General features: G+C 42.4%; 1 protein-coding gene across 1 annotated transcript; it reads left to right on the top strand.

Annotated features, from left to right (window-relative positions):
- Window positions 1-2565: 2565 nt before the first annotated feature.
- On the top strand, window positions 2566-60868 carry LOC147882237 (Di-glucose binding protein with Leucine-rich repeat domain-containing protein). Its single transcript, XM_087401639.1, has 9 exons — window positions 2566-2771; window positions 3076-4119; window positions 4261-4411; window positions 4516-4587; window positions 4956-5024; window positions 5154-5222; window positions 5331-5408; window positions 59655-59863; window positions 60095-60868. The coding sequence occupies exons 1-9, from the start codon at window positions 2642-2644 to the stop codon at window positions 60211-60213; spliced, it is 1941 nt and encodes a 646-aa protein (XP_087257765.1). The 5' UTR covers window positions 2566-2641; the 3' UTR covers window positions 60214-60868.
- Window positions 60869-121896: the final 61028 nt, after the last annotated feature.

Raw genomic sequence — 121896 nt, 5'->3', positions numbered from 1 at the left:
GTATGAGGTCCATTCCATGTGCTCTAATTTTGGCTTTATCTTTCCTTGTGTCCTTGAAGATTCTTTGAGTACTTCTATAGCCATTAGCCATGAGTCTAAAATAGATATGTTTTTAAAAAAGATAGCTCTCCAAGAGAGACTAATGTGGTTTTGTACAGACTTTAATTGAAAAAGAGAGGGGTCAGCTTTGAACCAGAAAGAATATTTTTTCCACTTCCCAAGTCACACAATAAGTACACAGGTTTGTGATTAGACAAGGAAGAGAGGAGAAGGTCCTATCAAATTAACCACTTGGTTTAGAAGGCCTTGAGATATATAAATTCTATCTACTCTAGCCTCCCTTTTGTTAGTGCCAATTTGGTTGTTGTCCAAGTAAACTCACTAGAGGAGGTATTGTCCTTAAGCTCATCCCATGATTGCAGTTCTGACCCTTTGAGTACTGGTCCTCTGCCTAATTGTCTGTCCTGCTTGACCTCAACAATGTTGAAGTTCCCAAGCAAAACACACTTACCTCTCATCTCTGTTAGTGAGTTCCATGTCTGTATTCTACTCTGCACCCCAAGTAGGGGCATATATTGCAAACAAAGAAAATTCTACCTCTTTAATTTTGCACTGAAGTTGATATGTTATGAGCATCCATTTTTGTGTTTACGACACTCTCTTTGTAATAAAGAGAGTGTACCTATTGCCACCCCTCCTGTGCCTTCTTCATGCTTCGTGAAGTACTAGTTTCTTCTTCTACCCACCTGTTTGAGTCTACTCTCTAGAGTATCTCCAATGACCTTGACTTCTTGGAGGGCAATAAATGTAGGAGAAAGAGAGTTGGCTATTAGCTAATAGGCAACCTCTTCACCTGGTCACAGTCAAACCCCTGACATAAAAATTATTCTCCTTGCAAACAATACCATCAGCTTAGCTTCAAGGATCACCCTTATACAACCATGTTGCTTCTCCTCATTACAACAACCCCTAAAGTTCCAAGACAAAATGGCCATTGACAACACCTAAGACCGACCATCCTGCACCCCCAATGGACAACGTTCCTATTGCAACAAGTCCTTGTAAGCATCATGCATAAAATGAAACCTATTCTCCTTCCCACTTTCAAGACTACACATAGCATCCTTAATATGCTCGGGGCCCCTTGGGACATTTCCACCATCCCCAAGCAGCATGTTCCATAATTGCAATTCATCAAAGGCTCTCTTCTTATGATAAACTTCAGGTAGATCCTCATCTTCACAGCTTCAAAAGTTTGACAACATGGAGATACATGAAAAATAGATACCCATCCCCACCTCCTGACACAAACCCCCAACTCGACTTCAACACATCCATATCCTTATAAAAAGACTCACCTTTTGGAACATCAGAGTCCAGTTTGCCCTTCTTTTGCACCATCTTCTAGCCTCCTTCGATCGGATACTTATGCCCAACATCCCTAGCCTTAGAACCAGCAGCTTCAACCTCAACATGCTCCACGATCTTGTCGCCCCACAAACCAGCATCCTATATCAAAGTATTCACTCTCACTTTGACCAATGTATATCCTCCCTACCAAAGTGCAATGCAGTATTTGCATCTGCCAACTCATTGAGCACTTCGGTAGGATAGTTGCGAGCAAAATGATCAGTTTCCTTGCAAACAAAATACGTATTCGAAAATGACCCAAAATGTATCTATTGGGAGTACACCAAACAATTTGATAGTCAATGTCTAGAGGATCGGGGATTTTTTGCACCCGATCCCACATGATCTAAGACCTTACCAAAAGGGGATCTCGTAGAGATGGGGGTGGTATGAGGAGACGCTTCCCCAATGCACATCAACGCTAAAAGACAGATGCCATAGAATAACCAAAATAGCAATGGCAGCAAACGTGAAGGAGCAACCCACTTTGAAGGCCGTAGTGGATTAAGGCAAGCAACCCCCTCACGCATGCGCAACGCTTTGCTTCTGCTTTTGCTCACTCCAAATACCGTTGCCATAATTTGAAAAGTATAGATTTTGGCTTAGACATTAGCCATTGCTGCCTCCATCTTCATATACCACTCCAACACATGATTGACACAAATAAAGTAGCTGCCCAATTATCACCCTTATCATAAAATCCACCTTTATGGAAACAAGGAGGGAAGCTACCCATGCCTTAATGCATCATGGAGATCTAGTGCATCTCTTTGCACTATTCCACCTGTTTGTCTCATGTGGACCTCTTTATCATGATCTATGTTAAAGGCTCATGTACCATTCATTGAGAGCCCAATCACAATATCCCCATTGAGTCACACATAACAATGAGGTAAAGCGAAAAAAAGGAACTCATAGAGTGCAAGTTCTTTAAGCATCAAGCTAGCAACATGATGAAACTCCTTAAGCATCGAAGGAGAAGATATGCCATGGTGGATCCAACGAAGTGGCTGAGCTACGAATGCTCCATAAAAGCTAAAAACATCCAAATAATGAAGGCAATGCTCGATAATTATGATTTGAGGCAAAAACATGGTTTATAATGGGATTAAGTCTGTGTGAGGAATTCAAATTAGGAAGCGTGAGTCGGACCATCTTCCTGTTTGTTCGGCAGACAAGCATTTAGCAAATATTCCTTCACAACTCAACTTCTGCATTGGGAGGAAATGCGATGCGATGCAATGCAACGCCGAGTAATTCATCACCTTTGCCTATCGTTATGATGCCGTCTTGCCTCCCTTGGTTCCTCCTGTTGGTGTTGCCTTCCTTCGCCTCCGCCTTGGATCTCACGTCTCCATACAGTATCGCCCTTTCCTCCTCTGTCTTCTGCGTTTTTGTCTCTCTTTTTCTCCTTGCTTTCCCCGTAAGAATGCAGCTAGTAGCTCCCGTTTCGCTAGACTCGTTCCCCTCAGCGTAGTACTTCATTCTGACATCGTTGTCACGGATCGCAGGAATTCACGAATTCCAAGCGTCGTTTGTGCCTCAGTGATTTACAGTGATTTAGCTTGTTTGTCTTTTGAATGCATGTAGATAGAAAATTGCGTGCTTCGATTTCTGTTTGGTAATTTGGAGTGGCATTCCCCGTGGATTTATTCTTGTTTTCAGATTATACTATTCGAATAGATTGCGGGGGTTTTTCCAATTTTACAAACGAGTTCAACCAGACTTGGGTAGCCGATCGTTTCTACACTGGAGGTTTGTCTGCAGAAGTGTCCCAGCCGAATATTTTCCCAGCTGCACAAGAGAGAACTTTGCGTTTCTTTCCCATTACACAAGGGAAGAAGAATTGTTACGTCATCGCCCTCCCCAATGGCCGTTATTACTTTCGAATGTTCTTTGTTTATGACAATTATGACAACAAGAGTCATCCTCCGAACTTCGACGTTTCTGTGGAAGGGACTGTTGTGTTCAGTTGGGGACCGGAATCGTGGACAGAGGAGAACAGGAAAACTGGAGCTTATTCAGATCTTTTTGCCTTTATCGAAGACGATGATGCTACTGTGTGCTTCTATAGTATTGGAACGGATTCACCCCTCATAGGGGCGCTTGAGATTGTTCAAGTGGATCCTGACTGCTACAATGGTCTGAACCAAACCTTTGTGTTGGTAAATTATGGTCGATTCACTGGTGGAAATGACTCCTTTGGCGCTGGTGTGAGCAATGACACCGATCTTGCAGGCAGAGCATGGGAAGCCGATACTGATTTCAGCTCTAGCTCAGCAGCCAAAGTCGTGATATCTACGAACCAGTTAATACACAATGCCGATGTGGCCCCAAATTACTTTCCGAGTCGTTTGTACCAGAAAGCGCACACATTGAGCTATCAAGCTGCCTTGGAGTACCTTTTACCCGTCGACTCCAGGCTAGATTACATGCTTTGGTTTCATTTTGCAGAGATTGATCCGAAAGTAAGTGGGGCTAAGGAACGAGTGTTTGATATTCTCATAAATGAGCGAACCGTCTTTCAAGGCGTGGATATCTTTAAGGAGGCAGGCCAGTTTGCAGCCTATGTTCTACAGTTCACTGCAAGGAATTTAACAAATTCTACGCTAAGCATCAAGCTGCAGCCACTCCGCGGAGTCCCATTGATCTGTGGACTTGAAAATTATGCCTTATTGCCAAGGGACATCTCAACAGATCCGGCTGAAGGTGTACACATTCTTAAACGATATCTTTGATAGCAAAATATTATTTTTTTCCAAGATATACAACACTTGATCAAAATAACGTGGGCCTATTGTCGGGATGAAATGTTTATATTCTGAGGATACGAAGTGTTACAATTTGCAGTCATAGCAATGCGGGCATTGAAGCAATCACTACAAATTCTAGAAAGAATGGGGTGGAATGGTGATCCATGTGCACCCCCAGATTGGGATGCTTGGGAAGGAGTTACTTGCAATTTGGGAATGGATAATCGGGTGCTAGTGATCACTCACTTGTGAGTATTAGGATTAGAATTAACACGATTAACAATACGTCAAACAATTTTCAGAAAGGATACCGCAGGTAATCTGTATTGAAATTGTGTGCGCTTGTGATCAGAGACCTTTCAAATCAAGGTCTGAAAGGATATATTGGTGCTGAGATCACTTCATTGACACAGCTGTTAACCTTGTAAGTACTCTAAATAGCTAGCTACTTCTTGTGGTTGCTTTGTAAATTCTCTTGAAGTTGTTGTGGTTTGCTATTTTTACGAAAAATTTTCGCAACTATATATGAAAACCCCCCGTGACTATACCTGAGGTATCTTGGGTAAAGAATGTCATGCCTTGCAAATCTTTTATTACCGTACATGTCCTTGAACATAGTGAAATTGTTACTTCTCAATTTTCTAGAGCTCGAGCATTTTGCCAACAAGCACCTTGCATTGGCTTAGTGAAGATGTGATTTAACTCCTTTCATCTTGGCATATGATAAATGGTGATAGATTTCATGATAGTTGCAAGCTATTATGTTTACTTGTTTCCACTTCACTGCTTCAGAAATCTAAGCAATAACAATATTCATGGAAGCATTCCACAAGGACTTGGAGGGAATCTGCTAGAATCCTTGTAAGCATGATGGACACAATTATGCAATCTTCTTTGTGAGTTGAGTTCGTTTATTCATTGATGTGAGACTCTCTTATTGACATGATTATCTTCTTTCTAAGCAGTAGCTTTGTTGCAATTTTGTGCCAGGGACCTGTCATTCAACGAAATTTCTGGCAGCATACCTGTGAGTTTGGGGTCTCGGTCACTAAAATCTGTGTACGTGTTTGGCACTATGTGTTCAGTCTTTTGTGGATAAGGGTCTTGAAAATACACATTTCACTACTGTACTGCACCTGACTTTGTCATGACTTCATTCTCCTATAGGTTATTGAATGGAAATGAGCTGGAAGGACAAGTGCCAGAAGCCCTTTACTCCATTGGTGTTACTGGTGGCTATGTCAAGTATATTCCCATTACACCTAAAAGTTGGATTTCATATAATGAAGGACGGAAGGATTGTACATGCACAAAGGGATGGGAGAATGTAATATCTATGACTGCATGTTGAAAGGTCCAAAAGTTTGGCATTGTTGGGTTGTGGAAGCCAATAAACAAAGACTCAATGGATTAACGCTTATTGATATGCTATTTTCTGGGTTTAAATGCATTGTAATCTGAGGTTTTTCGTGGCTTGTTTATTGTTGTTTGATCTTGAAAACCATAAGAATGCTATGGAGGATAGACTTCAGACTCTATGTTGTGGTCAAATAATTTCTGCTCCATGGAGATTGTTTGGCAATTTTCTTCTTGTCATTGTATACTAAAATCATGTATAATGACATGATAGCAGGGTGCATACGTTGGAGTGTTGAGAAAGAAAGATATTATAACCTCTTAGGCACATGTACCTCTCTTCTGGTTTCTCTGATTTTGGCCAATTGAGTTGCTTTTTGCTCCAGCTGATGGCGGCATGTGTTTTCTCTCATATCCCATACTGTTGCACCCCTTAAATTTGAGGACCTCAGTTCTACCGACTTTTAAGTTGTCTTGAATGTGAGCAATTGTATGGATTCAATTTCTAGGAATGTCTGATAGTGTTTTGTCACCTCAATCAGCCTTTGGCGTTGCCATTTGCAGTCTCGAACTGTCTTTTACTTTACATGTCATAATTTACCTACTTGGACCTTTGTTGCAGTTTCTTCTCCAATCCTTGCGTTCTCTCCTTATATATTTTCTCTACAGGCCATCTTCATCTGCATTTCCTATATTTGTTTATTAACTATATTGCTTAGGGTAGAATACTCTAATAGTAGAAAAGCAGTGCATTCATCATACCATCTCCTCTTTGCTTTTGCTCTCCAATGCTTAAATATATGTTCTATCTCTTGCAGAGAATCTTCAATGCCAGGTTCTCTTTGTAGAAGAACGTTCCATGCTTAGTATAAAGGGGTCCTACTTGGTCACCCTAGCAAAACCTAGTTACTTCATGAGGGAAATTCGGATTGTTCAATTGAGAGAGGAGGGACTCGGGATGCTATGCCCTTGCTTGTTTGGATGGAGGGATGCATGTCCAATACCCCCACCGTCCATATTCAAGTACAAGGATTAGAAAGGGTATGAGGGTGTAGGAAGCATGATCAAAGAGTTGAGACAGGGGCAAGGATGAAAGGCTATCTAAAGGGTGTTGATTAGAAAATAGGGCAAGGGTATCTCGAGATGAGGCCTAGCCTCCACACTATGTCTGAGGGTCTAGGAATGCAAGAAGCGATGTAGGGTTGGAAGAGCAAAGGGGGGTTGTAGGGGAGGGGCATGTCCACTCCAGGTTTATGGGGTTATAAAGCAAGGAAGCAGTTTCCTCTCAACTGCATGCTAATGAGTTTCTTAGAGTGACTTAGCACTTGAATCCCCTTTGACCCAACTTTTGGACCCCTCTGGGAATGCCTTAGTTTTACCCATGATCCTAGTGGATGCACCTAGAATGTGCTTCTAGGGACTTCTAGGAAATCAACACTTCCTCTAGGCCAATCTCGACGGCCAAACTCGTCTCTGGTTTGTCCATGAGCATAGTTGCACATGACTTTTCATGTCCCCGTGACATACCCTCTCTTAAGACAGCAAACAAACTCGTTGCTGCGGCGAAATACAGGAAATAAAATGTAATGAAAGAGGCATAAATAGCCCGTACTAGATAATACATGATTTGGATGACACAACCAACAATGATGATATGGTCTAGGAGAGCGCGCGGTTCCATCCATACATCATGCACCACTTGTGTGGAGTGACTAGTACACTCATCATAGAGGTTCCACGGCAGAAACACTGTCAGCAACCAGTACCTTGGGTGAGACCTGCAGTGTAACCAAGCAACCTCTAGGTATCCTGTGAGCTGTCTGTATCATGAGGGAGCGGAGGTGCTACCCCCCTTTGGAGCATCAGGCAATGCTCCAGACCTCTGCTTTGCTGAGCCTGTACCACAGTGGGCTTGAGCTGAAATGCTTCCAGGTAGAATTGCAATACCCTAGGTGAATTTGCCAGTTCACCTTCCTCCATCCACTTGGCATCCAGTGCTGAGGAGTTCTGAAACTTGACCAGATACCTTCTGAAAACTCTACCTCTGACTTTTCTTTCACAGTGTGCTAGAATCTGTTCCGGAACCAAAATCTTATCTAGTTCCTCCACTTCAGGCTGGTTCTCATTAAGCATATCTTCCTGCACATCTCCCTGGAAAGGCTTCAACAAACACATGAAAGGCATTGTGAATTGTCCAATGGCAAGTGCTTCAGCCTGTAAGCTACATTATTTATCTTTTGTAAGACTTGGAAAGGGCCATAGTACCTCACTTTCAGTTTGGTGTACACCTTAACCTTGCCTTTCATTTTCCTAAGTCTTGCTTTTTGAAAACGCAGCAACACCCAATCATCGTCTTTAAAGACCAACTCACGTTGGTGTTTATCTGCTGCTTTTCTGCTCTTTTATGCTTCTCTTGACTTTTCTGGAGGGCTGTTTTTACCTTCTGATTGGCTGCATCTAAGCTTTCCACAAATTTGTCCGCTTCGAAGATCTTCTCTTTGGTGTGCAAAATGGGTGGTACCTTTCGTCCGCCTTCCACCCTTTCAAAGGGTGCTTTCCTTGTGGAAGAATGCATGGTATTGTTGTAGGCAAACTCAACTAGTGGCAAAAATTGCTCCCATTTCGTTTGCTGATCTGAAACATAACATTTGAGAAGATCAAGGGCAGTAGAGTTTGCCTCTTCTGACTGTCCATCTGACTGGGGGTGGAAAGAAGATGAAAAATTCAGCGTATTGCCCATGTTCTCAAACAAACCTCTCTAGAAAAGGCTGGTCATACAGGGGTCTCGATCACTCACAATAGATTGAGGCATCCCGTGGTGCTTGAAAATATGAGACATAAATAATCTCGCCATCTGATCAAGTGGGCCTGCTTGCTGAATCTGCAAATTATGGTCCAAATTCCATCATGTCGTGATGGTGTACGAGGCAGATCGAAAATGAAGTCCATGGCAATGCTTTGCCAGGGTCTATCTGGAATGGGCAATGGCTGTAACAATCCAGCTGGCTTTTGCCTATCATACTTTACCTTCTGACAAGTGATGCGTGTCTTGACATAAGCCTCTACATCCTTCCTCAAAGTTGGCCAGTAGAAGAAGTGCTCCACACCTTTGACTGTGGCTTTTATGCCTCGATGTCTTGCATATGGTGGGGCATGACTCTCCATCAAAACCTTTGGCCTCAATTGCTTTGTGACACAAAGTCTGCCATACATCATCAGAAATCCATCCTTAAGGGTATAGTGCTCATATCGAGTGCCCTCAACCAGCTGATCATAAATCCTTGCAAAATCATCATTATTGGCATAATGATCCTTCATGGCATCAAGTTCATTGTGGTATGCAATGGTGACAGCTGAAACTTACGGTTTCTTTGACACTGCATCAGGAGTGGATTTCCTGGAAAGTGCATCTGCAAAGACATTCTTCTTGCTAGGCACATGCACAATCTGAAAATGAAACATTGAAAGGAAGTTTGCCCATCGCATGTGCTTTTTAGACAGCTTTCTCTAAGTGAGAAAGTACCTCAAGTATCGGTGATCCGTTGGGCATAAAAATCAGCACCTAAGAGGTAATGCTTCCAAGTAGAAAGAGCACCTATGACAGCTGCCATCTCTTTCTCATATATCCCAAAATTCATCTTAGCATTGGTGAGCACTCTGCTCTCATATGCAACCACTCTACCGTCTTGCATAAGTACTCTCCTATGCTGTTCCCACAGGTATCACACTGGACAGCAAAGGGCTTGCGTAAGTTTGGCAAGATTAGGACACGATCGGAGCACAGCTTCTCCTTACGCTCTTCAAAAGCCGCAATTACCTTACTACCCCATCTGAAAGACACTCCTTTCTTCTCTAGGGCATGGAGAGGCGATGCTAATTCATCAAAATAGCGGATAAACCGCTTGTAATACGAGCATAAACCAAGAAAGCTCTGTACTTCATGGATGTCTTTCAACAGTGGCCAATTCTGCATGGCCTCCACTTTGGCAAGATCCATCCCGACTCCATCCCGAGATTATGTGCCCCAAAAAGTGAATTTCTTGCATGAAAAATTTACTCTTCTTGGCATTAATCAGCAACTTATGCTTCCTGAGCTTTGCAAAAACAATTGCCAAGTGCTCTTTGTGCTCCGCCTCATTCTTAGAGAATACTATGATGTCATCAAAGAATGTCCCGACAAAAGCTCTGTGCTCTCTGAAGATTCTGTCCATCATCCGATTGAAGGTGGCAGGTGCATAAGTCAACCCAAATGGCATCATGAGAAATTCATAAAGCCTAATGTGGTCCTGAAAGCTATCTTGTGCACATCTTTAGGTCATATCTTGATCTGATGGTAGCCACTCTTCAAATCTATCCGGCTGAACATTGCAGACCCCTCTAATCTATCCAAGATATCATCAATCTGTTCTTAATGGTTATCTTATTCAGAGCCCTGCAATCTATGCACATCCTCCGCGAGCCATCCTTCTTTTGCACAAGCAAGACCGGGGAGCAATATGGCGAGGATTGGGCTGAAATAACCCCTTCTCCAGGAGATCCTTTACTTGATTCATTATCTCCTCCTGTTGGACTGCACTAACACTATAAGGAGGCTTGTTTGGCGGGCTGCTACCTGGAACTACATCTATGGCATGGTCCTCAAGGCATTCTGGGGGTAATTCCTGTGGTAGGGAGTCAGAAAAACATTCACAAAACTAAAAAAGAAAATCTGTCCTTTCTTTATCCAGCTTAGAAAAATTAGAATTTTCTTCTGCTTGCTGTCAGTTGCAACAACCAAGTACACAGAAAGATGCTTTTTCATTACATTTGAAATGGCCGAAGCCGATACAACAGGAATGGATTTTCCCTTCAATTTAGCATCCAAATAATGACTCTTCCCTCGGTGAGTCAAAGTTATAGTTCTGTTTCTGGCATCCAAAAGTGCTCCCTTCTTGTGGTGCCAAGGTATACCCAGTAAAACATCACACCCATTCAGCGGCATAATGTAGAACTCCTCAGTGTCCACGTAGCTCTGAATGTGCATGCGGAGCTTCCCAATGATTGGCGTAACTGACTCACTGTGCCCTGGGCAAGCCATGTCTGTGTGACATAGTGGTCCCATCTCTTCTTCACGGGCAGCAAGGCTTCCTAAAACTTTTCAGCTTCCATCTTCTCTCTCCATTCACTTTGGTTTTGGGCCTCCTTCTTCCTGCCTTTCCATTTTGTATCGCTCAACACTATCCTTCATCATCTGGACTTTATTGTACTCTTTGAGGTTCTTATGGTTCGTGGCATCCAGCGTATGCCACACTGTCATTATATCCACTTCAAAAGTGGTGGTGAGCCAAGCAGATGAGAAAACTTGCTTGAACTCAACCCAAGTGTTAGGGGCTTTACCCTGCAAGAGCAAATTGGTCCACCATTGAAGTGCATTGCCCTTGAGGAATGTGGCTGCCTTCTTGACCTTTGATGACTCTGTGAAGTTCCCACCAGCATAGGCAGCATTAAATTGTTGCACAAAAGTCAATGCTTTCAGCTTGTCCTCAGTCCCATTGAATGTTTCAAATTTTACAGCAGCCCCACCCTCTTTGTAGTCTTTCGATTGCCCTTGGGTGCAATGTTATCATACACCGGTGGCTGCAAATAAGGTGGTGGCATCATTTGGCCCAAACTTTGTGCATTAGTGCCAACTCCCATAGCGGGATTGACCATACCACGTCCTATTCCGTGTATCTGTGGCATATTCATGGAACCACTCATCATTCCTGGCATCCCCATCTGCATTCCGGGCTGCATCCCTATGTTTGCATACGTCATGTTGGCATTTGCAGCTGGCATGACCCCCATCATTTGTTGCTGGAAATTTTGCATTCCTGGCTGAAAACTGCCCAAGTATGTACTAGGCATACTGAGCCCTTCTGTGGGCTGTCCCACCATTGCTTGAAAAACTGATCCTCCACCAAAATATCCTGGATGCATCATGGGTTGAGGGAGGACTTGCTGTCTTTGATTAACTGAATGAAAATTATTGGCAATACCTGCCACAGAGGTGACTATGGACATCTCTGGTGGCTGTCCAGTGAAAGACACATGCCTGTGAGTCTTCTTCTGCTCCTTCTGCTTCTTCTGAGCTGTCTTTTTGCTTCTAGGAGGAGCAATATTAGTAGGTCGAGTTTGCATAATTTCCATGAAAGTCTGTCGCAATTGTGATAGGGCTCCCACTGCACTTTGCATTCACAACTGAAAGGGCATTGGGATCAATCTTCTCTGCCTCATCTACCTCATCCCGTGAGTCCTCGGTGGTATGTGCAAGAGAAACGGGTTGTTCCCCACTGTCTTGATCCTCATCACCCCTGCTGATGCTATGCTCCTCCTCAAAACTCTCTGATGCCCTGTCTTCCTCTTGCTTTGAGATAGTCAAGGACCTCTCACGGTGTGACATGCTTGCTGGTTCTTTGGTTGTAACTGGGATGCAGTGGGGGCTTTCATCACCCAACCCTACCAGGGCTCACCTTTGTAGGAAGATGGTGATGATCTCGGCAATGGAACCACTGAAACCGGCCTTCACTTAACTAAAGGGCAGTAAACCATAACTATCTTAGCATTCACACTTTCTACAGCCACGTTGCATCAATCACTTCCGTTAATTAACTGCTGCTGAAAATAAACTGAAAATAACTAGATGGAGGCTAGAATGCCCCTGCTCAATGAAACATCACACGAGACACCCACTGGTCCCAAATTCCCTTGTCGCTATTTATTTAATTCTTTTGATAAAGGCAAATGCTTTACAACAAGGGCTCACCTTTGTACTGATGATTCTTGTACTTTCTCTGTCAAGCCAGACCTTGGCTTCAGGGCATTAAGCTCAAGTACACCACTAGATCCCAACTGTTAGGGCAAAACTAAGTCATTCCTCAGAAACTGAACCAACTGTGAGTGCCAGGGCTTCCATACACTTGCCAAAAAACTCAAGCAGCCTCAAGGCATCCAAATGCAACACATTGCTTCTCTGGCACTCTCCCAGGCACACCCTTTGTAATTGAGTGTCTGCTTAAGCCTGTAAGGTCCAGAGGAAGCTCCAAACAACAAATGCACCGCAAGGAACTTGAAAATTGCAACTGGAAAACAAAAGAGAAGTCAGAACAATTGTACCCGCTGTCTGTGGAAGAGGGGCAAGCTCTGCTCTCGCACCTATCCTCTGTCCAGGCCCCCAACAAAGTGTAGGTAACTTCCAACCACGGGGTAGAGGGAAAAAGAGAGAGAATGAGAAGACTAGAAGTTAGAAGAAAGGGGATGAAGAAGCTCAGGTGTGCAAGGAATCATCCGTACAGTCAGCATTGAATGCAACACTTGCAGTCCGCATAGCCGTACTGACTGCCTTAGGATGCGCGCAGGTCAAAGATGCGAGGAGTCGAGCCTTGGAATGCATGCCCTTCCGTATGGATTGATACAGCGACTTGGGGAGAGGGAAAAAGGGTGCCTTGAAAAACGTGCCCAGTGCACATTGTGAGGTTGCCACATGGCACATCATTAATGCTCTAACCCACTCTACCAATGACATACTTGAATCCCCTTGGGCCCAACTTTTGGACCCCTCTGGAAATGCCGTAGTTTAACCCTTGGTCCTAGTGGGTGCACCTAGAATGTGTCCCTAGGGACTTCTAGGAAATCAACACTTGCTCTAGGCCAATCCCGACGACCAAACTCGTCTCGGGTTTGTCCAATGGCATAGTTACACATGACTTTTCACGTCCCCGTGACACCATCCCTTTAAATTAGCATACATTTGACCCCTTGGTGTAATGTACAAATTCTGTAATCAATTAGAGATTAGAAGCTTTATGGCCCAAGCTGTGTACACATGCTAGCTATTGCCACTAGTGTCAGTCTTTACTGTTGCGAACGGCCGCTCATGTTGTTGTGTGCAGATCAACAAAAAAGTCGATCTACACAGGAGATGAAGTCAAAAGGATTATATGGGTACACAAGAGACTTAGGAGAGAAGCTCAAATAGGTTCCAAACAGGCAGTGCACTCTTGATGGATGGCTGCACCAAAATCAAGATACAAAGGTTACTCTTCTTTCGTACTGTGTACGTCTCCATGAACTTCATTGGCTTGAAAGTGGAGGGAGGCAAGGCCCCCTTCTATAGAGTCAAAGGCTTAATTGGCAGCTTTTTTCTCCACATATAGGTCAGCTACTAAGGCCCAACCATATGGTCATCCATATGGTAGACCAATGAAAACTATGAGGTGAGGTTGGGTAGTTGCATGGTGAGCTGGAGGTCATGGTTAGATAAAGATGTTTAATTAGCTTTAGTAACAGAGGTTGATCCAAATCTGATCATTTACATGATTGCCAACAAACCTCCTTTAGCATCTTGGAATAAGGTGTGCATATCTTGAGGAGAGAGGCCAAGTCTTGATTGCATGTCAACAGTAAGCTAACCCAAATTGAAGAAATAACTATTCATAGGAGATAATGGCTGCCTTTGAGAGGCAATCAAGACATGTGACAACTTAGGGTCCTTGGCACAAGGGTATCTTTGTAAAGTCATGGAATTTCACTTTTATGAGTAGTGAACTGTTCGGGATTGATGGCCCCTTCTCATACTTATGCTGAAAAAGAATGTGTGTTGGAGGGCTAAGCTCAAAGGCAGCACACAGCTGGCACATGTACAGGCGACTGGTATATATATATATATATATATATATATGAGATACTAGTGACCATGAATGAACCTTTAGTATATGGGTTGGATCTCACCTTGTTGGGCCTTTGTGATGATTGGGGTAAGGTGACTGGGGGGCGGTTGGTGGTCCATTTGGGCATGCAACTGAGCTTTGCTTGTGTAAAAACTGATGCAAGGGAGTGACAATGCCATCAATAAAACAGAGTTGCTTTTTGCCCTTGTGATTCTTCTTAAGATGAGCGGGCAGCCGAAACTTCTAAACCATAGGGTCAAAAACTAGCTGCAACCAAGGATGAAAAGACTCCAAAGAAAAAGGAACATCCGGATCCGAGACTGAGAGGCTTGTAAAGGGGCCGGCATATCAACAGGCTTCTTAGGGGAAGGAACATGAAACTGAATAACAATATCTGCATCCGGAATAAGAGTGTTTGGAGCTGAAGGAGTCTGTAGATTCTCTTCCACTTCTTGCATAACAGCAGAATTTTACAGCAAAGAAGAAAAATCTGTTAGAACATCTTCAGACGTCGAAGCAGTAACAAAAACCGGATCACAAGGAATCTGACAAGCTAGCACCGTAGGGAGTGGATCTAGAACTGATAAAACAGCAAGAGGATTTGAATCTTGAACCAACTTAGCCTCCTGAACTTTCCTCTAGACTTTAGTAGGTTTGAAATGCCGGACTGCCTGTGTAATGGAAGAAGAAATAGGAACCGTAGGAATTGGAACATGAGGAGCAGAAGTCTGTAGAGCAGGAGCTAAAGAAGAAGAAGAAGGGCATGCTTTGGCAAAATGGCCAAGTTGGCGACATTTATAACAGGCATTGGGAAAGGAGGGAAAACGAAGAGGAATCCGGAGAGGATGCGAAAATCCAAAATCCAATTCTAGGCATGAAGGTATGAGCTGCTCCATATCCCAAAGAACACATACTCGAATATCTCTGCTTGCGACCAAAAAATCCTGCTTCGGAATAAAAAGAACACGGCCAAGCAGAGCTGCAAGAGAAGAGGCATGCTAAAGAAGCGGAATGGGTAAGTATCTGAGAGTAACCCAAACGGGACAGTAGTGGAGGAGGGAGCACGTTGGATCAAAAAGAGGATCCCAAGGCATGACAACTGCAAAGTGACCTACTCCATGAACTCCTCCCAAAGTGAGCAAGTGAAAAACAGTGTCCACAGAGGCACAATGTGCAAAATAAAAGCCCTTGCCCATGAACACAAAAGAAGTAATCTGTCTAGCACCCACAGCAGCGGAAGACCAGGCTTGCAAAGAAGCCACTGTCATAACTCTTCCCATAAAATAAAGGCAAATACCAAGTTGTTGTTCTTGGCGAATGCTTTGAAGAAAAGGTTCAGGGGAAAGAGTTTTCCGTAAAGAAAATCCAGCAGCAAAAGATGAGGTAATTGAGTTAGCACACAGTTGACGAAAGAGATCTTGTTGAAGCGAAGAAGGGAAGGCAAAAGAATCGAATTTGGCAGCCTTCACCCCTTCCAAAGGGGATGGAGAAAGAGAATCCCTTTTCTTCTTCCGAGTAGATTGAAGGATAGGAGAAGGAGAGCTGGAAAGAGAGGGAGAAGAAAAGGAAAGCACAGGGAATGGAGAGGAGACCGGAGCATTCGGAGTAGAGGCAAAAGGGACTGAAGAAAGTGGCTGAATAAAGGAAGGAAGATCCGAAAAAGAGGCAGAAGGCAGGTCGGAGTAAAGAGGCTGTTTATGTTAGAATTATAGATATAATTCAGCAGTGACCAATGTAATATAATAAGCTAGTTAGGGGCACTTTTCCCTCTTTAAGAGGTTTTTCCCCCTAACCGCAGTTAGTTCACTAACTATGGTTAGTGACTACTAAGGTTTTGTCACTAGGACAAAACCTTATCTTTCTCTCATTGTGTTGTACTCTCACACTCTTCTATTGCAACTAAGCTTTCAGCTTCCAAGCTTCCAGCTCTCACTCTCTCTTGCTCTCTCTCACTTGCCATCTCCTCACATTTGTTATCAGAGCGGGTTCAAGAGCTCCGTGCTCCTTGCTCCCTTCAGCTCCTACTCTTTGCCTCCAGCTCCAATCTCCCCGTCTAGCTCCAGCTACAGCCTGCATCATCTCGTCCGTACAGTCTGTACGACTGTACGGAATCCCGCAGTACAGTTGCGCCGTACAGATCAACTCACCGTACAGCTCTGTCGTGCTCCATCGTCGTCCGTACAGTGCCTTGCAGGCCTGCTCACCGTACATCGTCGTCAGACTGTACGGTTAGCCGTACAGTGCCGTACAGCTCCCGTATAGTTTCGTCGTATAGCTCGTCATAGTTGACCGTACTTGCACCGTTGCTTCCGTACTTGCCGTACAAGATCATAAGTACCGTACCGTACCAGACCATACATGCAGTCGTTGCTTTCATACTTACCGTACCAGCCGTACCTTCCGTAGATCTACGTGCAGATCTTCAGTACCACACGTGTGGCAACAACCTGTTCATCTGTACAATCTGTACTTGCAGATCTGTATTTGCAGATCTGCACGGGGTTTCCTTCATCTGCATGTGTTATTTGGTAGGCACATCTTGCAGAAAACCATAGTTTGGCTCAGTTTTTTGGGAGTACATTTGGGGCATTTTGTATGTTGCAGACATTTGATGAGGAGGAGCCTGCCACATTCGAAGAGGCAAAGGATAATGTGCATTGGATGAATGCCATGCACGATGAGTTGCAGTCCATTGCAAAAAATCAGACTTGGGATGTTGTGAACTTGCCACAAGGTAAACATGCCATTGGCACACGATGGGTTTTCAAGGTCAAACGGAAGCCAGATGGCTCCATTGACAGATATAAGGCAAGGCTGGTTGCTAAAGGCTATGCTCAGAAAAAGGGCATAGATTATGAGGAGACATTCGCTCCTACATCCCGGATGACCACCATCCGATCAGTTATTGCAATGGCTGCACATTTTGAGTGGAATGTTCATCAGTTGGACATAAAAACAGCCTTCTTAAATGGGGACTTGCTGGGAGAGGTGCATGTCAAACAACCTTCGGGCTTTGAAATTACAGCAAATGCACTTCAAGTATGCAGGCTCAACAAAGCTTTATACGGGCTGAAACATGCCCCTCATGCATGGTATGCCAAGATACATGCCTTTTTGACCAGCAAGGGGCTGCACAATAGTCCTACTGAGAGCACCCTCTGCATCAAGATGGATGGGGGGGAAATTTTAGTTATCCTTCTTTATGTCGATGACTTACTGCCCACAGGGTCCAATGAAGAAAAAATTGCAGATTTCAAAGCTGATTTGCAGACCAACTTTGACATGTCAGATTTGGGGCTGCTTCACTTTTATTTGGGGATCCAGTTCTCTCATGAGAGACGTGGCACTGTTATGTCTCAGTCCAAGTATGTTCAGAAACTCTTGGACAGATTTAACATGCATGAGTGTAAGCCCATAGCCAGTCCCATGGAGCCGGGGCTGAAACTTACAATGCATGATGCAGGAGAATAAGTTGATGCCACACTTTACAGTTAGGCTGTTGGATGCCTCATATATCTCTGCAACACTAGACCTGATATTCAGTTTGCAGTATCTGAGGTGAGCAGGTACATGCACAGCCCAAAAACTATGCATTGGCAGGCAGTTAAGCGCATCTTCCATTATTTGCAGGGCACAAAGTCTTTTGGCTTACTATTTCCCAAGGGGGGTGACTTGCAGATGCATGCCTACAGTGATTCAGATTGGGCTGGTGATTATGACACTTGGCAGTCCACTAGTGGCAATTGTTTCTTCTTGGGTAAATCTTGCATTTCTTGGCTGAGCAAGAAACAATCTACAGTGGCTACCTCATCATGTGAAGCTGAGTACAGGGCAGCTTTCACAGCAACAGTTGCATGTGTCTGGCTGTGACGTCTATTTGCTGATCTTCATCTGTCTTTGGAGGGTCCTTCTCCAATTCTCACTGATAGTCAGAGTGCCATTGCAGTGGCAAAGAATCCAGTGTTTCATGCTCGCACGAAGCACATTGAGGTTCACCATCACTACGTCAGAGAGAAGTTGCATGCAGGAGAGATCAGTATGATCTTTGTGTCCACACATGACAACGTTGCAGATATTTTCACCAAAGCACTACCACGTGAAAAGTTTGAGGCATTTCGCAATGCCCTGAACTTGTATCCGTTTGGTGATTGATCAGCCTTGTACATGACATTGGCACTGCAGGGGGGTGTTTGAATTATAGATATAATTCAGCAGTGACCAATGTAATATAATAAGCTAGTTAGGGGCACTTTTCCCTCTTTAAGAGGTTTTTCCCCCTAACCGCAGTTAGTTCACTAACTATGGTTAGTGACTACTAAGGTTTTGTCACTAGGACAAAACCTTATCATTCTCTCATTGTGTTGTACTCTCACACTCTTCTATTGCAACTAAGCTTTCAGCTTCCAAGCTTCCAGCTTCCAAGCTTCCAGCTCTCACTCTCTCTTGCTCTCTCTCACTTGCCATCTCCTCACAGTTTAAAAGGTAGCGTTAGGTAGCAAGAGGCTGCAAAACAGGTATGGACAGCAAAGAACTAGAATCAGGAAGCGATGGGAGCAGTACATATGCAGGTGGATGCTGTACGGCAGAGTACGGAACATGGACAGGGGAGAAACCGGGCTGAGCAGACGATGGAACAGGTACGGCATAGTACGGGGACTGTACGGTGGAGAAATCAGGCTGTACGGATGCCGAATTCCGTACAAATGAAGGCAGGTTTTGTACGGACGGGGGTGCAGGGAGGTACGGAAGAGGTAGAGGTGATGACGGAGTCGAGGCAAAGGGCTGCGAGCAGGGTACGGAAGCTGAACAGCCTGTACGGGCGAGGGGGAGGGTGGAGAGCTCTCCATCACCCTCTTCTCTCTCTCTCTCTCTCTCACACACACACACACACACACACACACACACAAACATGTGCGCGCGCGCCCGTGCATTTCACAAAAGAAAAGTGTGTATGTGGTGCATGTGCATGCGCGCACACACACATTCTTTTATACATACATACATATATATATGTATAATGTATATGTGTGTGTGTGTTATACACACATAAATATAAGTATAAATATATATACATACATATCTATATATAGCTATATAGACATATATGCATATATATGCGTGCACACACTTTTTTTTGGTGAAATCCATGTCATTATATTACAAAGAACAGTCCCAACGAAGGGACAACCAGCTACAAACACACCTCCGCCAGCCCACTTTCTATGCATTTTGCTGCCCTTTTGAGGCCCCAAATCGTGCCAAATCTGCTGTGTAAGGAGCTGCGATTGGCTGACAAGGTAGCTAGTTGACACTGCCACTTGAGCTTGACCCTGGTGCATGTGACATTTTTGCTGAATTTTGGGATCAACTGAGCCCTGGTTCTGTTGTTCATGGTTGATAGGGCTTGGCTTTCTGGTCATTTGCCTTCATCTTGGAAAAAGGACTTGCTATGTTTGATTCCAAAGAAGCCCCTTTGTCAATCCTTGTCTAATTGGCGTCCAATCACTTTGATGCCTATGGTGTACAAGGTGATTCCCAAAATGTTGGTTTTGCGTGTATCACATTTTTTGTACATGGGATTGCACCTTGCACAGTATGGTTTTGTGCCTCGTAGGCAGACCATGGACAATATTGCAAATGCTTATATTGGCATAGATTGCCAAATACAGTCATCAGGATGTTGTCATCATGCAGGTGGACATTGAAAAAGCATTTGACATGATCAAATGGGATTTTATTGCTGCAGTTACGTGAACGTTGGCCTTCGGGCCAAAGATGCTAAATGTGGTTTACTGGCTATGATGAGGGCACAACAAGTTGCCTTGTATCTCATGCCCTCTCATCTTTTTGGTCCTTAGGCTGCTCAGTTTGACAGGGATGTCCTCTTAGTGCTCTCCTCTTTGCAATTGCTACTCATCCTCTGTTGATGTATATAGATGCTTTAGTTTCTCAATGGGATTTGCATGGCATTGAACTTCTAGGAGGATCACCTTTTGTTTGTTAAGCTTATGTCGAGGATTCTTTTTTCTTCCCACAAAACTCGGAGGGTAATGTCAGGCATGTTATGTGTGCACTTCATTTATTTGGCCTTGCAACTGGGCTGAAAGTCAATTTTAGTAAATCAAAATTCTTGCCTCTCCGTGAGTGTGATTGGCATAGCTTCTTGTGGCCTGGACTAGTGTCCTCTTCTGATCAGGTGGTGCGTCACTTAGGCTATGGCATATTGCTGTGCCACAAGAGAGACTTTGGGTGCTGCAAAAGCGGTTCCACAAGTTAGGTTATTGGAAGTTATCTACTTAGCCACAACATGCTCATCTTCAGATTGTGCAGTCTATACTCATGGCATATGTGCAGTTTTATTTACCCCGTATACTTGGTCTTCTGGGGACGTTTACAAGTTTATTACTAAGGTTATGGAATGCTTTTGGCGCACCAAGCATGATCGTAAGGCACTTCGCCTTCCCAACTGCAATTATGTTTGTTCGTCCAGGCTGCATGGGGGTTTGAACATTCATTGACAGAATATGTGTCACGCCCAAAAACTACAAGCTCAGCCATGACCACGATTTTGACGAATACAAAATAATAGGGGATGGCACGATGAATAACTGCCCAGCCATTTCTCTGGTTCAGCAAGCTCATCCAAAATCTAACACGTGAGAAGTACCTGCATGCTGAATACCAAAGCCCACAATTCCCTAGATGGATCTAGTATGCCACATGTCTACATTTGAGGGCATCTCCTCAATGCATCATTTACCCCTCTCTTGGGATATAATTGAAATCATTTGCCCCTTGGCACATTTAATGCATTTAGACCCCTTCCACCTAGTCTTGTGCCATGTCACCCTCACCAAGGACCTTGACCTTGATTCCTTTTTGATTATTTACGTGAAGCCCAAACAAATATAATACAAACATTGATCCTTTAAAGGAAAATGTCGACTGACCCTTCCGAGGTCATATTGCCTCAACTTGAGCGTAACATTCCTTCCCTCTTCAGGCATCAACGTCCTCGATGATAAAGTTTGGAAACACTCTCCGTAGCTGGTATACGGATTCCCAGGTAGCTTCTGATAAACCATGCCATGCAACCAACACCGTGGGTATCTTCCGATTGCGTACTTGCATTGTTCCTCTTTCTAGGATTCTTGTTTGTTTGCGTCCTGCATTATCCTCGATCTCCTGAAACAAAACAACACCCTCGATTAGTGAGTCACCTGTATGCAAAAATTTCTTTAAACGAGAAACATGAAACACTCGGTGCACCTTACAACCCTGTGGTAATTCTAATTTATAGGCTACCTTGCCTATTCTTTTTAAAATTAACCACGGCCCACAATATCGGGGTGATAACTTAGCACACTCTCTTGCAGTCAAAGACTTAGAGTGCGAAGGAACTCTGAGCAAAACTTTTTCTCCTTCCTTAAATTCTCTAACGGATATGTTTTCATCCGCATATGCCTTAGCTCTATCCATAGCTTGGCGGATGTTAGCTCTCGGAAGTGCTAGCATCTCCCGCATCTGAACCACAAAGTTCGCGGCATTAGGCACTTTTTGAGGTACTCCAACTATAGTTGGATTTGCTGGTCTATAACCATAGTTCAGCTCAAACGGACTGAACTCTGTAGAGGAATGTTTTCTATCATTGTAGGCAAATTCTAACACTGGCAACCACTTGTCCCATGTATGTTGCCTCAATGACACATATGCTCTAAGCATATCCTCTAAAATTTGGTTGATTCTTTCCGTTTGACCATCCGTTTCTGGATGATCCCCACTACTCATTCCTAACTCAGTCCTTAGTGTCTCAAACACTGCAGTCCAAAAATGACTGGTAAATTTGACATCCTTGTTTGACACTATGGATTTGGGTAATCCATGCAAACGAAATATATGTTTAATAAACAAATCCGTTTAACACCGGTCCTAAGACCACATCTTGTTTTATGGTGTTAAAACTCTCCTGTTGATTCTGTGCCCATATAAAAGGTACTTTATTTGAGGTCAGATTAGTCAATGGCGATACTATTTCGGAATATCCTTTGATATGCCTTCGATAAAATTGGACAAATCCCAAGAATGATCGCAAAAGCGGTCAAACTCTGAGGAATAGGCCAAGTCAGTATCGCAGCTACTTTCTTTGGATCCATTTCTACTCCCTCAAGAGTAATAATGAATACTAAATATTCAAGTCTTACCATACACAGTACAGTTTTATTTTTATTTACATAAAGACTGGCTTTTCTCAAAGTATTGAACACTATTCTTAAGTGTTCGTGATGCTCAGCAATACTTTTGCTGAAGACAAGAATATCGTCAATAAAATGTACTACAAACTTTCCGATATACGGACGTAGTAAATCGTTCATAAGCATGACGAATGTAGTTTGAGCATTGGTAAGTCCAAACGGCATTACCAAAAACTCATAATGTCCAAACCTGCTTCTAAAAGCGGTTTTATGCACATCTTTGGCTCTAATACGGATCTGATGGTAGCCACATTTAAGATCTATCTTACTGAAAATTACGGCCCTATGTAACGCATCTAGTAAATCACCGATCCGAGCCATCAGATACCTGTGCTTAATAGTGATATTATTCAATGCTCTGTAATCTATACAGAGGCGAAAAGTATCATCTTTCTTTTTTTTTAAATAGGAAGGTCTATTTACAGGGTTTGCCCCCGAGATTAGTTCAATCTTATGCTGAACAATCTGCTCTGGAGATAAGCCATAAGGTAACTCAACCCTAAAACAATCAAAGAACTCCTTTGCTATTTGATTAGCCAACTTGACCATCTCTCCATTTTGGATAACATCAGTGCTAGCTGAAGGACCATCAATCGGCTCTACCGACGCTGTAGTTTTTCAAACTTCATTACGGAAACCAATGGTCCTTGAGGTATATCTTTTTCACCTGATAATGTCCTGTTAAAGCCCGCAGCAACGGGGTATATAGCCTTTAACGATACGGAGTTAATTAAGATAAAGGGGCAAGTAGCTAATCATAACATCATTGTGTTGTTTGACTCTGCGTCAACGCACAATGTAATTAACTCCAAGCTTGTAAAGAGGCTGAAATTAAAGACTAGCCCATCTGACTATGCATATACAGTCAGAATGGTAGACGGAAGTTCAACTGAAGTATGGGACCAAAGGGTTACCCAGTTGAAACTTCAAATTCAAGACTATGTTGAGAAGCTTGATTTTGAAATGACAAAGCTTGCTCACGCTGACATAGCCCTGGGTAAGGCTTCTAGGAAGAATCCAGACATAGATTGGAAAAAGCACATTTATCAATTCAAGATGAGTGCGCACTAGTTACTAGCTTAACAACAGACTCACATAACAAAACAGCTACTGACCTTTGAGAAGATCCCGCTAGTTGAATTTGCATCTGTTCTGCTTTGGGACTTTCCACGTCGCATTCTGAGATCACCATCTGAGCCATTCGACGATCCTTGTTTCGTGGACAATCTTTCCATTGATGAGACTGAAGGCATCCAAAACATAAGCCTTCTCTTCTCGCTTTTTCTCTTTGCTTTGGGTTCAAAGAAGACTTCGACCAAGCCTGGGCTGCCATTGGTGTTACTTTTCTTTTCATTCCAATGGTGGTACTTGGTTTAGGAGTCAACTGGCTTCGCCTGCTTGGCTTGACCACTAGGCTGTGAGGCACTCCCTTTGCTAATCCACTTCTTCTTAAACCCAGTTTTCTTCGGGTACTCATACCGAGTCCCAACCTACACAAACCCACTTGGTTTGTTTCCTTTGGCATCCTCATAGTTCAGGGCTATGGCAATTGATTCATCTAGCGTGTTCGCATACTTAGCCCGAACTTCCATCTTGATCTGATCATTCAGTCCAAAGATAAAATCTTTTACCTGGATTGACTGAGGTAGGGGTTCATAAACCTTCATTACACTTTCTCTGAACTTATCAGTGTATTCCGCCACTAATAAATTTCTCTGACGAAGGTTTCGATATTGATCCCAAGCTCGGGATGCTTCGTCAGGAGGCAAGAAGTGTTTTCTAAATTCTATTTTAAACTCCTCCCAAGTAGTGGATGCCACTCCATCTTTCTGTTGTTTTATCCACCACCTATCCGCTGCCTCATTAAACATATGGGTGGCCTCGCGGATTTTCTTCATATCATTCTTGATTTCACAAATGGCGAAAGTTTCATACCATTTGTGTAACGAGGTCTCTATGATATCGGAACTACGGTTCGACATCCAACCAGAATACTTTTCTGGCCTATAATTGGCAATATTAGGCACCTTAACCCTCCTAGGCTCGACCATATGAACACTGGTTTTAGGCTCCATTGGAGATTTACCTTTCTCTTCACGAGATGGTCTAGTAGACATACTATGAACCATTTTCCTGAGCTCGGATTGCCCTACATTTGCTTGTAACTGTTGCGCTAAAATTTGTTGCAAGGCATCCTCCAATAATGCAATTCTACCAGATAGTGTATGGCTTGTTGGGCGCGACACCTGCGGGGTCGACCGGACTCCCGACTCTACGGGATCCACCCTAGAAGCTTCTTCTTCTACTTCCATTTAGGTCGATGGGTGTGTGTTTTTTTTTAAAAACACACCTGAATTGTATCTACAATCGAGAGTCCAACTCCCAGAATTACAGCTAACCAGACAACCGCTTTTTCCTATGCCAGGGAAACTCTTGCAATCTCAGAAACCTCAAATCCTTAAATCCAAAAGCATAATCTCGCTCCCAATCCAGCTCACACACCTTGAAACTTTAGAAATTTAACCACAAAATAAAACAAAGGGAAAAAGGAAATCGAAAGCCCCCTGGTATCTCCACGTGATCACCACACGCCGGACTGGTCTCATGGATGGTGCGTCATATGCTCACTGCAATCGTACCGAACTCTTTACAACGATCAACTCTACCCAAACGTCAACTAGCCTTGCGTTGACTCGGCCCCTTAGATCTCGTAGATGTTGCTTGAAGAAATGCCCATGCGGGTGATGGGATATCTCAAGGCGAGCCTGTGAGTAATACGTGCACGTAGCAATCCTTTTTGCACCCACTCCGCGTAGCAGTTCGCCGTCACGAGGCTTGCCAAGCAAGGACTCACAATTGTGCCATCACACAAGCCGCGTGACGCCCGTTCAGGTTAGTTCTCACCGATCTTCAGCTCCCCAATTGAAGTCCTACACAACGATGGCTCCGAATGCCTCATCCACAAAGGAGACCTTCTTTGTTGCTTCCTTTGCCCTTACCCTTGCCCCAATTCGTAAGGTCCTCCCTGCATCCCTCAGATATATATATATTTTCAACAAAATACAGTAGGCCTGAGCTTGACCAAAAGAACGAAATACAAGCATTCCGAGAGGATTGGGAGACGGGCGCAGAGTCGCAAGTCCAGGAAAACTCCGATGATACGAAGGGAAAAGTCTCTTTCTTAGGCCCAAAATGGCAAGACAAGGCAATCTCGAAACAGATACTTCCATAACAATGGATGCTTCAACGAAGAGCTCTGAACTCTGAGTGAAACGTCGCTCCAACTCCCACAGCCTAATGCAATAATTCGACCAAAGCTTTGATACCAAATTGTCACGCCCAAAAACTACAAGCTCAGCCATGACCACAATTTTGACGAATACAAAATAACAGGGGATGGCACGATGAATAACCGCCGAGCCATTTCTCTGGTTCAGCAAGCTCATCCAAAATCTAACACGTGAGAAGTACCTGGATGCTGAATACCACAGCCCACAATTCCCTAGATGGATCTAGTATGCCACATGTCTACATTTGAGGGGATCTCCTCAATGCATCATTTACCCCTCTCTTGGGATATCATTGAAATCATTTGCCCCTTGGCACATTCAATGCATTTAGACCCCTTAACCTTAGATCCACCTAGTCTTGTGCCATGTCACCCTCACCAAGGACCTTGACCTTGATTCCTTTTTGATCATTTACGTGAAGCCCAAACAAATATAATACAAACATTGATCCTTTAAAGGAAAATGTCAACTGACCCTTCCGAGGTCATGTTGCCTCAACTTGAGCGTAACAATATAAAGAGGGGAGAGGAGAAGAGTGGAGATGAGGAGAGAGGGCACAGCTAGAGAGCACACCACAAATGACTAACTGTACACTAGATTTAGTTGAAAATGTAGAATATATACAAACCCATTTAGGGTTAGGGTTAGGGTTAGGGTATCTAACCCTTTCCTTTATAGCACTCTATATGTGTTGTGATCTCTCAACACCTTTCCTCAAGATCAACATGATGAAGTAGGCTTTCCCTCAAGATGATGATTCTGGGGAATCGAAGAGGGACTGAACATTACATTCCATCACACCCCTTTAATGGGAATGTCCTTCCTTTGTGTCAAACCAAGAGCTTGTCGGTGTTTCTCGAAAAGCTCTTTACCGAGTGGTTTGGTAAAGATGTCTGCAACATTCTCTTTGCTATTACAATGCGGCAGTGTGATGTCACCAAGTAACACTCTTTCTCTGATGAAGTGCTCTATGACATCACTGTGCTTTGTCTTGGAGTGATATATTGGATTCTTGGCCAATGCTTGAGCCGATTAATTATCACAGTATATTGTTGTTGGCTTTGATTCATTAAAGTAATCTGTTTCTGACAATAGTCTTCTGAGCCATATAGCCTCACATGCACCTGTAGTGAGTGCTCTATATTTTGCTTTAGTCAAAGATAAAGAAACAGTTGGCTGTTTGTTTGACAACCATGATGTAGCACCTTAACCAAGGAAAAATGCATATCCCTGTGTCGATCTCTTGGTCTCATGATCTTCGGCATAGTCACTTTCACAGTGTCCATGCAACCTTGGATGACTTCCTCTGTATTCTATCCCAAACTGTCTTGTACCTCTGATGTATCTCAAGACTCTTTTGGCTGCATTCCAGTGAGATTGTTTTGGATTTGCCATAAACTGTGCAAGTGAACTTACTGCATAACAAATATCTGGCCGTGTGATACTCGTGTGATAGTCAGATATATAAGAGATCCGATGAGATGCACCTTGACCAAGGAAAAATGCATATCGCTGTGTGGATATCCTGGTCTCATGATCTTCGGCATAGTCACTGTCACAGACTTCCTTTGTATTCTATCCCAAACTATCTTGTACCTCTGATGTATCTCAAGACTCTTTTGGCTGGATTCCAATGAGACTGTTTTGGATTTGCCATAAACTGTGCTAGTGAACTTACTGCATAACAAATATCTGGCCGTGTGATAGTCAGATATATAAGAGATCCGATGAGCTGCCTGTGACTGTAGGGTTTTTTGAATCTTTTGTAAGTTTCAAACTTTGTTCCATGGGAGTGGCTGCAATCTTGCAATATGCCATATGAAAGTTCTTCAAGAGACTGTCAACATACTTGAGCTGACTTATAAAGGTGCTGTCTGAATCTCTCCAGAACTCAATTCCAAGACAATAGTGCACAAGTCCAAGATCTTTCACGTTGAACTCTGGAGATAAGTCTTGTTTAAATTTCTTGATGAAGCTATCCTTGCTTCCGGTCACAATCAGATCATCTACGTACAAAATTGCAATAGTAATGTCTTCCCCTTGAACTTTGTAGTAGAGAGTATGATCTGCATTGGATTTCATATACCCCTGATCAACAAAATACCTATTGATTCTACTGTATTAACTTTTAGGTACTTGCTTTAAGCCGTAGAGACTTTTCTTGAGATGGCAAACCTGATTCTCTTTTCGTGGTTTAACATAACCTGTTGGTTGTTGCATGTAGACTTCCTCGTCTAGGTAACCATTGAGAAAAGCATTCTTGACATCGAGCTGGTACACATTCCATCTGTTGAGTGTCGCTAGTGATATCAAGAACCGTATGGAATTCATATTTGCCACTTGAGCATAAGTCTCCTCATAATCTTGACCATATTGCTGTGCAAATTCTTTTGCAACTAGTTTGGCTTTGTATCTTTGAATATTGCCATCTGGATTGTACTTCACTATGTATACCCATTTTTTTGCTATGGCCTTCTTTCTTGGTGGAAGGTCACATAATTCCCAAGTATTATTCTTATACAAAGCATCCATTTCTTCATTCATAGCAGTTTGCTATTCTGGCTTGTCTACTGCATCTTCGAAGTACACTGGCTCTTTTGTAGCCATGATGGTAGTCATAAGAGCATAGTTGGTGGTTTCAACTTGAATTGCTTTATAATCTGGCTGGAGGTTTGCTTTTCCTAGTAGACCGTCGAAGTTGCTGTGGCTCTGCTTGGGGTGTTTCTGGCAATTCTTGCTCTTCTTCATCAACCTTTTCTATAGATGACTGTGAAATCAGTGCATCTATCTCCTGCGTATTTGAGGTTTTCTATTCTGATTCCTCATCAAAGATTACATCTTTGGAGATAATGACCTTGCGGTTGATGGGATCATACAGCTTGCATGCTTTGCTTCTTCACTGTAGCCAACAATCTTGCATTTGCGTGACTTCGCATCCAATTTTTTGCGATGGTTGTCATGTATGTGGGCATATGCTATGCAACCAAATGTGCGGAGATGCCCAATGCATGGCTTGTGTCCAGTGAATGCTTCATAAGGTGTCATACGTTGAATCGGTTCTGTCGGAAGCCGATTAAGTAAGTAGTTTGCAGTGGCTATTGCTTTTGTCCAATATTGATTCGAAAGATGCTTCTCACTAAGCATTGCTCTAGCACTGTCTGCTATAGTACCATTCTTCCTTTCAGTTCTTGCATTCTGTTGAGGAGTATTTGCACAAGTGAATTGTCTTCGCTCTACTTATAAGATTAGTCAAATTGCAATATGGCAAGGCGACGATGGATTTCACATAGGATATGTAGATTATGAAGGAGAACCCCACAGTAGCCCACCTAGTAAGCATGGATGCTTAGGTCTTTCTCAACTTTTTCTTTAGATGGTTTGTAGTATGGGCTTGGACTTGCTATGTCAATTTGTGAAAAGGGATCACATATTTAGCATTTTCTTCCCCAACCACCATAATGGTGAAAGTACTTCATAGATTAGCAATTGTGTGAAAATTCAACCATTCTCATTGGTCATCTACAAAAAATAATAGATATGGCCTATAATAAGCAAATATGCATCACAAAGTGCATCTAATCAAAATTTATGATGTCTAAATTATGTAGGATTTACCCTTGAATTATGATTTTCTTTTTTAAAGTCTAATACAACATAACAACTAGTTTTTTATATATTAGGATATAATTAGCTCCAAAAATGTTTCTTATCAAGTTGTTCTCTTTTTCATAGATAGGTACAAATTTTAGCTTATCTTTAGAGTACATATTAAATCTAGCACTATTTTGAGGGAACTTAAAAGTCGATAACAATAGTTCTAACAAAGTAGGCAATGTTGTTTAGGATGTCATGATGATAAAATTGATTATCATGATAGAGTTGAGAGGTCTAGACTCAAAGTACCCAAATATTAGAAAATCTTGGATGCACGTTTGGAGAGCAAACCTATATAAGGAGCCTAGTGGGCCATTTCACATCTTTGGATTTTAGAGAGAGAGAAATGGCAGCCAAGAATACGACCACAAAAGTTACCAAAGATCGTATCAGAAATAGCCGAACCCCAATGGCCAAAAGCTTTTGTATGGAGAGAGGTGACCAAACAAGACAACATAAGAGTTCATGGCTGATGCTGCTCCAAAAAAGGTGGTCACGAGCATAGCCTTGTGGAAGATCTCCCATGAAATGCACGTCTTGAGGGAGCGATAGGGAGGAACGAAAGAAATGATAAATATCCATAGTGGAATGTCCATAAAGCTGAGAGTTACGGGCATGATATAAAGACCACAATGCCCAATAACGACACCAACTGAAAAATTGAATGTAGAGGAATATTTCCCAAACAACTAAAACTGCTTGCCAAAAGCAATGCTAGGAGATCGGGCACGAAGATAAGTCCCCAATCTGGGAAGAAATTCACGGGCAACCGGGCAAGTCCAGACTGGATGCAGGAGTGTCTCCCTCGGATGTGAACAAGATGGACAATGTGAGGAAGCTATGTGCATGGCAGCCAAGAAAGAACCCACTGGTAGAGCACCAACCAAACACCGCCAGAAGAAAAGCCTTTGTTTGAGCGGGAGCTTACTGTCCCAAATATGGCCAAGGCAAACCTTTCACCAAGTAAGAGGTTTGTCAAGATGCCAAATAAAAAGGCCATGCTCCTAAATCCATGGCTGTCGTAAAAGAAGATGATAAGCTTTCTTGGCAGGAAGATCCACAAAGTAGAAAATAGAATAACGTGGAATGCCTCGATCAAATCTCCAATCCATTAGATAATGGTCAGTAAATAAATAGGGAATAGGCTGACTGTACACACACACACACACACACACATTTCTTTTGTTGGTAAAAGAGGTATTTGATTCAAGAAAATGTACATTCATAGTTGTTCAAAGTAAAAGAGATATTTCATTCAAGAAAATGTACATTCATAGCTACTACTCAAAACTAGAAACAGTAAGAAAAGACTTCCAACTAGGCTTGAGGAAGGTCTCGAAGGGAATAAGCATCTTGAAGAGACCGAAACAAAGAAGATCAAAAATAGGAAAAGACATCCACTAAAGATTGCTCTCTCTCTCTCTCACACACGCACACACATACTCTTTTTTTTTTTTGGGCAGAATCTTGGAGTCATTATATTACAAAGAAGCTATCCTAGAAAGGAAGAGCTATAATACATCAAGAGAAAATCTCACTGTAGGACAAATATACATCATGATCAAAGACACGAGATTGCAAGCAATCAAAAAGCGATTGCTGCAAAGAGTGTCTGAAGAAAGAGAAAGTGGAAAAAACAGGATCACCAAAGACCCTATGATTATGATCCTTCTTGAGAGTCCAGAGTGCCCAGTACCGAACCCAAACTAAAAAGAAATCAAACTCGTGTCTGGGTGGATGTACACCAAAAAGCCAAAAGAACTTGCCAAAAGCAATATGAGGAAACCGAGCTCTCAAAATTTGCCGCCCAAGGAAGTCTAAGAAAGCACGAGAGGAAGGACAATGCTAGAAGAGATGAGGCACAGTCTCTCTCGGAGCCAGACATCTGCGACAAATAGAGGAAGCAATATGTCGTTGTGCCAAGAGCTGTCCATGAGGAAGAACACCCAACAAAGCTCTCCACAAGAAAACCTGCTGACGGAGAAAGAAAGAAAGAAAGAAAGAAAGTTTATTAAAGTCTTCGGAAGACTGATGGGTCTATGAGACTGTGAAAATCCTGATACAACGAGCTGTGGTAGTAGAGCTACTAAACGAGCGTCCATACCAATGCAAAATGCAAAATGCAAAAAACGCAAAAAATGCAGAATGGCAGTACTAAGTCCTAAGTACAACATAGTCATGTCGATGGTCAAATCTGTAGGAATCTTAGAATGCCAAATCTGTCTCAAACGTTTCTGCCACCATTTCACAGGACGATGAAGATGCCAAAGCTGATTTACCTTTTGCGAGATAAATGGCGGAGGAAGTAGAACTTTATAAAGAGAAGAGACACTAATATGTGCAAACTGCAGAGGACGGTATGATAAGCCCACAGAAGAAAGTGTCCAGTCTTGAAGACGATCCTGTAGATGCAATGGAGGAACCGGCTGAAAAGGCTGGAGCATCAAAGTAATCTTATGCCAAAGTGGACGATAATGCATTCCAAGACCAAATTTGGCAACGGCCAAAGGAAAAGTAAGGTGAGTTCCAGCATCATCAATAACATCCTAAACCAAACGAATCCCCTTGAGACTCAGAAAATACGAACGTCGAGGCTCCTGCAAAGCCAAAGGAAGGGCAAACACTCTAGACCAATGTATACTTTCAGCTCTGAAAGAGTTGCCCTGCAAGGAATCACTGCCATGCCAATCCAAGTGAGAAAGGATATGTTTCCAATCCATCAACAAATGGGAAACCAAAGGACAGCCAGGGATTTTGCCTGTCACAGAACCAAAAAGAAACTCCCACTGGGAAAGCTGCCAATGATCAAAAGCTAGAGATTCAACATGCAAGAGTAAATGACGAATCATGGCAGCCCATGGTTGAGAACCTCGCAAAAACTGCAGCATGAGTTTCCCCTTATGGGCAAGAATGTGCAGATGGATATTAAGAATATTAAGACCTCCATGCATCTTTGGAGAACAAAGCTGCTGTACTGGAAGCAAATGCAAGCTTTTTTTGCCATGGCGAGAACACCAGACATCATACATAAAAGAGGCAAGATCAGCCTTGCTGAACATAATAAGAGGCAAGTAGAATTGAATATACGCCATCAAAATAGATTGCACAATTCGAAGGCGAACATGCAAGGCCAAGTTGCCAATTTCTAGTACTCCAGCTTTTTCTTGAGAGCTGCAAGAATCCAATCAGATTGTTGACGAGGAGAAAGTGTCCAACTCAAAGGATAGCCAAGATGACGAACCAATTGAGTTGGTGGGATGATTTCTCTAGGCCATAAAAGGGAGTGCCAGTCCTTGGAATGCAAAGGCAACAATTTTGATTTCTGAAAATTTACATGAAGCCCAGCAGCTAAACCATATAAAGAAAGAGCTTGCATCAACTAAGAAAGATCCTGCTCTGTATTGCGGGGAGTGAAAAAAGAATCATCTGCATTTTTTTTTTGGGCGCAAAAAGTAGTGCTAGTTATATTGCTTGAAAACGAGAGTACAAGAAGGCCTAAAGGCCAGCGGGCTGTAATCACAAAATGGATACAACTCGTGGTAACAAAATAATCACAAGCCTCTCAGGGCATAATCATCTGAGTGTGGACAAACAGCCACGGTGGGGGGGAGTAATGCCACTAAAGACTCTGAGCAGAGTGCTGGAAGAACAGCTCTTGATGGTCCCAGTCGCGAAGGAAGCGCCGTCGCTTCTCCTTCCCTGCCCGGGTCTCCCCCTGAATCTGATCCCACTGACCCTTGAGCATGTGAATGATCGTGTTCTAGATGTCCGCAAGGGTCTGGGTAGCAGAAGAAGCCTGATCTCCTAAGGTCTGCGTGCATTTGGAAGTCCAGATATGCCAGCCTACAATACTCCCTATGATCTCCCAAACTGGGTGCCGAGTCATCGCTCCTGCATCTGTCTCTGTCAGATGCCAAGGGAAGCTGTCCATGTATGCCCAGATGGCCTGCGTGATGAAGAAAATTGGATCCTGCCGAGAGAACTCATAAGCCAAGTGATGTCCCATCTCGGTGCTGCACCAGCAAACGGCTCCCCAAGTGACCGGTCCTAGCTCGGGTGCAGCCCTCGCTAAGATCCCCATGACTCCCTTCCACACTGTCTGAGCATGCGAGCAGCTCCAAAGGCAGTGCTTTAGGGATGACTCCTCCTGAAAACACATCTGGAAGTGCCCCTCCTGCCCCATCTGCCTCAGCCATCTCCCAACTGGTAGCCCCTTATGGACCACCATCCAAAGAAAGTAGGAGATCTTCCTCGGCCTCCAACTTGCCCAAAGAGTCTTCCAGAAAAACCAGAGATATCCCTTGGGCATACCAACTATGTGCCTGGGTGGGTAGCCTGCGCTGGAGAGCCCCAAGAGCACGCCTACCAGTACGCGCGCTGTATGAGAAGAAGGGGGTAGGGTTCTCTGAGGTCTCCAGTGGTGGCCAGTGCCACTCCCCTGGGTCCCACTCCACCTTTGTCAAGGAGCGGCCCTCCCAAATCCAGAGTCTCCAGTCCTGGTCCTGAACAATCAGGGGGTCTATATGCCACGTTTTCCCTTGCAGCCCTATGATGCGAAGGCGCTGCCAGGGAAGCTGGGGGTCAATCATGGCCTCTCTGCTTTGGAGACGGCTACCATCGGCGACGGAGAAGAAGTGAATCGAGGAGTCCGAGAAAAGGCCTGCAATAATCAAAGGAATGCCGCAGGGTGTGAACTGCCCTAGCCACCTCTCATCTCTTGGGAGGAGATGTCTGGTGATCATGGGAATCCTCCAACCTGCAGGAATGGCAACATCGATCTCTGCTCGCCGAGCCTAGATCCCACGTGCCGTACCTACTGCTGCTGCTGCCAGCTCACGTGGGCCCAACTGGCTATAGACGTCCCTCCAAACCCGGAGCGAGTGCGCAGGCCCACGCGCCCAGAGCGCCCATGGGATATGGGATCTCTCCAAGCTGGCGACTTGTATCATCTGTCACCTGGCTGCTCCAGATCAGGGGCTGTTTGTCTATCTCCTCTCGGCAGCTGGGGGGAAACTGAGAGAGGCTGTGCCGCAACTTCCTCTAGACGGAGACGAGGCTGCGGAGGAAGGGGGAATGGGGCTGAGTCAGCGGGACTGAAGTGAAAATCCACTGGATAGACGGCTGCCAATCACCCCCTCTCTGGGGGATACATGTGCTGAGACCATGCTGAAGCAAGAGCTTCCACGTGTGCCCTCCTGGGGTTAGACCGCGGATGACTAACTTGCCAAGTAATGCCTGACTCTGCAGTTCTGGATCTATGATGCCAAGACTGCCCTCTCTATTTGGGGGAGAATGACCGTCTGCCAGGCGACCGGGCTCTGGTGGTGCCGGAACCATCTGAGCCAGACCACAGAAAGTTTCGCACCCGTCTCCTCAGCTGGGCTACACACGATCTCGAGAAACACCAGCAAGATGCCGCGTACCAAGCAGTGGCTAGAAGGACCTGATTGACCACAAGGGCCCTGCCCCCCAAAGATAGCCGAGCCGTGCTCCAGAAGGCTAGCTTCCGTCGTATGGAAAATAGGACCGGTAGGAACTGCTGAGCCACTTGGAATCCCAGGTAGCGTGTCGTCTGTCCTCTAGGGATCCAGCGAAACCCTAGGAAAATACCCCACTATGAGCTGGCTCTGGGATCCGTAAGAAAACCAACTGGCTTATGCCAGTTGATTTTCGCCCCAGCGGCTAGGCAAAAAACCTCTAAAGATAGTCTCACTCACTCCAGTGACTCGATATCATCCTTCACATACAGGGCCGTGTCGTCTGCATACTCGGAGTCCAGAAGTTCTGCATCGTCCCAAATACGGAGGCGCATCCCTCGAAGACCAGTGGTACGGGCTCGTAGGAAGTGCGTCATGGCCTCCGCAAAAAATAGGAAGAGGTAGGGCGCAAGCGGGCAGCCCTGACGTACCGAGCGCTCGAGGGTGAATCTCTCCCCCATTCTGCCATTGATGATAACTAGGCTGGAGGCCGATCTGTAGAGACTAGCAATACCTCTGATCCACTCGTCCGGGAAACTGAACCGAGAAAGTGTGCCCTCCAAGAAGGACCCGTCTACCCTGTCGTACGCCTTCTCAAAGTCAAGAAGGAGTATGGCAAGGTGTTGGCCACTATGCTGGGCCCACTCCGTCGCCTCTGAGAATGTGAAGATGTTGTCCAAAATGCTGCGATCTTGGACAAAACCAGTCTGGGTATCATGGATCAGGTCGTGTAGCAGGGGTCGGATGCGGCTACTGATCATCTTGGCGAGGATTTTATAGGCAGTCGGGAGGAGGGTGATAGGGCACCACTGTCTGATCTCCTGACGGTCCCCCCCTTTGGGGATGAGGCAAATTAAGCCTGTCGCAAGGCTCTTTGGCATCTGTGCGTTGGAGAAGATATGCTGGAAGGCTGCGAGCAAGGGCTGGTGGATTTGCTTCCAGAAGGTGGTGAAGAAAGCTCTAGAGAGCCCATCCTCACCTGGGCATTTCTGCCTATCAATAGTGCTCACAGCATCCTGCATCTCTGCCATGGTAAAAGGGGCGAGAAGGGTTTCACTCATGCTAGGCTGCACGAGCGACGGCGTATACCTCCACACCTCCTCCCTACATCGGCGGGCACGAGGGTCCGGGGGCTCCTGCTGGAACAGGGATCTGTAGAAATCTGTCTCCAAGTCCCTGACCTCATCTGGATTTGTCCTGACACTACCATCCTGCGCTCTAAGAGATCGAAGCTGTTCCCCTGTTGACCTTTGGCCCTGAGTCCCGAAGAACTCTCTACACATCCTGTCGCCTTTCCTAGCCCAAAAGGACTTGGAAGCATGAAACAAGAACCTTGAGCGTCGCTGGGTGATCTCCTCTAACATGGCTCGGGCTCTAACCTCCTGTCGTTTCAGCTCCTCAGAGCCTAGAGAAGACTGCTGCATCCGCTGTATCGAGGCAAGGTCTCATCTGAGACCCCTCTCCTTCGCCCACCACTGTTGCCTGACTAGAATCGCCTCCTGCTGACATATGAGACTAGACTCGGCAAGAACCTAAGCTACCTGAGCTGCCATATCCCTCATGGGGTCCCAATCCTGCTCCCACAGGTTCACTATCCTGTTGCGAACCGCTGCTCTGGAGTAGATGGAGTCTGGGATCCGGCACGAGCGTGGAGGTAAGGAATGAGAGGCTGAGTCCAGGACTAGGATGACTGGGGCATGGTCAGAGAGGGTCGTCCCTGGAACCACCCCTGACTCTCCACCTCTGCCTATCGCCCAATCACTGACATAGAGACGGTCCAACCGCTCTAGAAGTCTGCCTCCCTCCCTCCTGTAACCCCAAGAGAAGTCCAGGCTCCCTGTCCATCTGCAAAAGGAAGGCTCCCTCCAATTGTCCCGACCTCCCACAGCGAACAAGGAGTCCCATTCCGCTTGCTCCGCCTGAGCTGTACCGAGGAACTCTGGGTCCCATCTGATAGAAACTCTATTCCCTTATACAGACATAGATCACGGGCGATGGCATCTATTATTTCCTCCCAGCCTACTCTCGTAGATCGCATAACATTCAAAAAATCAATATCTTTCCTGTTTTCCTCATGCATATCCACGAGACCCTCATCTCCCTAAATGGTTCCCCTTGCCAAATGTCATCATTTTAGCCTTTCCACTTGGTACACCATTTACCCCTCTCTTGGGGCACATTTAAAACCACTTGCCCCTTGGCATTATTGCACATTTAGGTGCACCTAGGCCTTAGCACTCAGAACCACCTAGTCAATGCCATTTCACCCTCACCTAGGACCTTGGCAATTACTTCTCTTGACCATTTCATTTACGCACATTAATTATTACAACAATTGGTCATCTAAGAGAAAATGCCCGCCGATCTTTCCGAGGTCATGCTATCTCGCTAGAGCATAACATTCCTTCCCTCTTCAAGCATCAGCGTCCTCGATGATGAAATCTGGGAACACTCTCCGTAACTGGTATACGGATTCCCAGGTAGCTTCCGATAGAGGTTGACCATGCCATGCAACCAACACCGTGGATATCTTCCAATTTCGTATTTGCATTGTTTCTCGGTCCAGGATTCTTGTTGGCTTGCGCCTTGCAATATCCTCTATCTCTTGAAACAAAACCACACCTTCGATTAGTGAGTCACCTGTATGCAAAAATTTCTTTAAGCGCGAAACATGAAAAACCGGGTGCACCTTACACCCCTGTGGCAATTCTAATTTATAGGCTACACTGCCTATTCTCTTTAGAATTAACCACGGCCCACAGTATCGAGGTGATAACTTAGCACACTTTCCTGAAGTTAGTGACTTCGAGTGCGAAGGAACTCTGAGAAAAACTTTTTCTCCTTCCTTAAATACTCTTATAGACCGGTTTTCATCCGCATACACCTTGGCTCTATCCATAGCCTGGCGGATATTGGCTCTCGCAAGTGCTAGCATCTCTTGCATCTGAACCACAAAGTTCGCGGCACTAGGCACTTTCTGAGGTACTCCAACTATAGTTGGATTAACTGGTCTATAACCATAGTTCAGCTCAAACGGACTGAACCCGGTAGATGAATGTTTTCTATCATTGTAGGCAAACTCCAACAATGGCAACCACTTGTCCCACGTATGTTGCCTCAATGACACATATGCCCTCAGCATATCCTCTAAAGTCTGGTTGACTCTCTCTGTCTGACCATCCGTCTCAGGATGATCCCCACTACTCATTCCCAACTCAGTCCTTAGTGTCTCAAATACCGCTGTCCAAAAATGACCGGTAAATCTGACATCTCTGTCTGACACTATGGATCTAGGTAATCCATGCAGACGAAATATATGTCTAATAAACAAATCCGCCACTTGCGGGGCACTAACAGACTCTCTAGTCGGAATGAAGTGAGCCATCTTGGTTAGACGATCAACCACCACAAGGATAGAATCATACCCCCCTTGTGTCGTAGGCAGTCCTACAATAAAGTCCATGGAAATGCTCTCCCACTTACTTAGTGATATTTCCAAGGACTGTAAAAGTCCGGGTGGCTTCACCCGCTCGGCCTTGCTTACCTGACACGAGAAACACTGTGTCATATATTCATGAATATGCTTTTTCATCTTTGGCCAAAAGAAATCTCGTTTCACGAGATCATATGTCTTCTCGACCCCTGGATGTCCCGCACACGGGCTGTCATGGCACTATCGAATGACTCTTTGCTTGAGATCATTCTGACCAGGTACTACAACCTTGCCATTTCTAACTAGCATACCATCCCTTATGGTATATCTTGCATAAGTTTGGCCTTTTCTGGATGCCAGGTCATCCTTTTCATCTTCCCCGGGTTTTAACACATGAGCCTTAGGCCACAAGCTCTGGACAAACTCGTCCACCTTTTGAGTTTCTCTGATCTCGGTCATTAGAGCACTCTCTAATACCGTGAAACTCAGGTTATGCATAATGCGAGACAATGCATCAGCCACCTTATTATCTTTTCCTCTTTGGTACCGAATCGTTAGATTAAACTCCTGCATGAGCTCTGCCCACCTAGCTTGGCGGCCCCTCAAGTCAGGCTGTTTACAAAAATGTTTCAGAGTATCATGATCCACATCCACATAAAACTCTGAACCATACAAGTAATGCCTCCATGTTTTCAAAGCATGGATAATAGCATACAACTCCAATTCATGAGTTGGCCAATTCCTTTGAGAGGGAGAAAGCTTCTTGCTTTCAAAGGCTACTGGCCTTCCCTCTTGAAGGAGAACTGCTCCTACCGCAATGCCACTTGCATCGGTTTCCAGGAACAACGGTTTCTGGGGATCAACTATTTTTAACACCGGTCCTGTGACCACAGCTTGTTTTATGGTGTTAAAACTTTCTTGTTGATTCTGTCCCCAAATAAAAGGTACTTTATCTGAGGTCAGATCAGTCAATGGCGATACTATTCCGGAATATCCTTTGATATGCCTTCTATAAAACTGGACAAATCCCAAGAATGATTGCAAACGCGGTTAGACTCTGAGGGATTGGCCAAGTTAGTATCGCAGCCACTTTCTTCGGATCCATTTCTACCCCCTGTGGAGTAATTATGAACCCTAAATACTCAAGCCTAACCATACACGGTATAGTTTTCTTTCTATTGACATAAAGACTGGCTTTCCTCAAAGTATTGAACACTATTCTTAAGTGTTCACGATGCTCAGTAATACTTTTACTGAATATCAGGATATCGTCAATAAAATGTACTACGAACTTTCCGATATACGGACGTAGTAAATCATTCATAAGCATGACGAAGGTCGCTGGAGCATTGGTAAGTCCAAAGGGCATTACCAAAAACTCATAATGACCAAACCTGCTTCTGAAAGCGGTTTTATGCACATCCTCGGCTCTAATCCGGATCTGATGGTAGCCAGATCTATCTTACTCAAAATCACGGCTCCATGTAATGCATCTAGCAAATCATCAATCCGAGCCATCGGATACCTGTGCTTAATAGTGATATTATTCAATGCTCTGTAGTCTATACAGAGGCGAAACGTATCATCCTTTTTCTTCTTTAATATCACTGGCGAAGCAAAAGGTGAGAAACTTGGTTGAATCTGCCCCAACTTGAGGTATTCTTCCAGTTGTCTACGCACCTCCGCCTCTTCAGTAAAGCTCATTCTATAGGGAGGTCTATTTACAGGTTCTACCCCCGGGATCAGTTCAATCTTATGTTGAACATTCCGCTCAGGAGGTAACCCATAAGGTAGTTCATCCCTAAAACATTCAGAGAACTCCTCTGTTATAAGATTAACCAGCTTGGCCATCTCATCACTTTGCGTAACATCAGTGCTAGCCGAAGAATCATCAACCGGCTCTACCGATGCTGTGCAAAGGAATAAAAACTCTACTCGAGCTTTTCGGATTTCCATCACGGAAACCAACGGTCCCTGAGGTATACCTTTCTCACCTCGCAAGACGTAAAGCACATCATTCATCTTGAATTGATATACGTGCTTTTTCCAATCAATGGCTGGATTCTTCCTAGAATGCCACACCATACCCAGGGCTATATCTGCATGAGCAAGCTTGGTTATTTCAAAATCAAGCTTCTCAGCATAGTCCTAAATCCGAAGCTCCAACTGGGTAACCCTTTGGTCCCATACTTCAGTTGAACTTCCATCTGCCATCCTGACTGTATACGCATAGTCAGATGGACTTGTCTTTAATTTCAGCCTCTTCATGAGCTTGCAGTTAATCACATTGTGAGTTGACGCCGAGTCAAGCAACACAATGACATCATGATTGGCCACTTGTCCTTTCATTTTAATTAACTCCGTATCATTAAAGGCCGTATACCCCGTTGCTGCGGGCTTAGATAGGATGTTATCAGGTGCACTCGTCACTAACTTAGCAACAGATACACATAACAAATAAGGTACTAACCTCTGAGAAGGTCCCGCCAATTGCATCTGCATATGTTCCACACTGGGACTCTCCTGCATTTCCATGTCGCATTCAGATATTATCATATTAGCCGTGCGACGGTCTTTATTCAGTGGACAATCCTTCCACTGATGTCGCTGAAGGCAGCCGAAGCACAATCCTTCTTTTCTAGCTTTCTCTTTTTGTTCAGGGGTCAACGAGGACTTTGACCAAGCCCGAGCTGCCATTGGAGTTATTTTCCTTTTCACCCCAACGGTGGTACTTGTTTTTACTGGTCCCTCAACCGGCTCCACCTGCTTGGTTTGGCCACTTGGCTGCGAGACACTTGTCTTTGAAGTCCATTTCCTCTGAAATCCCCCTTTTTTCGGGTACTCATACTGAGTCCCTGCCTGCACAAATCCACGAGATCTGCCTCTGGCATCCTCATAGTTCAGGGCTACTGCAATAGATTCATCTAATGTAGTCACATACTTAGCCCGAACTTCCATTTTGATCTTGTCGTTCAGTCCATAGATATAGTCTTTTAACTGAACCGACATAGGGAGAGGGTCTGTTATTTTCATGACACATTCCCTGAATTTGTCGGTGTACTCTGCCACTGACAGACTCCTCTGACGAAGATTTCTATAAGCATCCCAAGCTCGAGACTCTTCATCAGGTGGGAGAAAGTGTTTCTTAAATTCAGCTTTAAACCCTTCCCAGGTGGTAGGAGCAACTTGATCCTTCTGTTGCTTTATCCACCATCTATCCGCTGCCTCAATAAACAGGTGTGTGGCCTCACGGATTTTCTTTAGATTAGATCTAATTTCACAAATGGCGAAGGCTTCTTCCCACTTGTGTAACCAAACCTCGATCACATCAAAGCTGCGCTCGGTCATCCGACCAGCGTACTTCGCCGGTCTATAATTAGCGATATTAGGCTCTTTGACCCTTGCGCGCTCTAATGAATGTATACTGGGCTCTGGCTCTGCTGGAGCTTTGCCCTTATCAATTCTAGAAGGTCTAGCCGACAAGGCTTGCACCATCTCCCTGATCTCATTCTGACCAGCATTCACTTGAAACTGCTGGTTCATAATCTGCTGTAAAGCATCTTCTAATATCGAAATCCTACCGATCAAAGTAGGTGCTGTGTGATGTGACATTTGTTGTGTAGACTGTGCTCTAGACTCACTAGGATTCACCCTAGAATTCTGTCCTTCTGCCTCCATAGTTTCACAATGGAAAATGGTTTTTTTTTTTTCCTTCAGTCTTTTCTAGAACCCAAATAAAATATATATACACCTCTTTTCTATTTTGCTTTCCTATTTTTCTTTCTCCTGCACACTAAACTCCCAAATATACAATACTCTGAACGTTCCTTTTACAGTGCAGGAATAACAGGACTATATATAAAACTGTAAAAGCTGTATCGAAAGAAGGTGCTTCCTGATTTTCTTCTCGAAATGTCGATTGACCCCCTGTCGTATTTATCTTTGGTTCGCTTTTCCCTCCACCTGAACGTAGTACCCAGACCTAGGCACGTGCGTGGGATTTACGGACACAATGTTTGTAGCAGCATCCATAGCCAACTGTGCTCAGCGTTATCTGGTAGATCACACGGCCAGCATCGACGGGTTACTGCGTGGAGAAAATAGGAGGCAGAACGGGCGAAGGCCTGGGGTCACAATTGACGTGACGAATGCGAAAGGGTAGGACGTAGATGTATAGCCATGGAATCTTGGCAGACGATGGCGATGGCAACTCTTCCTACGTTGCGCGTTTCTCCTCACCTCGTCAATCCACTAGGATACCTAGGAAGGCCTGCATAATTGGGCGTAAGTGCTCGTCAACACCACACCACGTCGTCCCCGTAGAACATCCATTGAAGATGCCCGTCCACCTGGTCCCGTCACGTACAGCCTTCGTCACCGCCAACGATCCACACGTCCCTCACACGTCACGAACAGGTGATAACGTCACCTCTGTGCTCCGAACCTTCCTTTCGTCACCTGCCTGGGCTTCCCGTTGATCTGCGATCAATCACGGACTGTCAATTTGACGCTCAGATTGTTCAAGGATCCAGCTCTCTCCTCTCCACTTCGTAGCCTCGGCTTTGATACCAACTGATAGAAACTCTATTCCCTTATACACACACAGATCACGGGCGATGGCATCTATTATTTCCTCCCAGCCTACTCTCGTAGATCGCATAACATTCAAAAAATCAATAATGCATATCCACGAGACCCTCATCTCCCTAGATGGTTCCCCTTGCCAAATGTCATCATTTTAGCCTTTCCACTTGGTACACCATTTACCCCTCTCTTGGGGCACATTTAAAACCACTTGCCCCTTGGCATTATTGCACATTTAGGTGCACCTAGGCCTTAGCACTCAGAACCACCTAGTCAATGCCATTTCACCCTCACCTAGGACCTTGGCAGTTACTTCTCTTGACCATTTCATTTACGCACATTAATTATTACAACAATTGGTCATCTAAGAGAAAATGCCCACCGATCTTTCCGAGGTCATGCTATCTCGCTAGAGCATAACACCATCCCTGTTGATCCTCTAAAGCCTCAAGGTTATTGAAATCCCCTCCAACAATCCAAGAATCCATCTCTGGCAATAAGTTTGTCAAAGAGCTCCAGAAAGCGGCTCTCCGTCTAAGGTCGGTCTAAGGTCGGTCGGGGCATAGATATTGAGGATGCCGATGCGGGATCCCTCAATATTCAAGCCCACCCAAAGCGCTCGTCCTGGGATCAAGGTGCCAAAACCACACACATGCTGAACTAGAGAAGCGTCGCTCCTCCCCTGCTCGCCAATCGAAGGTTCCCAGTAGGTGTGGGAGCGTCCTGTGAGGACCTTCCCACACTTACTGGTCTGAGAAGTCGAAAGCTTGTGTTCCTGCAATAGGAGCACATCTACCCTTCCCACCAAAGCTGGCTAGAGCTCTTGTCTGAGCACCATCTTCCTGGGGCCACGGGTTCCTGATGAGTGGAACCCGTTGACGTTCCAAGAGATAATGCGTATACTCATGAAGAGGAGAGATGGGCCACAAACAGTTGTCTGCTTGCGGTCGATGTCGAGGTGGTCGGAGGATGTCCAGTGTGCAGACGAAGGCGCTTCTGTGAAGGTTTCGAAGGAGAGGCTGGATCGTTGGACCCATCCTCTAAAACCTTCAGCAGAGGGGAAAGGCCCTTCGTCCCATGGTGGTAAGCTCTCTCTAACCAACTCGAAGCCTCCGCTAGGGAAATACTGTAGAAGCCCGCTACCTCTGAGGTCCTCCAAGGGCGGAGCCCTTTCGCGTAGATCCACTCCAGAGGCGGTCGAATGATGACCAAAAGGCGGAATCGTTTGGCGCTGTGGCACCATCTCAGACGAACGTCACCCTCCTTCCACTGCTGCTGAAGAAGCTCCGCTGCTCTGCTACCAATCCAGTCCTGCACCTGCTTCTGGGACTGATCACGAATCGTCTCCCAAACATTTTCATTCGTCCATTGCTCATTCCCGTCACTGGTGATAGTGAAGGAATAGCTAGGACCATCATGGGGGGCAAGGACGGACACCTTACCCTCCGGCCCCTTTCGGAGGAAGAAGATGATGATGTCTAGGCATGCAGGGAAGGAGCCAATACCAGCTGCATCCAAGTAATCCCAAGGTCCAACTCCAAAGGTAGAGCTCTAGGAGCTGCCCTTGGGTGTGTGGACGAAGATGAGGAGTCAGAACCAGAAAGAGGGGTGTTGGTTGTCGAAAGAGCTGGAGTGGTGCTGGCCGTATGCGGGGAAGGGCCTCTCCCCTCCACCGGGCCAGGGGAGATAGGCACGGAGGAGGTCTGTGCTGGCTTCGGGGCCGCAGGCGGATGGGGGGGTTCCCGCGGGATCATGCTCGAGGGGGAGGGGGGGGCTGAAACCAAAGGTGCCGGGGGGGATCCCGGAGGGGGGGGGTAGGGGAACCGAGGAGGTGGGGGGAGGAGGGGGGGGGGCAGGGTGAAGGATCAGGGGGAGGCTGGCTGACCTTCTCCTTCCCTTTCTCCTTCCCCTTACTGGGCTGCTACTGACTGGTGACCACAGGGGTCTCTTGCTGGAGAGGGGGGGGCTTTTTTGTTGCTGTTTTGTTTCCTTTCCATTTCCTTTTAACCTCAGCCCAGCCTTCCCCTTCGGGAGGGGGTGTCGATGCCTAGCAGGGGGGATCCTGAGTTGCATGGATGGGGGCCATCTGAGGTTCTGTCCTCGTGAAGCGAGGGCAAGAGCGCGCCTGGTGCCCGAAGCCGTGGCATCTCAGACACTAATCTGGGCGACCAGTGACCATAATGCGCTGCATCACCACACTTGTGTCCGTCTCAATCTCGAACTCCGAGGGGATACTCTGCGGATCTAGGACTGCCACTTTGACACGTGGCACCCCTTGGGCTGCCGCTGCATCAACGAAGGTGTCTTGCATGAGTCAGCCAAAGTGCGCCCCCAAGTCCTTGATGATCGGGCGAAGTTGTGTTGCGAGGCCTGGGAAGATGAGGGTAACTGGATGGCGGGGAATGTGGAAGCGGGCACTGAAACCCCTATACCAAGGGACCATTAGGATGATCTTCCCACCCACAGAGGTAGGGGACCGTCTGACCATATCGCTCGCAGCCTGTGCTAAGGAGAGCTTGAGCCAGAAGATACCACGTCCCATGAGTGCGACCTCCTCAATGTGGCTGTCCTCATGGTAAAGGGTGGACTGCAACCAGTCCCTGATGTCTGCTCGTGAAGGGGCGTAGCCAATGACTCTCCCATAAACGGACGTCTGGGAGAAGTCAGTGGCAGCCTGCTTCACCAAGGAGACCTGATGCTCTGTCAGTGTTATGCGGTAGGCTGAAGGAGGGGGGGGTCCGTCTGGGCCAACGGTTCTGGACTTACAGTCGCCATACCGCACCGACAAACTGCAAAAGCTCCAAAGGGCGGGGGAAAGGATGTGGCAGAGGCGAGGGAGGGAGGAGTGGGGCGGAGGCGGGGGAGGAAAGAGGGAGGGATGGAGATGTACGAGGAAGCGGGGGGAGGAGAGGCGGTAGAATGGGGAGAGAATGGCGAAGGAGGGGAGGAAAGGAGGAGGGAGGGGGGGGTGGCAGCGTGGCGCAGGACGGGGAAGGGGAGGGAGGAGAGTGAGGGGGTGGCAGCGCGGCGCGAGGGAGGGCAGGGAAGCAAGGAGGAGAGGAGGGAGGGGAAAAGGGGGGGGGGGGTTGGCAGCGTGGTGCAAAGGTGGGGAAGGGGGAGAAAAGGGGGCGGGGGGGTGGTAGCGCAACGCGAGGGGGGGGAGGCGAGGAAGGATGGAGGGGCGGAGAAGGAAGGATAGGGGGGGCGGATGGTGGGCGGAGAAGGAGGAGAGGGGGATGGAAGGGGGCGTGGTGGCTGCGAGCAGGGAAGCGGCGGAGAGGGAGGAGGGGAGGGGCAGAGGGGGCTGCACATTGCGAGGGAGGTAGACGGGAGCAGGGGGGAGCACTCGCAGGAGCTTACAGTGCGGGACGAAGTTATTTGAGAAGCACATCCATTACCCTTAGGTCAAGAATCATCTGCATAAGCTTGAGCAAGCAATGGTTTACTGTCATGAATTTCCAAACCAAGTAGCTTATCCGTAGCTATGAGATGATCCATATACTGAAGCATGGGGTGCATGGCTATAGCATACAGGAGCGCACTAAGTGGACAGCCTTGACGCACCGAGCAATGAAGAGTCCATGCTTTAGAGATATCCCCAGAAAGAATACAAGCAGCTTGACTGTCACTATAAAGCCAGTATATGATATGCTGCAATTTCCGCCCAAATCCCAAAGCATGCATTGTCTGAGAGATGAAGTCCCATTGAATAGTATCAAAAGCCTTGGCAATATCAATTTGCAGTAAAAGAACATCTTGCTCTGTGTATTTGGCATACTCTCTCTCACACACACATGTAGGAAATAGGAGAGTGAGAGAGCAAGAGAGCTGAATGTAAGTTTGCAATAGATGAAGTAATTGAATACAAGAAGAGGGAAATGTTTTGTCTAAGTGACAAAACCTTATTCTTCACTAACCATAGTTAGTGAACTAATTGTGGTTAGGGGGAAAAACCTCTAAGGAGGGAAAAGTGCCCCTAACCTACTTATTACATTACATTGGTCACTGCTAGAATATAATAATAATTCTAACACCCCCCTGCAGTGCCAATGTCATGTACAAGGAAATGATCAATCACCAAAAGGAGATAAGTTCAGGGCACTGCGAAATGCCTCAAACTTTTCACGTGAAGTGCTTTGGTGAAGATGTTTGCAACATTGTCATGTGTTGATACATAGATCATACTGATCTCTCCTGCATGCAACTTCTCTCTGACATAGTGATAGTGAACCTCAATGTGCTTCGTGCGAGCATGAAACACATGATTCTTTGCCACTGCTATAGCACTTTGACTATCAGTGAGAATGGGAGAAGGACCCTCCAATGAAAGATGAAGATCAACAAACAAACGACGCAGCCAAACATATGCAACTGTCGCTGTGAAAGCTGCCCTGTACTCAGCTTCACATGAGAAGGTAGCCACTGTAGATTGTTTCTTGCTCAACCAAGAAATGCAAGCATGTCCTAGAAAGAAACAATTCCCACTGGTGGATTGCTTAGTATCATAGTCTCCAGCCCAACGTGAGTCACTGTAAGCATGCATTTGCAAGTCACCCCCCCTTGGAAACATCAAGCCAAAAGACTTTGTACCTTACAAGTAACGGAAGATGCGTTTTACAGCCTGCCAATGCATAATCTTTGGGCTGTGCATATATCTGCTGACCTGAGAAACTGAAAACTGAATATCAGGTCGTGTATTGCAGAGATAAATGAGGCATCCAACAGCCTGGCTATAGAGTGTGACATCAATTGATTCACGTGCATCATGCATTGTAAGCTTCTCAGCCCCGGCTCCATGGGAGTGGACATAGGCTTGCAATCATGCATGTTGCATCTGTCCAAGAGTTTTTGAACATACTTGACTGAGACATAACAATGCCACGTTTCTCTTGAATAAACTAGATCCCCAAAAAGAAATGTAACAAGCCCAAGTATGACATATCAAATGTAGCTTTTCAATTGGACTTTGAAATCTGCAATTACTTCCTCATTTAATCCGGTGAGCAGCATGTCATCTACATAAAGAATGATGACCAAAATATCCCCCCCATCCTTCTTGATGTAGAGGGTGCTCTCAGTTGGACTATTGTGCAGCCCCTTGCTGGTTAGAAAGGCATCAATTTTGGCATACCATGCACGTGGGGCTTGTTTCAGCCCATACAAAGCTCTATTCAGCTTGCATACCTGATGTGCATTTCCTGAAATTTCAAAGCCCGGAGGTTGTTTGACATAAACCTCTTCCAACAAGTCTCCATTAAGGAAAGCTGTTTTAATGTCCAACTGATGAACATTCCATTCAAAATTTGCAGCCATTGCTATAACTGACCTGATGGTGGTCATTTTGGATGTAGGAGCAAAAGTCTCCTCATAATCTATGCCCTTTTTCATAGCATATCCTTTTGCAACCAGCCTTGCCTTGTACCGATCAATGGACCCATTGGGCTTTCTTTTGACTTTGAAAACCCAACGTGTACCTGTGGCATTCTTACCTGGTGGCAAATCCACGACATCCCCAAGTCTGATTTTTATGAATGGACTGCAATTCATCGTGCATGGCATTCATCCAATGCACATTATCCTTTGCTTCTTAAAATGTCTCAGGCTCCTCCTCATTAAGAAGAGTACCTGCATAAGCTGATTCAACTGAAAGAGCCCCCCTCATGTGCCTTACTGCACTACGAGTCCTGCCAGGCAATGGAGCCTCAAGCTTACTCTCCCTGAGAGTCTGAAGCAACCAATGCGGGACTGTTTTGGCTGCGTGTATCTCTTGAATTTCTTGCCTGACAACTTCATCCACACCCTGAGGTTGTACTAATTCAATTGGGGGCTGAATCTATACATGTGGATTTAGCGGAGGTTGCTATAAATTCTGAGTTTCAGCGGGGGAACCAAATGCTATAGGAAGCATCCCCTCAAACACATCATCTGAAGAGCTTGGAATTTGAAATTCAGCATGTGTATGTGCAGAATTTTCAGAGAATATAACATCTCTACTAACAAAAATCTTTTGTGTAGCAGGATTGTAGAGACGATAGCCTTTGCTTTGTGAACTATATCCCACAAAATTGCATTTGAGTGCCTTATTTGACAACTTGTGTCTGAACTCCACAGACATGTGGACATATGCAACACAACCAAAAACTCCGAAATGGTCCACTGAAAGCTTTCTCCCATGCCATACCTCATAGGGAGTGATTGTCTTCAAAGCCTTTGTAGGAGCCCGATTTAAAATATAGTTGGCACACATGAGGCCTTCCAGCCAAAACCTGTGAGGCAACTTCTTACTTGTGAGCATGCATCTATCAATTTCCATGGAGGTGTGATTCTTCCACTCAGCTTTGCCATTCTGTTGAGGTGTAAGCCTCACTGTAAGCTGATGCATGATGCCTTTTTCTTTAAAAAATGTCTCAAATTCATGAGACATATACTTCTCCCCTCGATTTGTTCAAAGTGTCTGCACCTTGAGTCTTGTCTCATTCTCAACCATAGCCACAAAGTGTTTGAAATGCATAAACACTCTTGATTTTGCCTTGAGACCATAGACCCAAGTGTGGTTGGTAAAGTCATCTATGAATGTAACAAAATAGAGATAACACCCAAAAGCAGGTGTCCTCATGGGACCACAGGCATCACTGTGAATAAGCTGTAATTTCCGTGTAGCTTTCACTGCACCATCTTTTTTGAAGGGAAGTCTATGCATTTTGCCAAGAATGCAGCCTTCACATGCATGAGGAGGAGGTGACTCCAAGGGAGGCAATTCATCAACCATATCATGCCTCTGAAGTGTCATTAAGCTGCCATAGTTCATGTGCCCATACCTGGCATGCCATAACTCGGCATTCTGCATCGCAGCAGTGGGAGTGCTAACTAATAATGCAAGATGGGATCTTTTTTCATATAGATCAAGCTGAAAAAGACCCCAATACAAAGTGCCAGACAACATTAAAGCGTAGTCATTTTCTTTCTCTCTCACTGCACACTTGTCATCATCAAAAACAACCTGAAATCCTCCTCTATTGAGTGAGGACACTGAAAGCAAATTCTTCTTTATCCCTGGCACATAGAGAATATCTGAAATTCTGAAATTTGTGCCATCAGTGGATGTGAGAATAATGTCTCCCACTCCACACACTGAATAAGAAGAATTATTCGCACAAGTTACCTTCTTCTTGGTGGGTGAAGAATGCAGAGTGAAAAATAGACTCTTCTTAGAAGTGATGTGCTTTGAAGCACTACTATCAAAATACCAAGTATGAAGTGTCTCATCAACACTAAAGGAGCATTCATCCTTTGAAGGATCATAACTGCAAGTCAGGAAAGCATATGGGTCATCATCATTAGTGGCTGTAATATCAAAACTACCCACTGAAAAATTTGAAGTGCAAGACAGAAAGGCATAGTGCTCTTCAACAAAGTTGGCTGCAACATCTCCTCCATCATGAGAATGTGGAACTGATGCATCTGACACAGCCATACCGGAATCCTTTTTCTTCTCTTTGGCTATGCGCTTCTTGCACTCTCTAATATAATGACGTGGCTTCCTGCAATAATGACAGATGCCCTTCTTTTTCTGCTTATTTGTATCACCCTTTGCCTTATAAGAAGGCTGTCCAGAATCAGCTTTATGCTGATGTGTGGGCTGATTGGCATGTGGCTTTTGCTGCCCTTTACCCTTGGGCTTGAACTTAGGGAGCATAGCATGCTTGCCAGCCCGGGTTGCCATATTTCTGCGAGTTTGTTCCTCCTGCAACAGAAGTCCTACCAACTCGTGAAAGGAGAGAGGATTGCTGCCCCCCCTCAATGACAAATTCAGCGAGGTGTGGAAACCGAGATAGGACTCAGGAAGAGAGTTCAGAGTGGGTGGTGATCATCTCTGAATTTGGAATGACTTCATCAATATTCAGCAATTGTTTCCTGAGGTCCTGAAGCTTTGTGAGGTGAGAATTCATGGAATCTCCCTCCTCCATGTGTGTATGGGAAAGTTCTCGCTTCAGAAAGGAAACCCTGGCATCATTTCTTGCTGCAAACATACTCTCTAGTATCTCCCAAGCTGCCATAGATGTCTTGCATGACCGAATATGAGGTATAATGAACCTCTTGATAGAAAGGGAAATTATTGAAAGAGCTTGAGTATCTCTAGAGTCCCATCTTTTCTGCTCTACTGTGGGAGCTCTTGAAGCGGCTGCTCCAACCACTTGTGCTGCATTTGTACCTCTACCCCTGCCTCCAGCTGTAGGAGTGACAGGTGTAGTCGCTGTATCTGGTCTTGCTTCATCTCCTTGCTTCATCTCCATTGACATAATCCCAAAGATGTTTGCCAACCAAGATATTGCGAACCATGAAACTCCACAAGGAGTAGTTGGTGCCATCCAACTTATCCTCTTGTGTGAGAACCCCGAACACCTCATTGGAGTTATTTTGAGCCATTTATACCAGAAAATATAAAAAAATACAGCAGACTGACCAAGTGAAATCCCTTCCTGGGATATAAAATGCACAAGTAAAATCTACAAAGAAAAATCTGCCAACAGTGACAAATACTGTCACAGCCTGTCAAAGGCTCAGAATGCACTTCAATTATCCTGCAAATGCTCTCCAAAACTGCCAAAAAACACTGCGAAATTTGCCAATGTCTACAATGTCACTCAAAATGAGTCCAAAATTGCGTGCAGCAGTCCCAAAATGCTTGTACACTGCCAAATTGCATCAGAATGCCAAAAGCCCAAAAAACAAAAAGTTATTGCAAGAAATTGCAACTCAGGAAGGGGCAAATTGTTTGAAAGCCCCAAATGTTGCAAAATTTGCAGTGCAAAACCAAAAGCCCCAAATTTTGGGGTGAAAATGAACTGAAATTGAGGCAAATCCACAAATCCACGAAAAGCCCCAAATTTTGCAAAATGCTTGATGCACAGAATGTGCTCAAATCTGTCCACAAATCTGCCTTGCCAAACAATGGCTCCCTGCAATATGCACCTATGTGCATACACAAACAAAAGAGCTCCAAAATGCACTTTGTGTCTGTCACCTGCAAGAGTAACGTGCAGGTAATTTGTACGGATGCTTGTGTACAGATGCTTGTGTACGGACGGATGATGCACAACTGTACGGACAACTGAGGACTGCTGATGCACAACTCCGTACGATTGTACGGTAGATACGTACGGCGCAGATACCTGTACGAAGATACCTGTATGGAGCAGGTGGTACGGTGCAGATACCTGTACGGACAACAGAAGCAGGTAGTACGGGTTGCTGCTGCTGTACGGAGGTACGGACGAGACAGGTGCAGAACAGTACGGAAGGGGGCTGAAGAGGAAGAAGAATGTAATGTCCAATCCTCAAGCCTATTCAGAAGTTCCAAACGAGGTACCAGCAAGAACGGTTGAAGCATTGCTGAAATCTGATGCCATAAAGGACGATAATGAGCTCCCAAACCGTATTTGCTAGCAGCCATAGAAAAGGATAAAAGAGTGCCATCATCCTGAAGTACATCCGCCACAGAAGAAATGCCTTTGAGAGAGAGAAAATAAGAACGTCTAGGTTCTTGTATGGCCAAAGAAGGGTGGAATACTTTAGACCAATAAATATTCTTAGCCCTCAAAGAATTGCCTGACAAAGAATCCGTGCCATTCCATTCCAAGTGGGATAAAATATGTTTCCAATCAAGAAGTAGACGAGAGACAAAAGGGCAGCTTTTGATCTTGCCTTGGATAGAGTCAAATAGGAAATCCCACTGGGTAGGCTGCCAATGCCCAAAAGCAGAAGTATCAATATGTAATAAAAGAGAGCGGATCATGAATGCCCAAGGCTGATCTCCTTTCATAAACTGCAGCATCATTTTCCCTCTGTGAGCAAGTAGATGCATTTGAATATTGAGAATGTTCAGACCCCCGTGCATCCCAGAAAATTTCCATGATAGCATACATAAAGGAAACCAGATCTGCCTTAGTGAACATGATGAGAGGCAGATAAAATTGTATGTATGCTATCAAAATGGATTGTGTTATTCGCAAATGAACATGTAATGGCCAAGTTGCAAGCTTCCAATATTCAAGTTTTGCCCTCAACTTTGTGAGCACCCAATCAGTTTGTTGAGAACGGGTGAGTCCCCAACCTAGAGGATAGCCAAGATGCCGAATCAATTGAGAAGTGGGAACAATTTCCCCAGGCCACAAAAGACTATGCCATTCATGAGCATGCAACGGCAACAATTTTGATTTCTGAAAATTGACCCGAAGACCAGCAACCAATCCATATGTAGAAAGAGCCTGCATAATCATGGACAGATCACTCCGAGTATTTTTTGGGGTAAAGAAAGAATCATTAGCATATGCTTGAGCGATCATGCTACGGTTGCCAAGAATCTCCAAGCTGTGCAACTGGCCAGTGTCCAAAAGGTGGTCCAGATATTGAAGCATTGGATGAGTGGCTATCGCAAAAAGTAAAGCACTTAGGGGACATCCTTGCCGAACAGAACAACCAAGAGTCCAGGTTGTAGAAATATCCCCTGAAAGTATGCATGCAGCTTTACTATCTTGATATAACCAAGTGATAACTTGCTGCATTTTTGTGCCAAATCCCAATGCCTGCATAGTCGATGAAATAAAATCCCACTTAACAGTATCAAAAGCTTTGGCAATATCAACTTGCAATAGCAAAACATCCTGCTGCATGTATTTGGCATATTCAATTCCAACATAGGCATTAGCAATGTTATCTGTGATATGCCTACGCGGAACAAAACCATATTGCGCAGGATGCAACCCATCATGTAAAAACCCCTTTAGCCGATCGACAATCATTTTGGTAGTAACTTTGTAAATGACTGGCATAAGGGTGATAGGTCTCCAGTCAGCCAAAGATTCACAAATTTGCTTTTTTGGAAGGAGTTTAACAAGACCTCTTTTCCATGTGTCTGGCATTTTCTGATTTTGCCAAGCAGCGTTCACCATATGCAGCAATGTATGCTTCAAAAGAGGCCAATATTCTAGAAAAAACTCAACTGTAAGACCATCCCATCCTGGAAATTTCCATCTACCACAGGATTTGATTGGATCTGACAATTCCCTCTTAGTAAAAGGTTCCTCCAATTCCCCTTGAGTAGTGAAAATAATAGGAGAAACATGCTGTAACAGTAAAACTGCTGTGAGGGAGGAACTGCAGAACCAAACTGCTGAGAGAAACGATGCACACAAATAGAAGCAAGCTGTGACCATGAGGTAGTCCATGAACCATCAGGCAGAAGCATCCTGCGAATTTCTGTTTTCAATCTCTTCTGATGCAAGCTTTTGAAAGATTGTTTAGAAGAGCAACCTTTATCTGTAAAGGCTCTTTGTCTTGCTCTAGTCTCCCATTTAACCAGTTTTGTGTGATAATTGAGTTGAAGATAATGTCTAGCTTGGCATAGTGTTGTTTGCTCATGCAGGGACAACGAACGAAGATGACTGAGTTCAATGAGGTCCTGACAAGTGAATTGGGCCCGAGCAATAGTTTCCCTCAGAGTCTTCATGTAAGACTTGCCATAACCTCTAATCACAACTTGCATTTTGGAAACAAAAGAATCCCATGCATTATCAATATCAATATGTCTGTGAGAAGACAGAGAATGAGATGCTTCAGTAACCATGGCCTTGAAAGCAGCATGCTGCAAATAGCTATTGTTCACTATCAGATGTCGCCTTTGTGGCAATCTATCATCTGGCATATCATAAAAGGATAACCTCAACCATAGAGGTGCATGATCTGAATGCACAAAGGCATAGTCAATCCACATTTTGCATGTAACATCACCATTTTGTTGCGGAGCTACACTATACCATCGATCCAGACGTGCCTGATAAGAAGAAAGGGCATTATGTTGGAAGGTATATCCGGGTGACAAAGGCTGCAATTCCTTCCAAAGATCAAGATGCATCAGTAATTGAGACCATGCATGCCTTTCAGGGGTTAACATATGAGTATGTCCGGAGGTATTGTCACCGTGTTGCGGAGCATTATTGAAACCCCCACATATAAAGGCATGATATCTTCATGGATATTGTTGCATGGCATCCCAAATTGCAGTTCTTTCTTGAGAGGATTGAGGTGCATAGACATAAGCAAATTCAAACACCTCTTCTTGAATGATGCATTGAAGAATAAGCTATCTGCCTTGATTGTCATTTAAAGCAATAACTAGCTGAAGCTCATGCTTGATCAGAAAGACTACCCTTGAGAAAGAGTGCTCCCCAGCATAGAAAATATCATAGCCACAGTAGTGACTTGTCTTTCCTGCATAGACATGTTGGTTGTGTTCTTGTAATGCCACTATGTCAGGCTGAAATCGATTGATATACAGCCACACAGATTTCCATTTCCTATTGTCACACATCCCCTGGACATTAAGTGTAAAACATTTGATATGAGCAGTCATATTTACAGATATTTATAGTAAAATAACAGCTATGTACAACATAAAATTTTCATGATGTCAGCCCTGCATTTCGATCTCAGGGTCATGGCATCTTCCCTGAGAAGAAATATCCACGTGAGGGGTAGACAACAAAGCAGCAACCTCTTCTTCAGGGAAGAGTGTTCTGCTAGCTGTCACTGCAGCCCATGTGATCCCAATTCCTCTATTGACCTTTGGGGAGTTTCCACTAGAAGACGCACTATTGCAAGTGCGAGGGGATGGAAGTCTTCGAGCAGGAATAACTTTTCTTGGACTTTGCCATCAATCAATTGGAGGTTTTGGTCCTTTTGTTGAGCGTTGAATAGCAGGAGGTGAATGTGAAGAAACATTCCCATTTGAAACCACTGGAGCTTTGCCTTTATCCCAAGTTCCAAAAAATTGTCTAGTACCTTTGTTTTTATTTCCAATAGAGGTAGGAGCATCCTTAGTAGGCATTTGAACAGGCAAAGTAGCAGGAGGCACTTTATGTTGATTCATTGGACACTGCGAAGCCATGTGTCCAAATTTTTTGCAGTCAAAGCAAGCCCCTGCAAATAATCCCCATTTCAATTTTTAAAAAGCACTTTCCATGTCGACATTGTTCACCATGACTGAATAAGAGTCTGGTGTGGGATTATCAGTATCCCAGAGAATACAAAATCGATTCGAGTTGCCATTAGGCCGTCGTGGGCAAACCACTTTGCCTAAAGTCGCTGCAATTTTAGGCAAGAGTGAAGCCATGCATTGCGGGAAGTCTACAACTTCAACCCGGACCGGACATCGGTGTCGGATCAAAGCCTGAAAATCCCTTGTGGGAGACCATGGCAATACGTATACCATTTGCTGCCCAAAAAAGAGGGACGAATGTTCCAAAAGCATTTGCCTGTGAATCTCATCTACCATAATGACCTCAAAAAAACCCCTGGCTGCATAGTGTACCTTGCGAACAAACGAGCCAGCCAGTGTGCGGGTGAACCAGTTGCGTACCTCTGCAGCAGGTGGCATCCGACCTGGGAAAAATAAAATGACTGCATTTTTGGCATATTCTCTAACTGGATCCACAATTTCATCCACTTCAACCATGAGGCCAACCGATGGAACCAAGTCTTTCCACTCTTTCCTTGTGTCTGCAAATCCTTCATGCATGACATCATAGACCAGTTGTGGCTCAACAGAATCATGTACCGGGTCATGCTGACCCTCAGCCTGCTTTTGCTTCTTGCATTGAACTGAACGATCCTTTTGAAAAGTTTTTTCATAGGAATATTCCGCCATATCTTTGGAAGAAGGTGGAACCCAGCAAGGAGGTACCTGTAAAGTGATAGTAGAGAAAAAAACAGTCCCAAAAAAAGCCCACAGAGAAGAGAAAAAGAGTGTATTTGTAAAGAGAAAAAGGGGAAAGAGAGATGCAGAGGTTGAGAGAAGATAAAAAACAGTTTTATAGAGGAAAAAGAGAGAAAAAACCAGTAAAAATTCCCAGATGAACTATATTTCAGAGAAAGAGGGAAGATTTTGGCGATGGAAAAGGTGCACCGGATCCAGAGACCCAAGAGGAGAGAAACGGGAGCAAAGAGCCTTCAAAATCAGTGTATAGATGCAGTCCGCAAGCAAAACCCTGTATAAAACCGATCCAAGAGCCGGAGATGAACTGGCAGCAGCAACCTGTATCAGGCAAAACAGTCCGTACAGGCCATACACCTGTACGTAATCTGTACGGGGCTGTGGTGGGCTGTACAGCAGATAGTAGATGCTCCAAATCACCGTATTTTGAGCTCTGATGCGGCGCAACAGGAAGCTGAGGCTCATGGGCTGGTTGGGGGAGGGTCTAGAGCTGTTGGGGAAGGCTTCTATCACTCACACACACACACACACACACACTCTCTCTCTCTCTCTCTCTCCTCTCTCACAAACACACACACACACACACACACACACACGGACGTACGTATGACTTTCTAAAGAAATGCTCCCCACCTCTCCCCCCTCCCCCCCCCCCGCACCTGGGTCACTCTTTCAACATTGACATTCTACATCTTGAGTTTGGAACCTTGTAAACTCTGTCCTGGAACCAATAGGCCATTTTGCAATTTGAATATATGATGATTTTATCACGATATGTCCGGCAAGTCTGAAATTGATGGCCAGTACACTCAAATTCTGCATATAATCCTCTTGAATGCAATCTACCCAATGTTGATAGACAGGGCAAACAACAAATAATGTGCATCCCACATTCTAGACAAGCCTTTTGGAACTACAAAATTTTCCCTTTCTTGGATTTAGGATGGCTTTGAAGCCAACCACCTCTTTTACTTAGTTGCCAGCTTGTGCTATGTGAGAAAGTATCTGAAAGTCGTATGGTCTGTCTTGACTTGGATCGATCTCCCATATTGGTTATGTTGCCGCTTTTTTGAACGCATGTATGATTGCTAGGTAAGTGAGCTCTTTGTCATCTGACTTTTGGCTATCACTCCATTGTCCTGCCTTAAAACGGCTCCCAAACCTTTGCCATTGACATCTACCCCCATCATCAAATTATGAATGGCCGTAACAGAGAATGTTCTCAATGAAAACTAGCACAAATCAGCATAGGAGTAGAGGCAATGTCTTATTCATCAGTGATTGAAAAGTGTTGGTGTGTTAGCTCTTTCATCCTGATTTGGTGGTATCTTGATCTCAGTTCTAGCTTGTGAAAAACTTAAGTGTGTGAAAAACTTAGTGCCCTTGAGTTACTCCAACAAGTCTTCAATCCTAGGGATTGGAAGCTCGTTTTTGACAGTGGCCTTGCTGAGAATTCATAGTCACTGCATATATGGATCAGGCTATCCTCATTTTCAACTGGAAGCACTGGTAGAGCAAAAGGAGTAGTTCTATGAGAGATGAAATTCCTTTAATGTGCTACGTCCTCTTCTTGGAAGAAATTCCTTTAATGTGCTACGTCCTCTTCTTTCACCTTACAGAGACAATATGAGCTTTGTTGATGGGCTTGCTACTAGGCTCCAAGACTATGGCATGGTACACACATCTCTATTGCGAGAAAGCTAGTAGGGCATATTAGCCAAATCTGAAAGTAAGTGCTGCATATCAATGTCCCCCAACAAGCAGAACAGTGCCTATGTGTGGTTTAGCCAACTATAATACATAGAAGGCTTTAAGTTCTCGAGTTCCTCTACCTTGCTGTAGTTAGCATTTTTGTGTTGAGACCATGCAATTCCATTGTCTTGACTTTGTGTACAAAGTGGAGGCTCATGGCATTTGATTCCACACAAAACTCCCCTAGAGATTTCATCCAATCGTATGCTAGGACAATATCGATCAGTCCCATACCCAAGGTATACAATTCCCTTTGCAAATGAACAATCATGTTAATGTCAGATCTGCGCATCCTAGCAAGATGGCTTGCTTATCATGTGCTGTCCATTGGCAACCTCCACTCTCAACCCATGGGCAATCCAGTGGCTGCAAGTTCTACTTTCTGCAGGATCTTGGTATTGATAAGACTGTGGGTAGTCCAACTGTCCACTAACATATGAACAGTTTTGTCGTTGATGTTGACTCTCAATCTAATTGTCTTGAGGCATCCTGTGGAATGGAATACAACTCTGGCTGTGCATCCCAATATTTGCTCCTCATCAACAATACCCCTAGCATCATCCCATGCATGAACTGGCATAGCATCACGGTGCTCAACTAATGTGAATTGCTAGCACGGGGCTTCGGGCCCAAGAATGTCATGTGCAAAAGCACCATTCAGAGTCATGTCATGTAAGTCAAACAGAAAACACAGAACCAACGTACGTGAGGATTGCCTTGTATCTTTTGCATCATATGTCTGCTCGTCACATCTAGGATCTGAGGGGCATTCACAAATTACTACTCCTCAAGAGACATGTTAACAATCATGCTGAGTTTGCTGTCCAAAGTGAGCAATGACGTGTCCATGAGTCATGATCCTCCAGCTTTCCATTTCCCAAGTATGTGGACTTAAAAGTGGCTCATTTGCATACGAATATTCGACTTTGTCTATACACAACATGCCCAAAAGTAGTTTTGGCGAAATTAATTCGACCTTGGAATTTTCTATGAAGGTTGGTTCTGCATTGTTTTAAAAACCTTTTTAAGTCTTTATTTATTATGCATACTAGTATCAGTGCAGATGCATCTGAGTTGCTATCTTATTTCCTTCAATCTCACTAAACTGCTTGCATATGTTACGTCTTCTCGTATGTACACAAGCACTTTGATAGTTTTAAAGGCCCACAAGGATCTAGCAGAAAGAGGCTTGCTGATTATGGAATTATCTCACGTTATGGTATATGTGCCTGCAGCCTATCAGATAACCAGGCTCTTTGTGGAGTTCCTTCACTGCCTGCTTGCTCCTCACTTTGGAGGGAACGCCATTTATCAGCAGGAGCAAAAGTTGGGATCGCATTTGCAGTTGCTGCTGTTGTTCTAATGATATGTGCAATTGTATATGCGGTTCTTCGAAGACGGAATATAGATGATTACAACTTTGGTCTCCCCCATCAGCTTGCAAGTAAGATTTTCCTTTCCACAAACTAGTATTATAGTTTCAACTTGGGTTGCTTGTTTGACATGGCTGCCTCTTTGTTTGTTATTTATGATGTTGAGACTCGTGAGCTTTTAGATGCATATGCCTGGGTGTTCTTTGGCATTTTCTGAGTTATAATGCCTAGTAATTTCTCTTCTATCCAAAGACAGGTGAGGATGACAACTCTTAATAATTGTGGGGGTTGCCCTGTGCTAGGTAAAAGTAGTCGTTATCATATGCAGAAGTCCAGGCTCAGGTCTGATGGAGATGACACACAACTAATGAGAGCTGGCCCACCAAAGTTTAGCTTTCCTTCAAATTTAAACTCCTTGTGATACACCATGTCACAGATCCTTAAATCTTTGTTTTGGACGTGAGCCTTACCTGATACCAGTTGGCGTTCTTTTGTGGACAATATTTGACGAAGTGCAACGTCTGGGTTGGGTGCTTGTTTGGCCAATTCCTTTATTGGGCCTGAACATCAAGGACCCATTGGAATTTGTTCGATCCCAGAAGAACTTCAAATATCAGCTTTGTGTTGAATTACTTTAAATGCAGCACACGGCATAAAGTCTGCCACCTGAGCCTGCATTTTAGAGTGAAAGATATGTAAATGATTTCTTGAGTCTTCACTAGTAGGCTGGCATGTTTTTTCCTCATTGAGAGGGCATCTCAAGGCAAGACAGCTCCATAACAACAGCCTATCTAGCGATCAGGACTGGCAACCAAAACAACCGGATGACAAAAGGTGATTATTCCAAGTAAAAGGAAATGAAGGAGACAATGTACACTGCAATTTGTTGTTCTTGGCCTGTTGTGGATCTACCTGATTAACCATGTTTTCTTAGCTCTACCAACAAAAATACAATGCATCATTGGTTTCGACACGAGAAAAACTCTGCACTAAAAGAGATTCTGCAGACTGACCTAGTACAAGTGTGTTTGTATAATTTTCTATATGCAATCCCGTCTGCAAATGTTTTATGTTCACCTGCTTCCGTTGCATCTATTTGAATGTGAAGGTATTAGCTCGGTCGAACATGTTATTCATCTTGTTTTCAGTGTAACTTGAGCCTCTTAGCTACGTTAGCACGGTTTTATACTCTGCTTCTCTGAGCAATTGGAATTTTCCTCAAACCCAAAAACTATAATATCCATTTTGCAAACCCTATGAATGTTTTGTGTTTGTCTTTTCTTCCCAATCACATCAGTACTACCACTGGGGACCAGATTTCCCGTAGCTTTTTTACTTTTATCAAGGAGTTTCAATTCTTTACGTGGAAATTTAAAAATGAGTTTCAGTCTTCACTATAGCACTCTCTCTAAGGAGGTAATGCTAACAATTATTGAATATTTCACGCTTTAAGCCTAAGACGCCCCATGATGCATTGAGATTCTAAGATGAGTCCTCCTTTCATCCAATGGAGGCTACATTGAACATGTTCTTGTGAAGGTAATATTCTAGTGGTGGTGAAAATTCTCCTTCCTAAAGGAAAATAGTGAAAGGACCTTGTATGTTGGGACCTTATAGTTTGCCCATCAAAGGACAAGCTTGGTAATGCCTCAATTTTCAAAAGCTAAGATGAACAAGATGAATTTCATTCAAAAGGCCTGCCAATTGGGTAGATCTAGTGTTGTGTAAACAATGGAGTGGTCAGACCAGTATATGTAATTAGTTCCATGGATATTGTGTATTTCAGTGTTGCTTACCCAAATATGGTTGAGAGTAGATCCATGTGTAGTTGTAGGGTCCTTTATCAATTGTGTCATTTTGTGATGGTTCATGAAGTCATGAAGTTTTTGATAGTTTGTATTTTTGGTGTTGTAGTCTATGTTGAAGTCACCAAGAATAGTTGTAATTGCATTTATGTCCAATTTTCATAAGAGGACGTTCAACATTTCAATCAATGTTGTTGTTGGAGTTGTTGGGTGCTTGTACACATTGATTATTGCAAAAGTGTTTTCAAATTTGTCATAGAATGTTGTGAGAAGTAGTTGGCATTTTTGATCGACAATCAAATTGGTGGATTTTAGTGCAATTTTGTCTGTGTAGCATGTTGTTATTCTAGCTTGAAGATATATCTTCTATTGTGTTGAAATTAGGAAGTTTATGTTGCAAGGAATTTTTTCGTGTGTAGCTCTTGGAGGCACAAAATAGTTGCACTGAGTAGGCTTTTATCTGCGAGGATGTCATCCATGTGAGTGTATAGGGACCTTGTATTTAAGAATTGTATTGTGAAGCAATTTAAGTATTGTTTGTTGAAATTGATTTGTTTTAGCAACCATTGATGTGATGTTCTTAAGCGATCCATTCCTTGCAGAACGATTTTGTCTACCTTTATGTGTTTACTTTCCAACTTGTTTATAAGGTATAGATTGTTTGGATCCCTCACTCGTGGCAACACTGTGTAGACAAGGCCATGCGATTTGATGTTCGCGGGATCGAATGCTAATGCATCCATTGTGAGGTCTTGCGAACGATGTATTATCCTTGCTGCGGCTGGTTGAATAGGGAATTGTACTCGTGTAATAGTGTTCAATTTGTTTTTTTCGACTTGGAATTCTCTTGTGATTTATTGAATTGGAGTCCAATTGGATGGGATGCTATTTTTGTAGAGGTTTATGTTTTCCAGTCGAGTTTGCTTTCTTGTGTTTGGATTATTAAAAAGGATCCACACACAAGGAGGGGACTCTTGAATGTTTGCATCTTTGAAAATTTTGTCTATACCATTCACTAGGCCATCCAATATGTTTAAGTTACCGGAGCAAAGTTCCACTATCATATATTTTTTCAAGTGCAATTCTTTGTGCAATCTAGCTATGTTTTTTGAGTTATTTGGGATAGTTAATGTTTTGCTGCATGTTTTGCGCCTATTATCTATTGCGAGCAAGACATGTTCATCACCTTGCAACAAATTGAAAATTTCTTCATTGTGAATATCTTTTGCATTGCTCGTGTAGAACACGTGCAATATTGTTTTTTTGTCGAATGGACTTTTGAAGTACGTATTGTTTAAGAAGAAGATATCTTTTGCAGAGTGTGTTTAGCGGTTTTAATTTTGTTGAGGATGTTGAGATATTGAATGTTGTTTGGTCGCATTGGAGTTAGCAATTCATATTGGTTTACATTATTCTCCCAATATGATGAAAATGAAGATGTAGTATTGGAATTGTTCACAAATATCCATGAGTCTTTTGTTGGGCTTGCTTGGCACAAGTCCCCAGACAAATTGCTTGAAGAAAATTTTCATGAGTCATCTACAGCATTCTCTCGTCTACAAGAATTAACTTTATGTGTTTCATGTTTTGTTTTAATGATTTTGATTTTTGTTCTTCTTCTAATGGTGTCAATATAGTTGTTTTTTGCATTGGTGCTCTTAGAAAGCCAAATCTACATTTTTTGTTGTTCTTGAAGCAGGTTTTCTTGTGCTTGTGTGTTTGAATTTTAGTTTGTTGAAGTGGAAACATTGAGATGTCTATTGAGATATACTTGTTGGCAAAGGATTCTATGTCATTGTTTGGCGCTATTCCAGGGATTGGGGCATTTTCAATCCATAGAAGCCCATGATCATGTTGGCTTTCTCTATGTTGGAACTCTGTAACAAAGAAAAAATCGTTCACCTTCCCTAAAATAGTGGCATCTTTGTGCAACAACGTTTTTAGACATTGAAACTTATGGACGTAGTATTGTGCAGTTGTTATTGGATCGGAACAGATAAGATTGCGAGCGGCTAGTCTTTCATTTGCATGCATCTCTTCTTGCTCTTCCCTCTTTAGTTTCTTGAGGCAGTGAAGTAATGGTTGCCATAGTTTTTCTGTTGCAGACAGCGAAACAAAAAAGTTGGTGGACCAAGTTGGCGCAACATTGCAAATACATTTTTTAGTCATTGTCCATACTATTGTCTAGATCCTTTTACAACAAATTTTGCTTTATGTCTATCTATCAATGCTACCATGTGGCAAACTCCTTTGGCTTTCACAAAAAGAGTATGGTACTTGTAATTTGCAGAGCTACGTAGATGTGTGAAGTCCCTATATCCTATATTGGAGTGCATCAACTTCTCTATGTTTGTGTCAGTAGAGCATCCCTTACTTTCAACATTTGGCCCTTGTTTTGACCTTTTCACATATGAACCCATGTAGAGGAAAGGACTTGTACTACTATTGCCGATCAACATTAATGAGTTCCCACTTTGTAATGTCTTGATAAGATGTGCATTTAGGAAGGTGGTATTATCTTTCATTGCCATAGACAATTTTAGGAAATGCTAATTCCTCACAATACTTGTCTTTGAAAATGATCAAAGGGGTGTAACCTTCAGAAGGTGCAACTACGATAGTGTGGTCCTCAAAATCTGCCACTTGTTGACTAGTGTAAATTCCATAAACTAATGTGTCAGTTAGTGGTTGGTCTGTAAGAAAATAATATGACATCTATGCTCAACAGATAATAGGATCTTGTACGCAAGAGAGAAAACAAGATAGTATGGAGAATAAAAAATTTGATTACTTTAGAACTGATATAATAGATGGCGCTGCCTCCCAACCATGCGCTCCTGTGAAAGAAGCTTCGATGGCGTGCTAGAAACAGTAGAAGTCGGAGGCTGGATGCTAAGGAATCAGGGTTGCTATAACCAATGATGAAATGGGCTTCACGGGCTTGCTCTTATATAGCCACCAGTCGTAGTCGGTTAGGCTCAATTGGGTGACCGACCCAGTCTACCCAAAACGGTCGACTGGGGGTCGGTCTCCAAATAGGCCACCGACCATACGATAGAACCGGTGCACAAAACAAAGCAACTGACCTATGGATGTCGTTCGGCCCAGAGCCATCCAGGATCATCTGAGGCTCCAAACGGGCCCCGCAACTCGAGAGTGGGCTATCTCGCGAAATGCTCCATCTACCCTCAGTGCGGTCAGTCAAGGGATGCCTTTCTGCACTTGCATGAAGCCTAGTTAGCGATATGCCAACTCTATCTGAAGTCGTCTGGCCATCAGGCCACACATGGCCTCCATCTGGTGTCCAAAACAGGACCTTCCAGATAACCGAGCTACTCAAATGCCTTCTCCTCATATGGGGGCTTACAAGTAGAGTTAGCTGGTTCCTGCGTAGTTACACGAGAGTGGAGCATTGATATTTAACACCCCCCCTCAATGTCCACCCGCAAGTGAACTTACTTTTTCGGCCCAATGCCAAGTCGATGAAGATGCCTCTCCAGCAAGTCTCTTCCAAGAGCCTTCGTGAAGATGTCCGCAGCATTCTCTGTAGTCGGACAGTACACCAAGTCAACCTCTCCATCCATAATGAGCTCGCGTACAAAGTGATATTGAATCTCAATGTGTTTTGTGTGAGCGTGGAACATCGGGTTCTTTGCAATCGCCATGCAACTCGGATTGTCACATGATAACTGCATAGGTTTGTTCTGCACTACACCTATGTCCCCTAAAATTCCTCCTCAACCACACTGCCTTGCAAGAAGCAAAGCATGCAGATTTGTACTCGGTGTCAGTAGAAGAAAGAGCAACTGTGGGTTGCTTCTTGCTGAACCATGACACAACTCCAAATCCAAGTGAGAAACTGTACCCTGTCACTGATCCCTGCTGTCCATGTCTCCTGCCCAATCTGAGTCACAGAATCTGGTCAAGATGTTACCCTTGGTATAGGTGATGCCATAAGTGTGCCTTTGATGTATTTCAGCACACGCATCCTTGCCCTCCAATGGTTCTCCCGGGGCTTATTGAAAAACCTGCTTAGTACACTAGTCGCAAAACTGATGTTCGGCCGTGTGTTGCACAGGTAAATCAAGCTGCCCACAAGCCTTCTATACTTCGCTTCGTCCACCAGTGGTGATGAATCCTCGTTTGAGAGCTTTGCGTCAACCTCCATAGGGGTACCAATTGTCTTGCACTCAGCCATGCCAAATGCCTTCAGTATCTCTCCAGCATACTTCAGCTATGAAATGAAGATCTATTTCAACTCCTGCCAAACTTCAATCCCCAAACAGAAATGCATCAGTCCGAGGTCTGTCATTTTAAACTCTCTTCCTAGCAAATGCTTCGTCTGCGAGATCTTCTCTTCATGGTTCCCTGTTATGACAAGGTCATCCACATAAAGGACCACGATCATACACCTGCCTCCTTCTCTGAAGATATATAAATTTGCATCAGATGGGCTCCTCCTGAACTTGTTTTGCAGAAAGTAGGCATTAATTCACTGGTACCACGCTCGTGGGGCCTGTTTCAGCCCATAAAGTGCCTTCTTCAGTTTGCAGACTTTACCTTTTGAACCGGGGATCTCAAAACTTGGTGGTTGCATCTCGAGTGGCTATTGACAACGCCAAGCCTCGCTACTCCATCAAACAAGCTCCTCACAACCCACCCTGAGATCCGAACTCCCAAGCTCATGCAATGAAGGCCGACCATTGCCTCAAAATGGACACAGTAGCTATTAAGTTGCTCTGCGGCTACTGACAATGCCAAGCCTTGCTGCTCTGTCAAACAAGCTCCTCACAACACCCAAAACATCACCAATTTTCCCTAAGACCCTGAACTCCGAAGCTAATGCAATGAAGCCTAGCCATTGCCTCAAATGGACAAAATAGCTACTAAGTTGCTCTGGTAGCAAACGACGCAGCCGCACTAAGAGAGCTTATGGGCAATGGCTTCACCGAGTATGATGACCAGTGGCTCCCCACACCTTAACCTCGTCATCAACCTCCAAATGCCTGCAATAGACCAACAATGCCTTCAAAGCATGGGCAAGAGAGGACCTAGAAGCAGATGGTATCTAAAAGATTTCATCAGTTTCTCTAAAGATTTTGTGAGAATCTATCAAATCTGTCAAATCTAATCTCCAAGGGTTAAGACCCATGGCACATCTAAGACCAACTAGGGTTAGGCACACAAACTAGTGACACATGGCAAGTTATCTACCACGTGGCATAGCTTCCACTTCAGCATTGTTGCCTAGCTAACACATTATTATCCCTATATTGAGTGCCACATCATCACCGACAGACACATGGTAGCCGCCTATTACATAATCATTTCTACCACGTCATCAACCACATCAGCTACCACGTCAGTCGATTGCCATGTCAGCATCCACGCCACCATGTCTAGTCACATCAAGCCATGTCAGCATTGACTGCCATGTATGTATTGATTACCACATCATCAAGTACACACAGTCCCTTGGCAGTCACACTTACCCATTGTTAGGCACTTCATGTGAGCCTGGCTGCCACATCACACAGTGTTCCATTGGTACACCCCTTGGCAGGCACACCTCTGCATGTGAACATAGTGGCCACATCACTGCCATATCATCACTTCTCACCTTTTTTGTCCCTTCACATTGATCAAGTGATATCTCTTGATCCAAGAAGAATTTGAGGGTGCTCCAAAAAGAAAAAATGCTCAATTTTTTGTGCTCTACGCGCTTGTCACATCATGCCCATGCATGCATTTTGGTGCAAGTATCACACACTTTTGTGCCTCAGTGGTCAAATCCACTTCTTGCATGCACATCAGCCTCTACATTAACGCATGTGACCCAACATCTAAAACAAACAAATAAAAAGAATTATTTGCTACTTTTTCATTGCTTGACGATTGGTCTAGATCTAGTTTAGAGTATATTAGATCATCGATAGGAGAGAGAACTCCAAAGTAGCCAATCGAAGCCATGCCCAAAAATTCCTAAATAGTTCCTACTCGAAGTCAGTCCCTTCGCTCACATGCGGTTTCACATTATCACATTTCCTGAAACCCAACGTTCCACAATTCAGTGAGCAGACTTCAGAGTGTTTAGGGGCATTAATCCATGGGTAGATTGCTGTCATTGTGCACACACATGCCATCATTGTAAAGCCGATTTGGCTATTTTGGCATTGTGCACATCATTTAAGCCTTGTAAAGCCTCTTGGCTATTCCTGGCATCATTTGCCACAAGCCTTGTAACAGATTGGATTATATATTATAGTTCTATGTTCATCAATAGTTCAGATTTCACTTGATACAGTCATTGTATTGCAGTTGATTTAGATAGTGATTTCATAGGCACTTTGAGTACATTTCTTGCACCATGTCTACCACTAGCAATCTAGATTTGGAGGCATCTACTAAGCTAGACAACTTCAATTATAGCACATGGAAATACCAAATGGAGACCATTCTTGTACTTCAAGACAAATCGGAGTATGTCGGTGGGTCTATACCTATCGCAGAGGTCTGTGTGAACGAGCTCTAGAGGACCCTCTTTAGGAAAGGGGTTCCGATGCTGCTTGCCCATCATGCAAGCTTCACATACATCAGGCAGATCTGAAATTTCTGATAGGTCTGCAATCATTCCACTTTTATGCATCTCCTTCAAAGAACTAAGGTTTAGATGACCAAACCTCTCTGCCACAGCTTAGTGTTCTTCACATCCGCTCGAGCACTGAAAGCTGAGAGTTCGTAAATGTTGTTGCACCGTGTACCTTTACCAACGATCTTCCCTTGAAGATCCAAAATCTATGCACCATTCTTATCGAATTGAACTTTGAGGTCCCAATCCGTGATCGTGGAAATAGACAACAAGTTCCTCTTGATATCTGGCACATAAAGAACATCGGACAATTGTTTTACAACTCCATTTGACTTGAGAGCAATCGTACCTTTTCCTTTTGCTGGACATTTTGCATCATTGCCGACTGCTACCAGGATGTCATTCCCTACCGGCTATAGAGAGGTATACCAATCCTTTCGATTGGTCATGTGGCGTGATGCACCACTGTCAATGATCCACGGTTCATCTGCAGGTACATGAACTGCCTCTGTGCAAATCTCCTCAATTGCGATGAACAGCTCTACTGGTACTACCTGTGCGCTATTGCTGGACTCTTTCTTTAGTCTGTTCTTCTCATCTGTTCTTCTCATCTGTAATCTTCTTTTGGCACTCATTCTGCTTGTGCCCTGCCTTGTTGCAATAGAAGCACTTGATCTTCTTCTTTCTCTTCTTATCATTAGAAGAAGATGGGTTACCAGAGTCCTTACCCTTACCTTTCTTTGATCCGGTCCAGAAAGCCGAATCTTCTCCAGTCCTCATCTTTTGACACATTTCCTCCTCAAGAAGCATCGCACTGAAATCCTCAAAGTTGAGGGGCGGATTTCTGTTCTGCGTATTCAGCACCGTAACAAGACTGTCGTACTTGGTGGGAGAATCCGTATGCACCTTCGTGCTAGATTCTCGTTGGTGATGGTGATGCCAATTGTAGTCATCTGATCGCATAGATTCTTCACCTTGGTGATGAACTTCTCTACCACTTTAGACTCAAACAACTTCTCGTTCGCGAGTTGAGTCTCCAGATTCTGAATCCGCGTCTGATTCATGGTCTCGTATTGATTTTTCAAGACCATCCATGCCTCCTTCGTTGTGGTGACATGTTGAATTAATGCCATGATGGAATCACTAAAACTGCAGACAATAGAACACAGCGCATCTGCATTCCTTCTTGTCCACACGAGAATCTCATCCGCAGTCGGTACTATCTGTTGTCTTTCATTGGTTGGATCTAGTCTCGCATGGCCTCACATCCACCCTAGTAGCAGTGTCCCAAAGCTCGTATGTGCTTAGGATGGTCTTCATCTTGAACTTCCAGAGTGGATAGTTAGAGCCGTCCAACTTTCCGCGTCCGCTGAACGGTGGGATTCACAGTCTTGCGGGCTGGGCCATCTCTCATAATTTGCTCGCAAACAGAAAACACACTACCAAATCTTCTTGCTAGAGTCCAGGCTTTGATACCATGTAAGAAAATAATACAACGTCTGTGCTTAACAGATAACATGATCTCGTACAAGAGAGAAAACAAGATAGTATGGAGAATAAAAAATTTGATTATTGTAGAACTGATACAATAGATAGCGCTGCCTCCCAACCGTGCGCTCCTATGAAAGAAGCTTCGATGGCATGCTAGAAATAGTAGAAGACGGAGGCTGGATGCTAAGGAATCAGGGTTGCTGTAGCTAGTGATGTCGGTTAGGGTCAATTGGGTGACCGACCCAGTCTACCCAAAACGATCGACTGGGGGTCGGTGCCAAAATAGGCCACTAACCATACGATAGAACCGGTGTGCAAAATAGAGCAACTGACCTATGCCTCCCATTCGGCCCAAAGCCATCTGGGATCATCTGAGTCTCCAAACGGGCCCTGCAACCTGAGAGTGGGCTACCCCGAGAAATGCTTTGTCTACCCTCAGTATGGTCAGTCAAGGGATGCCTTCCTGCACTTGCATGTAGCCTAGTTGGCGGTGTGCCAACTCTATCTGAAGCCATCCAGCCATCAAGCCACACATGGCCCCCATTTGGTGTCCAAACCAGGACCTACCAGATAACCGAGCTACTCAAATGCCTTCTCCTCATATGGGGGGCTTACAAGTAGAGTTAGCTGGTTCCCGTGTAGTTACACGAGAGTGGAGCATTGATATCTAACGTGGTCGTCATCTTCTAGATTTTGCGGTATGGTGTCTTCAGGAAGGACTTCTTTCTCTTGTTCTTGTATCATACCAATGTGCATTTCCCACAATGGATTTATGTTGATTTTAAATAACTTGTACAATGGAGAAAACAACATTTCTTTCAGGGCAAGCATTGTCATTGTAGGTCGAACAATGCCACTCATGTAGCTATGTTTATAAGAAAGCTTTCCTTTAATGGCTACTGCAACAGTGTCTTGTTCGCTTAAAAACCTAGGGAGAAGATGCTGTGCTCTTTTCACATTTGCAAAGACATTAACAATGCTACTATGGAGTCCATATTGCCCATCAAATGATAATTCCCTAATTTGTGCAAATGGTAGTCTAATGGAGATCAAACGTGCTTCTATGTTGTTTAATGCTAATGTGTACTTTTTTGTTTGAGACATTTTCATGTTTTTTAAAGAAAACAAAGGAATTTTCATTTGTTTCACTTGTTTGGAACAAATAGAACACAAAACTTCTTTGAAGAGTCAATGTTTGATACTTTGATTTCATTTGATTCAAGAAGTATGGAGTGTCCTTAAATTTTCCCTCATATTTAGCTTGCAAGTACAAATGTTTCCTCTTTCTCTTTTTGATGTGTGCTTTTTGTTGTTGACTTTGTGGTTGCAAACTTTGATGTGTTGCTTGCGTTGTTGTAATATCGACTATAGAATTGTTTGGAGGAGGAAGTTGATTGACATCGAAGGTTCTTCTCATTTTGTATATTTTGTTTATTGTGCTTTGCATAGTGTACTTCCTCTCAAGTTCAAGTGATTGATCTATTACAGCAATGTCTTTTGCTGAGAAGTCATAATGTTTTATTACAACTTCGTTTAGCAAGGTCAAATCTTTTTCTATCCACTTGCAATATGTGCGATCTGACATCACTTCAACCAAAGGACAAATCAACCAAGTTGGTGTGGACTCATCTACTAATAGAGAGTGTTTTCTTGCTTGTTCAACTTTGCCTATCAAGACCCTCTTTATTATTTTTGAGCCATTGAAGCATAGCAAATTGAAAGAATGTCCAAATAAGTTATGGAAACGTTACAAAACGTCAACAATAATTGTGTATGATGAGGAAGATTTGGTGAGAATTCTTTGCATATTATTAATATCGAAAGCACAATTGATTGATTTCACACTCAACATTTGCCATGGATTGTTGCCTACAAATGTAGTGGCCATAATGTTATTGAACATAGTATTCAACAATTGTTGATATGTATAGGCACAAAAAACAATCTTCATTTGAAGGGAATTTTTGCAAAAAGGCAAAATCAACAATGAAGTTTTTTGATTGAAGTGCTTTATCTAACTCCATTGTTTCAAAGCTGTTTCACCTACAATCCATGCAAGAAGATGTTGGAACGAAAAATGACGTTTATTTTTGGAGCTATTCCATCAAAACACTGAAATCTCAATTCATTGATCTAAAAATACCACAATCAGAAATTCATTCAAAGGGCATTAATAAAGCAAGAGTCTTTTGAAAGCTATTTCATTGTCAAAATTAAATGAAAGTACAAGGATGATGATAGCAAAAATCACAAACTATTTTGGAATGCAATAACAAAACCAGAGCTATTGATTGTGAAACTCCCGCTTGGTTTTGTTTTTTTGAACTTTCCACGTGCTAGCATAATATCCGCCTCGTAGAAGTCCAGAAAAGAAACATTTAATTGCAGCACAGTGTCTATGTATGGTCCCCTAAGCTGCACTAGAATCCTCTCCCCATCGCGCTGATAAATATCACTAGTCAAATAAGGCACACGAACAATTGTTTGGACACTATTGCATGAGTAGCAATAAGGTTGAAGCTCATCACAACTCACGCGTAGTCCATTGCAAGAGTTGCACTCATACTCTAGCAATTTTGCATTGATGTTGGTGAAATGCAACACTCCAAGGTCCTGTCATACAAGAAAAAATAGTGAGTGCTTGCCTTTGACTAAGAAACAATTTATTATTGAGTAAGAACATTGTACCTTTGTTCCATAGCCCAAATGAGCAACTTGGCTAGAAAATGTTGTCTTCAATGCATCTTTGACTGGACCATCTGGAACTTCTGCCAATATGGTGAAATCAAAGCCACATATTGTACCTTTGGCTTTGAGGAAGAACACATTTTTGAGAACATACATAATGACCCCTTCTTCATTGAATTCTTGGATCAAGGATGTGAGAGTAGGCTTGCATTCTGTGACAAAAGAGAGCTGTAATTTCCAAACAAATCATCAAGTAGATGCCTTTGCTATTTTTCCTAAGTTAAAAAGTAGGAAAAGAGGTGTTTGGACTTACTATTGCTCTATCTTGATCTCTTGGCCCATCTGCCACAATAATTTGATTAGTGTTGCCGTCATTGTTGCTAACCTTGATGATGACAATGCCACTTGTGCCAACTACGTTTGCAACATTGGAGTTGCAAAGATTGACCATTCCAACAACCCAAGGGACATAAGTGCAAAGAGGATGATCTGGAAGCAATTGAAGGTTGCCATCAAATGGCTCTCCTCTAATAATGCAAGTGGTTGCATCAACGAGCAAGGACAACTTGGAGGTTCTGCCTTCATTTGCACCTCTTGGAACTACGGTTGCTCCCTCTATTCTATAGAATTCTCCAACTTGCAAGAAGTTTACAAATTAATGGATGTATGTAGAGGGTACAAGCAATGTAATAGTATGAGAACAATGCTTGTCTATCAAGTCCAACTTTAACAATACTAGATGGTTTGGATTTGGAACCTTGTATGTTCCATATTTGTATAACAATTTGCCTTCAAAGACAAACCTATGTGGCACACATTCAGATAATTGGGTTATTCTTAGTGACACCAATGTATTGCCACCTCCTACAAAATTCTCTTTCATAGGAATAATTGCTTTTGTATTTGGAGAAAAGCCATGAGAAGTTGCTTGATAGTTGTTGTTGTAATTGCCTCCATTGTAAGAATTTACCTCTTCTCCATCTTGTTTTAAGACAATTTGTTTGCTAACTGCATTTACAAGTGCAACTATTTTAAAGGAGAGTATTTGCATACATTGTAGAAGAAATCAATAATTTTATTACAACACTCTTGTAGCAAATTTTTTGTGGCCATTACAATAAAATACTGCATGTTTATTGCATTATTTTCTTTAAATAAAAGTACATGATTGCAAAATGTAATTATTCAATACTTGATTTCTCGACTATATGTCTCATATTACAAGAATAGAAATGTTTACTTATCACTTAAAACAATAATCGCAATTTCAATCACAACAACTTCAAAGTATTACAAACTCTAAAGCAAAATGGATAGAGTTCCCATGTAAATTTCTTGGTAGTAGAAGTTGCAATACTAGGGCAAGCTCTTCCCAGCTTGAGTCAATATAAATGACATCAAAACGCTAGGCATCATTTTGGACAAGCCACTTTTAGGAGTTTCTTTTTTCTTCGAATGAACAGCACGTGTGCTAATCTTATACCTAAAGTCCACATACTCTAGATGTCTTCGCACAAGCTTCTTCATTGAGAGAAAAAAAAAAGAACCTATTATGAGTTGTAGGTGGTGCGAACAAAAGAAGGCATAGGTTAGATTTCCGCACCTTAGGTGTATGCCTCTTCTGCAACAGCTTGGAATGATCCTCTTAAAGATCGTTTTCAAGAAGCCTTCCTAATAGCAGAGGCTTTGAGCAAACTTTCTTTTGGGGCCTTGCTTGGAGAAATTATTGACAAAGGTGTTGATGCAAGGCTAGGTGGGGAAGCTGATTTTTGCATGAATGAACATGCAGACCTAGGAGGAGATTGGCCTAATATTTTACAGCACATTAAAAAAAGTGTAAGTGCATACATGATATGAACAAAGAAAAAGTTGTCTAAATTTTTCTATGTCTATGTGTAAAAGAAAAAATCCCAACTTCACGCCTTTCCAAAGTTACAATGCAAGCAAAATAGAAAATGTAATAGAAAACTAGAAATCAAAGTGTGCGATTCGCTATTTCAGAATGCCACAATCTCTGCAATCTCCGAAACAGAAGTCTAATATTGTTAAATTCTAAACTCCATAGTCTAAAATGCCTAGCATACCGCTAACAAACTGTCATGTACTATGGCACAGCATCGCTCATGATATGGCAGAGCATTTACAAAGACAAGGCATCATTGGCAGTGTCTACAAAACATACTAAAATGCTTGTGCTATAGGTTTTACTCACGCTGTGGCTTACTCAGGTACGATGGTACATTAGAATAGTCTCTATTCATGTAGTATGAAGTGCAGAAAAAGAAAGGGGAAGAAGAACATGAGCGGAAAGAAAAAGAAGAGTACAAGCGGAGGAGATTAAAAAAGCACAGATGAGGCATAATAGAATGTAGAATAGACTAAGACACTGTGCAAGCGTGTCTACCAAAGTATGCAGCATCTAATCTAAGATCGCAAAATAAGTAAGACACTACGAAAGTGTGTCAATGAATTTTAAAAAAATTGAACAACAACTTACTTCTGAGCTCATGAGTAGCACTAAGTCCTGCATTAGCCACATCATTGGCCTTGGAAGAGCATGCAATCATCAGAGTTTCAAACACAGAGGGAGCAGTCTTCCAAGGTAGTGGTGCGAGAAGAGCCTTTACCAATCCTAGGAGAAGAAAACAGTATAAGAAGGATCAGTACACGAAAGGAAGGACTCAGTGTCAATTCAATACGAAATGAACACTTGAAAACTCACTAATGACTCAAATAAATAATGAAGGAAGGAAGAGAAGTAAGATTATGTTCGTCTGCAGAAGACCCCTCTCAAATGTCCCACTTTCAGTCTCCATGTAGTCACCAAATCGATCTACTCTAGCCATCTCCAAAAACAAACAATACACAGCAGGACGAGCGATGCAATTTGCAATACCATCACGCATGCATGCAGAATTTATAGAATTCAATGACAAAGCTCAGAACCACTTGCAACGCATACGTATTGATGGTCCTCGTCATGCATATCTCCTCCATGCTTGCACCCAAACCTTGTGCAATCGCATATATAAACTTGCACAGAAAATTAATACGCAATAGATGAAATGGCATCGTAACATGCTCAGCTAATTCTCTAAATCGAATATTTAAGCGTTAATGATACACCAGCATATGCGTTTCCTTTATGAACCACCTAATTGCCACAACTGCAAAAGTCGCCAAAAAAGAGCTGCCAAGCCAGAACCTCAAAGCCAGGGACAACAACCAGGGCAAGCCTCAGAAGACCAAAAATACCAGACGCAGTCATGTGCCAGAGGCAAAGATCGTAGCCAATCTCAAACAACTGGGGCAACACTAAAATAGAGTAGGACAACACGTAGTTTGGGAGGGCAGAACAAAAACAGAGCACAGAAACTTTCACCTTCCATGACCTTGCTGTCGCTACAAAGGATTTTAGTTCAGATCCCTGTCATGCGCCTTGCGGAGTCTATATAGTGCATTCAATGGGCAACTAGTCACTATTCCTCTTCACCGATGTAGGTCTGCGATGACACTCCAATAGACGAACGACAAAATCAGTGACCAAAGCAAAAGCAGTACAGCGTAGCGAGCAAACAAAACCAAAAATCAATGAGGAAAGCAAAAGTAGCGCAGTGATGGAGAATCAATGCATGCAAAAAATGAGCCATGCATGCAAAAATCTGACGAACTCGATGTTGCATCCCTGCCACATGTAGCCAATCATTAAAAACCCATTTTTTAATTTACATAAAGATGCCGATGCTAAGGCTCCCCCACCAGGCAGGCCAATTAAGACTTGAACTACATATGGGTGACTTGATTTGTATATAACAAATTGCTACTTTCCAAATAGAAAGATGTAGTGGCTTCTTGTATGATCCTTGATGTCAGCTTGATGGCTTTTGCATTCATGGGTGACAATTCTCTCTTAAGGAATAGCATGGCTTGATAATATTATAGGAAGTAAAAAATCCCAAGAGTATGCTAGCAATAGAAAATGGATGAGAATACGTGGCATGTATCTATATTGCAAATAAGCATTGTATAGATTGACTCGTCGTAGAACTACCATGTCACCTATCCATGTGGCAAGATAGCTTATGTCATTATACATGTGGCAATCCATGTAGCATGGTGCCACATCAACGATAGTGTCACTTAGGCACATTGTGCCTTTTAGATCCTTGCAATACATGACATACTATCCCACATATTATTGTCTTCAAAAGCATGGTCCATAAGTGCACACTTGCACGTGCACATGAATGTCACATCGTCATTTTCATGCACATAGCATTTTTGCATGAAAATTTTAGATTTATTTGACTCTAGTTTGGGACTCTAGGTCAATTTGAAGAATCAATTGCACAAATTTTAAGCCTCACAGGTTGATTATATGTATGTGTGTGTATGAGGGACTTAGAAATCCATTTATTTTACAACAAAAGAAAATAGAATAGATCCATGTTTTACAAGGGCCTTTGAAGTGCAAGAAGTTTAGAGAGTTCTTGACAAGATCTTTGATTGAGCATCAAAGAGAATCATTCACTCTAACTATTGGTCAAGCAAAAGCAACAAAGCATGTTGAAAAATCTATTTACAACAAAGGTGAAGCATAGCTTGATCAAACTTGCAATCCAAGTCTAGAAAGGAATTTGAAGCCACAAAGCAACCAAGTGTGGTGCTTGGACATAAAGGCAATTGGAAGTGACACAATCTAAAAATAAGAATCTCTTGCTCTAGTTTTAATATCATCCTATCATGCATGAGATAAGTGATTTCTCTTTTATTTATTTTATTTCATATACTTAACATCCTTCATTATTGGCCTCTTTCTCATAATCTGGAAGCATATAAATAGTTCTCAATCATGGATATTTTCATACACTCAAATATATTTATTGCCTTCATTATGCTCTATTTTTATTTATTGCATCATTATGAGAGATCTACCACATGCACCCACGCTCTAAGAACAACTAGATGCACTTTAAGCACAATTAACACATGACCATGAGTGTAGGAAGGATTGGAGAGGAAAATTAAGAGCAAGAAAAGGAAAAGGCATTTATCTAGATGAAGACTCATTTGATACTAATATTGAAGAAGAGCGTATCCGCAGGACTGTGAGAGCTACACTCAAAGCACAAAATTCTAGCAAAGGGAATAAATTTAGTAGAAAGATTGTACTTTCCAAAACAATTATGGAAAGAAACATGCATGAACTATCCTATCATGGATTAGTCAGCTAGATTATTTTTCAGGGTAGCCATTCTCTTAAAAAAAGAAAGATCAAATGTGTTGCCAATGATAAGTAGAGAATGCCACTCTTGGGTGGAATGCCATAAAGTAAAATTGAAGACGATCATACACCTAGATATCTTTTAACATCGAGCAAGGGTCCTTAATGCAAGCTTTAACATTTGCTTTAGAGACTAACTTTTACCTCAATGCATAGCATCATTATTGGCAATTGAGGTAATTGATAATTCATTATTGACACATGCTCATTTTGCAGCAGGTTTTGTGCAAGATTTATATATTTGAACTATCTTGGAGATATTTGAACTCAGATAGGTGATGCCTAAAGTCAAGGGAAATGATAAATGTCTTACTAAGTGGAAATGATAAATGTCTTACTAAGTCAAGGGCAATGAATACAAAGGAAATGATGTGCATAACAATAATAACATGAATTTGCCATTCCAATTGTATAAACACTAATCATGCTTGGGGGTTAAAGGCCACTGTACCTTAACCCCGGTTATATACAATACTCAAACACATATATATATGGATGAAATAGAAGATTAGGGTGTTTTGCACCCACCAAAACTTGTGTCACTCAAGATCCCTCTCACCCTCACAGCTTCCGTTGTGTCCTCACAGATCTAAGTTCAGTACCATACTAATCCTTCTAATGAGCCAGTCGATCAAGCGAGCAATGTCGAGCGAGCAGGACCAAATAAGCGAGCGAGAAAAAGTGAGCAAAGCAGAAATGGTTGGGCTACCAACACATAATTGCATTGTATATATGTACTTATCATTAATAAAGATTTATAGTGCTTTCTCAACATTGAACATGATTATAACATAATATTGCAAGTGCCCACTAGTAATAGTGTTATATATTCAATGAGATGAGCTTAAATAGAAATACTTTGGCTATCAATAATAGGTACTATATAGTTGAAGTGCATCACTTGAGAAAAACATAACCTCACTTTATGTATGTGCTGATCGTTAATAAAGCTTTATCGTATCACCATAATTTTGAAGATGACTATAACAAAAGCTTGTAAGTCTACATTAGTGATAGTGTTATTTATTCTCATGAGATGAGCTTGCATAGAAATTTTTTGTCTACCAGTAAGTATTATATATTTTAAGTGCATCATTCAATAAAAACTTCAACATCGAACATGATCATAACATGTTATTATGAGTGACCTTGGTCTAAATCTAGTGCAAGAAACTGGCAAAAATTCCATTAAATTCACATTTTGATGGATGATTTTTTTCTAAATGGTGCAAAAGGTCTCGATTATCATCTAAATCATGCCTTGCCATTTGTTTTGATATGTAACATGACCCTGTTTGGATTTGTAAATCAAAAGATACAGGACATCGAAATTCTCATCTTTTGGGCCAAAAGAGGGAGTGCATTAACACGCTGCCTGTTTTGGCCCAAAAGATGAGAATTTTCGATGCCTAAATTCTCATCTTTTGGGCCAAAACAGGCAGCGCATTAATGCACTTGCTCTTTTGGCCCAAAAGATGAGAATTTTAACGTCCTGTATCTTTTGATTTACAAATCCAAATGGGGTCATGTTACATATCAAAACGAATGGCAAGGCATGATTTATATGATTATCATGACCTTTTGCACCATTTATTAAAAATTCATGCATCAAAATGTCAATTTAATAAACAATTAGCGGATTTCTTGCATCGGATCTCGAGGAAAGTTTAACTAATAGGGACAATGCCAATATGTTGCCTATTTTGGATTCTACCATTGATATCTATAAGAAAAGATTAGTCGATTTGTTTTTAAATTTAATTCATTTTAAAGAAAGGGATGTACTTACTCTTTAAATTTTTTTGAATTGGTGGGAACGGTAAGAGTGATTTGTTAGGGATGGTTTTTTTTGCAAACCAAAAAATATTGGATTTGTTTCAAGAATGAATAGAGTTTCAAAAACCAAGCTTAAACTCATGCAAAATAGTATACTTTTCATTTTTCTTGGACTGTGCAAAGTCCATGCCCATGTTTATGTAATCACCCACCGTATAAGCATATAATGGATTGATACCACGAGTTGATAGACTATCTGGTGACTGTGCCTTATGAAATACATAATGTTGTACTAACTTTGATAGATTCTAAACCTACATGGAAAATTTATATCAAACACAACCAAAGCAAGTTTTGAAACACCAATCGTAAGCATAAAAAATAACTAGAACCTTACTTGTATGCTCCATTTGATCCTTATCTTGCCTTGGTGGACTAGATGGCTCCTTATCTAAATGGATAGGAAAGAATAACATTAGTATACTATTCCAAACCCTCATCGTAAACAACATTAGAAACTCAACATGTATGTGTATTTCTTACCTTTCTTTTGAGCTTGTTCTTGTTTTTGTGATTGTGTTTTTGTTTTTCTAGGGCTTCCCCCCATTTTATCCTTACTCTCTTCAATGTCCTTAGCTGAAGCATATTTCTTGTGAAAGTCTCTCTCACGCACCAAGACTTCTCCCTTGGGGAAGTCTATCCACCAAGGACAATTTGCAAGCTCCCATTGAGAGAAATTGTGCATGCCAAGAGGATACATGCAAGCAGCATGACCAATTTCCACCCAACTCTTGCACAAATTTGGAATCTCTGAGATCTTTCTCTCTCTTGCCAAATGAGCAAGGTACCTACAAATCAACAATCACTAATTATTTGAACCTCCTATATGAAGAAACATTCAGAAAAAAATTGAGACAAACAAAAATGATTGTCAAGTTCAATGTTGTTATAAGCTTTACAAAACAAATAGAAAAGCACCATCATTAAAACTATAAGGGACCAACCTGTAGACAACCCTGTGAGTGGCCATGTTTAACTCAGAGAGACTGCCTGCATTCTTTTCTCCCTTACTCTTAATATTTGAATCCTTTGATCATAGAGCTAAGAACAAGTGCTTTCTTCCTTCTAATTTAATGTCCTCCATATAGTGTAATCTTTTGTGTCTCTAAAGGAATGCCCATGGTTGTTACAATCCTCAAGTCATCAAGAACTTTCAAACCCTAGGTCTCTACTTTCTCAAGAAATATCTCTCTATTAATCCATCTACACAAGTGAAAAACAAATTATTCACACAACTAAGACTTATGGCACTTCTATAATACATACAAACACTATAAAATAAGTTTATTTATGAAAGGAACAATTCACCCTCTATACTCCACATCTCCCACATGCATGAAATACATAGTTGCAACTTCTCCAAAGTTACACAAGAGTCCAGACCATCAAATCAAAAGGCAAATAACTTTTCCAACCAGGACCTTTCCCATCGTGTTAGCAATTCTCTTTTGAATCCGGACACGTTGCTTTCCTTCAGCTTCTGTTCTTTGATCTATAGGCATCTTTGTGGATATCTTATCAATTGCTTTTTTAAGCTCTGTATTGTACTCAACCTACACAAAAGTTATCCTCTTATAGAAAGAAAAGGAATGAAAGAGAAATAAGCACTATCTCCTTATTTGCTACTTGAAATCGATATACAAATTCTAGTTCTCTCTCTCACTCACAAAAAAGAAGTCTCCTCAAAAGCTCACTAACTCATGAACAACTCTCACAAATTAGATCTCTCTCTCACTTAATGGAGATCCCTCATAAAGAAACTCTTTCTCATAAGAATGAACACTCAAAAAATCTCTCTCGAAATGGATAGATAGAAAGTTTCTCTCTCAAGTGATAGAAATTTTCTTTCAAAGAATGGATGAAGATCTCTCACCGAAAGTGGACTTTCACGGAGAACACTCAAGAGAACTCTCAATCTCTAAATTACTGTCTCACACATGGATCGCAATGCCTCAACAGAAGGCAAGGATGCTCTAATACCATGACAAAATATGAAGAGGGGAGAGGAGAAGAGGAGAGAGCGCATAGCTAGAGAGCACACTTAGTTGAAAATGTAGAATATATACAAACCAATTAGGGTTAGGTTAGGGCATCTAACCCTTTCCTTTACAGCACTGTATATGTGTTAGTGCTATGCACATGTAATCAGATGATGTTGAGCGTGGTCTCTCAACAATTATTTGATGTCAATTTATAATATCTTGGAATTGGCAATCTAGTAGACAACTTGTTTATTAAAGTCAACATGTTGCCGATGCCGTGTGAATTTTGTGGTTAAGCTATTTCTCCTTCATAGTTAGATGTTATGCCATCTATATGCTCCACACTAGTAAGTACATTAGGACCATCACAAGTATTAGATGTTATGTCATCTTTGCCCTCCACTCCAATGACAACATCATGACCATGATCACTAATATCATCAATTCTAGTGAGCATGTTTGAGTCGCTTGCAATACAAGTTTGCTATATCAGTAAACATGTTTGAGTTGCTTGTAATATAATACAAGTCTTTTATACCAGTGAGCATGTTTGGATCACTTGTAACACCAGACAAGTCTTCTATACCTGTGAACATGTTTGAATCACTTGCAATAGAAGACAATTCTTCTATACCAATGAGCATGTTTGAGTCACTTGCAATACAAGCAATCTCTTCTTCACCAACATTACTTATGATGATGTCCTCAATACTTGTGAGCATCCCACTGTGGAAGCTATTTCTTCATTTGGAGCCCATTCGTGTAGTTTTTTTCTTCTGATAATACTTTCCTGTGTCTTCCTTCACATTCAAGGAAACTATCTTAGGAAAACTAGATTTCAAGAAAGCTAACCCCCATTTGATAGTATTATGAACCTATATATGTGATGTATTATCCATTGCATTTTGAATGATGCCTTCACTAGTCAACTTGAGTAACTCCATCATATAGAGAAAATTTTGAGCATAGCCCTTGAATTTGCCAATAGCTAACATTTCTCCGAATAAGAACAACATATCAACCTTTTCCCATGGGAAATAAGTTTTCTTGATATCTTGAAAGTATATCTTTGGCACAATTTCATCTTGATTCCAAAGAGTTCTTTGTGCTTGCGTATAAAAAATGCCACATTGTAAGATATCACCTAATGTTTCAAAGTCTCCATGTGGATATTTTAACTGTACTTGAGAATTGATCACATTGGTGATTATCACTACACATCTTCTCTCACCACAACATTGAAAATGATACATGTTCATATGATCAAGTCTATGTATTTGTCCAAAGGCTACTGCTTCATTCTTCTCGTATAACACCACATCTAAACCCTCTATTGGGGTGAATATCTATAAATTCAAGAAAACTATGTTAGCAACTAAAAACCCAACTGCAAACCTCTAACTTATAATATTTAACCCTAGAAATGCTCAATTTTTATATCAAATCAGGAACAAAACCATTCCTTAACCCTCCTAAACTCTAGACTCTAAACCTTAGATCATAAATCTCAGACCCTAAGTCGTAAATCCTAAATACTAGATCTTAAAACCTTTAAAACCCTAAATCCTAGATCCTAGACCCTAGACCCTTAACCCTTGCTCTTAGACCCTAGAACCTAGACCTTGAACCCTAGACCCTAAATCTTCAACCCAAGCCAAATCCTAAAATGCAAGCAATAATATGTAAAATATTTTGATTTAAGCAACAGGTTGGAGTGCACCCAACATGTTGCTCAAATCAGTAAAAAATAATGAATTGAGAAACAGGTTGAAGTGCACACAACCTTTTGCTCGAATCAATAAAAACTAATGATCTGAGCAACAGGTTGGAGTGCACACAACCTGTTGCTTTTAAGCAAGAGGTTGGGTGCCATCCCCTACCTGTTGAGTGAGCAACAGGTTGGGGGTGCACCCAACCTGTTGCTCAAATCAATATTTTATTGATTTGAGCAATAGGTTGGGTGCACCCCCAACCTCTTGCCTTACTTAAGCAACATGTTGGGGGTGAATCCAACCTGCTACTCAAATTACTAAAAATACTGATTTAAGCAATAGCTGGGCTGCACCCCAATTGGGGGTTTGATTATTATAATTTTTTAATAAAAGGAATATTTATATTTTTTCAAAATAAAATAAGTAGTCTATGAATATGAATAAAAAGAAATTTTACTTTTTAAAAAAATATATAATATTATTTATTGTATTAAAATATTATTATACTTTATTATAACGAGTAGTAGGACTTGTCTACGATGTATGATGGGTTAGAGACCTACCTCAGCTCTCAAGGTGGCCTTTAATTTCTTTCAAATTGGATATTGATGAAGACTTAACATCTTTTTTAGTTGGGAAAAATGTGTTTTGTAACATTGCTCTCTCTCTCTCTCTCTCTATGTATGTATGTATGTATATATATATATCAACATTGGTATGCTTTTTATTGAATTTACTAAATTTCAAATTTCAATGAAGCCTAACTATGCCTTTACTCAATGAGAAAAATATTTTCTTAAACCAATGCATCCATCTCTCTCTTTTCTTTCAAACTTGAGAGAGAGTGTGTGTGTGTGTTTAGATTAAAAAGTCCCATCAATAATTGAGCCATACAATTAATTTCATCAATTGGATAAAAAGTTTAAAAAGGGAAACATATAAGGAAAAAATGTTTAAGACATCTAAGCTAAAAAATGCAACTAGTGTTTGCAAAAATTTCGATCAAAATTAAGAATTTTTAATAATATTGAGTTTGACAAACAAAATATTGAAAAAAGATGTCGAATCCTTAGGCAGCAGTCCAGGTTCCGAGGTTGGGGTCCACTTACCTGCCACCATCCAAACAAACTAGGTATTAGAACATCATAGTTACGTTTGGGTAGGCAGGTAATGCTTGTTTTCCTCGGCTTGTTATTACTATACCTAGGAATATAGACAACCATATGGATTCTTAGATAATTAAAAAAACAATTTAGCCACCACAAGTGAAGTTTAAGTCACAAGTGGAATAAGGAGCAAATGAGTGCATGGATTAATAAGGGATTAGAGGAGGTATGGGACGATTAGTGAGCTCTTTGTGTGGGGTGGTTAAAAAGAAAGCATAAAGGGAAGATTTCACGCGGGTACAACAAATAATAATTCATAGTTAGGGAAGTACTCATGTGTGTGTGTGTGTGTGTGTGTGTGTGTTCGTGTGAAGAAATAAGTGTTTGTGTGTGAGATACATTTACTAATCAAATTGTATGTGTGTGTGAAAGTCAACCAAACTGACCTATAAGCTCCACTATAGCATGTTTAAGATGAAAAGTCAAATGGTAGACATGATGAATGGTCCTATGCTCTAGTGGAGCATGTTCAAAAATTGAAAGTCAAATGGTAGACATGACAAGTATCCTATATAATTTATTTTACAGATAATGTATACATTCTCCATCACTCAAGTTGACATGGACATCCCAATCATCATTGACGCTCATAGATCCCAAGCTCATATTAAGCTCCAAGTTTTAATCTCACAAGTAAATGAAAATGTCATTACATTAACGTAAGAATTGGAGAAAATTATGCTAAATGCTATGTTGTCCTTAAGGTGATTTTGGTTAATGAATTATGCAAACCTAGGAAGGAGTTCTTCTCTCTTTTTATTGACAATGTCCAAGTAGGAGTACGAGCCACTAACATCTTGAAACAACTTAACCATTTAGCTCTAGCTTTACCATCTTACCAAAATAGTTACCTGTACTATCTTTGCAAGTCTTTTATGATAATTGGAAATGTATGTTGTAATTGAAATATCATGATGCAATCAAGAACAAAACCATTCCTTAACCCTCCTAAACTCTAGACCCTAAACCCTAAATCTTGACCCTAGATCGTAAATCCTAATCTTAAACCCTAAATCCTAGACCCTTGACCCTAGACCCTAAAATCGAGACTCTAAACCTAAAACCCTAGACCCTCCCTAGACCTTAGATCCTAAACCCTAGACCCTTAGCCCTTGCCCCTAGACCCTAAAACCTAGACCTTAAACCCTAGATCCTAGATCCTAAACCTTAGACCCTAAATCTTAAACCGTAGGCAAACCCTAAAATTCAAGCAATAATTTGTAAAATATCTTGATTTAAGCAACAGGTGAAAATTTTCTCAACCAAGAGGTTGAGGTGCACACAACTTGTTGCTTAAACCATAAAAATTTAGTGATTTGAGAAATAGGTTGGGTGCACCCCCAACCTATTGCTTGAGCAATAGGTTAGGGGTACGCATAACCTGTTGCTCAAATCAGTATTTTTCAGTGATTTGAGCAACAAGTTGGGTGCACCCCAACCTATTGTTGAGTGAGCGACAGGTTGGGGGTGCAATATGTTGGATGCACCCCAATGGAGGGTTTGATTATTATTATTTTTTAATAAATACAATACTTATATTTATATTTTAAAATAAATAAATAATCTGTGTATATGAATAAATTATTATTTTAAAAATATATATAACATTATTTATTATAATAAAATGTTATAAAATATTATAATATCTATATTTTTAACATTATAAATGATGTTATGCATTTTTTTAAAATATAACATTATTTAAGATTTAAAAAATCATATATGATATTATTTATAATATTAGAATATTATTCATTTTTAGTATTACTATTTATTATATTATATAATAGTATTTCAATTGTGATAATATAATTTTCATAATTTAATTTGATTATACTTTTTTTAATAGCCCAAACTAAAACAAGTTGTTGCATATGCAATAGGTTAGAAGAGAATTGAAAATTAAAAATAAAAGCAAAAAGTGCAACAGATTGTAACAGGTTAGAAGAGAGTTTAAAATTTGAAATAAAAGGAAAAAGCACAATAGGTTGGAATGTGTTTGTGTATGCAACAAGTTGGGAAGACATTCACCTGTTGCAGCATTTGGAAAATTTTGTGAATTTGAGCAACAGGTTGAAATGAAGAGAGAACAATGAAGAGTTGAGGAATTAGGAAAACAAATGAAAATTATGATACTTATACTTCTCCTTGAAAAATTCCTAAACTTGCCCTAACCCTAATTATCTCATATCCGTTCTATATAATACTCGTCTTTCCTAATTCTCTTCACTTTTCAATTCTTCCTCACTTTTCAAATCTCCACGGACGACCTCCTCCTCCTTCTTGGTAATCCCTCCCTCCCTCCTCTTCCCTCTCCCCCTCCCTTTCTCCTCCTCTCCCTCCTTCCCTCCTCCACCCCTCCTCCTCTCCTCCAACCTCCCCTCCTCCTCCCTTCTCCTCCTCCCTTCTCTCTATCGCCCCCTCGACTCCCCTCCCCCTCCTCCTTCAAGCCATCACCGCTGACTCCACTCCCCTCCTCCTCCTCCTTCGGGCTGCCGCCGCTGACTCCTCCCCTCCTCCTCCTCTCTCCTTCCTTCCTACCTCCTCCTCCCCTTCCTTCTCCTCCTCCTTCTCCTCCTCCTCCTCCCTTCTCGTGGGGGCAGTAGGGCAGCGATGACTAGCAGGACGAGCAAGGCGACACGAGTGTAGCAAGGCGATGGTAGGACATCAAGGTGGTGATGATCAAAGTGGTTTAACATGGGGCAACGTGTGGTGCGGTTGCACGTACAGGTGTGAGGCGATGGCAAGGAGAAGCCCCCCCTCCCAACCTACTGCATGCGCATCAGGTTGGGAGGAGGGGGAGGTGTTAACCTAATAAACCCTCCCCCTCCCAACCTATTATGTGCATAGTAGGTTGCACTACAAGGATTTGCCTCAAATTTTTATGATTATATCGACACAAATTACATTGGAATAATTTAAAAAAAAACTCTTAAGCATTTTAAGGGCAGACTAGGGTTTTTTAAGCCCTAACATGCCCTTCTATAAAAGGTTTCTATTATAGTGTACTGGCCATTTTATATGTTTACATTCAATTTGAATGTAGAAGTTTATATACTCTTTCAATTTGAGTAAAAAACTCATGTTGTCTGTGAGTACAAAATTATATTCTCTTGCACTTTCTATATTCGACTACTCTACCCTACTGATATGTACATCATATTTACTCTAGCCTAGTTATTGCTACTACCCTCATCATTGCTCACAACCTCCTCATCGATATAGCCACCCTTCTTGTTGCTCCTACCCTCCTCCTCCTCATCGTTCCCTCTGCCTTTTGCCTCTCTAGCTTTGCAATCCTGTTGGCGAGCTTGTTGCAAGTACTCATCTCCATCTTCTTGTTCAAGAAACACACGTGCAAGAGGTTATTATATATGTAATAGGTGTTCAAATTGAGCATTTGAAGAGAAATGGGTGTAGTAACTTCCCACTCAAGCCCAAGTGCAATTGGCCCACTTTACTCTTCCTTGCTATAGCTGCCTACCTCTGGTGGTCATACTTATTTGGAGTCTTGAGTTCTTTCTTTATAATCTTCCAATCATCATCATGGACCCAGGCACCATTCGACTCCTTTGCCTTTTCTTTTCTTGTGATTTGGTCTCTCCATGATTTCAAAATGGCATCCATCTTGTTCAACATCTACTAGAGTCGAACTCCAGGTTCTCACTCGGCACTAAAAACTCCTTCCTCAGTGTCTTCAAAATGTAATCTTGTTTTTTTGGGGGTTGGTGTCGAAAATCCATGACCACCTTCTTGAATTCACTTGAGCAGAGGCCATGCATGTGGTTAATTACACGCTTACCTCTCTTATTCGCAACTATTTCATACTCCTTGTTACCTGAATAGGGGAGGGTGGTGGATTTTTGGGGGTCCGCTTGAGAACCCTTAGTGGCACTCGCTATACCTGAGCCTAAGGTTCCCCATCAATTCCTCTCACTCTCTCTCTCTCTCTCGAGTACCTCTCTGAGTGGTGCCTTGGGAGATCTCAACAGATTTTGGTGGACCCAACACTCACTCCCTTTCTTATTTGAACTCCCAAATGATTTGGTTCCTATCCTTCGAATCAAGACGTGCGAGTAGTTTGTGCACCTTCTCCATGCTGCTACCAATGGTAGTATCATTGGTCTCTCTCTTTCGACTACCCCCTCCATTGGATCCTTCACAAAGATGGAAAAAATTTTAAGCATGAAAAAGAGAGGAAGAGGAGATGGAAAGAGGAATAGAGAGAAGGGAAAGAGGAAAAGAGAAGAGGGAAAGAGGGAAGGAAAAGTGAAGGGAAAGAGGGAAGTAAAAAAGAGATGCAAGGAGAGTAAGGAAAGAGTAGGGAAGGAGGGGGAAAGTACGGAAAAAGTAGGGAAGGAGTAGGGAAGGAGGGAAAAAGTAGGGGGAAAATAGGGAAAGAGTAGGGAAGGAGTAGGGAAGGAGTAGGGAACGAGAGAATAGAGATATGCAAGAAGAGTAGGGAAGGAGGAAAAAAGTAGGGAAAAGGGTGGAAATGGAGAGAAGGGGAGGTTTGTGCATATGCTTTAGAGGTGAATGTTTGTAATGAGAAGAAGACGTGTGTGCATATGCTTTAAAGGTTTGTCAAGCTTCACCCCACCCTCCAAAAAATTGCACACAAGTATCCTTCTCATTGTAAACATCCACCTCGATATACATGAAATGGAAAGGGAAAAGGGGAGGGGGAAACGGGAAAGGGAAGGGAAAAGGGGAATGGGGAACGGGAAAGGGAATGGGAAGGGGAAGGGAAAAGGGGAGGGGGAAATGGGAAAGGGTCACTTACCTCAAATGTAGGTGGGGTTCTTTTTGTGAACCACGTTCAAAAGCAAGCCTACACAAATCACTCAATAGAAGAAACCATGAGAAGAGGAAAGGGGAGAGACATAGAGGAAAGGGAGGACAGGGGAGAGACAAGGAAAGGGAAGAGCTTGGAAGGGGAATAGAGGAAGGAGAAAGAGGGAGGAAATGGGAGAGAGGGAAAAGGGAGAGGGAGGGAATTTTGTTTTCTATCCCAAGTCCCTCTCTACCCCATGCCCTCCTCCTCCCCTTCTTTTCCTCTTGCATGTATAAAACAAGAAAAAAACCCATGGAAAATAGGATTTGAAAGGAGGAGAGAAAATAGGTACAATCACACCTGGAACTAGAAATGCAGGTTCTTTGAAGAGTCTCTTGCCTTTCTCCTTGCTGCTGCCTGTTGCAGTGCCTGTAACATAAGAAGTGGAAGGGAGGTGGTTGCAAAGTCTGAAGGGGAGAGAGTGTGAGGAAAGCTTGGTCTTTGAGGGAGAAAAGCAATGCAAAATAGGGGGAGTATGTGTTTTTGGACCCGACAGCATCGATAGAAGCGTTAATAAAAGCAACGAAAATGCTAATTACATTCCTTCTTTTACAGTGCGTATCAGTGTGAATACAGTTAGGTGTGCACAAGGTTTAGGGTTGGGTCAAATGATGTTGCATGGCTATGATACCTTGCATGGGACTCAAAATAGTTGATTTTAAGGCCCATCCAAAGTATCATGCCCATCCAACATCATTTTTCCCATTTGCAAACCCAAACCCTTGTTTTTATAAGTACATCATGCTCCTTAGACGAAAATACAAGGAGTTGGGCTTTGCAAATGGGGCAAATGATGTTGGATGTCCATGATACTTTGCATGAGCCTCACAATGGGCGGGATTAAGGCCCATGCAAAGTATCATGGCCATAAAACATTATTTTACCCATTTGCAAACCCTAAACCCTTGTTTTAATAAGTGCGTAATGCTCCTTAGACTAAAAAACAAGGAGTTAGGCTTTGCAAATGGGGAAACTAATGTTGGATGGCCATGATACTTTGTATGGGCCTCAAAATAGGTTATTTTAAGGCCAGTTCAAATCATCATCACCATCCAACATCATTTTCCCCATTTGCAAGCCCCAAACCCTTGTTTTTATAAGTGCATAATGCTCCTTAGACTAAAAAACAAGGAGTTGGGCTTTGAGTTTCAAGACGCTACTTAAATATTAAATCTTAAGAGAATGTATCAGTAGTATTAGGAAAAGAGGGAGCTTATTTTGGGGACTTTTGGCCAAAATGAAAAATAGCTCTCAACCAATGTCAAGAGGGCCCACATTACGTTGAGAAAATTAGAAATGTCAGAACAAGAAATATTATTTTATGCACAAACACCTGTCACTTACAAATAAAAAAATCTTTTCGAGATCCTAGCAAGATTCTAAGTCCTACAATGGATTGTTAAAAAAAGATCATGGATTGAAATGTGGTTCCCCCCCCCCCCAAAACTAGTCTTCCCTTCCTCTCCCCCTCTCGGATGCATCAATTTTACGAGCAAAAACCTATGAGCAGGTTTATCAGAGCATGTTTTTCAAGAGATTTTTAAAAATGTTTTTCTTTAGGAAACATGGTTTTTACACTTTTATTTTTACGAGAACTAGATCCCTTTATCATAAAAATACACAGACTAGTCACTCATTCATTTTTACACAACATAATTTTCTTATTTAGAGACATCCCTTTGTACCCCTGTTATTACCTTAAAAAAGTGTTGATTCCTTTAAGAAACATTCCTCATAATCACTCTCAATGTAATAATACTATGCATATATAATTACTTATTAACACATTTATATCATATGGCAATATCTTTTTAGTGTTTTTATAGCATATTTATGGACATGTTTCTAAAGAAGTTTAAATTACTATAAATAAGTATTAACTTGGGCTTATATATCACTCTCATAAAATACATGTAATATTTAATACTATATATGAAAGATTTTCCAAAATATAACTCCATAGATGTGCTCAAATGGGGTGTTCCGATCAATTTGAGTGGTTGAATGACTATATTTGGACATTGGATATGAAAGTTATGTCACTTCTTGGGAGACTTGCTTCAAAGGGGTTTCGCTGGCGAAACTACCTGGATGGCTTGCTTCAATGAGTTTTCTTTGAAGAAACTCTTTCATGAAGATAGGTTGAGAGAGGGTTTTCAATGTCACCCCCTATTAAGTAAAAGTTGTAAGAAGGATCATAAGGGAATTTTCATACAGAAGTCTACTCTACATGTGGGTTTCTTTAAAAGCCATCCCATTATGCTCTCACCATTCCTACAGATTCACCTAAAGATTTTTGTATAAAATAGGCATTGCTATAATACTTTGCATATTTCTAAGTGAAACTATGTTTTCTTCTGATTGATTTTTGCCATATTTATGCATAGTTGGAAGCTTTTTTTTTCCTTCGCTCGGACGCTCGGAAGATTTCGCTCAGAAAATGCTCGTCCCCCTCTCTCTCTCTCTCTCTCACACACACACACACACACACACACACACACACACACACACACACACACACACACAAACACACACACATACACACATGCACGCATGCATGCATACACACAAGGCTCTTTTTGTTCGTCACTCCACTCCCAAACTAATCTTCTGGTTCAGGCTCTCTCTCTCTCTCTCTCTCTCTCTCTCTATCACTTGCTCTTGCATCGATTAGCATGTTGAGTTGTGCTTCCTAAAATATGCGCTTTGCTTGTATTTCTATGCTTTCATCCATTGTTGTTTTAGATGTTATAACTCTTCATTGGATTGTCTGTTGGCATTTTGTATTGGCAATGTGAAATCACTACTGTAAAAATCCTTATACAAATGCTCGGTTGATCAAGTTATCAAGGACCAAGGTTTGTTTTCAACTTGTTTTCATTGAGTCTATAAACTTCTCCAAACACATTGCCTTCTTTCAATTTTTAAAATGCTTCAATTTTGGGTTGGATTATTTTCAAATGACATACTAAGAAGGAGCTCATTGTTGAGAATGATTTCGTATGCCATAAAAATCCAGGTGTCTCCTAACTTTACATTGGCTCTCTTTTAATGAATGACAAGAGAACTGACATGTTCATCATAGTGCCGATGATTAGTTCATTGGAGAGAGAGAGAGAGAGAGAGAGAGAGAGAGAGAGAGAGAGAGAGAGTTGACTCGTTTTTTTAGATATACATTTCAAAAGCATGTACAATGCTAAGATTACACCTCGATTACACCTAGAGGCTAAAGTTATGACTTAACTATATAATAACAAATTCATTGTACATGTGCACCTAGGATCATTGCTATTCTTGCTCCTCATTAGAGTTTACAAAGAATGACCAATCCACTATGTCCCTCGTCCAAGTTGTGATAGTGTCTATTAAGTAGATGATTGCAAAATAGCTTCTATCCCATGACTCCTTTGAATCAATTATCGGATAAAAGGGCTCCCTAAAAAGCACTAGCTTATTAGGACACAAAAAAAGTATTCTATTTACCTTTCCAAATAGGTTAGAGACACAATACTTTCCTATCTTTTCAAAAGTAAAGTAAAAAATAGTTTTGATGAGTACCTGTAATTATAAATTTTGATTTTCCTCAATAATCCCATTATTGATCTCTTTGCATTGAATTCTTCTTTCCCTTCTTTGAAGAACCTATTAACAAATGGTGTTAACAAATCAATGGGGTTAATTAATTTAAAAATATGTATTTAACTAAATCAACTCACCAAATATTACCTTCTTGTTGTTGAGTACAAGTGCAATCCTATTGAGACACTTCCTTCGGTCTCCATATGAATGTCGTGGTGCAATTGGGCAAGTGAACATTTTTGTCTGAGCAATATGACACTCACTAAGTTTTCATTCTCATTAACCGTAATGTCAATTGATTCATTGTTAATACAAAATGAGTTAAGATCTATTCTGATCTAAGGGAATAAGGTGATTTCCAATTAACCTACTCTCTTTATAATAAAAGAAGAATATAAAATTTTGAGTTGCAACCATGTATTTGAATTGTACTGAGCTATGAACAACCACACAGTATAGTGAGTTGGATGTTATTCTACCCCAATCATCATCCAAGAAGTTTAAAATATCATTTGTTCCATTAGCCTTATAATGGAGCATTGTTTTACAAACTTTATATTAGCAAATGATTGAATAGCTCAACAAAGACTGTGACTGGCATGCAAATATTTATTTTGCATATTCTAGTTGCAATTCCTGGCTGTAAGGAATGTTGATTTATGTAAACACTTTGGTTCTATAGCTCTCTATCACATTACCCTTAGGAATTGGCCAATCAATGGTGTTCCATGCTGGGAAGTCTAATTTGTTCAACAAACCATGTGTGTTGGCCTTGTTCGATAATTGGTAATAATGATCATTGAAAAAGATACTTGATTGGGCAAGTTGAGTTGCAAATCTACCTGCATAATGCAATTCCCCTATAGATCCATGAATCACTTCCATAAATCCTAAATTGCATTCCGTCAGTTGCCATTGCTCATAAGATGAAGGGTATATATTTGAAGAAAAGGAACAGTGAGTGACACAAATGAAAGGAAAAAAATATTTGGTGATGTTATACAAACTCTCAAAGAATTCATTTACAATTTGATCTATGCTATGGAAGATACTTTGGATTATCCACCAAGACAAGCTCTTTATGCATGTAGACGTGTTGAATCAACATTTTAATTTTTGACTTTTTCTCATCCATCGTTCTAAAATAGGCTCACTCTACCCTTCTAATATATCAAAAATCCATTGCCAGACTGACTTTCCCTTCTCCTATCGGGTCGCATTAGCACCCATCTTCCTTTTGATATACTTAATGTTTGTTAATGACCTTCAACAACGATTTTGTTATATATATTAGTGTCTAAAATCATTTGTGAATGGATATACAATTTGAAATCATAATAGAGGTGGAAACTCTTCACATCGAGGATCTAGTGGAGGGTCCTTAGGTGGGGCATGAGGGCCCTTAGGCAAGGGATAAGTATCCTTGGTTTGGGGATGAGGTTCCACCACCTATACGTGAGGGTGCTTAGCCTACTCTGCTGTGATGTCTCCCATCCTATCCTCTGACATGTTTATAGTACTTGTGTATATTTTATTGTTTTTGGATATTTTGAACCAACAAAAAATGAAGAAATTGTGAATTTCTCTAAAGGCCCCAAAATGAGCTCCCTTTTTTCCTAATGTGTTGGAAGTCTTTGGCATTATAAGATTATTCTTACAAATGAACAAATTTAAGACATTTATTTTCTCTTTTTTTATGCAAGTGTTTTTTTCCCCAAAAAATATGCAAGTTCTTTTTTTCTAGTAAATATGCAAGTGTTTTTATAAGACATATTTTAAAAGAGGTTTCATGTGGATAAGGGCAAGAACAACAAGACAAAGCAACTATAAATGTACCTAATAGACGCATCTATAGGCATAGATAAAATTAGTGAAAATACAAGCGCATCTAATAGCGTGGTTATTCATGTGTCTATTAGCACGTCTAAATTGCATTTTAGACACGTTTATAAACGTGCAATAGAGAGTAAAATTTTTTTATAGGCTGATAAATGTGCATCATTGCTTTCCAAACATTGCTCATGATTACCAAAGAACATAATTTTAAAAAAATGTCAATGCTATGCACGTGTCACACACGATAATATGCTTTTTGGCAAACCCACATATACAAAAATTAAATGAGGTGAGGAGAATGAGACAATATATAAAATAGTTTTACCAATATCAATGCATCGGCTACAGTTTGATCTTATCCTCAATGAGATCAACCCTTGCCAAACTATCTACTTTAATATACAACCCAATGCTGAGATCTACAAATACATTCAACCCACTACTACTTGTGCTACTGTGCTCATTGAAATTAGCATCACCAATGGCAGGCTCGTCCTCATGGGTAATGGCCTGAATATTTGTATCTCCTATCTCATAATCATCCTCTTCTCTCATATCACGATCATCATCACCTCCATGGCCATGATCATCTTCCATACGTTCCATATTAGTAAATTTACTATACATCACTTTGGAACGTGGCGTAATAGGTATGATGTGCCACCATCTATTATTATCCACCATTGGTGGTTGATAGACAACCTGATTCAAACACAAATACAAACATGTCATTTTCCTTGCATCGAAGGTATCAAATATTAAAAACTGAGTATATGTTCACATTGTTGCAGTAGTACTAGTGTGTCCTTGCTTTGCCAAAACTTTGTGGAGTCAATAGTTACAAAACCACTTGCATGGCATTTGATTGTTACATTAGGGTCTCTTTCCATCACGTCCATCCAAAACATACACAAAGAAGCGTCAGAAGTCAAGCTTAATAATATCTTGGATTATGCCACAATAATCATCCATAGCTCCATTAGCTCTCTCAAAGCTAGCAATGATGCCACAATCTCATGTGTTTCTCTTATCATCAATCCGCTGTGTCCGAAAATGCTTGCCATCACACCATATAGCATTGAACATTGTACACTACACCAAGAAAAAGTCAATTGAATAAGCAAAATAAATTGTTAAAAGCTCCTAACTTATAACACCTATTTCATTAATTTTGGACTTTTTGTGTTGTTTTTGGACGAAGCCCAAAAATCCTTCCCAAATGAAAACTTTACTTTATGAAAATATCCTTTCCAAATCAAAATTTTACTTTCTAAAAAGTTTCTTCCCAAATCAAAAGTTCACTTTGTGGCACTGTCATATTCACATAAAAATATTGTTTTTTCAATCTATACTTTTGCACCAACATGCAAGAATTTGAAATAATCCTATATTAGAAATTCTAGCTATATCTAAGTTATTTGTTAATTTAATTATTTTTAATATTTTTCCTTGACGTTTTTCCTTCCCAAATCAAAAGTTCACTTTGTGGCTCTATCATATTCACATACAAATATTGTTTTTTCAATCTATACTTTTACACCAACATGCAAGAATTTGAAATAATCCTATATTAGAAATTCTAGCTATATCTAAGTTATTTGTTAATTTAATTATTTTAAATATTTTTCCTTGACGTTTTTCATTGACATGATAAATTTATAAATCCATGAAAGGAGACTTAAATATTTCATGAAAATAACATTGTCACTCGGCAATATGCACAAAATTTAACAAAACTTTTAATAAATAGAAAGAAGACATGATGCCATAAGACCAAAGAGGGATAATAGCAATTGTAGCTAAATTATGTATATGATTACATTGAGAGACGTTGCTCTTAGCTACAGTCTTTATATCCAAAATGATATAGATTGAACATATGTTTACAATTTAAATTGTTGCTCTTAAAGAGCCTCAATTCGTGCCATCTGCATAATTTGACACCCCATTGTCTTATTGCTCAATGTCACGACAGTCCCTTGCCAGTTGCCATCTGCATAATTTGACCTAGGCTTGTCTTGCCAAGCCTTGCCCCTTGGGTGCATTGACTCCCCATTGTCTTATTGCTCAATGCGATAGTCCCTTGCCAGGTGCCATCTGTATTAACTCCCTGTTGTCTTGCCAAGCCTTGACCCTTGGGTGACATCCAGTGCAAAATACAGGTGCCATCTGCATTAACTCCCACAAGTTATCTTGCCAAGCCTTGCCCCTTGGGTGCATTGACTCCCCATTGTCTTATTGCTCAATGTGATAGTCCCTTGCCAGGTGCCATCTGCATTAACTCCCTATTGTCTTGGCAAGCCTTGACCCTTGGGTGACATCCAGTGCATATTTTGACTCTTATTTGACATACGAGGTGATGACTCTGATTATAATTGTCTTGGATTGGCTCCTTGCCTAGTACCCAAATAAAATCCTTCTGAATCAATGGACTTCAATACAAAGCTTTAATCATGGACATTCTTCATTTGCGCTATCTCCTTCTACTTCCTCCATGGCGAGCATCCTTAAAAATTCATGTATATGCAAAATAGTTTGCTGTGGTATTTTTATTTTTCCTTCTACCTCATATCCCATGTGCTTCTTTGATTTCTTTGCCCTTGAATGCCAAGACACTATGATTGTCTCTGTCGAAACTTGAGAGACTGCTTCATCATTTGGGACCCACTCCTTCATTATACAATTAGTATATAATGTGTTGTTATCCATATTCTCCTTCCTGCCCTTTGGCTCATACCATACCGCTGTAAATGTTGTAGCTCTCCCTTGGTCATCTCTTTGCACATCAACTACTTTTGCAACCCAAAACTTCACATTCTCATATTCATCATCCGATGGCCGAACCACAACAAAACAATCAACCTCTATATCTACTTGTGGCATAAACTCTCTCTTCTTCGGTCCACAATATGGACGTGGGAGTAATGATACAAAATCATTTTCAAAGACTGGAGCTGGGCGCAAATCGTTATGAACATTTGGCCAAAACATATTGCATTCTTCCTTGACATCCTTTGAGCCTCGCATTCTCTCAAGGTCCTTTATTAAATTTCGTGTCTTGTTAATTACAGTGGTAGTGTGTTCTCTCCAAGCAGGCTTCGAATCAGGATATCTCTGGAGCATTTCCTCTTTGTATGTAATAAATGCTTTTAATCCATCTATTTCACAATTAGACCTCTCATTAAATTCTTGTATAGGAGCCCATGTTGGATACCTTTCCTTGCTGGGAATTGAAGTTAAGAGACTGTAAGGTTCTTCAGGTTCCCATTTTGTATCATGAGAATACTGTTGCCATTGCATTATGGGTTTTTCATCTTTTTAAAAAAAACGAAAGTAGTGTGGATTGGTATGACCTGTCAATGCATCACCACCCGTTTGTATGAAAGGTAGAATGAAGCTCTTCCAATCATACATTCTTTCGAGCCTCTCACATACTGTACTTTCCTTACGACCACCAACTTGCCTGCCACATCTTCTTACCAAGTCATCTATTGTCTCCACATCCTTGCATTTAAGCTCCCTTGAGACTGTGCTAAAAACCTGATCGATATCCTCATGTGTATGCCCAACATACAAAAATCCACATTCGACCTCATTGAAGATTCGATGAGCAACTAGCATGGAGCAGAAGGCAAACATAAGTACATTCTTATTTTCTCGCCAGCAATTATCAGCTTGTATTCTCAAAGTCGGTGGCAGGCGACCTTTTTCTGCATGTACATTGCGAATTGCCTTCATAATAGATGTTACAACTTGATTGCTATCATGTAGATGCAAGGAATCAATCCATATATCTGCAAAGAACTTAATTCCATGCACTAACACTCCACATAGATGTGTCTTTAGAAAGTGCTTTCCTTGTAATTTAGGTGGAGTGGCAACAAAACGAGGCAATGTTGTTGTATTCTGATCCATGCCATCTACAATAAGACACATGTAGTCATCAGGATGCGAAATAGCTTGCTCCTTCCAAAATGCATATTTTTGTCTGGAATGTCGAATAAGGTCATGATGAGATTTTCGGTTTTTTTTGTATAATTCCCTTTGATTTGGACATGTTGCACTCTCAATCGCTCGCTTTAAATCATCACAGACATTGCACTTTGACATTTTTTGCCTCCTTGGGATTTTAACATATCCAAAGTTCTTCTTCCAAAGAGTATACAAAGTATGAGAAGAAGCTACAGCATCCCCTCTTTGCCTTTGCTTTTCTGCAATAGAGTCAAATACTTCGAGCTTTGTCAAGCCCATTGGAAGGTGCATTTCAGTGATCGCGTCACCGTTAGGGAGTTTGGTAGATATATGGGGTTGAGGCAAAGCATTTTCATGTATGAAGTCTTGTAAAATTGCTGCTGCCCTGACAGTTGAGATTCTTGATTTGGACCTTCCTCTATTACCGTGAATGCTAAATTTGTTGCCGCCCTTTGCCTTGGTGACTAAATCCCAATATGTACCATGGGATAATCCAGTAATATTGCGATATGCCTTATTGCAAATCCTTTTTCCATTTACGAGAGGTTTTACCTTTTGTCTTGAACTTAGCCTTTTATTGCCATTCTGAAGAAAGCAAGAGAGACTTGTGAGAAGGTATTCATTTCTTTCGCTTCCCCTTCTTTGCCACACGTGTCCTCTACATTCCCTGATGTCTGCAAGATCAATGAAGCGCATACATCTTCGCTTGCAACATAGATATCCCAATGCATTTAACATGTTCTCCTCCTTCATTACTCTCTTCCTCTTTGGTTGCTTTTGTGGATCTGCCTGGATTCTCTTTCTCTTCATGCATATGTATGACCGTTTTCGTTCCTCGTACACATTGTTATCTGTATTTATGCACTTCTTCTCCTCACATTTGTTTGTAACCAAGCATCCATGATTGGTCGTTGCATCCTTGTTCATATCACAATCAAAGTTAAATACTGAATAATCCTCTGTTGATCTCATCCTCATTTTTAACATACTCTTAGGACCATTCAATGAATTCAATATTCTATGAGAGTATTGAGAACCTTGAAACTCTTCCACTCCTGAGAGAACATCACTCATTGGGACATCTTGCATGGCTTTCACAAATCCACAACCTTGATTGACACCAGGTTTGTTAATATGCATGAACTCATCCACACTTGACAAGACATCGCTATTGAAACCTTTGCCCTTCTCACTGTGCAAGAATTCATCCACCCCAGATAAGGCTTCGCTTCTAAAATCATTTTGTTTCTTGGAACCAATGAACTCATCCACTCCAGATAAGATGTCACTTCTATAATTGAGTATATTGAAATCATCCACATTTGAAGTGATAGAGCCTGGCACATGGGCACGCTTTTTAGGTCCTTTGATATTGTAGTATGCGTTGTCTTTATCATTGAAAACCACGTGCCTCTTTCTCATGTTTAAAAATTGCATGCTCCATCTCATATTCTTGCCTACCTCATAGTAGGGATCACATAAGGATGTTATGTTATCAACCATACCATCATCAGTGACTTTTAGAATCCTCATCTGCGCAAATGACCATTGCTCCACTTGTTCAAATCCCAATACTTCACCTTCTGCTACAATCTTATTTGCAAATGATCTCATTTGTAGAATGTCCCCTATAGTAAAATCCAAGGTGGTGCACTTTGTATTCTTGATAATGTCTGTTGCATAAGTCTCATCTTTGTCCCATGCTATAAATGATTTGTTGGATGTATTGTAGGGCATAACATCTCCAAGTGTTTCCATATCTCCACATTTATACTTTAGCTCAACATGTGCACTAAGAATCTTTGATACAGTAACTGCTACCTTATCTTCGCCAAGTCTTCGAAAGTGGCAAAGAGAATTGGGATCACTATCATGGATTGTAGCAAATGCAACTACTTCTCTTTTGCTACATAAAATCACATCCATCCCTGGAACAAAATCTATAGCCATCTCCTTTGTGAGAGTCCTTCGCAAGCAAGCTGCAGTGGCAACAATTACATAAATATTAGTCTCTTTTTAATAATCTACTTATTTATTATAATTTTTAATTAGTACTTAATTTATTAGTGGGAGAAGTTATGCGATCAAATACTCATCAGATGGACATGCCAAGTTATCCTTTGCATGGTCAATCAAGCATTAAATACTATTTTTGCTCTAGTGTCATGCACATCCGTAAAAAAACATGAGCCTACTAGGTACGTTATCCAATCAAACACTAATGGGATGCGGGTGCCACTTTGCATGTAAGTCAATTCCACCTAGTTGAGGTGTACAAAAAGTGTTGTGCCCATTGGATATGCTTTGCATGGTCCATCGAGCATTAAATACTATTTTTGCTCCTATCATGCACATCCATAAAAAAAACACGCTGCTAGGTGTGTTATCCGATTAAGTACTTATGCGATGGGAATGCCACTTTGCATGTAAGTCAATTCCACCTAGTTGAAGGTGTGTGCAAAGTATTGTGCCCATCCAATATGCTTTGCATTGTCGATCAAGCATAACACACTATTTCTGCCTTATTGTCATGCACAACCATATAAAAACATGGCCATAGGTGTGTTATTCAAATAAGTACTTATCAGATGGGGGCTCCACTTTGCACGCAAGTCCGTTTTAACTACATTGAGGTGCATGCAAAGTATTGTCACCATCGGATATGATTTGCATGGTCGATCACGCATTATACACCATTTTTTCCCTAATGATATGCACATTCGCACAAAAACACGCCATTAGGTGTGTTATCTGACCAAGTACTTATCGGATGGGTGTGCCTCATTGAGAACATTTCAATACCACCTAGGTTGAGGCGTAAAAAAAGTTTTGTGCCCATTGGATATCCTTTGCATGGTCGATCGAGCATTAAATACCATTTTTGCCTTAGTGCCATGCACATTCGTCAAAAAACGCAGTCCTAGATGTGTTATTCAGACTAGTACTTATCGGATGGGGGCTCCAGTTTGCACGCAAGTCTGTTTCAACTAGGTTGAGGTGTCTGCAAAGTATTGTCACCATCAGATATGATTTGCATGGTCGATCACGCATTATACACCGTTTTTCCCTAGTGGTATGCACATCCGCAAAAAAACACGCCCTTAGGTATGTTATCTGACCAAGTACTTATCGGATGGGTGTACCTCTTTGACAACATTTTAATACCACCTAGGTTGAGGTATAAGAAAAGTATTATGCCCATCGGATATGCTTTGCATGGTCGATCGAGCATTAAATACCATTTTTGCCTTAGTGCCATGCACATTCGTAAAAAAACACGCTGCTAGGTGTGTTATCTGATCAAGAACTTATGCAATGGGAATGCCACTTTGCATGTGAGTCAATTACACCTAGTTGAAGATGTGTGCAAATTATCGTGGCCATCCGATATGATTTGCATGGCTGATTGAGCATTAAATACCATTTTTGCCTTAGTGCCATGCACATCCGTAAAAAAACACGCTGCTAGGTGTGTTATCTGATCAAGCACTTATGCGATGGGCGTGCCACTTTGCATGTAAGTCAATTACACCTAGTTGAAGGTGTGTGCAAAGTATTGTGTTCATCGGATATGCTTTGTATTGTCGATCGAGCATAACACACCGTTTCTGCCTTAGTGTCATGCACAACCATATAAAAATACGGCCATAAGTACTTATCAGATGGGGGATCCACTTTGCACGCAAGTTCGTTTCAACTACGTTGAGGTGCATGCAACGTATTGTCACCATCGAATATGATTTGCATGGTCGATCACGCATTATACACCATTTTTTTCCTAATGATATGCACATCCGCAAAAAAACACGCCATTAGGTGTGTTATTTGACCAAGTACTTATCGGATGGGTGTGCCTCATTGAGAACATTTCAATACCACCTAGGTTGAGGCGTACGAAAAGTTTTGTGCCCATCGGATATCCTTTGCATGGTCTATCGAGCATTAAATACTATTTTTACTCTAGTGTCATGCACATCCGTCAAAAAACACGTTTCTAGGTATGTTATAGGATCAAGCACTTATGGGATGGGCATGCCACTTTGCATGTAAGTCGATTCTAGCTAGTTGAAGGTGTGTGCAAAGTATCGTGCCCATCGGATATGCTTTGCATGGTCGATCGAGCATTAAATACCATTTTTGCCTTAGTGCCATGCACATCCGTAAAAAAACACGCTGCTAGGTGTGTTATCTGATCAAGCACTTATGCGATGGGCGTGCCACTTTGCATGTAAGTCAATTACACCTAGTTGAAGGTGTGTGCAAAGTATTGTATTCATCGGCGGATATGCTTTGCATTGTCGATCAAGCATAACACACCGTTTTTGCCTTAGTGTCATGCACAACCATATAAAAACACGGCCATAGGTGTGTTATTCAAATAAGTACTTATCAGATGGGGGCTCCACTTTGCACGCAAGTCCGTTTTAACTACATTGAGGTGCGTGCAAAGTATTGTCACCATCGGATATGATTTGCATGGTCGATCACGCATTATACACCATTTTTTTCCTAATGATATGCACATCCGCAAAAATACACGCCATTAGGTGTGTTATCTGACCAAGTACTTATCGAATGGGTGTGCCTCATTGAGAACATTTCAATACCACCTAGGTTAAGGCGTAAGAAACGTTTTGTGTCCATCGGATATGCTTTGCATGGTCGATCGAGCATTAAATACTATTTTTGCTCTAGTGTCATGCACATCCGTCAAAAAACACGTTGCTAGGTATGTAATCCAATCAAGCACTTATGGGATGCGCGTGCCGCTTTGCATATAAGTCTATTCCACCTAGTTGAAGGTGTGTGCAAAGTATCGTGCCCATCGGATATGCTTTGCATGGTGGATCGAGCATTAAATACCATTTTTGCCTTAGTGCCATGCACATCCGTAAAAAAACACGCTACTAGGTGTGTTATCTGACCAATTACATATCGGATGGGTGTGCCTCATTGCGAACATTTCAATACCACCTAGGTTGAGGCATACGAAAAGTTTTGTGCCCATCGGATATGCTTTGCATGGTCGATCGAGCATTAAATACTATTTTTGCTCTAGTGTCATGCACATCCGTCAAAAAACACGCTTCTAGGTATGTTATCCGATCAAGAACTTATGGGATGGGCGTGCCACTTTGCATGTAAGTCGATTCCACCTAGTTGAAGGTGTGTGCAAAGTATTGTGCCCATCGGATATGCTTTGCATTGTCGATCAAGCATAAAACACCGTTTTTATCTTAGTGTCATGCACATTCGTAAAAAAACGCAGTCCTAGATGTGTTATTCAAACTAGTACTTATCGGATAAGGGCTCCAATTTGCATGCAAGTCCGTTTCCACTAGGTTGAGGTGTGTGCAAAGTATTGTCACCATCGGATATGATTTGCATGGTTGATCACGCATTATACACCGTTTTTTTCCTAGTGGTATGCACATCCGCAAAAAAACACGCCCTTAGGTATGTTATCTGACCAAGTACTTATCGGATGGGTGTGCCTCTTTGACAACATTTTAATACCACCTAGGTTGAGGTATGAGAAAAGTATTATGCCCATCGGATATGCTTTGCATGGTCGATCGAGCAGTAAATACCATTTTTGCCTTAGTGCCATGCACATCCGTAAAAAAACACGCTCCTAGGTGTGTTATCCGATCAAGCACTTATGCGATGGGAATGCCACTTTGCATGTAAGTCAATTCCACCTAGTTGAAAGTGTGTGAAAAGTATTGTGCCCATCAGATATCCTTTGCATGGTCAATCGAGTATTAAATACTATTTTTACTCTAGTGTCATGCACTTCCGTCAAAAAACACGCTGCTAGGTATGTTATCCAATCAAGCACTTATGGGATGGGTGTGCCACTTTGCATGTAAGTCGATTCCACCTAGTTGAAGGTGTGTGCAAAGTATTGTGCCCATCGGATATGCTTTGCATTGTCGATCAAGCATAAGACACCGTTTTTGCCTTGGTGTCATGCACAACCATGAAAAAACACGGTCCTAGGTGTATTATTCAAACTAGTACTTATCGGATAAGGGCTCCAATTTGCATGCAAGTCCGTTTCCACTAGGTTGAGGTGTAAAGTATTGTCACCATCGGATATGATTTGCATGGTTGATCACGCATTATACACTGTTTTTTCCCTAGTGGTATGCACATCCGCAAAAAAACACGCCCTTAGGTATGTTAACTGACCAAGTGCTTATCGGATGGGTGTGCCTCTTTGACAACATTTTAATACGACCTAAGTTGAAGTATAGGAAAAGTATTTTACCCATTGGATATGCTTTGCATGGTCGATCGAGCATTAAATACCATTTTTGCCTTAGTGCCATGCACATCCGTAAAAAAACACGCTGCTAGGTGTGTTATCCGATCAAGCACTTATGCGATGGGAATGCCACTTTGCATGTAAGTCAATTCCACCTAGTTGAAGGATCGTGCCAATCGCGGATATGCTTTGCATGGTCGATCGAGCATTAAATACCATTTTTGCCTTAGTGCCATGCACATCCGTTAAAAAACACACTTCTACGTTTGTTATCTGATCAAGCACTTATGCGATGGGCGTGCCACTTTTCATGTAAGTCAATTCCACCTAGTTGAAGGTGTGTGCAAAGTATTGTGCCCATCGGATATGCTTTGCATGGTCGATCGACCATTAAATACTATTTTTGCTCTAGTTTCATGCACATCCGTAAAAAAACACGCTGATAGGTATGTTATCCAATCAAGCACTTACGGGATGGGCGTGCCACTTTGCATGTAAGTCAATTCCACCTAGTTAAAGGTATGTGCAAAGTATTGTGCCCATCGGATATGCTTTGCATGGTTGATCGAGCATTAAATACCATTTTTGCCTTAGTGCCATGCACATCCGTAAAAAAATACGATGCTAGGTGTGTTATCTGATCAAGCACTTATGCGATGGGCGTGCCACTTTGCATGTAAGTTAATTCCACCTAGTTGAAGGTGTGTGCAAAGTATTGTGCCCATCGGATATGCTTTGCATTGTCGATCAAGCATAACACACTGTTTTTGCCTTAGTGTCATGCACAACCATATAAAAACACGGCCATAGGTGTGTTATTCAAATAAATACTTATCAGATGAGGCCTCCACTTTGCACGCAAGTCCGTTTTAACTACGTTGAGGTGCGTGCAAAGTATTGTCACCATCGGATATGATTTACATGGTCGATCACGCATTATACACCGTTTTTTCCCTAGTGGCATGCACATTCGCAAAAAAACACGCCCTTAGGTATGTTATCTGACCAAGTACTTATCAGATGGGTGTGCCTCTTTGACAACATTTTAATACAACCTAAGTTGAGGTATAGGTAAAGTATTATGCCCATCAGATATGCTTTGCATGGTCGATCGAGCATTAAATTCCATTTTTGCCTTAGTGCCATGCACATCCGTAAAAAAACACGCTGCTAGGTGTGTTATCCGATCAAGCACTTATGCGATGGGAATGCCACTTTGCATGTAAGTCAATTCCACTTAGTTGAAGGTGTGTGCAAAGTATCGTGCCCATCGAATATGCTTTGCATGGTCGATCGAGCATTAAATTCCATTTTTGCCTTAGTGCCATGCACATCCGTAAAAAAACACGCTGCTAGGTGTGTTATCTGATCAAGCACTTATGCGATGGGCGTGCTACTTTGCATGTAAGTCAATTCCACCTAGTTAAAGGTATGTGCAAAGTATTGTGCCCATCGGATATGCTTTGCATGGTGGATCAAGCATTAAATACCATTTTTGCCTTAGTGTCATGCACATCCGTAAAAAAACACGCTGCTAGGTGTGTTATCTGATCAAGCACTTATGCGATGGGCGTGCCACTTTGCATGTAAGTTAATTCCACCTAGTTGAAGGTGTGTGCAAAGTATTGTGCCCATCGGATATGCTTTGCATTGTCGATCAAGCATAACACATTGTTTTTGCCTTAGTGTCATGCACAACCATATAAAAACACGGCCATAGGTGTGTTATTCAAATAAATACTTATCAGATGGGGCCTCCACTTTGCACGCAAGTCCGTTTTAACTATGTTGAGGTGCGTGCAAAGTATTGTCACCATCGGATATGATTTACATGGTCGATCACGCATTATACACCGTTTTTTCCCTAGTGGTATGCACATTCGCAAAAAAACACGCCCTTAGGTATGTTATCTGACCATGTACTTATCGGATGGGTGTGCCTCTTTGAAAACATTTTAATACAACCTAAGTTGAGGTATAGGTAAAGTATTATGCCCATCGGATATGCTTTGCATGGTCGATCGAGCATTAAATTCCATTTTTGCCTTAGTGCCATGCACATCCGTAAAAAAACACGCTGCTAGGTGTGTTATCCGATCAAGCACTTATGCGATGGGAATGCCACTTTGCATGTAAGTCAATTCCACTTAGTTGAAGGTGTGTGCAAAGTATCGTGCCCATCGGATATGCTTTGCATGGTCGATCGAGCATTAAATTCCATTTTTGCCTTAGTGCCATGCACATCCGTAAAAAAACACGCTGCTAGGTGTGTTATCCGATCAACACTTATGCGATGGGAATGCCACTTTGCATGTAAGTCAATTCCACTTAGTTGAAGGTGTGTGCAAAGTATCGTGCCCATCGGATATGCTTTGCATGGTCGATCGAGCATTAAATTCAATTTTTGCCTTAGTGTCATGCACATCCGTAAAAAAACACGCTGCTAGGTGTGTTATCTGATCAAGCACTTATGCGATGGGAATGCCACTTTGCATGTAAGTCAATTCCACTTAGTTGAAGGTGTGTGCAAAGTATCGTGCCCATCGGATATGCTTTGCATGGTCGATCGAGCATTAAATTCCATTTTTGCCTTAGTGCCATGCACATCCGTAAAAAAACACGCTGCTAGGTGTGTTATCTGATCAAGCACTTATGCGATGGGCGTGCCACTTTGCATGTAAGTCAATTCCACCTAGTTAAAGGTATGTGCAAAGTATCGTGCCCATCGGATATGCTTTGCATTGTTGATCAAGCATAACACACTGTTTTTGCCTTAGTGTCATGCACAACCATATAAAAACACGGCCATAGGTGTGTTATTCAAATAAATACTTATCAGATGGGGCCTCCACTTTGCACGCAAGTCCGTTTTAACTACGTTGAGGTGCGTGCAAAGTATTGTCACCATCAGATATGATTTGCATGGTCGATCACGCATTATACATCATTTTTTTCCTAATGACATGCACATTCACAAAAAAACACGCCATTAGGTGTGTTATCTGACCAAGTACTTATGGGATGGGTGTGCCTCATTGAGAACATTTCAATACCACCTAGGTTGAGGCGTACGAAAAGTTTTGTGCCCATCGGATATCCTTTGCATGGTCTATCGAGCATTAAATTCTATTTTTACTCTAGTGTCATGCACATCCGTCAAAAAACACGTTTCTAGGTATGTTATAGGATCAAGCACTTATGGGACGGGCATGCCACTTTGCATGTAAGTCGATTCTACCTAGTTGAAGGTGTGTGCAAAGTATTGTGCCCATCGGATATGATTTGCATTGTCGATCAAGCATAAAACACCGTTTTTATCTTAGTGTCATGCACATTCGTAAAAAAACGCAGTCCTAGATGTGTTATTCAAACTAGTACTTATCGGATGGGGGCTCTAGTTTGCACGCAAGTCCGTTTCAACTAGTTTGAGGTGTGTGCAAAGTATTGTCACCTTCGGATATGATTTGCATGGTTGATCAAGCATAACACACCGTTTTTGCCTTAGTGTCATGCACAATCATATAAAAACACGGCCATAGGTGTGTTATTCAAATAAGTACTTATCAGATGGGGGCTCCACTTTGAACGCAAGTCCGTTTTAAGTACATTGAGGTGCGTGCAAAGTATTGTCACCATCGGATATGATTTGCATGGTCGATCACGCATTATATACCATTTTTTCCCTAGTGGTATGCACATCCGCAAAAAAACACGCCCTTGGGTATGTTATCTGACCAAGTACTTATCGGATGGATGTGCCTCTTTGACAACATTTTAATAACAATTAGGTTGAGGTATAGGAAAAGTATTATGCCCATCGGATATGCTTTGCATGGTCGATCGAGCATTAAATACCATTTTTGCCTTAGTGCCATGCACATCCGTAAAAAAACATGCTGCTAGGTGTGTTATCCAATCAAGCACTTATGCGATGGGAATGCCACTTTGCATGTAAGTCAATTCCACCTAGTTGAAGGTGTGTGCAAAGTATCGTGCCCATCGGATATGCTTTGCATGGTCGATCGAGCATTAAATTCCATTTTTGCCTTAGTGCCATGCACATTCGTAAAAAAACACACTGCTAGGTGTGTTATCTGATCAAGCACTTATGCGATGGGCGTGCCACTTTGCATGTAAGTCAATTACACCTAGTTGAAGGTGTGTGCAAAGTATCGTGCCCATCGGATATGCTTTGCATTGTCGATCAAGCATAACACACCGTTTTTGCCTTAGTGTCATGCACAACCATATAAAAACACGGCCATAGGTGTGTTATTCAAATAAATATTTATCATATGGGGGCTCCACTTTGCACGCAAGTCCGTTTTAACTACGTTGAGGTGCGTGCAAAGTATTGTCACCATCGGATATGATTTGCATGGTCGATCACGCATTATACATCATTTTTTTCCTAATGACATGCACATTCACAAAAAAACACGCCATTAGGTGTGTTATCTGACCAAGTACTTATCGGATGGGTGTGCCTCATTGAGAACATTTCAATACCACCTAGGTTGAGGCGTACGAAAAGTTTTGTGCCCATCGGATATCCTTTGCATGGTCTATCGAGCATTAAATACTATTTTTACTCTAGTGTCATGCACATCCGTCAAAAAACACGTTTCTAGGTATGTTATAGGATCAAGCACTTATGGGATGGGCATGCCACTTTGCATGTAAGTCGATTCTACCTAGTTGAAGGTGTGTGCAAAGTATTGTGCCCATCGGATATGCTTTGCATTGTCGATCAAGCATAAAACACCATTATTGCCTTAGTGTCATGCATAATCATCAAAAAACACGATCGTAGGTGTATTTTTCGAACAAGTACTTATCGGATGGGGATGCCACTTTGCACACAAGTCAATACTACCTAGGTTGAGGAACGTGTAAAGTCTTGTGTCCATTGGATATGCTTTGCATAGTCTGTCTCACATGATACACCATTTTGTTCCTAGTGTTATGCACAATCGTCATAAAATACATAGGAGGTGTGTTATCCGAACAAGTACTTATGAGATGGGTGCACCACTTTGAATGCAAGTCAATAAGACCTAGGTTGAGGAGTGTACAAAGTTTTATGCCCATTGGAGAAATGTAGATGCGATAATATTAGAAAATTCTCGGTATATGTATATGTGTGTGTGTGTGTGGCAAACAATTTTGGCACAAAGTAAACACCTAGTGCACAAATTATGCACTTCATACCTTGAGTAAATAAGCTTGTTGATGAGGATAAATATACCCTTGAATAAAAGCACAGTTGTTGTATGACCACAATAGGATCGCTTTGACACCTGTGATTTTGCCCATATGTAAGTTTACAAATAGTATAAAAAATCATGTAATAATATATTAATAGTTTGCAAATGTGTATAGCAAGTGAGTAATGGGAAGTGGAAGTGGGAATGAGGAGGGAGGAGTGGAATAGGATAGGGAAGTAATAAGGGTGTATGATAATTAGTATAAAAAATAGTATAATAATATATTAATAGTTTTTAAATGGCAAGTGAGTAATGGGAAGTGGAAGTGAGAGTGGGGAGGGAAGAATGGAATGGGAGAGGGGAAAGTAATAGGGGAGTAGGCTAATAAGGGAGTGAAATGAGTGAGGAAGTTAATAGGGGATGAAAAAGAGAAGGGTGAGATGGGGAAATATGGGATTTTGGAAAATGGGACGTGGTGGAAATGTGGGATGGGAGTGGTGGCAATGGGGAGGAAGAAGAAATGGATGGATGGGAGGAGGGCTAATGGATGAGGGATGGGGGTTCAATAGGAGAGGGGGAGTAATGGGAGCCAATGGGAGAGGAGATAAATGAAAAGCCAATAGGAGAGAGGGGAGGAATGGAAAGCCAATAGGAGAGGAGGAGGAAAACCTAATTTTTCTTATATATAGTCTTCCTTCATTCATTCTTTCTCCCCTCATTTCATTCAAGCAAGAAAGCAAGGACGATCAAGAGAGCAAGGAAGGAAGAGCAAGAAAGCAAGAAAGAGCAAACTTACAAACTGTTTCCAGGTACTTGCAAACTTTTTTTTCTAGTTTCTTTTTTAAAATTTGAAGAGAGAGAAATTAGAGAGAGAAAGGTTCAGGGGAGGGGAGGGAGGAGGAAGGGAGGGGAGGAAGAGGGTGGGACGGGAGGGAGGAGGAAGGGAGGGGAAGAAGGGGCGAAGAGGGAGGTGGGTGTGAGGGTGGGAGGGGAGGTTGGCGCGGCGGGTGGGAGGGAAGCGGGTGGGTGTAGAGGGGAGGCTGGGAGGAGGAGGGGGGAGCGGCTGAGAGGGGGAGGGGGGGGCGCAGCGAGAGGAGGGGGGAGCGGCTGAGAGGGGGAGGGAGGGGGCCGCGGCTGAGGGGGGGAGGGGGGGGAGGGTGAAGAGGGGGGGCTGGCGGCCGCGGCCGCCAGCCAAGGAGGGTGAGGGAGCGGCTGAAGGGGGGGAGGAGGGAGGGGGGGAGGGGGGGGCGCGGTGAAGAGGGGGGGCTGGCGGCCGCGGCCGCCAGCCCGGGAGGGTGGGGGAGCGGCTGAGGGGGGGAAGGGGGGGTGGGGGAGGGGTTGCGAAAGGGGGGGGGCGGGTGAAGAGGGGGGGAGAGGGGGAGGGAGAGGGGCGCGGCTGAGGGGGGGAGGGGGGGGGGCTGGCGGCCGCGGCCGCCAGCCAGGGAGGGTGAGGGAGCGGCTGAAGGGGGGGAGGAGGGAGGGGGGGCGCGGCTGAGAGGGGGAGGGGGGGGGCGCGGTGAAGAGGGGGGGGCTGGCGGCCGCGGCCGCCAGCCCGGGAGGGTGGGGGGGGGGGGCGCGGTGAAGAGGGGGGGCTGGCGGCCGCGGCCGCCAGCCCGGGAGGGTGGGGGAGCGGCTGAGGGGGGGAAGGGGGGGTGGGGGAGGGGTTGCGAAAGGGGGGGGGCGGGTGAAGAGGGGGGGAGAGGGGGAGGGAGAGGGGCGCGGCTGAGGGGGGGAGGGGGGGGGCTGGCGGCCGCGGCCGCCAGCCAGGGAGGGTGAGGGAGCGGCTGAAGGGGGGGAGGAGGGAGGGGGGGCGCGGCTGAGAGGGGGAGGGGGGGGGCGCGGTGAAGAGGGGGGGGCTGGCGGCCGCGGCCGCCAGCCCGGGAGGGTGGGGGAGCGGCTGAGGGGGGGAAGGGGGGGTGGGGGAGGGGTTGCGAAAGGGGGGGGGGGCGGGTGAAGAGGGGGGGACTGGGTGAGAGGAGGGGGAGAGCGAAGAGAGGGGGACTGGGTGAGAGGAGGGGGGGGGGGCTGGCGGCCGCGGCTGCCAGCCCAGGGAGAGAGGAGAGGGGGTTGCGAAGGGGTTGGGTGAGAGGAGAGGGGGGGGGGGCTGGGTGAGAGGACGGGTGGGTCGCGAAGGGGGGGGGGAGGGTGAAGACCCCCCCTGGGTGAGAGGGGGGGAGGGGGCTGGCGGCCGCGGCCGCCAGCCAGGGAGGGTCAAGGGGGGGGATGGGTGGGTTGCGAAGGGGGGGCGGGAGTGTGAGGGGGGGGGGTGGGTGAGAGGAGGGGGGGGCTGGCGGCCGCGGCCGCCAGCCTAGGGAGAGAGGAAGGAGAGGGGGGGGGGGCTGGGTGAGACGGGGGGGGGTGGCGGCCGCGGCCGCCAGCCAGGGAGCGTGAAGGGGGGGGGTGGGTTGGGAAGGGGGGGGGAGGGTGAAGAGGGGGAGGGGCTGGGTGAGAGGAGGGGGGGGAGGGGTGGGGGGTGGGTGAGAAGGGGGGGGGGGGCTGGCGGCCGCGGCCGCCAGCCCAGGGAGAGAGGAGAGGGGGGGGGGGGGCTGGGTGAGAGGAGGGGGGAGAGAGGAGAGGGGGGGGGGGCTGGCGGCCGCGGCCGCCAGCCAGGGAGGGTGAAGGGGGGGGAGGGGTGGGGGGTGGGTGAGAGGAGGGGGGGGGGGCTGGCGGCCGCGGCCGCCAGCCAGGGAGCGGGATGGGTGGGTTGGGAAGAGGGGGGGAGGGTGAAGAGGGGGAGGGGCTGGGTCAGAGGAGGGGGGGGGCTGGCGGCCGCGGCCGCCAGCCCAGGGAGAGGGGGGGGCTGGGTGAGAGGAGGGGGGAGAGAGGAGAGGGGGGGGGGGGCTGGCGGCCACGGCCGCCAGCTAGGAGGGTGAAGGGGGGGGATGGGTGGGTTGCGAAGGGGGGGGGGGTGGGTGAGAGGAGGGGGGGGGGGGCTGGCGGCCGCGGCCGCCAGCCCAGGGAGTGAGGAGAGGGGGGGGCTGGCGGCCAGCCCCAGGGAGGGCGGAGGGGGAGCTGGGTGAGAGGAGGGGGGGGTCGCCAAGGAAGGAGGGAGGGGGGGCCAAAGGGAGAGTGGGGAAGAGGGTGGAAAGGTTGGGGGGGTCGCCAAGGGGGGTGGGGAAAATTTAGGAAGGTTAAAAGGGGTAGGGGGAAAAAGGGGTAGGGGAGGAAGAGGTTAGGCGACGGGAGAGGGGAAGGGTAGCAAGAGGGGAGAGGGATTTTGGGGAAGGAGGGAGAGCGGAGGGAAGGGAGGAGTTTTGGCGGCGGAGGAAGGGGAGGGGAGGGAAGGAGGTTGGAGGAGAGGATTGGGTCGAGGGATGGATGGAGGGAAGGAGAGGAGAGAGAGGAGAGAGAGAGAAGGAGAGAGAGAGATGGGAGAGGAGGATTTGACTTACTATCACGAGCAAGAACGAAAAATAAGATTTGACTTACGAGAAGAATGAAAAGGACGTACGAGAATGAAAAGGACTTACATGAAAAGGACTTACGAGAATGAAAAGGACTTACAAGAATCGAGAAGAATGTTGAAGAAAGTATCAAGAAGAATGTTGAACATAAATTTGAATTCAAAAGGAACGTATAAGAAGAAAGTATAAGAAGAATGTTGAACACAAATTTGAATTCAAATTTATAATGAATTCAAATTTCCCTCTCTTTTTTGAAAATTCAAATTTATGTGTAGGAGTGGACTAGTTTTAACTCTCTCCTCGTTTCATTGAAGCAACCAAGAGCGGAAGAGAAAGGATAAGCCGAGCCTTACTTTTTTCACTTTTTCCAGGTACTTGCATTCTTTTTTATTCGTCTTGTAATTCTATTTCTTTACTTACAATTCTTTTCAATTAGTTTCTTGTTAAGGTTTTTGAGTTCTATTTCTTAAAATTCGTATTGTAATTCTTTTTCTTTACTTATAATTCTTTTTCAATTAGTTTATTCTTAAAGTTTTTGAGGAGGGTGGTCTTTTAGAAGGCATTACAATTCTTTTTAAATTAGTTTCTTATTTGAGTTTTTGAGTTCTATTTTAATTAGTTTTTTATTTATATTCGAGTTTGTAAATTTGAGAAATGGGAGAATAGGGAGGGAGGGAAAGAGAGAAATTAAGAGAGAGAAGAGGGGCTCCTTAAGAGAGGGAGAGAGAGAGAGAGAGATTCACACAGAGAATAGGGGCTCCTTAAATGAGAGAGAAGAGTAGGGAGGGAAAGAAAGAGAGAGGAGAGAGGCGGAGAGAGATTAAGAGAGAGAAGAGTAGGGAGGGAAAGAAAGAGAGAGGAGAGAGGCGGAGAGAGATTAAGAGAGAGAAGCTGGTAAGGAGAGAGGAGAGAGGGGGAGAGAGATTAAGAGAGAGAAGCGGGTCTCTTGGGGGCCGTGGCTACTTGAGGGAGGGAGAGAGTAGGGAGAGAGAGGGAGAGAGAAAGAGAGAGAGGGAGAGAGAGAAAGAGAGAGAGGGAGAGAGAGAGAAAGTTTATGGGAATGAAACGTGGCGAGAGGAGAGAGGAAAAGAGAGAGAGAGAGAGAAGAGAAGAGGGAGACTTAGGGAGAGAGAGGGAGAGAGAGAGAGAGAGAGAGAGAGAGAGAGAGAGAGAGAGGAATGAAACTTCTGTGCTAGAGGGAGAGAGAGGGAGAGAGAGAATAAGTGGGATGAGGATAGAGAGAAAAATACTTAAGAGTTGTCAAAGAGAGAGAGAGAGATTAAGAGAGAGAATGAGGTGTCTTGACTATGACTACAAGGAGATTTAGGAGGAGAGAGAGAGAGAGAGAGAAAGTAAAGAGAGTTTTATATATTTACATCTTTTATATTATATTTTTAAATGAGAGAGAAGAGTAGGGAGAGAAAGAAAGAGAGAGGAGAGAGAGGGAGAGAGATTAAGAGAGAGAAGCCGGTCTCTTGGGGACCTTGGCTTCTCTTGGGGACCGTGGCTCCTTGAGGGAGGGAGAGAGTAGGGAGAGAGAGGGAGAGAGAGAGAAAGAGAGAGAGGGAGAGAGAAAGAGAGAGAGGGAGAGAGAGGGAGAGAGAGAGAGGAATGAAAAATACTTAAGAGTTATAGAGAGAGAGAGAGATTAAGAGAGAGAATGAGGTGTCTTGACTATGGCTGCAAAGAGATTTAGGAGTAGAGAGAGAGAGAGAGAGAGAGAGAGAGAAAGTAAAGAGAGTTTTATATATTTACATACTTTATATTATACTTTTAAAAAATTATAAAAGAGTGAATTTATGGTTTATTTTGAAAGTGAGATAATGTTTTTATATATATTCATCTTTTAAATTGAAAAATGTTAACTTTTCTTTAGATACTTGTTCTTTATTTATATCACATGCAGGTTTAGCCTCTACATCACAACCCCTTCTTTTGCATATTTAAGCCTCTTAAACCCCAGCACATTAAAATGAACACAGAAAAAGAAATTATTTATTGCTTTTCTTCGCTTCGACGGTTGGTTTAGCATAGTTTGCCTTAGAGGAGAGACAATTCTCCAAGTTGCCAATCGAAGCCATGCTCAAATTTTTCTAACTAGTTCCTATTCGTTGTCAGTCCCTTCGCTCACATGCGGTTTAACACTCATAACATGCTATTAAATAAGACCTTTTACCATTTACCAAGAAGTTTATCAGTGGGCAGATTGCATGAGCAAATATCAGTGGACAGATTGCATGAGCAGATATCAGTGGACAGATTGCATATATCAGTGGACAGATTACATGTCATGGGACATATTGGAGCTTGATGATTATTGGTTATTTTTATTGCATTTGTATAAATATTTAAGCTCATTTATTGTCATAAAAATCCTTGTAAAGCCTTTTATGCTATTTTTTACATTTATTGTCATATGAAGCGCCTTGTAATAAACCCGACCATCCCGACCATTCACTAATTAACGAGTATCAGTGGGATGCATAAGTGGATATCATGTGGGCTGCATAAGTGGATATCAGTGGAACAGTTTTTAGTGGATAGATTGCAACAGTTGGGTATCAGTGCTCAGATATCAATGGATGGACAGATTACATGAATCTTCACGAAGATTGAAGCTTTATCACTATATTGTACTTTACTTGTATGTATCTAAATTCTTCATTATCTTTTCTTGTAGGATTATGGAGCAATCAGCTAATGTGATGGCTATGCTAGATGACTCTGAGATCAGAGAATGGGTTTCTGATGTCACTTTGAATTTCAAAGGAAAGGAATATAGCCCCAATGGCTTTGGTAGGTGGACTCGATATCACATGGGTAGAAGAGCCTGGTTTCTTCATCAAAAGGAAAAGAGACTCTTTCTACTTATGTCAAAAAGGGAGTTCAATGGTGTTGAAGATCCATGGGATGCTACTTTCTTCAAAAAAGATATGACTTCAAGCCTTGTAGTAGGCATAATAATTCAGCGAAAAGACACCTTTGTGGATATTTTAACAAAGAGTTCAGATCCTGAAGTTGGCGGTATGCATTTTATTGTGTCAAGGAGAGACGCAAAGACCTTTGTGATGCCTCCTCCTCAACCATCAAAGTTTCCAGAGTTGCAAAGGGCATTGGAGACTCTTTCATATACTTGGGAGCAATTTCCTAGTGTGGTGGCAAAAAGGATGCATGCAAAGATAATGCTTGAATACTTTCAGGATGCAGAATATGCTCTCCATATGCAAGAATCATCACATGAAGGAGATCAAAAAGCTCAGACTTCAATGCAGGGACAAGAAGAACAGGCACACTGTCACAAACCTGTAGAAGATGAGCGCAAACTTGTAGAGCCAGAAATGGTGAATGTAACTAAGGATGATGAAAAACAAGCCTTGAGTGCACGGGAATTAGCAAAAATTGAAGAAGATCAAGGTCGATCCACTGCAGTTATGCTAGAAGCTCTTGCTAGCAAGCCACGACGTGAAATGCAAAAGGCTAGTACTGCAAGAGCCACGGTTCCAAGCAGTAAGAAAAGACATCGTCCCACTGTAGAGAAAGATAATGTGGATGAAAAACGGTCAAAAAAAGAGAAAGATGAAGAAGACTCAGAATCCAAGGCTGAAGATGATCAAGATGAACTCACATCAATTAAAAATCTTAATCTGCGTCTTAATGAAGCAGTTACAGATGATGATGTGGGATATATCTGGGGTCAAAGGACGTGGTTTGTGAATGCCAAAGATGTGGAAGCTGCAGCTCTGTTTACTAATAGCCGAAGCCTTGATATATCCTATGCAATGCAAATATACGAGGCTTTGAGAGATGGCAAGAAACCTGTGGCAAGTAATGTGGTCTTGCGCCCAATAATGTTTTGTCCAACCAAAAATAGTTTTCTGGATCAAATAACATTTACAGGGCCTACACATTTCGAGGAGATCTTCAGTCAATTCTTTAAAAACACTCTAAAAAATATTCCACATGAACGAGGCGAAGAGGCACAAGGAGAGAATATGCTAAAGGAAGTCAAGAAGGAATTTCTCCTTCATTGCAGATTCCAGCCCATTGATGGTCAACATTGGGCTTATGCTTGTAATCAGATCGCAAGGGAAGCAAAGGAGGGCAAAAGACTCACTCCAGAACAATTTGTAAAGATAAGCTCATTCCATTATTATTCTGCAACGATCTGTATATTCAAGCATGAGATTAAGTATTTGATTGAGTCCGAAAGACTTAATCATTATGTCCATGGAAAGCGTAAGATATCCTCAACATCAGAGGTCTTACAGAAGGCAAGGGTGATATGGACAACATTTGGTTCCCCAAATCCTGATTTGAAGCGAAAGGTCACAAAAGCAGACGCCGACACACTCACAAACTTTTATACTTCTTTGAGTGCAGTTGTGCCTAGGGGAACCCAAGAGCGGGAAGAAAGTATGACAAGCCTCAAGGTGGTGAGGGACAGATATGCCGACTATACTTCTATCATCTTTCGTCCTGTTGAAGTGTTCAATGAGATGCTTGAAACGTGCATTGCTTGTGAGCGTGGACAGCTGACCTATGAAGCTCCTTTGTTTATCTCCGGCAAGTCAAAGGTAATGGATAAGAAGGAGTTGACGGCAAGGATGTGGAGGCCTGTAAAGTACTTACCTGATAAGTATGCATCCATGGCAGCACAAAGAATTTTAAAGAAAGAATGGTTTTTTGGAAAAAAAGACAAAGACCACTGCATGGAAGAATGCATCAATGTACAGGTGAGGCGTGATGCAGTGCATAGTGCCATCAAGTATTTGCTGTCAGAGAAACAAATTCCACTTACTCATTGCAACATTGACTATAATGTGGTGAAGCATATAACTTCTTTGTCAACACCCAAGGTAAAGCTATGGGCCAACAGGTGGATTAAAAAGGATGAAGATGGGTCGGAAATAGTAACCTCTTATATGAGAAAAGAGATCCCACAACAGGTGGTTGCATATGTGGAAAGATTAATCAGCGAGATAAGAATGCCAACAGATATGCACCAAAGCTTTCAATTCAATGTAGAGGTTACGGCAGAGTCTGGAAAGCTTGTCAACTTCAGGGGAGTCTCAGAAGATGACTTCTTTAAGAATGAGTCAGCATGGGATAAGCCACAACTATTCTTTATCAATGAAGTTTCTAGCGATGATATCCATAACTTCATTGATAGAATAGTATATACCACCATTAGCAAAGTGGCGATTTGTAACATTGTCATATTTGTTGATAAAAAAGACAAAGAAGCCATGCAGGTTACTCTAGAGCGAGCATATTCATCAGATTTGAAGATCTATAGTGGTGTTTATGCAGCAAAGAGAGGCAAGAGAGAATGTGGCATAGCGATTCAAACTCTTGAATCATTCTTTCTATGTATGCGGAGTCCCAACCCTGATCACTCTTTACAAAAGAACATAAGAGGGAATTCAAATAATTTGAGATTGATGCTAGAAGAGCAAGATATTCCCAGGTCCATACATTATCAGAAAAACAACTACGGAAGTCCTGCAAAAAGTGGGAGTCTCTTGCTTACCATGATGGAGAATTTGCTGCCGGCAGGTTGGGAGGTCACCTTGTGCAGGATGGGATATTTATTTGAGGATCTCCTAAGAAAAGGCAACTCCACCAATATTATTGAAAATAAGCATTTCATGGCCTATTTCCAGCTTCAAGCAGATCTAACCACAGGCTATGAAAAAGAGATAGACCACAAGGACACCGATGACATGGATGATTACCTTGAAGATCATAATGTCCCAGTTGTTAATGATGAAAAGATGGACTTACATGACCCATTCACAGAGAGGTTGGTGGATGAAGACAAATATGATGATGCCCTCTTTGATAATTATGGCTCGCAGGGTTATGAAAAAAGGCCACTACGACAATACTTAGCGGTATGAACTCTCTATTTCTCAACTAAATACAATTTTTTAAATAAGATTTAAATTTAAAGATAATGACTCTAATCTCTCATATTTATTTACAGGCAATAGAGGGAGAAGAAATGGATGAAGTCAATACGGAGGCACTCCCTTCTACTTCAACAATGCAACCACCTCTAAATTTGATTGAAAAATCAAATTTAGCTGCATTAGATAAAATGGAGAGCTCATTTCAAGTTAAGATCGTTTTGAAACGAGAACCTCAGTATTTAAGCTTTGGTAGAGAGGAGGTTTCAATCCTCTCCAATCCTTTAAAAGAGGTTAATGACAATGTTATCTTGGCCATTCTCAGGTAATGTTTATTTATTTATTGCTACTTCAATAAGCTAACATTTGTTTATTTATTCACAGTTCAGTTATATATCAGTTTCCTAGTGCAGAATGCAAATCAATTCTATGAGCTAATGTTTGTTTATTTCTTGGTGCAGTGTAGTTATTTCTCAACTTCCTAGTACAGTGCAGCATCGTGTCTACATGCTCGATGCTCTCCTTTCTTCTATTCTTAGCTCTCCTCAAAAGACTATAGAAGATGTCTGTACCTGGTTAAGCCCTTTGAATTTAGATGGGGTGCGAGTCATCTTAATGCCTTATCATGAGGCGTAAGTATCAACTCTAACCTTATTTTTACTATTTCTTTGGCAAGTTTGTGTAAAACAATAATCATTTTTATTCTGGTCGTGTAGCTCACATTGGAGTCTGATCTTCTGGGACCTTGAACTCAACCATTTATGGTTTGTGAATTCAATAGAAGGCTATCATGCCAACTCCCCAAGGTAATTATTCTCTTAATATTTTTGATACTTTCTTATTTTGTATCTTATGATCATGACATATTAATATATTTCATATGTCATGCTGGACAGTGCTGCATATCGGCTAGTATCTGCTATCAGAACAACCACGGAGCAACAAGATCAAGTAGAATTCAAAAGACGTCTGCCAGTGGAGCAAAAAGATGGACACAGTTGTGGGTGGAGAGTCGCCTACAACTGCATGTTGTTTCTTAGAGAGATTTTTGATCTGGAGTTACCAGTCAAAATGGAATCATATACAGAAGCTGATCTGCTAGCATTTCGGGCTGAGAGTATTCAGCATCTAATTACTACCATTGGGAAACAACATGAAAATATGACTACATTGCAGCATGTATAAAACCTTATCTTTATACTTGTATACTTGTTCGAGCCTTTAAGTGGGATGTATAAATCTCATAACTTTTTTATATTTTCCTCCAAAAGGAGAAGAGAATGAGTTTAATGAAAGCATACTATCTTTATACTTTTATAATTATTTAAACCATTAATTTTATTTGGGATGTATAAATCTCATAACTTGTCTAATGAAAGCATGCTATCTTTATACTTCTATGATTATTTAAACCATTATTTTTATTTGGGATGTGTAAATCTCATAACTTTTTAAATTTTTCATCCAAGAGAAGGAGAGACTCACTCTAATGAAAGCGTGTATGAAACCTTTTTAAATTTTTGCTCCAAGCAGAGGAGAGACTTACACTAATGAAAGCATATATGAAACCTTATCTGCTTGTTTAAGCCTTTATTTGGGATGTGTACATCGCATAACTTTTTTATATTTTTATGGCAGAAGGAGGATGTGGAGGACATAGCAAGTGAAGAAGAATACGATGTAGACTACTCCCTCAATAAGATGAGTCATAAAAATATGAATCTATTGGAGCAGATTGGAAGTTCATTCACTGCTATGTTGTTAATTCGACAACAACCTCATTTTTTTGAATTTGGTGAAGAAGAGATTTCAATCCTCTTGAATCCTAAGAATGAGGTTAATGTCAAAGTCATTACAACCATCCTCAGGTTTGATGCAGCCTTTTCCTTGGCTTTATACTTTGCTTATTTTGATTAAACCCAAGAAGCTAATACTTTTTTTTTAAATATAGCAATGTTATAGCAAATTTTCCGCAAAATATACAAAGCGTTTCATATATGCTCGATCCTCGTATTTCGGAAGTGCTTATCAACAAAGAAGAAACCATAGAGAATGTTTGCAAGTGGTTGAAGCACATTCCTATGAATGACGCACGAGTTATTTTTACAGCATATTATGAGAAGTAAGCATCAAACCCTACTTGTTTTTCCTATTGCATTTGCTAGAATTGTCTCAAACACAGTAATTATTCTTTATTGATAATGCAGCTCACATTGGAGTCTGGTAGTCGTGGACATCCTTGCGAAGAAGTGCTTCTTTGCAAACTCAATGACATCCGTCCATGGCAATGTGTTAGAGTAAGTATAGACTACACTTGTTGTCACTTCTTGACATGTAGATTGATATGCAATGCACATATTCACTGTTGTTATATGTTTTGATATGCAGATCAGCTCGAAAATTAGTAGATGCTATCGACATAGTAATGCGGCAATGTGACTTGGCACAACAAATAGAGTATATAACATGTCAGGTATCACATCAAGATAATAGCCACATCTATAATTGTGGATGGAGGGTGGGCTACAATTGCTTTTTG

The sequence above is a fragment of the Dipteris shenzhenensis genome, chromosome 30, assembly GCF_047967505.1.
Source record: "Dipteris shenzhenensis isolate YYH24624 ecotype China chromosome 30, Dip_SZ_1.0, whole genome shotgun sequence".
In the NCBI taxonomy this organism is placed as follows: Eukaryota; Viridiplantae; Streptophyta; class Polypodiopsida; order Gleicheniales; family Dipteridaceae; genus Dipteris; species Dipteris shenzhenensis.
Note: the sequence above shows the minus strand (reverse complement) of the source record. Positions and strands in the feature narration are given on the sequence as shown.

Bases quoted from the DNA above. Each gene is read 5' to 3' on its own strand.
- LOC147882237 (XM_087401639.1), top strand. From the start codon at position 2,642: ATGCGATGCAATGCAACGCCGAGTAATTCATCACCTTTGCCTATCGTT. The intron at 4,588-4,955 runs GTAAGTACTCTA...TCACTGCTTCAG, and splicing joins TTGACACAGCTGTTAACCTT to AAATCTAAGCAATAACAATA. The intron at 5,025-5,153 runs GTAAGCATGATG...ATTTTGTGCCAG, and splicing joins GGGAATCTGCTAGAATCCTT to GGACCTGTCATTCAACGAAA.